General features: G+C 35.3%; 7 protein-coding genes, 2 long non-coding RNA genes and 1 other non-coding gene across 24 annotated transcripts; 4 read left to right on the top strand and 6 right to left on the bottom strand.

Annotated features, from left to right (window-relative positions):
• Window positions 1–12,268: 12,268 nt before the first annotated feature.
• Window positions 12,269–15,634, top strand: LOC135152340 (uncharacterized). Its single transcript, XR_010291398.1, has 2 exons — window positions 12,269–12,439; window positions 14,220–15,634. It is a non-coding gene; the product is annotated as an uncharacterized LOC135152340 (long non-coding RNA).
• Window positions 15,635–28,430: 12,796 nt separating this feature from the next.
• On the bottom strand, window positions 28,431–29,372 carry LOC108218622 (uncharacterized). Its single transcript, XM_017391647.1, has one exon. It carries the CDS (start codon window positions 29,370–29,372, stop codon window positions 28,431–28,433), a length of 942 nt encoding a protein of 313 aa, XP_017247136.1.
• Window positions 29,373–32,675: 3,303 nt separating this feature from the next.
• LOC108209525 (uncharacterized) lies at window positions 32,676–35,100 on the bottom strand. The gene is made up of 3 exons (XR_010291394.1): window positions 34,539–35,100; window positions 34,370–34,452; window positions 32,676–33,431 (listed from the first exon to the last, which is right to left on the bottom strand). It is a non-coding gene; the product is annotated as an uncharacterized LOC108209525 (transcript).
• Window positions 35,101–37,928: 2,828 nt separating this feature from the next.
• Window positions 37,929–48,353, bottom strand: LOC108201303 (endoribonuclease Dicer homolog 2). Of its 3 annotated transcripts, none has more exons than XM_017369598.2 (23): window positions 48,232–48,353; window positions 47,896–47,987; window positions 47,584–47,761; window positions 47,383–47,496; window positions 46,898–47,032; window positions 46,458–46,542; window positions 46,253–46,317; window positions 45,811–45,951; window positions 45,482–45,610; window positions 45,279–45,408; window positions 45,074–45,173; window positions 44,347–44,542; window positions 44,102–44,262; window positions 43,753–43,971; window positions 43,450–43,673; window positions 43,086–43,360; window positions 42,568–43,001; window positions 42,377–42,480; window positions 41,330–41,538; window positions 40,631–40,840; window positions 39,605–40,009; window positions 38,930–39,208; window positions 37,929–38,558 (listed from the first exon to the last, which is right to left on the bottom strand). In XM_017369598.2, the coding sequence occupies exons 1-23, from the start codon at window positions 48,253–48,255 to the stop codon at window positions 38,151–38,153; spliced, it is 4,317 nt and encodes a 1,438-aa protein (XP_017225087.1). In that variant the 5' UTR covers window positions 48,256–48,353; the 3' UTR covers window positions 37,929–38,150. The 3 variants fall into 3 exon arrangements, with proteins under 3 accessions (XP_017225087.1, XP_063948455.1, XP_063948459.1); XM_064092385.1 differs by having other exon boundaries at window positions 45,345–45,408; XM_064092389.1 differs by lacking the exons at window positions 46,253–46,317; window positions 46,898–47,032; window positions 47,383–47,496; ... (1 more) ...; window positions 47,896–47,987; window positions 48,232–48,353.
• Window positions 48,354–49,298: 945 nt separating this feature from the next.
• LOC108201317 (endoribonuclease Dicer homolog 2-like) lies at window positions 49,299–63,382 on the bottom strand. Its single transcript, XM_064092369.1, has 23 exons — window positions 63,284–63,382; window positions 63,012–63,097; window positions 62,710–62,887; window positions 62,514–62,627; window positions 61,942–62,076; window positions 58,901–58,985; window positions 58,678–58,742; window positions 58,113–58,253; window positions 57,747–57,875; window positions 57,543–57,672; window positions 57,338–57,437; window positions 56,106–56,301; window positions 55,849–56,009; window positions 55,492–55,710; window positions 55,199–55,419; window positions 54,824–55,095; window positions 54,302–54,738; window positions 54,112–54,215; window positions 53,317–53,525; window positions 52,412–52,621; window positions 51,257–51,661; window positions 50,388–50,666; window positions 49,299–50,011 (listed from the first exon to the last, which is right to left on the bottom strand). Exons 1-23 carry the CDS (start codon window positions 63,305–63,307, stop codon window positions 49,604–49,606), a joined length of 4,308 nt encoding a protein of 1,435 aa, XP_063948439.1. The 5' UTR covers window positions 63,308–63,382; the 3' UTR covers window positions 49,299–49,603.
• A 10,419-nt stretch (window positions 63,383–73,801) lies between these two features.
• LOC108209595 (spliceosome-associated protein 49) lies at window positions 73,802–78,385 on the top strand. Of its 2 annotated transcripts, none has more exons than XM_017380594.2 (4): window positions 73,802–73,959; window positions 74,200–74,411; window positions 75,206–75,341; window positions 78,138–78,385. In XM_017380594.2, the coding sequence occupies exons 1-4, from the start codon at window positions 73,926–73,928 to the stop codon at window positions 78,143–78,145; spliced, it is 390 nt and encodes a 129-aa protein (XP_017236083.2). In that variant the 5' UTR covers window positions 73,802–73,925; the 3' UTR covers window positions 78,146–78,385. The 2 variants fall into 2 exon arrangements, with proteins under 2 accessions (XP_017236083.2, XP_017236075.2); XM_017380586.2 differs by lacking the exon at window positions 78,138–78,385 and adding an exon at window positions 75,508–75,956.
• Window positions 78,386–81,512: 3,127 nt separating this feature from the next.
• Window positions 81,513–83,431, top strand: LOC108200566 (mannan endo-1,4-beta-mannosidase 5-like). Its single transcript, XM_017368768.2, has 5 exons — window positions 81,513–81,906; window positions 82,085–82,279; window positions 82,361–82,483; window positions 82,612–82,814; window positions 82,917–83,431. Exons 1-5 carry the CDS (start codon window positions 81,559–81,561, stop codon window positions 83,278–83,280), a joined length of 1,233 nt encoding a protein of 410 aa, XP_017224257.2. The 5' UTR covers window positions 81,513–81,558; the 3' UTR covers window positions 83,281–83,431.
• Window positions 83,432–84,323: 892 nt separating this feature from the next.
• Window positions 84,324–86,085, top strand: LOC108198276 (uncharacterized). Its single transcript, XR_010289164.1, has 2 exons — window positions 84,324–84,843; window positions 85,399–86,085. It is a non-coding gene; the product is annotated as an uncharacterized LOC108198276 (long non-coding RNA).
• A 26,667-nt stretch (window positions 86,086–112,752) lies between these two features.
• On the bottom strand, window positions 112,753–131,772 carry LOC108199475 (uncharacterized). 5 transcript variants are annotated; one of them, XM_064092358.1, is made up of 9 exons: window positions 129,755–131,772; window positions 129,630–129,666; window positions 128,209–128,266; window positions 125,521–126,333; window positions 125,383–125,444; window positions 116,133–116,287; window positions 115,082–115,760; window positions 114,361–114,861; window positions 112,753–113,551 (listed from the first exon to the last, which is right to left on the bottom strand). In XM_064092358.1, the coding sequence occupies exons 1-4, from the start codon at window positions 129,813–129,815 to the stop codon at window positions 125,785–125,787; spliced, it is 705 nt and encodes a 234-aa protein (XP_063948428.1). In that variant the 5' UTR covers window positions 129,816–131,772; the 3' UTR covers window positions 112,753–113,551; window positions 114,361–114,861; window positions 115,082–115,760; window positions 116,133–116,287; window positions 125,383–125,444; window positions 125,521–125,784. The 5 variants fall into 5 exon arrangements, 3 of the variants coding, with proteins under 3 accessions (XP_063948428.1, XP_063948425.1, XP_063948430.1); XR_010291383.1 differs by having other exon boundaries at window positions 114,361–115,760; window positions 128,229–128,266; window positions 129,755–131,768; XM_064092355.1 differs by having other exon boundaries at window positions 114,361–115,760.
• LOC108198408 (MADS-box transcription factor 23-like) lies at window positions 120,715–123,539 on the bottom strand. Of its 8 annotated transcripts, none has more exons than XM_064092335.1 (5): window positions 123,349–123,539; window positions 122,349–122,427; window positions 122,208–122,260; window positions 120,927–121,149; window positions 120,715–120,831 (listed from the first exon to the last, which is right to left on the bottom strand). In XM_064092335.1, the coding sequence occupies exons 1-3, from the start codon at window positions 123,522–123,524 to the stop codon at window positions 122,234–122,236; spliced, it is 282 nt and encodes a 93-aa protein (XP_063948405.1). In that variant the 5' UTR covers window positions 123,525–123,539; the 3' UTR covers window positions 120,715–120,831; window positions 120,927–121,149; window positions 122,208–122,233. The 8 variants fall into 8 exon arrangements, with proteins under 8 accessions (XP_063948405.1, XP_063948411.1, XP_063948413.1 ...); XM_064092341.1 differs by having other exon boundaries at window positions 120,927–121,068; XM_064092343.1 differs by having other exon boundaries at window positions 122,233–122,260.
• Window positions 131,773–140,605: the final 8,833 nt, after the last annotated feature.

Genomic DNA, 140,605 nt, shown 5'->3' with positions numbered 1-140,605 from the left:
TATTCACAACAGAAATAGAAGACAAGAAATCTCGTAGAAGAGATTTGTTAAGATATACTGACTCTGTCATAGCAAATCTAGCATACGAGAACTCAGACATATAACGTACCCAGCGTCGATAATTCGCTTGCGTAATTAAATTATTATTCTCAACAATTGTGAAATTTGTTTTCGGAATCTCAAAATTTGCAGCCATTTTTAATTTAGAATTAAAAATGATTATAAATTTCGTTTCACGAATAAACACGAACAAATATTCACTTTATGTCACGAAAATAATTAATTAATAACGCTCCGAAAAACCCTAAATTCAAGAATTTCAGATTTTGATGAAATTACAGTATGTTATACTCCTTGAAATTCTAAGAATAATGGTATCGGTTTCGAAAATTATCGATGCCAAAAATACGTAGAAATCTGTCCTAGAATGTCAAAAGTTTCAAGAAACCCTCGTCTAAAAATACCAATGGATCTTTATAAAACTGGTATGGGTAGAAAGCTTTTGACTCAAGGATCCTGAATCTGGTCTTTGAATATAAAACGGACAAGATTTGAATGGAGTTTTGTTCGATCAAACAATGGCAGTCTCGAGTTTTTTGAAATAGCAACGAAGAGGTTTTGCGTGTGTGTATAGTCTATGTATTTGTGAATAAAGAGAAAAAGAACAAGTGCGTGTATATATATATTCACAGATAACAGGAGGCGCAAGTTGGTTAAAGACCAACTTGCCCCTCATTGTGTACACAGGGCACGACATAGGCGCAATAAAGGAATTGACTGAAGTGCCCTCTATACATAACAGTATAGAGGCGCAACTTCAGTGCCTTAGAGAAAACAACCAAGTCGAGAGAATATGTGCATACAGTGGCTGATGTAAGGGGCGCAACATTTGACTGGAAAGTCAAATGTTGCGCTTCTAGAGTATACAGTACATATATGTATATGTTGGTCAGTGGCGCAACGTTTGACTTAGTCAAATGTTGCGCCTAACACCACATACGTATCAGTAAAGTTTACTTAGCCAAACTTCGAGTGAAATTCCATTCAAAAACATATCAATTTGTTAAATGAATTGATCAAATTCAGAAGGATTTAACAAATCGATATCACAACTAAATTAAATAAGTTTTAACTAAATTAAATTTAGTCAACAAATATTTAATGAATTGTGCTGCAATTATTTTAATTACAATTTAATTAATGGTGAACTTAAAATAATTTGAATTGCTTCAAATCCATTAATCAAATATAATTAAAATATGAATTAAATAAACACTAATATTCATTAATTGAATATAAGCACTTAAATAATTCAAGAAAATTAAGTCTAAATATCTACCACTTAGCAATTAATCACATAATCACACAAATCATGCAAATCATATAAATCATGGCAAATAATTAAAACTAATTATCCGATTAATATGTAAATTACTGGATGCACTTTGTAAATTCACAAGTCCTGAAAATATGTACATTTTAAAACTTGTGAACTTACGAACATATTGCAGTTATTTCTTGTCTAATTAATTAGACATATTTAACATCCCAAGTTCACCAACCAGTCTAGAGAAAGTGGATTCATCTAGTGGTTTAGTGAAGATGTCTGCAATTTGTTGATCAGTAGGTACAAAGTGTAACTCTACTGTTCCATTCATGACATGCTCGCGAAGGAAATGATACCTGATATCAATATGCTTTGTCCTGGAGTGTTGAACAGGATTGTTGGCAATGGCAATGGCACTCGTGTTATCACACAGAATCGGAATTTTATCCAACATGAGTCCATAATCTTGTAGTTGATTCCTCATCCACAAGATTTGAGCACAGCAACTTCCAGCAGCTATGTATTCAGCTTCCGCTGTAGACGTAGACACGGAGTGTTGCTTCTTGCTATACCATGACACCAACCTTCGTCCAAGAAACTGACAGCTTCCTGAAGTACTTTTCCTATCAATCTTACATCCTGCAAAGTCAGAATCTGTATAGCCAACCAGATTAAAACCTGTATCTTTAGGGTACCAAATCCCTAGATTGGGGGTTCCCTTAAGATACCTAAAAATACGCTTAACAGCTATAAGATGTGACTCTTTAGGATCAGCCTGGAATCTAGCACATAAACAAGTTGCGAACATGATATCTGGTCTACTAGCAGTTAAATATAAGAGAGAACCAATCATACCTCGATACTTCGTGATGTCAACTGACTTACCAGATTTGTCTTGATCAAGTTTGACAGCAGTTGGCATAGGGGTTTTGGCAGTAGATGCTTCTTCCATTCCATATTTCTTCAGAAGATCCTTGATGTATTTAGATTGGCAGATAAAGATACCGTCAGGCTTCTGAATGACTTGAAGTCCTAGGAAGAAGGACAATTCTCCCATCATGCTCATCTCATACTTGCTCTGCATTAACTTAGCAAATCTCTCGCACAAAAGATCATTAGTAGAACCAAATATAATGTCATCGACATATACTTGTACAAGAATTATATCATCCTTATGCTTTTTATGGAAAAGAGTTTTATCGATGATACCTCTGGTGAAACCATTTTCAAGTAAGAACTTGGAAAGAGTGTCATACCAGGTTCGAGGGGCTTGCTTCAGGCCATAGAGTGCTTTGAAGAGAAAGTATACGAAGTCTTCAAATTCTTTGTCTTCAAACCCAGGGGGTTGTTCAACATAGACTTCCTCTTCCAGATCACCATTCAGGAATGCACTTTTCACATCCATCTGATATACTTTGAAGTTGGAGTGTGCTGCAAATGCTAAGAACATCCTGATTGCTTCAAGCCTAGCAACTGGAGCGTAGGTTTCATCATAATCAATTCCTTCTTGTTGTGAATAACCCTTTGCAACCAGTCTTGCCTTATTCCTCGTAACAATACCATCTTCATCCAGTTTGTTTCTAAAAACCCATCTAGTGTCAACTATAGATTTTCCTTTAGGTCTTGGCACTAGCTTCCAAACTTTCTGCCTTTCGAATTGATTGAGTTCTTCCTGCATTGCAGATACCCAATCTGGATCATTTAGAGCCTCTTCAACTTTCTTTGGTTCTGTCTGAGACAAGAATCCAGCAAAGTTGCATTCATTCTGAGTTGCTCTTCTAGTCTGCACTCCTGTGTCTGGATCACCAATGATTTGTTCAACAGGATGATCTCTACTCCATACCCTTTGTCTTGGCAGATTCAATCTTGATGATTCACCAAAATCATAGTTGTGTTGAGTGTGATGACTAGTAGATCCACTTTGACTTACTCCCCCTGAGCTGATGTATATCCTATTTGATGATCCTCCACTTTGACCACTGTGACCATGATGATCATTTGTATTGTTGCCAATACTTCCTCCAGATGGTTCAGGATCAGCATTCTCTTCATTTGCATTAGGATCTCTTATATCAGCTTCAGGTTCATCTTCTCCTAAGTAGATGTCTTCTAAATTCTCAAATTCCAGAGAATCAGATTCATTTTCCTTTTGAAGACTTGGGAGTCTGGTATCATCAAATCTTACATTGATGCTTTCAATCAGCTTGTCGTCATTGATCAGATAAACCCTGTAGGCCTTAGACTCCAAAGAATAACCCAGAAATATGCCTTCTTCAGCTTTGGCATCAAACTTTCCCAAATGCTCTTCTTTTAACACAAAGCATTTTGCACCAAACACATGAAAGTAACTCAGTGATGGTTTTCTGTTGGCCATTACTTCATAAGGAGTCTTATCCAAATCTTTGTTAATCAGGGTACGATTTTGAGTGTAGCAAGCAGTACTCACAGCTTCAGCCCAGAAATAGATTGGAAGTCTTGATTGACTAATCATTGTCCTTGCTGCTTCAATCAAGGTTCTGTTCTTCCTTTCTACGACACCATTTTGTTGTGGAGTCCTTGGAGCTGAATACTGACGAGAGATGCCCTTGTCAGTACAGAAGTCATTAAGAACAGCATTACGAAATTCTGTTCCATTATCTGATCTGATTGCCCTTACTGGCAGATCTGCTTCCTTTTCAATCTTCTTGATATGATCAATGATGACGAGTGCTGCTTCATCCTTTGAATGTAAGAATAATACCCATGTGTATTTTGAGTAGTCATCGACGATCACAAGAGCATATCTTTTCCTTGATATAGAAGGAATGTTGACTGGTCCAAACAGATCCATATGAATCAGTTGAAGGGGTGAACCAATGTCAGTCATGCCTTTGCTCCTGTGTGATGCTTTCTTTGACTTCCCTTTTTCACATGCATCACAGAGTCCTTCTTGACAGAATTCTTTCTGTGGCAATCCTCTCACAAGTTCCCTTTTGACTAAAGAGTTCATAGTCTTAAAGTTCAAGTGTGAGAGCTTCCGATGCCATAACCAACTATCATCAGCAGAGGCCTTGGTGTAGAAACACTTGACCTCCCCCTTACTTGCTGAATCTATGTCGGCTATAAACAAACTTGATTTTCTTACACCACGGAGTGTAAGATCCTTGTTCTTCCGGTTCTGGATTAAGCAAACTTCCTTCTGAAAGATTACGTCGTATCCTTTGTCACAGAACTGACTGATACTCAGTAAATTGTGCTTGAGTCCTTCCACCAGAGAGATATCTTCAATTATGACATTTCCAACTTTCAGCTTACCATATCCCGTTGTAAAACCTTTGCTGTCATCTCCAAAGATTACAATTGGGCCGGTTCTCATTACCACATCTGTGAGCAGGGACTTTTCTCCAGTCATGTGTCTTGAACAACCACTATCAAGAACCCACACAACTTTTCTTTTCCTTCCTGTGCCCTGCATTCACAAATGGATTAAACTTTCTTTGGTACCCAGACGTTCTTGGGTCCAGGTGATTTAGTAGAAACAGGATTATCAACAGAAACTGGTTTAACATGTGCTTGTTCAGGGGTGACTGGACTCTTCTCCTTTTTAGTCTTAGCAGAAGTGCTTTTAGACTTGGAGTTGGGAGTTTCCTTCTTCTTAGAAGGACTAGCAGTCTTTGCCACAGGGGCAACAGAAGGTGCAGGCATATTCATATTCATGGCAGATGGTGCAGAAAAAGATGCATTCAACATGGTAAAGCATGCAGACATCATATTCATAGCACATTGCATGCAACCTACTCTACCACATGGCAAATGAACAGCATTCATGTTAACAGTATTAGGCATGCTAGAAACAGAATTATCTACTTTAATCACTTTACATGCATGAGTAAGATGATTAGTAGAATTGCAATTATTACAAACCTTTCTAGCATTAGAATTCCTAGAGTTGGTGTTCTTAGGATCTATTTTGCCATTCCTGTTGTTCTTCTTTTTGTTGGAACTAGTACTTCCTAATCCAGTTTTATCTGAGTCATCTCTGACATGGGGATTAGAAGGTACATCTTGTGATTCCTGTTTTACTTGAGGCTTAACAACTTCCTCATTTTTCAACTCTTCCTTGATGACAAGGTCTTCTTCTATCAGAGGTTCTGTTTGAGCCATTCTAAAGATAGGGGTCTTGGTGTTCTTCAGAATTTTAGGTATATTTGTTCCTTCAGGAGCATTCTCAGTTCCTGCTGAAACAAATATGCCTTCATTCTCTTTTCTCTTCTTTCTTTTAGCTCTTTCCAAAGAACTATAGTCAAGGCCAATAGCAACCTTCTTATCAACCCTTTGACTATCCAAGATCTCTTTCTGTAGAAAGGCAGAATTCTGATAGGCCCTAAGCTTAGTTTCTAGGTCAGCAACCTGAGACCTAAGGGACTCCTCAATTTCTGTACTACACTTCTCCTTATTCTCTAGATAAGCAATTCTATCTTTAAGGTTAGTGTACATGAGTTTCTCTAAAGCCAATTCATCTACTTTTTCTTCAAGTTTAGCTATTTTTAGAGAGAGACTACTGTTATCTGATTCTGAAGCTAACAAACTAGTGTGCAAGTTATACATCTCTTGACCTAGTTCATTTATAGTCTTTTTATAATCAGCAGTAGTCATGTCATCAACAGAAATTTCAGGAGATACCTGAGATGGAGATTCCTCGACAGTGTCAGCCATTAATGCAAATGCATAATTGCTCTGGACAGGTTCATCATCAGAATCTGTGTCATCCCAGCTTTTTCCCTCAGCAATGTAAGCCTTTCCTTTGTGCTTGGCCACCATTGCTTCCAACTTAGCTTTCAGCTTCTCATTCTCTTTCTTCAGATCCTCATAAGAATTCTTCTTATCATATGAGTTGCTTCTGACAGGAGCAGCTTTGGGTTTCCTGCACTCTGTTGCAAAGTGCCCTAAGTCATTGCAGTTGTAGCATCTGACCTTGCTCTTGTCATACATGTTTGGTTTGAAACTGCCAGTAGTCTTTGACCCTGAGCCTGAGTATCCTCCTTTACCCTGAAACTTGTTCCCTGAAGTTTTCTTGTACCGGGGGTTCTTCCTGAACTTGATATGCTTGAACCTTGCAGCCATATAAGCCATTGACTTATCTTCCAGCTGCTCCAGCTCTTCTTGAGTGTAGAACTCATCCTCCGGTTCTTCAGAAACTTCATCAACTTCAGCTTCTACAATCTCAGTAATGGTAGAAGGATAGTCAGCTTTGATGGATGAACAATCACTCTGAGCAACAGTGTGATCATTGATACCATATTCAACTAATTGTTGATAACCAAAGTATGGTTGATCAGCAATCAGTGCAGTGGTCTTCTGTAAGGCCATACTCTTGGATTCTGTTGATCCACCACCATATATGATCTTTCTCTGTTCAAGTTCCATCTCAAACGTCTTCAGTTTTCCAAACAGCTTTTCCAAAGTCATAGTCCTGAAGTCGCTTCTTTCCCGGATGGTCTCTGTCTTTACAACTAGATGGGGTGGCATCACAAATGAGAACTTTCTGTTTATCTCTTTCTGTGGATAAGTCTTTCCATGCAGGGTGAGTTCATTCAACAACAACATGAACCTCTCGTAGATTTGAGAAATGTTCTCTCCAGGTATTGCCTGAAATGCTTCATATCTGGCAATTAGCATATCGTATCTGTTTTCCCTGACTTCTTCAGATCCCTCCATCAATGCCTCAATAGTGTCCCACATCTGCTTTGAAGTTTTCAGACTTAGTATCAGATGTGTCATTGTCTTGGTCATTGATTCAACAATTATGAGTTGCAGATTATGATCTTGTGCAACATATTCCTTATCAGTGTCAGTGTATTCACTTTTCTCTTTAGGAACAGACTTCTGTGGAATACGAACACCATTTTCAACAGATTCAGGAATAATCTTCATAGGCACAAATGGACCATTTTCCAGAATCCCAATGAACATGGGATTAGCAACTCTGATGTACAGCAACATCTTCATCTTCCAGTTGTTGTAGTCATCCTTGTCAAATGGAGGTACTTTGATTCCTAACTTGTGTGTCGACATTGTTATCAGATAAAATTACGATTGTACGGACAGCTAGCTTTTCAGATTGGTTACGGATCTCAGATCTGTATATCGATCAGCTAAGCTCTGATACCAATTGTTAGGTCCAATCAGACGTAGAAGGGGGGGGTTGAATACGTCGTACCAATTTCTTCGATTTAATTTAATTGCGGATAATCTGTTTCAGTCCATGTTAAATCAATCGTAAATAAATAACTCCAGCAAGTCGGGGAATATTCTTTGTATTAGAAATAATCCTCGGGTGCTACAAATTCCAACACAAGTGTCGGCTGCAGAGACTACAATCACTCTATTACAAACTCTCGATAAATACGATCTTCTAATTTAACTCTCGAGAATGTGTATAGTGTGTGCACTTACAAAGTGTGTAGTTGTTTTCAAATGAAAACACTAAGCTCTATTTATAGGCTTTCCAACAACTAACCATGGTTAACGAGTTCGTCCTGGACGACTTGAGTTCGTCCTGGACGGATTCGTTTAATCAGAAATAAACTAACTCCCCTGAATAATGAAAGTGGCGCCACTTACATATATAAATATATGTATATCAAAGTTGCGCCTCATTCATCTCTCACTGAATTGCCTTAGTCAAATTCCTGGAGATGTGCTTGATCACAGTTGGGGTCGCAACCTTTGACTTGGTCAAAGGTTGCGCTCTACAAGCCATCCACTGTCTTCACTGTGTAGAAACTTAGAAGAAATAAGCCAAGGGAAAGTTGCGCCACTTGACTCAATTTGGAGTCGCAACCTTTGACCAAGTCAAAGGTTGCGCTCCACTCTTCAACTGTGTTTACTGTAGGCTGTAGAAAAGAGTTAGACAAAATCCATGAGCTTTTCTCTTTGAGGGGAGGTCAAAGGCGCCAACTTTGACTTAGTCAAAGATTGCGCTTTGACCTCCACTGTCCTTAGTGAATGAGTTGGTACTTAGAAATAAATCTAAGTACAAATTCTCCATTAACATAAATATATATGCATATAATTAATTGTGTAAATAATTACTTGAATTAATTTATATTCAAGTAAATCACAATTAATGATATACATATATATTAGTATTAATTGAATTCACCACTGTTGATTTTTTTGTGTTAAAATCAATTTAATTGACTTGATCAATTAATCCGTTGATCGAATCCACTGAATATTTTCGTACGTCCTGACGTCCTGTGCACTGGTCTGGTTCACGAACGACTTGAACTGAAATCATTCTTTGAATCCTTTGCTTGATAATATACTTGATCAGTCATTCCGGGTTAGATGTTGCTTCGATAAATTTGATTACAAATAATCAAATTAAATATACTGGAATCTTCTGGTCTTTGATACTTGATCCTCAGGCAATCTTGATAGCAGAAACATATTGAACTTTATTCTTCACTGAGGCTTGAACATGTTAATGAACTTCTTCCAGTGGACGGATGCTCGTCTCAGATATCTTGATTGTCTTTGTCTGTTCGTATCGAATCTCCAACCTGTAGATTCCTGTATAATACTTACGTATTGTTTCCTGTCTTTCGTTGTGTTGAGTTATCGTAATTACAGTTACGTTACATTATGCTTTACAAATTCTGATTTCAATTGCTGATAAGAATTGTGAAGTTTTCAATTACATATCCTGAACTTGCGAACCCTGATAAGATATTTCAGGACTATTGTTGCTTATATACACTTGCTGAGCATTGTTGCTCACCCTTGCTATTCCTTTTTAACCATTTCAGAAAAGCTTAGAGATGAATTGCTTGATTGAGGTTGCGAGTATGGCTAAGGCTAAGCGAGGAGTCAGAGTTATAGAATATCCAGAGGACAAGTGGAATGTCCATGGAGATTGTCAAGGTTGGTTCTAGATAGAATTGTATTGATGAGATTCAGTGGTAAGTCATAATTGAGGTAGACTGGCAGTGATTCTTCTTATCGAAGATGATCTGAGTTTGTAAGATAATGTTTATTAATAGTGGTTGATTCTAATTTCAATACTGTAACCTGGATGCGATCCTGTTTTTAGGGGGTTAAAGTGTTTTCTTTTAAATCCTTTACTAAAGTTTTCAGGTTTTAAATCCTTTGATTTTATTACCTTTTTCAAAAATATAGGTTTTCAAAAGTGTTTTAGAACGATTTTGTGTGGTGACGTCAGAATCCAGACCCCCGGATTCTCGGGCTGTCACAGTTGGTATCAGAGCAACAGGTTATAAGTTATTGAAATTAGAATATAGATTGTGGTTATAAGTTTTATTGAGGAGAAGTGTTCAGTGACCTCATATAGAGGTATTGTGAGACTGTCTGGGGATAGTCTAGAGAGGTGATTGAAATAGAATCTAGATAGTTAATTAAGTTGAGGGTATATGTTTAGATAGATCATGGTTCATAAGTCTAGATATTTGGTTTCTAGTATGGGGACTGATTGAGATAGTGAATTGTGATAAGGGTCAGAGTTAGACCTAGTCAAAAGAGTATTAATAGTGAATGATTGAGTTAAGAATGATAAAGATGCATGGTTCGGAGTATTCTGACCATGTTACATGGGTGAAAGTGGTTTATCGTTTGGATTAAGATGTAAAAGAATGGGTGTGAATATGGGATATATTGGATTAGAAAGAGAGTTTTGTAGATGAATGAGATGTGAATGATAGAGAGTATGTGGAATTGAGTCTAGTTATCAGAAGTGATATTGTGAGTAGGATAGAACGTTAGTCTTCAACGACGACGCTTCAAGCTAACCGGGTTTCATCTGCTATCAAGATGAACCAGCTTCATTGCGAATGATAATGTCTACAAGGAAATCTTACGAGGCTATCACGAGTTAATGATGATCGATTATCGAGAACGTCGAGAAGAAGACATACACTGAACAACGATTTATGGAAGCAGAGCAGGAATTTTAGAAGACCTTGGCAATATCTTTCTTCAACAAAAGCTTATTTTAATTCTTTTCATCATCATTGAGCCCTTATACCTTTTCTACAGAGGTTTTGATAAATGAGAATTTCTATTTCTCGAATGACGAGAGAACATTGGTATTGATTATTGATATTAGTATTGATTCTTGGTATGTGATAAAGGCTGTTGTGAAAAGACAATGATATATCTTGATAATCCTTGATATTTCTTGAGATTCTTTGATATATCTTGATATCTCTTGATATTCTTTGGTATTCTTTGAGATTCCTTGTTATTCCTTCCATCTGATTGGGATGAACAACCCTGTTTATAGGGGACACAAGGTATACCTGTCTGTGTGATAGGAGTTTGATGGGACGCCATCACTTGTGTGTGTTGTGATTACAAGAAGGTTAACAACCTTTAGTAGTGTCTAATATGGGCACGCAACACTAAGTTCGTTTGATCATATTGATCTCTCAGTCACTCTCTTATTTAAACATGACCTATTTTGCAAACATCTTGTTCACATTCTAAATCTCGAAGATTGATTCTTGGGAAATAAATTCTGCAACTGTGAAAGATTGATTCTCTTATTTCTTTAAAATTAAAGGTATGCCAAGGTCATTTAAAGGTGGGGAATGATACTACGAAGTTTTAGTTCTCTTCGCGGATTCTGAGGACAGAATCCTTATAAGGGGGGTAGAATGTAACATCCCAGATTTTCTGAATTTGTTTATTAATATAGAAATAAGTTTTTGAATATTATTATTGGGTTTAATTGGTTTCTTTCTGATAAGATGAATGGTCTGTGTAATATGAGTATAATTGTGATGTGAAAATATAAGGTTTAAACAGATTATGTATTCTTCTGTTGTGACTTTGTTAATTTTAGCGACCCGATTTTTCAAAATTCGTCTATTGTTATAAAAGTAATTTTCTTAGGAAGAAAGGAATAAAGTTTAATATGTTATTCTAGTTTAATGTGTTTTCAAAATTGTATATTTAAATTCCGGGTTATTGTTTTACCAATACAGGGTTGTCTTTTTAAAATTATATTTTATATAATTGATTTTAAAGATTTAAAGTATTGCTATTGTTACATGGCTAAGTGTGGCATGTGTTATTTAGATATTTTCAAATGATTTATATATGGATATATGAATATCCTTTCAAAATTTATTTCAAATATTATTTCTGAAAGTACAGAGATTGGTTATGCAAAAGTTAGATGGTTGATATGGGAATATATGTATTACATGATTAAGTGTTACGTATGTAATGGTCGCGTAATTACTTATGGTTATTTCTGAATATTATATGAATATTTGGTAAATTATATGATGACTAGTTTTCTATTTTGATTGCTTATATATGTTGCAATAGCGAGCTTTCAAATTTCATATTCTCAGAATAAAATATGGCACATTTGGGTATTTTCCTGATAATTTATGAATAGTATGTGATATTTATATAAATTGTTGTGAGATTTGTGTTATTTGGTTTATTGAATTGACTGCTCATATGTGTTCGGATTTGAGATATTTCAAATTCTGTATGATCAGGATAAAATATAGTTTATTTAGATATGTTCATATCGATTTTTGGATTGCTACGTGATTTTATAATCGATTTATGGATTTAATTTCGTTTAATTATTAATTATATTTAAATAGTTATTTAATATTTTAAACCCCGCGGGCGTTCGGGAAAATTTCGCCATTAAGCTATTTGGGACATTCTGAGCATTTTTCGTGTTTTAACTTTTTCAATCCGGAGTACGGTTTGCCCCGTAAATGGTCCGGTACGATTTTATTAATATTTTTAAAGTTAATAATTATCTGGTTGTCTCGTAATGCGTGAAGCATATTCCAGGAATATTCCAAAGCATATTCAAGGAATATTCCAAAGTATATTCAAGGAATATTCTCTTACCTTCTTCTATAAATATCCTTTACCAGTTTATTTCGCACGTACAATCATTTCGCCAGTTTCTCTGCACGAATACCGAGAGAAAACGAACGGGTGTTCTTCGTGTTCTTCATAATCAAACGAGGATTTGAAGGCGTTATTGGAATCCGATGGAGGCGTATGAATAGTCAAAACGAAGCTATCGACGCGTAGAATCAAGTTTAATTATCCTTTCGTGTGCAGATTCAACAGGTGAATTATTGCGATTTTTACAAAATTCGAATTATTTAATTTTAAATGATGAATTTTCGTAAATGATCTTGTTTGATTGTTTTGATGACTCCATGTTGTAGAGCATCTCGTGCCATTCGTTTTCATATATTATATGTTGAATTTCGAGTTCGGAATCAAATAGAAAAGTCAGTTTGATTATTGGACTGTGTTCTTGAACGTTCTTGAAGCTTTTTAATTAAAATTGGGCGTTTCTTTTCTGGGTAATCTGGGCTAAAACGAAGCTTACTAGCATGTGTATTGTGTTGAGAGGAATCGATTGAGATATTAGGAAGTAGTGGAGGAAGTTTGTAGGGGGCTTGCCGGGGAAATTTATCCACGGTGGCGACGAAGCTTTGCTTCGTTTTTCCGGCTTGTACACATAGTTTCTGATGATTTTAACCACACGTACATGTTTCTGGTGGTTCGTATTTGAGATCTGCAGTTTCTGGTGGGGAAAGGATCCCTGAAACGCCGGTTCCGGCGTAACAGCGGCGGGAAGGGGGGTGGCCGCTGCAAAAGTGCAGTTTGGTACCCCTACTTTTAAAGATGGTGAAGTGTGCGTATCCTGGTTTCAAAACTGACACAACACCCCCTGTAACTTTGAAAAGTTACAGTTTAAACCCTGGACGAAAACTTTCAAAAGTTTACAAAATAAACCTTTTGATTTAATTTTCTAAAATTGTTTTATTTAATTATTTTAAATTCCAAAAATAGTTTTTAATTATTTCTTTATTCAAAAATAAATCTAAATTAGTTTCTTAATTAATTTTAATTAATAATTAATTATTTTAATTGGTCAATTAATTTAAATATTAATTGATTAATTAATTTAGTTAATTATTAATTGATTTTAATTGATTGATTAATTAGATTTAATTGCTCCTTTTGATTGAAAAATTCCGAAAAATAGTTTCGAGCTTTGAATTATTTTTCTAAAATATGTTTGAGGCTCGTTAATTGATTTCAAATGATTTTGGGATCCGATCTTAAGCAATCGGACTTGACTATTTATTCAAAAATGGATTCTTTTACCTGTTTTAATTCTGAAAAATGTCTAGAAATTCCAGAAAATTCCTGAAAAATCATTTTTAACCCAAGACTTGATTTGACATCAATTGGGATGGGAGACCTTATATGAAATATGTTGTCTGCTATCTGTTTGATATGTTATGTGCCGATAGGAGAGTTAGAAAACGGTTTTGATCATATCTTTTGATCCATAATTCAGAATCAGGTGAAACGAAAGGGAGACGAAAGCTTATGGAGTCTATTTTAATATGGCAAGATAATATGATCGAGTCTAGAATGTGATTATATGTCATGTAATATGCAATATGTGTCAATATGTGACTTGTCTGCTATAAATTGATGATTACGTGATATACGTGGCTATTCCTAATACTATACATATGTGATAAATGACTTATATGACATAGTGTCGTGAACTGATTGATATTGGATAAGAATATATGGATAGTGATTGAATTGTGTTGGTTGATGGTTGATTGAGATAGGATAACAGGTGGATAGTCTTATACATAGACGAGACGATGTCGGATTTTCGATAAGGATTTATATGATAATTGATTTGTGATATGTTATATGGAATATGATTGACTATATGTTAGAATCAAAGCATGATTATGTGATAAGTGATATCTAATAGGTTTAAAGGGTTATATAAGGGGGTATCGATATACGTGATGTGTATGTACAATAGATTGTTTAGTGATTATAGTATTGTCTTATTCTCGTTAAGGATTTGGGACGAGACGTATACGATCGAAGACATTCAGAAGGTCAAACGATGATGCAAAGCGAATGAGAAATGAATCGAAGAGACGAAGTCGTATTACGAATAGAGTATATACAGAGATGGTCGGGAGGTTATGATATGCATAGATTGTGAGATGGAAAGATAAGATTAAGCTGTGTGTGGAAGCGGATTTAAGGCAAGTTTTCCTAAATCCTTCCTCATATATATATTGCATGTGCTGATTTTTCTGTCAAGATTGTGATATTGTTTATACTGAAACCCCTCTCAAATGAACTCTTACTTCTGAGCATGAAACCATGATTGTTTTCTTCTTCCAAGTTTTGAAAAGCCAAACACCTAATTACTCTCAATTTCTACTACAAGTATTCTGATCCATTCTTTCCAAACCTCAAGATTTTAAAATACCAGTTCTACAAATTAATTCGAAGTTCAGACCGTCATTGAAGCATGTGTTGCTCAGTGATAGTTAGAGCCTAGAATGAAATGGGATCTTCTTGATTATTCAACCCGCCATTGTCATGCTGGTTTAGCAGGCTAAATTCAGTTGCTTAGCCGATAATGGAGGATACTGAATAGTTAGGAATTTCCTGAACTATGATTTATCAAAAGACAGACTGTGGTTTATGAAATGTTGATCCTCAAAAGTTGATTTGAAATATTTCTGTTGTTGATAATGATTATGATTCTGTTCTGTTGATTGATTTGTCTATTAATTTAAATTGTTAGAATTGGATTAGTTTTATAAAATATGTGGACCAGATTCGTGGTCAGACCAGATTCGTGGTCAATTATAGGCCAATGTGTGCCTTGGATCCAGTATAGAGAACAGGGCTGTGTGCCATGTTCGGGGTTAGTGCGTGACTGATCAGCAGCCTAACCTTTGGTTTTTAAGTAAAATGTGATGAATCCAATTCGACAATTCTTCTGTAAGTTTGAATTCTGATTTCAATTGCTGATAAGAATTGTGAAGTTTTCAATTACATATCCTGAACTTGCGAACCCTGATAAGATATTTCAGGACTATTGTTGCTTATATACACTTGCTGAGCATTGTTGCTCACCCTTGCTATTCCTTTTTAACCATTTCAGAAAAGCTTAGAGATGAATTGCTTGATTGAGGTTGCGAGTATGGCTAAGGCTAAGCGAGGAGTCAGAGTTATAGAATATCCAGAGGACAAGTGGAATGTCCATGGAGATTGTCAAGGTTGGTTCTAGATAGAATTGTATTGATGAGATTCAGTGGTAAGTCATAATTGAGGTAGACTGGCAGTGATTCTTCTTATCGAAGATGATCTGAGTTTGTAAGATAATGTTTATTAATAGTGGTTGATTCTAATTTCAATACTGTAACCTGGATGCGATCCTGTTTTTAGGGGGTTAAAGTGTTTTCTTTTAAATCCTTTACTAAAGTTTTCAGGTTTTAAATCCTTTGATTTTATTACCTTTTTCAAAAATATAGGTTTTCAAAAGTGTTTTAGAACGATTTTGTGTGGTGACGTCAGAATCCAGACCCCCGGATTCTCGGGCTGTCACAGTTGGTATCAGAGCAACAGGTTATAAGTTATTGAAATTAGAATATAGATTGTGGTTATAAGTTTTATTGAGGAGAAGTGTTCAGTGACCTCATATAGAGGTATTGTGAGACTGTCTGGGGATAGTCTAGAGAGGTGATTGAAATAGAATCTAGATAGTTAATTAAGTTGAGGGTATATGTTTAGATAGATCATGGTTCATAAGTCTAGATATTTGGTTTCTAGTATGGGGACTGATTGAGATAGTGAATTGTGATAAGGGTCAGAGTTAGACCTAGTCAAAAGAGTATTAATAGTGAATGATTGAGTTAAGAATGATAAAGATGCATGGTTCGGAGTATTCTGACCATGTTACATGGGTGAAAGTGGTTTATCGTTTGGATTAAGATGTAAAAGAATGGGTGTGAATATGGGATATATTGGATTAGAAAGAGAGTTTTGTAGATGAATGAGATGTGAATGATAGAGAGTATGTGGAATTGAGTCTAGTTATCAGAAGTGATATTGTGAGTAGGATAGAACGTTAGTCTTCAACGACGACGCTTCAAGCTAACCGGGTTTCATCTGCTATCAAGATGAACCAGCTTCATTGCGAATGATAATGTCTACAAGGAAATCTTACGAGGCTATCACGAGTTAATGATGATCGATTATCGAGAACGTCGAGAAGAAGACATACACTGAACAACGATTTATGGAAGCAGAGCAGGAATTTTAGAAGACCTTGGCAATATCTTTCTTCAACAAAAGCTTATTTTAATTCTTTTCATCATCATTGAGCCCTTATACCTTTTCTACAGAGGTTTTGATAAATGAGAATTTCTATTTCTCGAATGACGAGAGAACATTGGTATTGATTATTGATATTAGTATTGATTCTTGGTATGTGATAAAGGCTGTTGTGAAAAGACAATGATATATCTTGATAATCCTTGATATTTCTTGAGATTCTTTGATATATCTTGATATCTCTTGATATTCTTTGGTATTCTTTGAGATTCCTTGTTATTCCTTCCATCTGATTGGGATGAACAACCCTGTTTATAGGGGACACAAGGTATACCTGTCTGTGTGATAGGAGTTTGATGGGACGCCATCACTTGTGTGTGTTGTGATTACAAGAAGGTTAACAACCTTTAGTAGTGTCTAATATGGGCACGCAACACTAAGTTCGTTTGATCATATTGATCTCTCAGTCACTCTCTTATTTAAACATGACCTATTTTGCAAACATCTTGTTCACATTCTAAATCTCGAAGATTGATTCTTGGGAAATAAATTCTGCAACTGTGAAAGATTGATTCTCTTATTTCTTTAAAATTAAAGGTATGCCAAGGTCATTTAAAGGTGGGGAATGATACTACGAAGTTTTAGTTCTCTTCGCGGATTCTGAGGACAGAATCCTTATAAGGGGGGTAGAATGTAACATCCCAGATTTTCTGAATTTGTTTATTAATATAGAAATAAGTTTTTGAATATTATTATTGGGTTTAATTGGTTTCTTTCTGATAAGATGAATGGTCTGTGTAATATGAGTATAATTGTGATGTGAAAATATAAGGTTTAAACAGATTATGTATTCTTCTGTTGTGACTTTGTTAATTTTAGCGACCCGATTTTTCAAAATTCGTCTATTGTTATAAAAGTAATTTTCTTAGGAAGAAAGGAATAAAGTTTAATATGTTATTCTAGTTTAATGTGTTTTCAAAATTGTATATTTAAATTCCGGGTTATTGTTTTACCAATACAGGGTTGTCTTTTTAAAATTATATTTTATATAATTGATTTTAAAGATTTAAAGTATTGCTATTGTTACATGGCTAAGTGTGGCATGTGTTATTTAGATATTTTCAAATGATTTATATATGGATATATGAATATCCTTTCAAAATTTATTTCAAATATTATTTCTGAAAGTACAGAGATTGGTTATGCAAAAGTTAGATGGTTGATATGAGAATATATGTATTACATGATTGAGTGTTACGTATGTAATGGTCGCGTAATTACTTATGGTTATTTCTGAATATTATATGAATATTTGGTAAATTATATGATGACTAGTTTTCTATTTTGATTGCTTATATATGTTGCAATAGCGAGCTTTCAAATTTCATATTCTCAGAATAAAATATGGAACATTTGGGTATTTTCCTGATAATTTATGAATAGTATGTGATATTTATATAAATTGTTGTGAGATTTGTGTTATTTGGTTTATTGAATTGACTGCTCATATGTGTTCGGATTTGAGATATTTCAAATTCTGTATGATCAGGATAAAATATAGTTTATTTAGATATGTTCATATCGATTTTTGGATTGCTACGTGATTTTATAATCGATTTATGGATTTAATTTCGTTTAATTATTAATTATATTTAAATAGTTATTTAATATTTTAAACCCCGCGGGCGTTCGGGAAAATTTCGCCATTAAGCTATTTGGGACATTCTGAGCATTTTTCGTGTTTTAACTTTTTCAATCCGGAGTACGGTTTGCCCCGTAAATGGTCCGGTACGATTTTATTAATATTTTTAAAGTTAATAATTATCTGGTTGTCTCGTAATGCGTGAAGCATATTCCAGGAATATTCCAAAGCATATTCAAGGAATATTCCAAAGTATATTCAAGGAATATTCTCTTATCTTCTTCTATAAATATCCTTTACCAGTTTATTTCGCACGTACAATCATTTCGCCAGTTTCTCTGCACGAATACCGAGAGAAAACGAACGGGTGTTCTTCGTGTTCTTCATAATCAAACGAGGATTTGAAGGCGTTATTGGAATCCGATGGAGGCGTATGAATAGTCAAAACGAAGCTATCGACGCGTAGAATCAAGTTTAATTATCCTTTCGTGTGCAGATTCAACAGGTGAATTATTGCGATTTTTACAAAATTCGAATTATTTAATTTTAAATGATGAATTTTCGTAAATGATCTTGTTTGATTGTTTTGATGATTCCATGTTGTAGAGCATCTCGTGCCATTCGTTTTCATATATTATATGTTGAATTTCGAGTTCGGAATCAAATAGAAAAGTCAGTTTGATAAGAATTGTGAAGTTTTCAATTACATATCCTGAACTTGCGAACCCTGATAAGATATTTCAGGACTATTGTTGCTTATATACACTTGCTGAGCATTGTTGCTCACCCTTGCTATTCCTTTTTAACCATTTCAGAAAAGCTTAGAGATGAATTGCTTGATTGAGGTTGCGAGTATGGCTAAGGCTAAGCGAGGAGTCAGAGTTATAGAATATCCAGAGGACAAGTGGAATGTCCATGGAGATTGTCAAGGTTGGTTCTAGATAGAATTGTATTGATGAGATTCAGTGGTAAGTCATAATTGAGGTAGACTGGCAGTGATTCTTCTTATCGAAGATGATCTGAGTTTGTAAGATAATGTTTATTAATAGTGGTTGATTCTAATTTCAATACTGTAACCTGGATGCGATCCTGTTTTTAGGGGGTTAAAGTGTTTTCTTTTAAATCCTTTACTAAAGTTTTCAGGTTTTAAATCCTTTGATTTTATTACCTTTTTCAAAAATACAGGTTTTCAAAAGTGTTTTAGAACGATTTTGTGTGGTGACGTCAGAATCCAGACCCCCGGATTCTCGGGCTGTCACATTTTGTCCTCGGGAGTGGTGTCTACTCTTCAAGATGTTAAAGCCACGACCGGGAGGCAGGTGATTATGTCTCCGGAGGGTGTCTGGGGTGATTCCAAATCCTACTTCATTACCAATGCTCCTCTTGTTGAGGAGAAGAGCTTTTACGCCAATATGGCCGGGTTCTACAGATTCAAGCACCCCAATGGCCCGTTGGCTCCCTATGACAAGGAGGAATTTGATCATAGGTTTAGTAAGTTATCGGTTGCCCGGGCTCCTTTCCGCCTTAGGAATCATATAAGGGAGATGCCCCAGGAGGTCGCAGATAAAATGATCCGGGCAGCGTTCCAGCTTCCGCCCGATGTTGAGTGGAGATGGCCTGAGCCCGGGGAGAGGATATACCATCGCCCGGCCGACGGCTTCGTTCCTGTGTGGATGGAGCATCTTAGATCCGGGTGGAACCCGAGATGGCACATCTTCTTCAAGCACTTGTGTAAGTATGAGTTTAAGTGCTCTCCGATGCAGATCACCCCTAACGCCATCAAGTGGATGACCTGGTTCCTGATGGCTTGCAATAAGAAAAACTATTATCCGACTTTAAAGCTTTTCCATATGCTGTTTCAATTCAAGAAGTCCGGGGTGAAGCCCCTTTATGAGCTGCGCTTTCGCTCCAAGGAATGCGGTTTGGGAGCCGGGTTCATAAGCCCGGTCATCCATCAAAGCTCTCTGAAGGGTTGGAATGGGGAGATCCCTATGCTGAGAGGTTTAGACCTGGCATTCATGCCGTATATCGTTTCGGACGATAAACAAGTGAGGACAGATTTCGGGGCTCCGGGTGCTGCAGGTGAATTCCGGGAGCAGCTACGTGACTTTTGTGGTTGTCTCGGGTTCCAACTGACCCAGGACTCGTTTATGCAATATGATAAGTTTTGCCTTAGGATTTTCTGTTGTTCATATGGCTATAAGTCGTTGTATTTTTTATCCGGGTTGTCTTTTGTTGTTTTGCCTTAGGATTTTCTGTTGTTCATACCTGGGTTGACTACTTGTTGTTGTTGTTTGCCTTAGTCATTTTTTCCTGATATATGTTGTAATATGTTGTCTCTGACCCGGGTACATTTCCATCATGACAGGTTTGCCATATTTTGACGAAGACTTGTGGGGAGAGATGGCTAGCGACTCCTTTGCTGCGCACTTGAAAAGTTTGGGGGCGGCCCATGTCCTCCCGAAACCCACCCCTAAACCTAAATCTGCCAAGAAGGGAGAGTCCGGGTCTTCTCGCCAGGAGACGGAGGCGACGGGGACGTCTAGTGCTCACCCGGATCCAACATTGCAGGTGGAGGGTCCGGAGCTCAGTGCCGATGCATTGGGGGTGGAGAGTCCGGATCTTCAGCCTAGGAAGAGGAGGAGAAAGCCCAGTTCTTACGTGAGGCAGGCGACCGAAGCCGGGGATGTGGATCCGGGGAAGTCAGCTATGGAAGTGCTTGATGTGGAGGTGGAAGGTGAGGGAGGGACCCGGGTGGCTTCTGCGGCTAATAAGCCGGAATTCGGAAAGTATTCTGTGAAGAAGGTCATAGGGCTGATGTCCGAGCTTCCTTCGGATCAAGACTGGGAAGTGATGGGGGAAGAAGGTTTGGTCGAGAACTTCAAGGAGATCGGGAATCTCTGGGGCCAGGTAGTTTTCATCCCTTCTTTGCTCCTTCGTACTTTGTGTTTTTCTTTCTTTAACACATGTTTTACAATTTTTTTTTGGGAACCGGGTTGTCAGCTTGGTGGTCGTCTAGCTAGGTTCAACACGAATGCTTTGGCCGAGCTGAAGAAAGAAAGGGAGTTTTCGGCGAAGAGCCTCACCCGGGTCGCTAAGCTCGAGAAGAGTCTGGACCTGGAACGGTCGGCCAAAGAAGTGTTGGAGTGTTAGGTCCCGAAACGATTGTAGAAGGGGGGGGGGGGGGGGTTGAATACAATCGTCACTAAAAAATCATGGCGGAATAATCTGATTTGAATTAAACTTGTTAATCAGATTTTAATTAATTAATATAACAATGTTTTAAGTCGTTATATAATTAATAAGGTTCGTTTTAATGTCCACTAAAGTTCGTAGAATAAATTCGACAGGATGTATTCTAGTTTAGTGAATAAAACAACCGAGTGATTAAAGCACAGAAAACTGTGGATATAACAATTGCAAGTTACAAACAACTTGAAAGCTTTTACAATGCTTGAACAACTTGGAAATGAAGAAGTGAAGCCATATATATAGGCAAAGCACTTGGAACTAGGTATGACATTGAAAGGAATGACTTACTAGCTTAGGAATGACATTACAAAGCAAAGCCATGCCAAAAGGAAGGAAGGAATGACATTTAAAAGGAATGTCATACTGCCATACACGGTATGACATTAATTCCTTGGCCTTCAAGGGTCATTTGGCATGACATAACTAGCCAAAGTCATAAGGAAACATTCGGTATGACATATTAAGTCATAAGGGCTCAAACGGTATGACTTATTAAAGTCATACAAGCACAAGACATACATACTCCAGAAATGTCGTTCTGGAAGACACGGTATGACTTTCTTAAGTCATACCAACGAATGCCATTTAACAGCAAACGGTATGACATAATGTCATGCCACTTTGCCATGTCAAACGAAGTCATAGAGACAGACTCGGTATGAGATTTTCTGCTATGTCTGGGAAAGTCAGTTTCATTGACACGGTATGACATTGTTGAATAATGTCATACCGACTGCTATATGCATACAAACACTTGCTTTTAATTAAATAAATATTCAATAATCACTTAATTAATTATATTAATCATATAAATTCATAAATTAAATTAATTCGAAGGTGAATCAATTTAATAAATAAATTATACAACCAATTTAATTATTTTGATAAGTGAAGTGATTAAAGAAATATTTATATAATTCTTTTCTTCAAGCAGTAGGGACTCCAGACATGTTTAAACGTTGTAGATCCTCGTCTTGATTGAACGGCCACTTATAGTTGATGCAGAACACTTAATCTGAGTAGCTGACACACAAATGTACTGTCTGGTTCATCTGTATCTAGCTGAATTAAATATTCTTTATCAAATAAACATTTAAGACGTGGCTTGATCGTTGATTCTTTGTCTTCGTAGTTCTTCTTCATTAGTAACAATAGTATGGAATCTTCTGAATAAATAAAGTATTAAAACTTTATACATTCTGGACTTCTGGACGTGCTACAAAAGATTATTTGTACACTGAGGCTTGAACATATTAATGAACTTCTTCCAGTGGTGTGCAGCAGCATCCTGAAATTCTTCAGACATATAATTTCAATAAATCACTTGACGTTCTTCGTACAGATTCCTTCAACAGTACTTACTATTTACCTTGCTTTCTTATCAGAGTTGAGTTGGTACCTCTTTAATTACAAATAGGCTAAACATATGCCTTTCATGGAGTCTGGGATGGCCATGCACGAAGATTAAGGAGGCGGAGGCCCGGAAGGAGGCCGAGCTGGGCCAGAAAGTCAAAGATGCTGAGGCTCGGGCAGTTGAGGCTGAGGGGAAAGTATCCGGGCTGGAGAAACAGATTGCTGATTTGGAAAAGCAGTTGGAGACCCGGAAGGCCCCTGAGGAGGTAATTGTTGATTTCCAGAAATCTCCGGCATATGGGGATGCTTTGGCCAAGGCAGCGGCAACCGAAGTGATGCGCTGTTGGAATGTGGTTGAGAGGCACATCAAGTCCGATCCGGTAGCTAATGCGCAGAGTTTCATCGACCTCTATATTGAGGCCAAGAATAAGATTGCTGCAGGTGAGGGGGAACCCGAGCCTTATGACGGTCCATCCCCAAGCTTTCTCCCACCAGCCAATCCGGATCAAGAAGCTGATTCGGATTCTTCTGCTGAGTCCGATCCTCCGACCGACGATCCTCCTGCCGACTAACTCTTCCTTTGTTTCCAAGTTGTTGATTTGAGAACAATGTTTTGTAATCAGAATTTGTTTTGTGGGTTACGTACTTGGTTACGGGTCTGTTTGGACCCAGGTTTGTAATTTGAATGTTGCTATGCTTTTCTATTTATGAATTTTTTTTGTTTGCTATATGCATTTCTCATCTGGATTGATTGCTTATAATGGCTTTGTACTTAAATTTTTTTTTAAGTAATGATAATACAGGTGGATCCGGGTAGCTTATATCTGGATTGATTGCTTAGAATAGCTTTGCACTTAAAGAATTTTCCAAGTAAAAGGAACATATGGACCCGGGTAATATCTACCCAGGTTGATTGCTTTGAAATGGGCCCGGGTAATATCTACCCGGGTTGATTGCCTTTAAATAACTTTGCACTTAGAAAATTTTCCAAGTAAAATGAACATATGGACCCGGGTAATATCTACCCGGGTTGATTGCTTTAAAGATGTTTGCGTTTAGAAATTTTTTCTAAATTGACAATTGTGTGGATGGATCCGGGTAGGACATGCCCGAATTGAATGCTGATGTAATTATGTACTTAGGATTTTGTCCAAGTCGATAGTTGCATAGATGAATCCGGGTAGGTCGTTCCCGGATTGATTGTTTACTTAGCTTTTTATACTTAGAAATTTTTCCAAGTTGAAGATTGTATGGATGGATCCAGGTAGACCATTCCCGGATTGAATGCTGACATGTCTTGGTTGCCTTAGAAATTATCTAAGTAAATAATATATATTCATTAATAGCAAAAGATTTCATTGATATTAAAACGATTACACAGCTCGGGGAATGATCAAAAATACATGGTTGCTTTTTAGGTGTATGTAGCTGTCTTCTAGGATAATTCACTTTCCTTTCATATGTTTTACTGATAGAATTTCCTCAGCCTAAGACCATGCCAGGTATTGGGTACTTCTGATCCGTCCATATATTCCAACTTGTAGGTGCCCGGCCTTAAGACTTCTTTGACCCGGTATGGGCCTTCCCATTTTGGTATTAGCTTGCCAGTGTTGGTTGGATCTGAGGCTTCGGTGTCTCGTAGGACCAGGTCTCCTGCTTGAAAATTCCTGACCCGGGATTTTTTGCTGAAGTGATCCCGGGTTTTTTCTTTGTATTTCTCCATCTTTTCGATTGCCTGGTCCCGGACTTCATCTACTAAATCCAAGTTGACTCGGAGTCCCTCCTCATTTGCAATTTCATCAAAGTTGATCGCTCTATGGGAAGGTGACCCGACTTCGATTGGAAGCATTGCTTCTGTTCCATATGCTAGCTTGAATGGAGTTTCTCCGGTGCTTGTCCAGGGACTAGTTCGGTAGGATCAGAGAACATGTGGTAGTTCTTCCGGCCATTTGTTCTTGCTTTCCTCTAGCCTTTTTTCAATTCCTCGCAGCAGGATCCGGTTGGTGACCTCTACCTGGCCATTTCCTTGGGGATAGGCGACAGAAGACTTTTTATGTTTGATACCTCTTTCGGCCAGGTAGCTCTCGAAGTCTGACCCTATGAACTGGGGCCCATTGTCTGAGACCAGGACTCTTGGCAGTCCGAATCTCATCAGAATGTTGTCCATAAACCGGATGACGTCTTGCTGGTTGATAGTCTGCATTGCTTTTGCCTCCACCCACTTAGTCATATAATCAATTGAAACTAGCAGGTATCTGAGGTCTCCTTTGGCCCGGGGAAAGGGTCCCATGATGTCTATCCCCCATACAGCGAAGGGGATCGGGAATAAAACTGAGGAAGGTAGGACAGGGCTTACCCGGGGTACATTGCTGAATAGTTGACAATTTTTGCATTTTTTCACGAATTCCATAGCACCCTGGTGGATGGCCGGCCAATAGTATCCTTGTCTGATAATCTTGTAGGCTAAACTCTTGGCCGACATATGATCTCCGCAAATTCCTTCGTGGACTTCCCTTAGGCAGTATTCAGATTCTTCAGGACCGATAAATTTCAGGATCGGGGCCGAGTAAGTTCGGCGGAACAGGATCCCGCCCTCTACGAAAAACTTGGCTGCCTTAGCTTTCAACCTTTGTGCTTTTCCTTTGTCTTCGGGTAATTCGCCCTTCTCTATGTAGTTGATCAGGGGAGTCATCCAATTAGGATTGTTGTTGATTTCGAAAATTTCCTCCTGATCAATTGTTGGCTTGTGCAACTCTTCGAAGTAAACCGAGCTATCCAGGTCTGCTGAATTCTGGACTAGCCTGGAAAGGTTGTCTGCCTCCGAATTTTCCTCTCTATTGACTTGCAAGATTCTGCATCCGGGGATCAGGGTGAGGTAACTTTTTACCAGGGCTTGGTACTTTGTCAGGATCGGGTCTTTGGCGAGGTATTCTCCATTGGTCTGTCTGACTACGATCTGGGAATCATTGTAGATGGTGAGGTTCCGGATAGACAGGGTCCGGACTAACTTCAACCCCGCTAGAAGGGCTTCGTATTCTGCTTGGTTGTTAGTTGCTGCGAAACTGAAGGAGATCGCTGTTTTGATTGTGAATCCGTCCGGGCTCTTCAGGATTAGCCCGGCACTTGACCTCTCGGTTGTTGAGAATCCGTCTACGTGAAGTACCCAGGAGTCGGGGTTGGATTCTGGTATCTCAGGCTCTGTTTCCATTGGAGTTGTCTGATTTTTTGGAAAATTGCATTCTACCACAAAATCGGCTAGGACCTGGGCTTTGACTGTTGTCCGGGGTAGGAATGTTAGGCTGAACTGGCTAAGTTCGATTGCCCAATTCACTAGTCTCCCGGAGATGTCTGGCTTGTGAATGATTTTCCTCAAAGGCTGATCTGTGACAATCCTGATCTCCCTTGAAAATAGTGTCTGAGCTTCCGGGATGCGGTGATCAGTGCAAATGCAAATTTTTCTAAGTTGGGGTATCTGGTCTCCGCATCCTTCAAGACTTGGCTAACATAGTAGACAGGCTTTTGTTGCCCGGACTCTTCCCTGATCAAAGCTGCCCCGACAGCAAGGGGACCGGCTGACAGGTATAGGTATAGGGGTTCTCCGGGTAAGGCTTTTGTCAGGATCGGGGGTTTGGATAAGTATGTGTTGATCTCGTCGAGGGCTCTTTGGCAATCCGGGCTCCATTCTGCTGACTTCTGATTTTTTGCCCCTTTTAACAACTCAAAGAATGGTAGGCACCGTTCAGCAAGTTTGGAGACAAACCTTCGTAGTGCTGCTAAGGACCCTGCTAGCTTTTGAACTTCCTTCTGAGTCCGGGGTGGTTGCATCTCTTGTACTGCTTTAATCTTCTCCGGGTTGGCCTCGATACCCCAGTTGCTCACCATAAACCCCCAAAACTTTCCAGCTTCTACTCCAAAGGTACACTTGTCCGGGTTGAGCTTTAGCTTAGTTCTTCTCATATTCTCGAAACATTCTTTGAGATCCGAGATGTGTCCTGGTACTGAGGTGGACTTGGAGATTATATCGTCGACATAGCATTCCAAGTTCCTTCCAAGTTGGTCTTTGAAAATTTCATTCATTGCCTTCTGGTATGTGGACCCGGCGTTCCTTAGGCCGAAAGGCATCAATTTGTAGGCATAGACTGCCCGATGGGTTATGAAGGCTGTTTTGGCTATGTCTGCCGGGTTCATCTTAACCTGATTGTATCCGGAGAAAGCATCCATAAAGCTTAACATAAAGTGTCCGGACGTGGCGTCTATCAACTGGTCTATGCTGGGTAGAGGATAAGGGTCTTTGGGGCATGCAGCATTCAGGTCCGTGCAATCAACACACATCCTCCACTTGCCGTTTGCCTTCTTTACCATGACTACGTTGGCTAACCATTCCGGATACTTTATCTCACATATGATATCCGCCTTTATCAGCTTGCCAACTTCTTTAACTATTGCCTTTTGTCTGGAGCGAAGTTTCTTCGTTTTTGCTTGACTGATTTCCTTTTGGGGTCTACATCCAGACTATGCATTGCTAGGGATTCGTCCAACCCGGGCATGTCGTCCGGGCTCCATGCAAAGACATCCGCATAGTCTCGGAGTAGTTGGATGAGTTCTTCTTTGAAAACGGTGTCCAGGCCTTTCCCAATCTTGATCTTTCTTGAAGGGTTGTTTTCTTCGATCAGGATAGACTCGGTTTCGACCGCAGCTTCGACCTTAGTCAATTCTTGTGCCGAGATCATTTGTTGGATCCGGGCGTCAGTGTTCTTTTCAACGAAATCTTGAGCTGAGCTCATGGTTGCTTTCGGGTTGCTTTGTCCAGGACCAGGGTTGGTTGCTCCCGGGTTATGACTGCCTGGGTCTAGGTCGATGACCTGGACTTCACCTTTAGAGTTTGTTCTCGGGTAAGGTCTGTGTTTTTTGTTGCTTCTTTGTCTTTGAAAGACGGTTGCTTTTCTTTTGTTGTCCATATGCGTTTCCGCCATGATTAGGGCTTGACTGTAACATACCTCCCGGCTGTTTCCGAATCTCCTTTGACTTCCCCTACCCCAAACGGGGTTGAGAACTTGAATTTCAGGTGCGAAATGGAAGTGATAGCTTCGATTTTGTTCAGACCCGGACGGCCAATGATCACATTATAAGAGGAAGGTGTGTCTGTGACATAGAACTTGATCACATGGGTGACCTGGGTTGGGGCTGTGCCAAAACGGACCGGGAGGTAAAGGGTTCCCAGGACCGGGACAATGTTGTTCCCGAACCCGTATAAGGGATCCTCCCTGTAGTCATTCATCCGGACGTTCCCTAGCTGCATCCGATCCATGGTATGTTTGAACAAAATGTTGGTCGAGGAGCCGTTGTCCACCAGGATCCTTCTTTTCAGCTATATCCAAAGTTACTACCAGGGCTTGATTGTGGCCCCGGGTGACTCCCTCGAAATCCTTGCTGCTGAAAGAGATGACTTGTTCGGGGAAGGTCTGTATGGACATTATTTCTTGACATGAGTTCGGGCTGGGAGGAGGAGAGCAGGATCCTCCTAGGACTACATTGACTATGTTCTTTTGCTTCCCCGAACCTTCTCCTTTGTTTGCTGTGTTCCGGGCTACGTATTGTCCCATGTTGCCTTTGTTGATTTTCTCTTCAATGAAGTACTTAGGGGATATGCAGTTTTCCGTCTTGTGACCGTGGGTGCCATGATAGTCACAATGGCGGTTGGTGGGTCTGCTTTTCGGGGGGTGTCTGCATGGGCTTTGGGGCATAATAGAAGGGTTTGTCCTGGACCTCTTTGAGTATGTCTTCCCTGGATCGGTTGAGGGGAGTCCATTCGGGCTTTGGTTTTGGCTCTCTGGCTGGTCTGTTCGGACCAGGGTCACTTCTAGACCCGGATCCTGGTTGGCTGGTTCTCCTGGAACCTGAATGTTGGACGAAGTAGGTTTGTCTGTCTGGTTTGAATTTCTTGTCCTGGTGGTATTCTTTTCTCGGCCTGTCCTCAACTTGTTTTCCTTTCGAGCTACCCTGCCAGGTCATTCTCATGGCTTGGAGTACGTCGGTCTCCTTAATGAATTTGGCCACCATGGCATAGGCAGCAGCTAGGCTCTGGGGTTCTTTGTTGATCAGCTCGACGACATATCTCTCATTTTGTTCCGGGTCCAGATTCCTTCGGAAGATGCTCAGAGCTTCACGCTCGTCTAGGTTAGAAATTTTGTTGATTGCTTCCTGGAAACGTTTCATGTAGTCTGAAAGTGCCTCATTGTCGTACTGACGAACCGTTTCCAGGTGACACATATGAAGTTCATGTGTCTTATTTGCTCGGAACCTTCTGAGGAAGGCTTCTCTGAAATCTTTCCAGGACCCGATGCTCCGGGAGGGAATCCGGTTGAACCATCTCTGGGCTCCCCCCTTGAAAGTGGATGCGAAGAAGCGGCACTTAGTCAGGTCATTGTAGTAGTAGATCTGGGCTATCTGTTCAAAGTAGTGCAGGTGTTCCTCCGGATCGCCTAGTCCATTGAAGAACTCAAAGTTGTAGTGTTTCATTCCCTTTTGCCTGGGAATAGATTCCAGGGAGTGGCTGAAGGGAGTCAGGGTTCCCCCTATGTCGAGCCTGGATTCATTCCCAATTTTTCTGTTGAGTTCATTGATCATGTCTCTGAGATTAGTTTGCCCTGGTCCCTCATCCTCATCATCAGAAATGAGTTCGGGTGTTGTTTCCTTCCGGTATCGCTTGGACCGGGATCCTTTCGTCAATTTTTCCTCTTCTTGCTGGATCCGAAGGGCAATTTTTCGTTCCAGCTTCTCTTCCTCTTCCTTTCAGATCTGTTCTTTCTTTTCAGCCAGGATTCTCAGCCTGGTTTCCTCGCTTTCCTTTTGTTTCTTTTTCTTTGCTTTGTCTCCGAGCCGGTCAAAGACGGAACCCCGGGATTGACGACTATTCCCGGAGTCCTCAGACTCGTCGATGTGCTCAAGTCTGCGGTTGCTCTCTCGGCAATCATGGTACTGTCGGATAGCTTCAGCCAACTCTACACTGGTGAGTTGGGACAAATGGAGGGTAGTGACCGGGACATCCGTATACTTGTATTGGTTCATTTCAATCGTGACCCGGGCATCATCGGGATTGATTGTTTGGTTTTCGTCCGGGTTCACCCGGGTCATGAGGGGTTCTGAAATGAGATCCTGATGTGGGTTATCCTGGTCGGCCGGAGGGACCAGGTTGGACCTGGTCGACTGGGTTTGGTTCTTTTTCGCCATGGTTTTAGTAATCACAAACAAGATTTCACACAGGGTATATGATTGCTGTTTTGGTGATAGTGCACGTGGGCAGTATAGATAGTGACAGGATGATAGAAATAGTGCGCACAAGTAGTCAATTTACTATTTTCAGAGGTACTATAAGTAGTTAAGTGACAAAATATGAGCAGGTATGAAACAAAAAGATCTTATGTGCTACAGACAAGATTAGGGCTTTGCTCAGATAGGGTTTGCTATCATGCTCTACTACAGACAAGTTTAGGGTTTTGCTCAGGTAAGATTTTCTATCATGCACATAACAAGAAAAGCCATGGCTGGAAGGGATTTGAGAAGCTGAGTGTTTTTGAGAGCTTACAGGTATGATTTGGACTCCTTTTTCGGGAGTTTGTTGGAGTAGATGAGTCCAGTGGCACCGTGACCACAAGACAGAGGACACCTTCCCCTCCTTCTAGCGCCAAATGATAACGCCAAACTCCGGTCCTGGTCCTTCCTCCGCCTTGGATGGTGGTTCTGCGGTGAAGCTGCTGGACGGGTGTCTGCAAAACAACGCCGGAGGGGGGTTTTGGCCCCGCGGCGCCTCCGGCGTGAGAATAAGAGCGGGTTTTGGAAGGATTAAGACTAGAAAATGTGTTATCTATGTGTGTGGAAGGGTGGTGTACGGTGGTTGCTGGTGGCTGGTGGCTTGAGTGTTTGAGTGTTTGCTGAGTGCTTCAGTGTGTGCAAAAATATGAGTGTCAAGAGAATGTAACCCTTAAGCCCTTGATCCTTGGTCTATTTATAGGCCAAGGATTAGGGTTTAAGGGTGCGTACCTGGATCCTGGTCCTACACGTGTAGGGGTTTGATCCCCTACACGTGTCCAGGTGTCAGCGCAGGAATAGTCTTTTGGAATGTTCTCTAGCTTGTCTCCACTTGGTAGTAGTTGACCGTTGTGTGCTGTCCTTATCATGTCAGTCTGTGCCTTGTGCAGCAAGTGTCGGCTGGTACATGCGCACTCGGGTGGGTAGTAACTTTCACTGTACCCGGGTAAGAGATCCTGTCCGGGTTGTGTATCCTGACAGGCCTGGGGGTTGCCTTGCGGGGTTGGTGGCCAACCGGGGTAGAAGTTCCTTTTCAGGACCCGGATCCGGTATGACCGGATCACATCCTATCAATGTGCACTATAGAGGCACAGACTCATAGCTAGAAATCACATTAGTAAATTATGACATAATATATATGCAAAAGCATAAGATAATGAGAACTGGATATGGTAAAATCTATCGGCATTCTTTCCTTTTAAACAATTCAACGATCAACACAACTACACAAGTCAGAAGTGCGTGATGAAAAAACACGAAGACAGCTTTAATCTCTAATGACCCAAAATCAACTAATCTGATTCCAATTGAACAATATATAAACACAAGAACGCTTAAGATAGTCCAACAAAAGATGAGATATTAGGTCTAGCAGGGGAAGGGAACTGAAGCGCTGTGGCACGGAAGGGTCGCTTGAATTCCGAAAATTCTCTAATGTATGCGTTTACAAAGATCGTACAAGTTAAAAGTTGAAGTGCAGGCAGGAGGGTATTTTGGAATTCTACTTTATTTGAGGGTATATATGTAATTTCATTTGCAATTTCCTTACTCTTTTTGCCCCTGGTTCTCCTTTAATATATAGAAGTAGATGTCCTGTTGAAGTTGATTATTTTCTTTTACATAATTTATATTTTTTTATATAACTATAATGTATATATCTTTCATTTGTAATATATTATTTTTTACGCTTTTAGCTAGAGATGATCTCCAGGTATGCGCCATACTTCACTGAGTCACTAGGCATCAATGAAGTTACGATATTATCCAAAACTTCAGTTTGTGGTGACTTGTCCTTGTTGCATGATGTTTCATCAGGTCGATGTTGATTCTGTAATTAAAAGTCCCAACTCCTAACATCTTTTTTAGTTACACAAATGTTATGGCTTCTCGTTGACTTCATTCTAGTGTTCTATCCCTGTATATATGGTCTTTGCATGTCGGTTTGGTCCACATTTTATTGTTGGTAAGCCTCTAAAGTCTCTCACATGTATTGAGTAATAGCTAGCACAAGTTGGCTATCACAATACTTCAAGGTGTGCTCGTATCGATACCGCAAAAAATAAAAAATCCGATTTAATTGGTAAAAACACGGAACAATGATTATTCAGAGATTAATTGGATTGATCAAAAATTACTCGCATGATTAATCGAATAATCAGAAAGTTAATCAGTTTGGTAAATTATGAAATATAAATCAACAGTAATTAATCACCAACCAACTTTTAGAACAATGGTACGTAACTACAATTCCACCTAGTCAATTATGTTTTCCTTTAACCTTGATTACAAGGCACAAGGGGTAACAGGGTTTGTTTCTGTTTTTCCTATTATAATATTACATTAGCTTAAGGGCCTTTTTGCTTCTTAATTGAATGGTACTTGTGAAATGCATAAATCAGTATTTGAATTTCTGCTGCAGGTTCCTATAGTTGTTTGCTTTCTCCATAAAAAGGAGTAATACTGATGACCAAACTGCCAAACTATCCTCCAAGCTTCCAGGTTTAACACTTCATATATAAGAAACAATAAGCTAAAACAAACTGGCCTATGGTCAACATGTGTAAGATTGAGAATCAACAGTCCTGGACTTTAAACTTTATAACAAAGCACAATAGGCAAAAATTACTAGGAAGGCATCAAATTTCATGAAATTTATTTAATATTATCAATGTTGTACTTTTCAAACAAAACTTAATGGTTTATAGTTCTACACTCACACTTTTTACAAGCCATGCACAACTGTCAGCATGAAGAGAGCCGCTTCACAAAGCTAATTTCATGCTCTTTCCGGACCTGAATTTGCTCCATCAGACTGAAAGATCAATTAGACTTTGCTCTGCCTTCGCATTTTAGGCCTAGCAATAAGTAGGCCGTTCCAGATTAGAACCATTGACAAGAAGCTACTTCTTGCATTCAACTGCTAGTTCCAGATCTGATTCCTCCTGGCGAACTATGTTTGATATTTGTTCGTGGGTTGAGGATCTTCAGAAGGCTGTGAACTGCACTGAGGAGACACTTCATCATGATTTTCTACATCAGCAGATTCAGGACTTTGGAAGTTTTCATTAGTTTGCTGAACTATATTAAATATCTGTTCATTGACTTGTGGTTCTCCCGAAAGCTGAGAACTGCTCGGAGGAGAGTTTTCATCGTGATTTTCCACATCAGGAGATTCAGGACTTTGATCCGTTTCATTTGATTGGTTATCTGTTGGTTTTTCTGATGCCCTGGAAGCTAATAAAGACAGGCGGCAAAGAGGGCAGGTGGTGTGGGTGGCAAGCCAGAGATCAATGCATTCCATGTGAAATGTATGGCCACATACAGGTATCTGCTGAAGTTTATCCTCAGCTTGGTAATCACCAAGGCAAAACTGAGCATCTACACCCAAAAATGAGATATTAAAGTGTTAAGAGTATTTACATCAGCTAATTAAAACAAAATCAAATCAATAAGAAATTGCACGTGGCTAAAATTCATGTATTCTCTTCAATGAACAATATTTTTGCGTGCGCGTGTAAAAGTGCTAGGTGTGTAAATTAACATGTCAGCAAATTAGTAAGAAAATCATGTACGTGGATGTCTGGACGGAGCAAGTCAAGAACTAACATTTAGAGTGTTCCTTCTAATTAATCTTGTTACCACAAGAACATAATCTAATTTTAGTTACTGCTGTTTAAGTAACAGAAACCATTCGTGTGTATCCTTAAGAGCAAATACACTATCAGTTATTCCATAAACATAATAGTTGGGCACAACATGCAAAAATTCATCTCAAGTCACTATCTAGTACAACATATATACAAATTGTTGCTGATTTACGCAGACAATCACCTTTTAGAAGAATCAATTTTAACTCCTTTCCAATCCTACCTAATTAGTCAAAACTTCTCCAAACTAAATTTGAATAGTTCAAGTGATGTAATGAGATTCCAAGTAAAAGCAAGTCCTCCCTCAGATATTATTACAGCTTTCAAGCGATTATTGTACTGCTTTAAACGATTCTAGCTACATTAAGCACACAACTTTTAGCTGAAACCGGTCTAAAAGAAACGAAGATTACCGTTTTATCTTTAAAAGGTTATCAAGATTAAAAGAGGGGCTCTTACCACATTAGTCTGTAACTCACATATTAGGATTAAGGAGTAGTAATTATATCGATTATCGACGACGACTAGGCTAAGATGCCAGACTTAAGACAGATTATTGTCTAAAATTTGTGATACGTAACATAACATTACTCAAAAAACAATGTCTAAAATCTATAAACAAATAATGGAGCAAGAAATAAATACATAAATCCAAGAAAAGTAACTCACTGTGTATCTTTGACAGAAAAACTTTCTTTAAATACAATAATGGGCAGCATCTCCCTCACTTCCTTCTTCAATCCCATTTCACACTGTCAATCAAAAACAACAAATTATCCCAATTTTCCATAAATAGATCCAATTAACAAGTCATAATCAAACAAGAAACACTTATTACAGTAGATATATTATTTTGAATGGTGGCCAGCCTAGCAGTCCTCATCCTGAGCGAAGACCAGTCAGCTCTGCGGCGGCGGAGATAAAACAAGTAGAAGAAGAAGAGAAGGATGAAAGTGAAGAAGATTGGCACAGAAAAGATGAAAGCTTGGTAAAGCTTCAGCTGGGCTGAGAGTGATGAGCAGCAACCAACACTTGTAGTGGGAGGTGATTTGGGGGAATAGAAGCTAGTTTGAGACATTGTAAATACTAGTTTGTTTTGAAGAAAGGGATCCCATATAATGAGGACTGGGACAGAATTATTAACGGGGTTTGCGTACTCTGCAAATCCCAGATTTGGAAACTGGTATTTTCAAGATTTGTGTTTCTTGTGGGAGAGAGGGAGAGAGAGAGAGAGAGAGATGTGTGAGGTGGGGTTTCTATAATTGTCAAGGGAAGTAGATATAGATATACAGAGAGAGAAGAGGAGTATGATTAGTAGGTGAATATGTAGGTGGATAAGGAAGCAGAAAAGTGTGTAAAAATGAAGTTTTTAACTGCAGATGGATATGAATGGCAACTTGTACAGCAGTGTCATGAGTTGATCATACTCTCCTTTACACAGCTTCTTAGATTCTCTGTCCACTTATAAATTGTGCGTACAAATTATAGTACACAAGATATAAAAATCTCCGATTCCATCGATCGATTTTTTGATAAATTTTTTATATTAATATCTGATTATTTATTTCCCTTCTTGTCGTTACACCAACATAGACTTATTATGGGACCGTTTGGGTGAGTTTAAAATAAGTGCTTATTGCTTAAAGTAAAAAGGTGAAATAGAAGTTAGAAACAAGTTAAGACTTATAAGTGATAAAAGTGTTTGGGAAATAAGAAGAAGCCGAGAGACAAAAGTTAGTAATCATAGCTTTTTTTAAATACTTCTTGACTTCCTACACAAACGGTACAAATAAGTGTTTCTAACTTATAATTCAAAAACTCATATGTGTAATATTTTGCATTTGGAGAGTTACTGCTACATATGTTAAATGTGTTTGGTTTAACAGCTACATTGTGTGAGTGATGCACACAAGTTTACAGGAGCATGTAATACTAATTTATGTTCCAGCACGCATCAGGCCCGGTGCACCTCGGGCTGTCCATGTGAAACTGTCCGGCATCTCGACTATTATATTTATTATTATCACCATCAGTATATACTATTTTATGTGAATTAAAAGTTTATAATTTATATTAATCGAATCTAAGATTTGAGATTATCTTGTTTCTACTCTGCCACTTTGTTCTTAATAATATCATTACCAGCTTTTTCTTTAGATATAAATTGTGTCTCATCTGTGAATTTATCGAGGGCTCAACTATTGCTTATATTAAACTCACTAGTCGATTATTTCTTTGTGACGAAAGGAATCGTATTTTCTCTACATCCGAATTTTATATTTTGCATATATCACCAGAAAAAAATATAATTAAGATTGGAGATCACACATGATATGAATGGAATGTATTCTTCTTCTTTTTTTTCTTTTTGAAGCTAATGGAATGTATTCTTAAAAAATGTTATATAATTATTCAAAAAAAATGTTATATAAAAAATTGAAATACATAATATAATAATATTGAAAGTAAGCAGGATTAAATGTAGTATAAAAAAACACGAGATAAGATTGATTCCCGAATGTACCTATTTGGTACTCCGGTCTAGCTAACGAGGCATTACTTGCTTCATCTACCACCAAATAAAATATTTGTAAAGATTAAGACAGCACCAGAAAATACCAAAAATGAAAGATTTAATTATAAATTCCGGGTCTAATATCTCCGATTAAAATAATAGGGTAAATCAAATCTAGCGGCTTCTGTTTTCACAATGTTTGTACATATGAAAATGACATTGCAACCGATATGGATGGAGCCTCTCGGTCTCGGATCCAAAAACCTTTGGTAATACTGCAAAACTGATATTCCATGAAAAATTTATCACCTTGCAAGTATTATCATGCAATGATAAATTAAAGATAACATGGTGATAATATATGATGTAAAACTTTTTGATTATCTATATTTTAAATAGGAAAATGTGAAAAAAAAATCAAAAATCACAATTTTAAATAAATGATCTCAACGTCATTTCTTGAAAAATTGACCTCAATTGTTATTTTAAAACATGGTATGAAGTTGCATTTTTATAAACACAATAAGAAATTACGTTTTAAAATGACAGTTGGACCATTTTTTCACAAAATGACGATACAGATATTTTATTGTCAAATAATGATATTTGAGAATAACACCGGAAAAAGTATGTTCAAATCTAATTAATAATATAATTAGACTGGTCACCTAGAAGTATTTATCATATTTAATCTATTTCTTAAATTTTTTGATATTATTTTGAAGATGTTTTATACTTCAACATTTATATTTTAATACTTATATTATTAATTATATTCTTAGTATTTATTAGCTTGTTATATATCTAGCCAAATGATCTCCCTTTGTTTAGATATATTTTTTCTATTTTTTTTATATTTATTTTGTTTTTTTGATAAATTAATTTGGATTTATCTTATTTTGAGAATCTATACTAATTTTAATAGTTAAATTTATTATTATTATTTTCTTTTTATTAATGAATTGTATTTGTTTTAGCGCGGTCTTGCAAGTTGGGATTTTTTTTTCGAACATTAAATTTTATAATTTAAACTTCCGGAGACATTTTCATATTTTTCGGTTAGATAATAAATTTTTGAATGAATAAAACTACTTGGATTATCGGTGTATCTGCAAGTGCAATTCTCTAAAAAAAACAGTCACGAGAAAGGTGAAATAATGACGTACGTGGTACGGAGACTATGGAGAGAGATGACTACTGAATACTGATTATCCAAAAACAAAAATAGAGGAACAGTGATCTCTAGAATATCATTGGTTCAACACCGTCTTAAATAACACTCCCCTGTATGAGCTTGGAAGCTCATTGAAAAATCGTTCGACTTGCTCTTGAGTCTTAACAAGAACTGTAGAAGATTCGACGTACATGTGGTAGGGAACATTAACAAATGAAAAAGGCAAAAACTACTGCTTCCAGTAAGTAGTAACTCATATGTTTTGGTAGAATATTTACGTATATTATTGCAAACACCATCTTAGCCTATCCTCAACAACTATACCCCAGAGAATCACAAATCTATTTCATTAATTGCATTAGTAAACCATACTTTCACTTGCAATGTTATGTGCAGAACACAAAAGTCACATGTCTATTCTCCTGCCATGCATCATTTCTGTAATTTACAGTCACATTTAAGCCATTCCAGTTTAATTCTTTAATTAACGGCATTGCAATGATCTAGTTGGATATATTGACTACTACTACAACAATAACTCTTATAATTCTTTATGAATTTTCTAAAATCATATATACAGTTTACGTCCCCTAATAAGACTGTCATCGATCCACAATTTCCATCCTAAAAACTTGCTACAATTGTTGAACATAATATAAACACTACATCAGTATTGTCATCCTTTTAATAAGATAGCTGTACTCAAGTTCAGCATATAAGCAATTGGCAGTACTGAAGTTTACTGAATTACCATGGCTTTGTCAGTTTTCGTCCTTTCTCTTTTTACTCTTGGGAAGCGACAGAGGAGGAGTAGGGTGAGGTTCAGCCGACATGCTCTCTTTTAACGACTTCAAAACAGCTTTGGAAGCAAGTTTCTTGGCTTCTGCTTTATTAGCAGCAGTGCATGACTCTCTGTGTATGATGCCATTGGCTTCAACTTCGACTGTAACAGCGGCCACACCCTTTTCACATGACACAACAGACTTTTTCAGCACGTAGTTCTCCTTTTGGCACAACTGATGCAATTCTCTCACTGGTTGAAGCTTAAGGGTGTCGGGAGATACCAAGGGTTCCAAAAGCGGTCGTATGCTGTCGAATACAATATCTTTTCGGTAACCTGAATCAACTAAGATTGCTCCTGCTAGAGATTCTATTATGTCTCCAAGAACCTGTACCCCATGCACAACATAATTGAATGAAAGCCAAAATCAATATCTCAATGGGTTTCATTGACAAGATGTGTAAAAATTGAAAATTTATCGTAAACGTAAAGTTAAAGAATATATAATTTTCAAGCAATGGAAGAAAAGTCATTGATATTTAACTTGTACACCGGTGATCCCATAGGGGGGTTGTAATATATGAGTACCAAAATATCAGACCCAAGTACTTGTATAGGAATAGGAAAGTGATAAATGGGAACAACAACTTGAAGCATAGTTAAAAGAACACCAGATAAATATGTTCTCGCAACCCAAAAAATACTGTGAAGGGAAGTCAAAAGAATATACAATAATCACATCAAGCTTGAAACACTAACCTTAGGCAGAGGGTTCTCAGACTCCCATCCAAACGTTGATCCCATTGATAATGGATCTAAATTATGAACAGAGGACTCTATTTGCCGGTGAAGTTTTTGCGAGGCATGGAGTATATATTTCTGCAATCCAACCTTAACCGCAGATAAAGAATAACAATCATTGTTAACAGAAGCTGATCTCAGATCAGTTAGCAATCCAGGTGACATTCCCGGATATTTGTTGTACAGATGGATTGTTATGATGTAATCCAGTACGGAATCTCCAAGAAACTCAAGACGCTGTGGATGCAAAATATAAATATATAATTATAAAATTTAGATTTAAATATGAGTTCACTTGCTAAAATAGTAAGCAACACTTTCAATTGCAATATAATATATTTATGTGGGAGATAAATTTAATTTCCAAAAAAAAAAATATTATTCTCTAATTGTAAGGTCCGCTTCATTCTAAAAGTATATATAAAGATACTTGATAAGTTCATCTACTTAATTGCTTTGATCATCATAACTTTAACAAAACATCTGCTTCTAGTAACCAGTGAACATGGAGTTATAGGAATTTATGCTTACATGGACTCATTCAAAAACATATATGTGCCTTGATCCCTATTTAATATAAGTGAAACATGTTTAAACCGGAAACATGAACAAGATGATGAAAACAATTCGTACCTGGTAACACTGGGGAACTTGGGGTAGCATGAAAGAACCATGTGTTAATGCTTCAACAAGTAGTGAAGCATCAGTAAATGAGTAATTAAGTATAGACTCGAGATAACTAATGTTAATTAGCTCTTCTGGATGTGCTGAAAAGCTCCTCTTATATGGTATGTTAAAAAAATCAACCTCAATACCAAGCCAAGTCATGATTGACAAAGCTGCAGGTTCACCGTCACAGCTGAGGAACACGCCAATTAATGCCTCAACTGCATCAGCTACAACTTTACTTTTTATTTTTCGTATTCCTTTAGTGAATACTTTTGTAGTAGTAGATAGTTGAACTTCATGAAAAGCCTCCATCTGATCACCAGGAATGATCCACATCTTGGGATCAAAGGGTTCATTACGTATTAAACCCTGATACATTAGCATTGAGTTACATGGTACAGATAAAACAATAGTATAATTTTAATGTGAGAAAATAAGATAATATATGGAAGCAAAGCAATAGTATTCAGTAACAGAACACGAATCACTTATTCGTAATAATGCAAACCAGTTGCCGTGTACCATCCTGACTGAGAAAAGTAAGTGGCACCATTGAAATATTTGTCCCATTGGGTTATATTACCCCATGTGTACCAAGAGGGAGATATAAAACATGGGAGCTTTGGAGGGTCTTAGGCTGATGTTAATTTTAAAATTCATTCAACAGACTAGCGAAAGAAAAAACAAGAAGCACTTCATCTTTCAGTGTACCATGGACTTCAGTGGGGATTAAATAAAGTACGAGTGCAGGCAACAAAGACCTGGGCCATTGTACGTACATGCAGTTTCAATTAGTTCAGATGTTGGACACATACCAATAAGAAGTTCTTGCACTCAGCCAGTTAAATTCCATACAAGGCTCTCAGATGAAAATATACTGATGATGAGCAAATTCAGTAGTTCCCCAATCAAACATATATAAATGTATTTTTTAATAGAGGGAAAAAACATTATGTACTATCTTTAGCTTTTAGGGTTTAAGAAGCGTACCTGAAGTTTACGCCTGCAGCCTAGCTTGCATAGGTTAGCATTAGATATAATTTTATTCTTTTTTATACTAAGAATGCCTTCATGTTTATCTTGGTGCATTTTAAACACCTGCTGACAAGCAGCGTATTTCAGAAATGAGTCCCCAAGAGTCTCCAGTGACTCTAGATTAAATTTCTCCTGGCATTTCTTAGTAGTAATAGCTTCCAGCACCTGACATTCAAGAGTAAAAACAATAAATTTGGATAATTTATAAATAATAGTTCAAAATTTGCTTCTGCGTGATAGTTTATGATCATATGAAATACATAAAATGGAAATGCTGCCCATTCAGTTTAAAAATTATTTGCAATCCTATTTTACAATGTAAAATCCAATAAGTCTCCAGTTTTCTGTTTATTCCGCAAACCATATCCTTTTACAGTTATTTTGCACCACAAAGATCACTTGGGCACTATATAAAACTGGAATTCAAAGGCTCATGCATTTTATATTCATCAAAATCTACCTAGATTCACATTCAATGGTTTTTCTGCACATTAATAAAACTTTAACAATTAATAAAGCATCCAAAAAATTAAGGATAGAACATTGTCGTTTAACCAACTCATTAAAACCCACCAAGCAATAGATACACTTGTATAATCTTATCGAAATAAAAGTTACATGGTTCTTTAGACAATGAGACAGCATTATAATTACCTTCATAGTTGGAATCTTAGGTGTTGCAATAGCATTTTGAATACAATAATCTGCGTGCATCTTTTTTAAGCTGCTAGCAATGAGCAAAGACTCTATTCGATGCATAATTGCTGAGGCAAATGAATAGGAATAACAGGTGCCAACAGATATAGGTGACATGATTATTGAACAAAGTTCAGGAGGCAATTCCACATACGCAGTGCTTTGTTCTACAGTTGGAAAGAAAAACAATCAGCACGAAAAAAGTATCATGTTTAATATAATAACTATAATTATTGGAGCTATTAATTTGGATTTGTAAAGGCACCACTAAGAAAATTACACGGTCATATAGATCCTACAAATGTAGTACTCCCTCTGTCCCATTTAATTTTATACGTTTCTTTTTAACTGCTCGACACGCATTTCAATGCTCTTATAAAATATAGTTTTGTAACTTATTTTGAGATTTTCTTTTTCTGTATAAAAATATAACATCCAAACTTTAATTCAGAAAAGAAAAATTTTAAAAATAGATTGCACAACTACATTTTACAGGAGCATTAAAATCCGTGCCTCGTCCCCGTCCCCCAATGTATACTACTCAGGGGGACGGAGGGAGTACTTTTAGTGACATTTATTACTTGCATATTACTGCTGGCAGTAAGACGATCTCAAAGATATATGTTTGATGTTACTGTATATTTTTCTGGTGCATTTATTATTGCATTGGTTCTTCTTTTTAATTTTAGATAACAAAAAAAGGACGGGTGAGAATAAAGGGTAATTTAATAGTGATCACCACTAAAAATGGCAGTTGTATAGAGGCCCAAATCAGCCAAGTATAACCACAATGGGTGCAAGCAAGATGATACTTATACATTGCATGCTTCATTTATATGATATCGATTGCTATTAGGTCTCTGTAACAGATTGAAAATTGATATATGAACAGGCCAACATTAAGTCTAAATGTCGGTTTCATTGGATACTGTTCAGGATTTTCACACAAACTTATCAGTTAACATTGTGGACAAGAAAAAATAGTAATAACTTTTAAACTCTTACCTGGTTCCTTTTGCTTTGTATACTTGTGAAGGTGATTCTGTACCGTAAAAATATGTCTTCCCTTAAGAAAATGTTCCCGCTCAAATTGCAAGTTGATACCATGCCTGTTTTTGTCATGACAAAAGAAATGAATTACTCTATACTGGTATAAAGCCTCAAATTAAATGCTGATACGCAAAGACTTGACCGACCTTTGTTCATAGTAGTCTTTGTAAGTTGAAGATTCTCCGTCTCTTAAGTTAAACACTGAACTTCCATTCACACCATATAATGTGCCCAGAATGCAGTATATATAACCATTGTGAGGTGTGCAGACTAAAGAATTCTCTACAACACACCGACAGACCAGACCGCTTCTTGTGTACACAATATTATATTGGTCTTTAGGCAAAGGGCACCTTGCATGATCATGGATGATATTTTCACTTCTAAACAGAACAGAATCAACAGATCTCCAGTCAATATACAGTGACTGCTGCGAGCCAGTAGTTGGGAGTAAGAGATAGTCATAAACATCAAGGTCTTCCGGTGGGTGAATAACATCAAGTCTCTCCTTCAATTTATTATAATTTTTATTATGGAGAACACTTAATATATTTACTTGGAACTTCTTGCACTTGAGAACCTAGCAACAAAACAGTTGACGGTCAACAAACAGATGACTTGTCATCATTATGAGTAGTTGAACCAATAATATAAGATACATTACCTCTTCAGAAGTGAGACTTATAGGAGTAGCATATTTGATGCGAACTATTACAATGCCCCTTTCAACTTCCAGTTCAAAGGCTAAGTTGTTGCCTTCATCAAATTTAAGCTCATTACGAGCAGCAAGCATCAGATTATCAATTTCAATATCATAGGTAAAATTTCTTTCCAACTCTAGCAGATAACAGTAGTATCTCTTTGCACCACTGTTAAGACCTTGACCAACAAGTTCTGCTGGAACATAGATATCATGTTCATCAACGTAATTCAGATGACCTACACAGTTCAATATTAGACCAATAATAAGATAACATATGGAACCAAAATGGTAAATACAATCTCAATGAAAAGGAAATTTTGTTTACCCAGTTCTTCAGCATCTTCTTCTTCCACCATATCTGGTACAAGATTGTCCGTTAATGCTCCCAACATATGCAACTTTTTGCATGCTTCTAGGCACGCAAGTTGTTTCAGTGTTTTGAAATTTCCATGAACAGTGATACTAGGCAGTGGACAACTTTTGGAAAAATATAAGGTGCATTTCTGCAGCTCCTTGTCAATATTACATCTCGGAAGGGGCTTAAAGTACCTACATCGTACAAAAAGATATCAAATGGGAAAACAAATAATACTACTAGGTGAATATGAATTAACTATTCAAGACAAACCCGTCGGAGGGTAGGCGAGAGCAATAGAAGTAAATAAGAGACACGCTAGAGCTCAGTGTCACAACAGCTCCTGTTGAGTCAACCCGGTAGAACACTTCATTATAGATTTCAGTATCAAGTGGCTGGCAAGGCAGTGCAGCATGCCTCAATGATTCCTGCCTCATAACCTGGCCACTAGAAAGGTAGTTGTCTACTCTGGTGATAGAAGAATTGTCGCCACTACATTCAAAGAAAATAACAATGAGAGCAACCCCCAATTTATATATAGAAAAGTTCACTAACTTGTCACCTCTAACACATATTATGATATTATAGATTATAGATAAAATGAAAACAAAAGGAGCCTCACCTTTTTACCAGTATCAAAAATTCTGAGTTGTGCATCCTAGCCCGACCTCGAGACTGAATAAAACTGCGTACTGTAGATGGCGGGTCAAATCGTACCACCAGATTGCAGCTCTGTACATCCAACCCTTCTTCAAGAATTGATGTTGCAACAATTATGTTCACCTGCACATATCATTGGTGAACATAAAAACAATTAACTAAAAATATATATTTTACAAAAGAGTGTACATTGCACATAATAGATACCTTGCCCTTGCGAAATTCTTCAACAATTATGTTTTGGGCCTTCCTACTCTGTAACTGAAGTCGAGTATTGCTGCCTGCCAAATATTCTGTTCTCCATCCACTTAGGCTAGGAAGCACAACATTCAATAGGCGGCAAAGTGCAATGGCCGTTATAACCCTTTCTACAAAGACTATGCATCTAAGATCTATTAAGCCCCTGTGTGGATAAAGATGCAGGAAATCTATCAAGTAAAACTGTGATACAGTGATAAATATAAAAACTGAATGCACACATAAAAACTCATACCACTTTCCACTGGAAAATAGGACCGTCCAATACGACTTACATTTGAAAAACAGAGGCATATAAGTTATAAAATAAACCCAACCAATTTTTTTAAAAGAAACCGATCATGTTGAAGAACCACCTTTTATGAATTCCTGTAGTGTTAGCAAGTTATTCTTCTAAGACTAATAACACTCCACCAAGATATAATACTGATTCTAGCGTTAAAAATACTAAGATGTGTAAGAAAGCATGATTTAAAATTGTGTTGGCTTATAAGCACAGCATCATGTAACACCATGATTTTTATACTCAAGGAACACTGATTAAGATTTTGTTTAATCTAGATTGTTAAAAAGGTATTATTTTAGCACAACATAAATTATATTTTTAAAAAAATTGAATTCCAAAGAAGAAACTTTTATAAATCAAACAAGGAACAGCTAAGCATTTCAACCAAACCTGCGTTGAAGAAGAGAATCAAAGAGGCAGATAACTTTCGTTGACAGATAACCATTCCCAACATTAGCTTCCATGTCATCACTTATAGACCAGTTAGGATCTAATAAATAAAAGATAAAGGGAAACAATCAGGAGCAACCACAGACAGGGCTTAAATATAGTCTAGATTCCAATAGCTTAGTTCTTGTGCTAGGAGCAAGCATACCAGAAGGAATATAGCCAGATAGAACTTTAAATACATCCAAGCTAAAATCTGTTATAATCCTCTCACCAGACTTATCCAGTTGTTGCCATATAAGCATCTCACTTCCTTGAGATGATAAAGAATCTGCCGCCTAGTACAACGACGAAGTTGCTGCTTAATACATCAACACTACAACTTTAAAGTCAGAAAGTGCAGCCAAATACCTTTAGTGCTAGCCAAAGTCCAAGTTCAGTCAAACAGAAGGAAAATGTTGAACATAGTTTAGATAATCTTTGCCTTGTATTTTCCTTTTGAGAATCCTCCATGTTTGCATTTTCAATAACACATATAAACTGGTAGAAATATAACGCAAGTTAAATCTCATGAAGTGAATATTATAATAGTAATTATTATTTTAGTATTAAACTAGATATGATTGTAATAATAATTACAATTATAATAAATAGTTATCATTATTAGCATTATTACAATAATAAAATTATTATTATAACAAAGTATCTAATTATACAGTACTTAGGATATTTAGCAGTACCTTTTCGTGCAACCTCTTTAACTGAATAGATATTTTGCTGAATAACGAGCATGGAAAAGCCACATGTCTATATGTCTTAAGCTTCGGAGTTGACATTTCAATGTACTCTGCTATCGCAGACTCACTACTGCAAGTGAATACCTATATTGAAAGGAAAACATACTTATATCTCTTGGTCGATGCATGTGAATGAAGAAACTTAATTCCATAAGGCAACAAATTAAAAATTAGACACACTTAATACCATAAGGCTACAAATTTAAACGAATACAAAAACTCAAAACATCTGGCTTCGAAAGGGTAACAAAAGGTTCAAGTACATGATGCATTATGCATCACTATTATATCCAATCGCTACCCATCATTCATTAAGGTCCTAACACACAAAGAAAGACTGATCAAACACAAAACAGAAGGCAGAAAAATAATAAATATATTTGACCTTTGAGTTCATTAGGTTTTCAAGTTCCCGGATATCATTCCAGCACCTTATTCTGTCACTTGAACCTAATTTTAAAAAAGGAGGTAAAAATCTAAAAAATTGAGATAAAGTATTTTGTCCGTGGATCTGTCCAGGCTTAATAAAAGTCAATTAATTTATCTTCAAGAATATCAATATATACATATATAAGACAATGCTTGCTTACCTTTATTGTTGATAAGGGAAGCGGTCAACCCTAATATCCTAGGAAGTTGCAAGTCATTAGCTTTCACGTGATGGTGATAAAATTCCTGTGATGCATCATTGAGATATCAAGGGTACATACAATTCAGATATACATATCAAACAAGATACAGGCAATTTCTACTACACAATGCAACCATATAGTTGGATCATTATATACTTCCAGTAAATAGATGTAGGCAAGTCTAGGCTATCACATTGACCAAATGATAAATTTCAGTTGATTCAAGTTGTAGCGGTCTCAAAATTAGCATAGTTTTTAGGTATAGACCGCATAAGTGAGAGACAAGTCTGCATAGGTAACCATTGATAGAAATCTACTGTTTATATAAACAACTCAGTCAACTGGTCTAGAATGTGTTACAATAAAATTAATCGACAGTACTGCATAGATTAACTTACAGTCATTATGCAAGCATAAGGGTGTCTCCTTCTAGCATGATGGCATTCATCAAATATTAGGATCCTTATCGTCTCAAGCTTTAAAAAACTGTGCCTCAAGGCATTAAGCAATATTTGTGGTGTCATCACAAGCACCTGAAAGACAAACAAGAGGCTTATTCGGACCATAAAGTTGAGTGCAAAAAAAATTACAGTATACCAAATAGAAGAGCTGATTTATGTGTTTTAGCATACACACGACACACTACAGTTCTGCCAAGAGTAAATGGTAATAGGGATTCCTTGATTCCTAATTGAATTTATTTTACCAACCTTTCTGTCATATCTAATTTATAATTTGGTATTCTCTTTGAGTATGTTCACCGTTGATTAGTAATATGTAAATAGACCAAACTTATTATTAGACAATAATGACTCATACTGTACCACTTTTTAAACCAAGCAAGAATCCCAAAAAAATTTCCTCTACTACAAATTAAGCTCACCTCAAATTCATCCTGCTGCTTCTTCCAGTCAGCAGCATTCCAAAAATCCACTCCCATTTCTCCCCAATACCTTCCAACTTTCAAGTCGGTGTGCATTTGCACAACCTCAGCTTGCTATTCAAAATTTAATAAAAACATTAATTAAATTAATTCCCTGCAAATCAAATTCAAACAAATCACAAGTCCACTATTTTGACTCACTTGGGAAACCAGCACCACAGTGGGGACGAGAAAAACAGCAAGAAAAGTCGAGGGCTTGCGCAAAAGGTGAGCATAGCTGCGCAGAAGCATGATAGCAATCAGGGTTTTGCCGGATCCAGTTTCCAAGTAAACAATGGTATTCTGTCCCTTCGCCATTTCCAAGGCATCCAGTTGATAACTAACAGAACAGAAAACAATCAAAACAAAAAACCCCATCAATAAAAACAATTGCTTTAAGAACTAAATCATCCAACTTATCCTACAAAAAAAAAACAAAAAACCCCATGACCAACAATATATATAAACATATACCTCCTAGCAAAAGGAAGATAATCAGCAGGCAATTGCTCAGCAGTCTGAACCAGAGGCATATCAACAGCCTGATTCTCCTGAGAATGATCAGCCTTGAAAATGCAAAACACAGATAATTTGAATCAATATAAACATAAGTATTTGTTTGTTTGCTTGTGTGAAAAATTAATAAAGTTTCACTTAACCACAGAACCTTTAAAAAGCACATAACATCAAATCTTTACATAAGTGTTCTTGATCAAACATAACACACATATCTGAAATGTTGCACTAAAAACACAGAAACATAATCATGAATCATGCAAACTCAAGAGGCAATGAGATAGAAAAACATACAGTTGTTTCAATGAGAATGGTCATGATAGAGAGATTATGTACCAACAACTCAACAACACTTGTCAATGTTTTTTGTGCGGAGTCACAATCTTGCAATATTTGTTTGGCAGGAGATTTTTTGTTTTTTGCTATTAAAAATCTTTATCTTTTTGTCAGATTTTCCTTAATCATACATTCGCCAGATATTAAGTAGTATAATTATGCTGAGATTTTATATTTTTGTTCTAAATATTAAGTGCTCAGCGATTCCTTGAGCGTAGGCAGTCCAGGTCGTTCAATATTACGACTCCTCGTTACCTGCATATGGGCCCATTTTGTGTGGGCATTTAATTTTGACCGGAAATGAAACTCATGTACAAAAAACTTTCTTCCTGTGTTTCTTCAACTCGTGGACTTGATTACTACTATTATTTTGGGCTTTTGGCTGCGATCATCATCTCGATACTCCATTCGTCCCATTTCTTTTGTCTCTTTTTAGGATTAAATTAATTAAATTTTAACTAACATTTATATGTATTAAAGAATTAAAAAATTATAAAAAATATATTACTAAAATCTACATTTATTATACTTTAAGATGTATATTTCAATTTTTTTTAAATCATGTAGGACTAATCACACATTATCAGTCAAATTTTGATCAGTTTGATCACAAAAAGTCAAATAAAACAAAAGAAGGAGGATGAGTAATTATTAAGAGGATATCACATTAAAACTTTCAAGATTCTAGGATGTATTGATTCGGGTCTACAGAAACAAAATTATTCGAAAAATTTATGAGTATTGAATCTGGATATGAAGGAGTATACTCAATTAAGATTTTAAAGACTTTTTCATTCAAGAAATCCGAAGATATTTAATTCGGACTTTAAACAGTGTATCAGAATTTAAATTGTTTATTTATATATTTAGGGAATGGCATTTTCAGCTTCACAATGTTATTTTAAATTTGCATCATAAAGACAGGTAACATAAAATGGAATAGGTTCGTCCCCCAAGCCCCAAGCACTTGCATTTACATAATAACGTCATAATTCTGAGATGAAAGCACATAAAAAGAGAGAGAATAGAAGAAAACCTTAATATTAACTTTAACTAGTAGGCTATTCCAATCCAGATTTACATACATACACGCATATATTCTAACAGATATACAAAAATTTTATCCGTCATCAAATTCTGGACGATAACATCCCCTATAATTGTCATTTTTCAACACTTTTCATCTTAAACACTTCTAAGTTCTAACAAGTGTTTTACAAAAAAAATAATACTATATCAGCAGTTTTAGTAAAGAATTCAGTACCAAAGTTCAGCATGCAAGGAACTCACAGTAGTGAAACATACAAAGTATTATTCCTTGTCTTTTTTCTCACTTGTCTTCCTTTCTCTTTTTACTCTCCGGAGATGAAAGGAAAGGAGAAGGGTGAGGTTTGGTGTACATGCCCTCTTTCAACAACTTCAATACAGCTTTTGAAGCAAGTTTCTTGGCTTCGGCCTTATTAGGAGCATTGCATGACTCTTTATATACAACGCCGCTGGCCTCAACCTCAACTGTAACGGCTGCCAAACCATTTTCACATGACACAACAGGCTTTTTTAACACATAGTTCTCCTTCTGGCACAACTGATGCAATTCTCTCACTGGCTGAAGCTTGAGTGTCTCAGGAGAAACCAAGGGTTCCAAAAGCGGACGTATGCTCTCGAACACAACATCCTTTCTGTAACCAGAGTCAACAAAAATTGCTCCTGCTAGAGATTCTATTACATCTCCTAGAACCTGTACCACATGCACAACAAGATCAAAAGAATGCCAAAATCACTCTCCACTGTTTGGATTCTCAAGTGCAAAAATAGGGTATTTATTTGTAAAAATTATTTACATGACAAAAAAGAAGTCCAATGTAATCAACAAATACTTATATAAAGAATATCTTATTTTCAGTTTTTATGCCATCACATCATAAATGGACACCTCTTATTGTGTCATCAATCTACCAGAGCGACAGTTAGGCTCTTAAACTTCACTGCTGAGGGAACACCAATTAAAATCATAGATAAAGGAACACCAGATAACACATCTAACAACACAAATCATGTTGCAGAGGGAAGTAAAAAACGAGATACAATAATCGTGTCAAGCTTGGGACACTAACCTTGGGAAGTGAGTTTTCTGACTCCCATCCAAACGTTGATCCCATTAATGATGGATCCAAATTCTGAACAGAGGACTCTATTTGTCGGTGAAGCTTTTGTGAGGCATGGAGAATGTGTTTCTGCAATCCAACCTTAACCGCAGATAAAGAATAACAATCATTGTTTACAGAAGCTGACCTCAGATCAGTTAGCAATCCAGGAGACATTCCGGGATATCTATTGTACAGATGCAAGGTTATGAGATGATCCAGTACAGAATCTCCAAGAAACTCAAGACGCTGTGGATGCAAGATACATATAATCATCAAATTCAGATTTATGTAAGAGTGCACTTGCTAAAATGTAAGTAACGGTTTTAGTTGCAGTATAAATTTTCTTTTATTTTTGCTAAATACACTATAACAATTTTTATCTGAAAGATACATTCCATCTCACATAGAAGGTTCACTTCATTCAACAACACACACACACAGACACACATACTTGAAACTGGAAGTAGCTGTAAAAAAAATGATTTTCCCTTTTCCGCCAAACAAATAACACAAAGGACTGACATCATACAAGTCCGACATAGTGGATCCAAAGATGAACAAATCAACACCAAAGAAGGCATACTGAATATATTCATCCATCTTAATAGCTTTGATCCTCGTTTTTAACAAAAGTTTTGATTCTTCATCATTGTATCATGTACTTAGAGATCGGCTATACAGACCAGAACCAGTGGGCATGGAGTTATAGGAATTTATGAATACATGAACCAAGTCAAAAACATATACATGTACCTCGATCCCTATTCAATCTACAGTGAAACATGTTTAAACTGAAAACATGATTACATGAACAAAATGATAAAAACAATTGGTACCTGATAACACTGGGGAACTTGGGGTAGCATGAAAGAACCATGTGTTAATGCTTCAACAAGTAGTGAAGCATCACTAAATGAGTAATTAAGTATAGACTCGAGATAGCTAATGTTAAGAAGGTCCTCTGGATGTGCTGAAAAGCTCCTCTTGTATGGTATATTGAAAAAATTGACCTCAATACCAAGCCAATTCATGAATGACAACGCCGCAATTTCACCGCCACTGCTGAGGAATACACCAATCAATGCCTCAACCACGTCAGCTACAACTTTACTTTTTATTTTCCGTACTCCTTTAGTAAATACTTTGGTTGCATTAGATAGTTGAACTTCATAAAAAGCCTCCATTTGTTCGCCAGGAATGATCCACATTTTGGGATCAAATGGTTCATTACGTATTAAACCCTGATACATTAAAAAATAAGTTACTTGGTACAGATTAAACGATTGTAAAATATTATTGTTTGAGAAAGTAGGATTACATATAGAAGTAATGCAGTACTATTATTTATCAATAAAACAGAGACAACTCCCGTGGCAAAAAGAAACAGGACAGCTCATCATAATCACAGATACCGGTCAACTTGTACCATCCAGACTAAGGAAAGTAAGGGGCACAACTACAGGGATTCTACCAAGAGGGAGCTGCAAACTATGGAAGCATAGGAGGGCCTCTGATGGATGTCAAATTTTAAATTCTATCAAAAAACTAACAAAAGGAAAACAAACAAGGAGCACTTAATTTTGTGGTGAACCATAACTTCTGTTGTGCTTCAGATTTATTCAAGAACAATTATTAAGCATCAGATAAACCACAAGAGCAGGCATGCAAGCCTGTGCAATTGTACGCTTATGTGGTTCTATTCAGTTCATATGATGGACAGACAGTGACAAGATGTTCAAGAAACAGTTTTGCTTATAAAGTTCAAATATAGATGATAGACAGACACTGAAAAGATGTTCACGCCACAGTTTTCCAGATCACAAAATTTAAAACATGCAGTATATCTTTTTACTGGTTAGAGACTAACAGTACCCTGCACTCTGCCGGTTAATATTTTCTGTAAAGATGTCTCAGATAATAATATGCTATATCTTCCAAAACAGAAACAGCATTTTGTTCTATGTTTAGCTTTCAGGGTTTAAGAAGTATACCGGGAGTTTACGGCTGCACCCGAGCTTGCATAGGTTAGCATTGGATATAATTCTATCTTTTTTTATACTGAGAACACCTTCATGTTTATCTTGGTGCATTTTAAACACCTGCTGACATGCAGCGTATTTAAGAAATGAATCTCCAAGAGCCTCCAATGACTCCAAATCAAAATTCTCTTGGCATTTTTTAGTAGTAATAGCTTCCAATACCTGACACCAAGAGTAAAAAAGTTATGATTTAGATATATTTAAGCTAGTAATGAAAAGTTTCTTCTTCATAGTAGGTCATGCTCATATAAAAAGAGACAAACTGGACATTTTGCCATTCTACTTTGAAAATTCATTGTAATCCTATCTTACAATGCGGAGCTGCTGACAGTTTACACCACATATTATTGGTACTCATATGATGACAATCTCACCTTTCACTATAAAGTTCAGCACATCACTAGGCTTCAACAACAAAACCCATGAAAACAGGAATGACATTCACACATCTATACATTTAATGGAGTAGTCAAGTCTGCTAAACTTAATTTTGGGAACCAATGATAACATACTAGCCTCCACTTTGTTGCTTATTTGGCTATAGGTATCTAACAAGTCCGCATACAATATCTTTGAAACTAATCTGCAACATACATATCACTTGGGCACATATCAACTTGAGAATTACAGGCTCGTGAATTTTCTGTTTATCATAATCCACATAGATCCGGATACAAATGACTTTGCTGCACATTAATTAACATATATATTCATAAAGCAGGCCCCCAAAACAAACAAAGATATGAAGACTTTATCTTTAATTAATTTAACAAGAAGCGCAAAACACTAAATGAACTTATATACTTTTACCAAAATTAACTGCTAAATTTCGAGTAATGAGATGACATTAGAGTTACCTTGATGGTTGGAACCTTAGTTGTAGCAATAGCATTTTGGTTACAGTAATCGGCATGCATCTTTTTTAAGCTGCTAGCAATGAGCAAAGATTCTATTCGATGCATGATTGCTGAGGCAAATGAAAACGTATAGAAGGTGCTGACAGAAATAGGTGACATTATAATGGAACAAAGTTCAGGAGGCAATTCCACGTATGCATTGCTTTGTTCTACAGTTGTAAGAAAAAATCAGTCAGCAGGAGAAAGTATCATGGAGGATGTCGACTCGAATATCATATGTTTCAGTAATTCAATATAATATACATTCATGCAATTTCAAATCATTAGAACTACTAGTGTTTGATTTGTCAGAAGCATCACTAAGATATGTGTTTTAACTTTTATGACAATGTCAGAGTGTTTTATGTTTCTGTAAATTTTTCTGATTTACTTATTACTGCTTTTTTCCCATGGATTTACTAACATGCATATAAAGAAAAGGATGGGGGAGAACAGAAAAATAAATAAAGGTATTAATCATTATAAATTTGTAACTGGAAATCCCGAAAAAGGCCTAGAGTTGCTGAGTATAAATATAATGGAATAGAGAGATAAGACATTGCATGCTTCATGATTATGCTATCAGTCGCAACTAAAGCTGTGTAAAAGATTAGAAATTGATATATGAACATGCCAAGATTAAGCCTCAAATCCGGCTTCATTTAACACTGTCTGAGGATCTTCACATACAATTATCAGTTACCATTGCGCCCAAAAAAATTTAGTAATATAAATTTGCACAAGAAAGAAGTGAACCTTGCTCCTTTTGCTTTTTATACTTATGAAGGTGATTCTGTACCGAAAAAATATGTCTTCCCTTGAGAAAATGTTCTCGCTCAAATTGCAATTCAATGCCATGCCTGTTATTTACATGACAAAAGGAATGATTACCATATACTGGTGTCAAGCCTCAAATAATATGTTGATACACAAAGACTTGACCTACCTTTTTTCATAGTAGTTTTTGTAAGTTATTGATTCTCCGTCTTTATAATTCAACACTGAACTTCCATTCAAACCATCTAATGTGCCCAAAATGCAGTATATATAACCGTTGTGAGGTGTGTAAACCAAAGAATTTTCTAGAATACACCTGCAGACCAGACCATTCCTTGTGTGCACAATATTATATTGGTCTTTAGGTAAGGGGCAACTTGAGTGAGCATGGCAGATATTTTCACTTTTATACAGATGATAAGAATAGACACATTTCCAGTCAATACGCAGTGACTGCAGTGAGCCAGTAGTTGGGAGGAGAAGATAGTCATATACAGTAAGATCGTTCCACGGGTGAAAAACATCAAGGATCTCATGCAACTTGCTATAATTGTTATTGCAGAGAACCCTGAAAATTGTTACTTGAAACTGCTGACACTTGAGAACCTAGCAACAGAATGTTGAGGATCAACAAAAAAATGCCATGTTTTTTTATTATGAGTAGTCAAACAGATATAATAAGAATTATTACCTCTTTAGAAGTGAGACTTATAGTTCCAACATATTTGATGTGAACTGTTAAACTGCCCCTATCAACCTCCAAATCAAATGTAATGTTGTCTTCATCAAAATTAAGCTCATTACTAGCAGCAAGTATTATATGATCCATTGTAACATCATAGCTAAAACTTCTCTCCAACTGTAGCACATAGCAATAATATGTTTTTGCACCATTGGGTAAACCTTGACCCACAAGTTCCGATGGAACATAAGTATCTTGTTCATCGACATATTCCAGATGACCTGCACAATTTGATATTGGACCATTAATAACAGAATAAGATTTCACAGAGATACACAAATGTAGACACAATTCCGATTAAACTACAAATTTGATTTTGATTACCCATTTCTTCATCTTTTTCTTCCACCAAATCTGGTACAAGATTGTCCGATAGTGCTCCCATTATATGCAACGTTTTGCATGCTTCTAGGCATGCAAGTTGTTTCAGTGTTTTGACATGTCCAATAACAGTAACACTGGGTAATGGGCAACTTTTAGGGAAATATAAGGTGCATTTCCCCAACTCCTTGTCAATATTACATCTTGGAAAGGGTTTAAAGTATCTGCATAGAAAAGAAAATGTGGGAAAAGAAATACAGGTACAAGTAAATACAAATTAGCTAATCAAGACAAACCCGTCAGAAGGTAGCCGAGAGCAATAGAAGTAAATCAGGGACACACTGGAACTAAGTGTTACAATAGCTCCTGTGGAGTCAACCCGGTAGAACACTTCATTGTAAATTTCAGTATCAAGTGGTTGACAAGGCACTGCAGCATGGCGCAAGGATTCCTGCCTCATTACTTGTCCACTAGCAAGGTAGCTGTCTACTCGAGCAAAAGAAGAATTGTCTCCACTACATTTGTCACAAAAAGAGAATAATATTCAGAGCAACCACAAACTTTGTACGGCAAAGTTCAGAAACTCGTCACCTTGCATGTAACGATATTATAGATGATAATGATTAATGATATGGAAACAAATTACGACTCACCTTTCCACCAATAGTAAAAACTCTGAGTTCTGCATTCTAGCCCGACCTCGTGACTGAATAAAACTGCAGACTGTAGCTGATGGGTCAAACCGTACAACCAGATTGCAGCTCTGAACATCCAGCCCTTCTTCAAGAATTGATGTTGCAACAATGATGTTAACCTGCACATATTGTTATAGAACAGTATGCAATTTGTTAAAAAATATATTGCTCTTCCAAAAGTGGGATATCTACAGATACATAGCACATATTAATACCGTGCCCTTGCGAAATTCTTCAACAATTTTATTTTGGGCCTTCCTACTCTGTAACTGAAGACGAGTATTGCTGCCTGCCATATATTCTGTTTTCCATCCACTAAGGCTAGGAAGCAAAACATTCAAAAGGCGACAAAGTACATTCGCCGTTATAACCCTCTGTACAAAGACTATACATCTCAAGTCTTCTAAGCCCCTGTGTGAATAAACATGCAGAAACGATACTAAGTAAAACTGTCGTGCATGATAAAATATACTCCCTCCATCCCTCCCATTTGTTTACAAATGGGTTGGGCACGAAGATTAAGAAATGTATATGAAGTAGTGAGAAAGAGAAAGAAAAGTGGGTAGAGTGACGGGACAGTTTATTAAGGTAGTATAGTTGAGGAAAGTAGTGGATGTAGTTGATTTTAATATTATAAAATTTTAGTATTTTTAGTAAGTTTTGAAATGTAATGAATCAGAAGGGACATCCCCAAAAGGAAAGTGTGAAGAAATGGTTGGGACAGAGGGAGTAACAGATTGAATGTACTTGTACAAAAACTCGATCCAGATTCCACTAGAAACTCAGCCCTTTGACACAACTTTCTTTTGATCAACATAAGACGTTTTAGAAACCAAACAAGTTTGTTTTAAAAAAAGAATTAAAAAAATCATTTCGGCAGTAGTAAGTTTTGCAATTTGTGTCTTTTCCTCGATGTAGCAACCACTCTATGGGATTATATAAATAAATCTACCATTCGTATTTCTAATTATCTTGAATATAAGAAATATAATGATTTCCACCAATTCTCTCTCTATATATAACTGATTCTGTCTTGCGGTTTTTACTTCTCAAATAATTATTAATACCAAAAGTTTACAAAAGCACATTCTCACGAACTTGAGTTCCTGACATGTGTTCAGGAAACTACCAAAAGAAACTACCATTTAATAAGCATCTTCTTCCTCCAAGACTAATGATATTCCACCGCGATATTATACTTATCCTGACATTAATATACTATCATGTGCACAAAAAGATGATGGTAACTTGTGTCAGCTTACAGCATAGTATCATAATACACCACAATGTTTATACTCAGGGAACACCATTTTTGAATTTAACGTTTTTCGATTACTGTTAATAAAGAGGTATTATTTTAGTTACAACCGTAACTGAATAAGAAATTGAATTCTAATGAAAAAAATTATATGTATTAAACAAGGATTAGTAAGTGTTTCAGATTAACCTGCGTTCAAGAAGAGATTCAAAGAGACAGATAACTTTCGTTGATAGATAACCATTCAACACGTTGGCTTCCATATCATCCCTTATGGACCAGTCAGGATCTAAGGAATATAAAATGTAGGGAAAATTAGTAGCAACCAGGACCGGGCATAAATATAGTCTAGAAACTTCCAGTAGCTTATCTCTTGCACTAGACGGAAGCATACCTGAAGGCATATAACCAGAGAGAAGTTTGAAAACATCCAAGCTGAATTCTGTAATAATCCTCTCCCCGGACTTATCCAGTTTATCCCATATAAACATCTCGCTTTCTTGCGATGATAAAGAATCTGCCGCCTAGTATAATGACAAACTTGCTGCTTAGTACATCTTACACAACAATTTAAAAATCCAAATGTGCAGCAAAATACCTTTATGGCCAACCAAAGTCCAAGTTCAGTCAAGCAAAAGAAAAAGGTTGAACATAGTTTAGACAATCTCTGCCTCGTATTTTCCTTTTGGGACTCCTCGACGTTCGCTTTTTCGATATCACATTCAAACTGGTAGAAAATATATTGCAAGTCAAATCTCATAAAGCGAAGATAATAATAGTAAACAGTATTATAACAACTTAACAAGTACAATATCTACTATTAATAATATTCCGTACTCGTGGAATATCATAATGAGTACAGACTATTAATAGTATTATAACAAGTACAGAATATTGTTAACAGTATTGTAACGAGTACAGAGTGATTATTATCAATTGTTAATAGTGTTACAACAATAAGTACCTTTTTTTTTAAAGTCTTTAACTCCCTAGCTATATCTTCGAATAGCGAGTATGGAATATCCACATGTCTATAACTCTTGAGCTTCGGAGTTGACATTGCAACATAATCTGTTATCACAGACTCGCTACTGCAGGTGAATACCTATACCAGAAGCCAGAAGGGAAACAAATTTAAGTCACCGGCTCGATGCGTAATTGCATTCAGAAAACTAGTAAGTTATAAATTAAGAACATGAGTTACTTTTTTCACGTAGCAGGTATGTGATATAATTACCAACTTGTTCCCAAGAAAAACAAAATATGTGTTCATCTGTGTAAAATGATAAAATCTTAGACAAGCTATGCTATAGAAAACAAAGACTTGAAACATTTGTCTTCAAATGACTATAACAAAAAAGTCAAGTAAATGATGCTTTCTGCATTAGTATTTATATGCAATAGCTACTCATGATTCATTAAGGTCCCAAAAAACACACACACGCACACTCAAAAAACAGATGGATAGACTTAACAACCACAAAACAACAAGAATAGAAAAAAGAAAAGGGAACAATAAATATCTCTACCTTTGAATTCATTATATTCTCAAGTTCACAGATTTGCTTCCAGTAACCTTCTTCGTCACTTGAAGCTATAATTTAGAAGAAGAAAAAAAAAGAAGTTAAATTAAAAATAAACATAAAGATCAAGTATTTCATCCTCTGGAGATGTCCAGGCTCAAGGACATGTAATGAAGCTGTCATTAAGAGTAACAAAATATATATATGATAGAAGGCAATGCTTGGGTACCTTTAGTGTTGATAAGGGAAGCGGTCATCCCTAATATCCTAGGAAGCTGCAAGTTATTAGATTCCAGTTGACGGTGATAAAATTCCTGTGGTAATATTAAAAAATTAAAGGTAGATACAATGACATGCAATTCAGATATACATATCAAACAACATAAAGAGGATTTCTAGACAATGGCAGGATCAACAATGATCTTCTAGGCTGTAGCCACTGTGTACCTCTTATCCATTTGCTTACTCTTTTGAGGGCATACTGTTGTGCATGAATTACAAGTTCCAGAATAGTACTAATTTATGGGCCCATTCATTACATTTTCAAGACAAATTCAGTTAGTCATCTCTAGAAAGATACTGCAACTCAATTATATCCTCTTTACGTGTTTAGGAAAAAGAAAACAATGGCACTTGGTTTAAATATTAAACAATAATCAACGTATTATTGCCCTGAAAATTTGGAGAAGGGGACACCAATACGGACACTACAATAAAATGTATGAACCTGGCAGAGTAAGAAATTAACTGTCTTACATTTCTAATAATGTAGACAGGTTCATAATATGTTAAGATTCATAACCTCCATGAACAATCCAGAAAGTGCTTTACAAATTCAGATTTGGTTATAAGGTTTCGGCTTAAAGTTTTATCAAATAAAAGGTTGTAATTGATATGTTAAACTAGGACAAGGCTAGTCACAATGGTTATCTTCCATCTTCAAATTAAAATTTCTAAGGTGATATCCTATTAAATAATAAGAGTGTTTTACGTAAAAAAAAATATTCACTTAAACAAGTTTAGGTCAACTCTAGCACCATTAAAGTTAAATACACGCAATTCCAGCAAATATAAGTAGGTAAGTCTAGGTTATGTGGACCAGATGATAATGTTCAAGTGGATTCTCAAGTAATTGAGGAGTCGATATTGGCATAACTTATAGGTATATACAGCGGGCGTGGGAGCCAGGTTGCATAGGTGACCATTAATTTGAAAATCTACTTCTGATATAAAGAAGTCAGTCAAATGGTCCATAACAAGCATGGTTGTCATGTCGCTCGACTAGTCGCGACTAGTCGATGAAGTGGTAAAGAGATGTCAACTCAATATGTCGACTAGCTTAATGTTGAAATTTCGATCGACTGGTCGACTAATCAGTCGACTAGTCGTGTTGCTAAGTCGTCCGGGTCACTGACTGGTTATAACCCGGTCCAAACCCTGGTCAAAACCCGATCAATGTTTAATTAAAAATAAAATAAATAATCCTAAACACCACTGCCTCCACTCTCGATTCCACGACAATCTACTGCTTTTTTAACGTACAATCAATGACAAACTACTGCTTCTCCTTTAACGAGTAAGAGATATTTTCCTTTCATTCTTCTTCTCTTCTTTAACATCTACATTCTCCATATCTATATTCTCTATATCTGTATGTACTTACTGTGTATATACAATTATACCTACATGCATATATGATTAAATATGTATGCATATATACAATTTTATATACATGTATGCATGTATATTCAATTGTACACGTGAATCCCGAAGAAGTGACTGAAGAGAGGCACAACAAAGTTCCATCTCAAAGTAGCCTTGACCTTGAAAGTTGCACAAAGAGCGAAAGAAGAGCGGAAGAAGAGCAGAAGAAGAAGGGTGAAAAGGCACATAGCACACTTCTTTTATGAGAATGGGATACCATTTAATGCTGCACATTCCAGGAGTTATGAAATAATGGTGGAGTCTATTGGACAGTTTGGACCGGGTTTAAATGAGCTAAGAGTACCGTTGCAAGAAAAAGCAAAAAAAGAGACAGATAAATTGAAAGAAAGCAGGAGAACAATACAGTTGCACACTTATGTCAAATGGATGGGCTGATAAGCGGGGCAGGCACGTAATAAACTTCCTTGTTAACTGTCCGGAAGGGACTTTTTTGCTGAGTTCAGTCGATGTTTCAAGTAAATTTCAAGATGCGAGAATGCTAGCTGATCTTTTTGAGGAGCAGATACATTTAATTGGAAGGGAAAATGTTATTCAGGTAGCCTTTTTTTACAATTTGTTAAAAATACAATGTGGGTTGTTAATATTAATCTACTTGTAGGCTTGTACTATTAATATTAATATGCTCGTATTATTTTTAAGATGTGACAGACAATGGTGCCAATTTTAAGGCTGCTGGAGGTTTATTGTCTTGTAGAATCCCTACGCTTTACTGGAATCCTTGCACAGCAATTGTATGGACCTTGAAGGTCGTCGTAGTCAAAGGAGGGCTACTGAGTACTGCCTCTTCTTCACAAGTTGATGCCTCGTCCGAAATTGAAATGACGGAAGAAAGTGTACCAATTATATTAAATGATGATAAAAACATTGATGATGATTGTGGATATATATCACCAAACAGTATTAGTCGGAGAAATGACGAAGCACTCGCGCAAGATAAAATCTTGGGTCTCTATGATGATTTCTGAAGTCTAGTGTTTTAACCAAGTTATTTGCAATCTGCCCTGTTCTCATTATTTCCATTCCAGGATTTTGTTTGAATCTACTGGATCTGCTAAGTCTTAAATGTTATGTTATGTCTATGTACTGCACTGCAATCCCTATTTTAACCTTGTTTCTTGCACAGCACTACCATTACCACAATTGTCATTACAAATTAGGTCAAATTAGTACATCACAGTGATAATTATGTTAATTGCTAGAACTTAGAACTTAAAACCTAAATTACATAATGTATAATTATACACACACACACACACACACACACACACACATATATATATATAGATATAGATATAGATATAGATATATATTAGATTTATTTACTTTTTATCAACTAGTCTACGACTTATCGAATAGCCGACTAACCGGAGGTCCATCGACTCGCTTCGACTTATCGACGTGACATCCATGATACCAAGTCATTTTAAATATTAAATTCGATAGAACTTAATAGAACTCAGTCAAGTCTATAACATGTTACTGCAAATTCAATCTATAACATGTTACTGCAAATTTAGTAAGATAGAACTGCATGGATTAACTTACCATCATAATGCAAGCGTAGGGGTGTCTGCCTCTAGCATGATGGCATTCATCAAATATTAGGATGCGTATTGTCTCAAGCTTTATATAACTGTGCCTCAAGGCATTAAGCAATATTTGTGGGGTCATCACAAGCACCTGAATGACAAAAAAGGAGTTGGTAAATCTTATGCAGGCCACAAAATTGAACACCTAACCAAATTTCAGTATATTGGAAAGAAGAGCTGCTTTATGAGTTTTAGCATAGACACGTGACAGACCTGCTAAGATTAAGAGATAGGTAGACAGGATATGTAGGAGTAGAAGAACAGAAGATTACTCAATTCCAAATTGAATTTATTTTACTCATCTTTCTTAACTAGTAAATTTTACTTTCCCTTGTTATCTGATCTATTTTCTGCTGCTTACATCATTAGCAAACAGAAAAGACAAAAAGAAATTGTTGTTAATTGTAATGATTCAAACAAAATATGATGTAACAGCTACTAAATAAAAAAAATGATCAAAACAAAGACAAACACATTGATCCTTCTTTTTTTCAAAATGAAGAGTAACTAATCGAAAATTATACTGACCTCAAAGTCATCCTGCTGCTTCTTCCAATCGGCAGCATTCCAAAAATCCACTCCCATTTCTCCCCAATACTTTCCCACTTTTAAGTCTGTGTGCATTTGCACAACCTCAGCTTGCTATTCAATATATAACAAAAACACGAATGAAATCCAACATAATCAAATTGTAACAAATCACAAATCCACAATCCTGACATACTTGGGAAACCAGAACCACAGTGGGGACCAAAAAAACCGCAAGGGAAGTCGAGGGTTTCCGCAAAAGGTGAGCATAGCTGCGCAGAAGCATGATAGCAATGAGGGTTTTCCCAGAACCAGTTTCCAGAAAAACTATGGTGTTTTGCTTCATTGCCATTTCCAGTGCATCTAGTTGGTAACTAGCAAAACAGAAAGCATTTAAACCAAACACACATCAATAAAAACCATATAAACATTACTATCAATTTATGTTACTAAAAAAAGCAAAAAAAATTAGCAAAACACACACACATATACACACACCTCCTAGCGAAAGGATCAGCAGACATTTCTTGAGCAGTCTCAACCAGAGCCATATCACCACTCTCCTTGTTCCGAGAATGATCAAGCTTCAAAATACACAATTCACACAACAGTAAAATTATATATTCAAAACAATAAAATATTTAATTAAAAAAGATTCAAATAACCACAAAATAACACAATCAAGAAAGCCCAAACATAATCTTGAACATATATACAAGAATCTTGATTATATCTATGTAAAATAATGAGGGGAAGAAGAGAAAACATACAGTGTTGTCGACCAAGATAGCCATGAGTTAGTGAAGTGAATAATTGTAAGCAGCAAAACGGCTTGTGTTCTGTCGTAACTCGTGTTATATAAGGCAAGTGTATTTTATACGATGATGTTTTTTGGACGGATGGGCGGGCCATAGCACGTGAATACCGTATGTACACACACACGCTGCACTGTGTTACGACTTACGAGCGTATCCGTGCACACAAAGAGAGTACCTTGTTTAGGTAATGAATACAAAGATTCAAAAATTAGAAAATTCTTGATTTAGCTTTTCAAATTGGAATGAAATTTTAAACCAAGATAGTGCAAGAGTGTGAACTAAAAGTTTGGTCGGAGATATTTGAGATATATATATATATTATTTATTAATTTATTAAATTTGATGTTTGTTAAAATTATAAACCAATTGAGATTTTCAAGTATCTCACTGAGTATGGTGATATTTAGTGAAGATTTCATATGATTTTTAAAATTTTGATAATGAAAAAATTGTTTTACAAAATAATTAATTTTACCGGATTCTATATTTTCTTTTATACAATTTTAATTAGGGGTTTCCTCATAAATAACCAAGTCCAAAATTGTTTTTGCAAAAATACTACATCATTTTTAAAGATTTTGCAAAAATATAAAAGTTTTAAAATATTTGCAAAAATATTATATGCAACCTGTTGCAACCACATGCAAATGCAACCATATTTGCAACCCCTGCGAGGCTAATCAATCAATCATCAATATACTTATATACAGGAGAAGCGAGGGGCGTGTAGGTGGCGCCTCTCACATCGCTCCGTTCTATTTTTCTAATTTTCTGAAATTTCTGCATGAAAAATATCAAAAATTAGAACTACCTTTTTTACTTTCCGATATATTAGAAGCAAGTTTCAGAATCTGATTTTGTTTCAGAAGCGAGGGGCGTGTAGGTGGCGCCTCTCACATCGCTCCATCCTATTTTTCTAATTTTCTGGAATTTTTGAATGAAAAATATCAAAAATTAGAACTACATTTTTTACTTTTCGATATATTAGAAGCGAGTTTCAGAATCTGATTTTGTTTCAGATTATTTATACAATATAGCAGCTTGAAAGTTTTAATCTGATTTTGTTTCAGATTATTTAATTATGAGAAAAAGTAACACACAAGTCTCTCTGCACCTATAAATACCCTTATAGGTTGTAGGGTTTAGGATCATCTAAATACAAACTCTCTCTCAATACCACAACCATTACGGCTGAGCAAAAAACCCAAATAAAACCAAAACCGAACCGAAACCGGTGAAAACCACACCGAAAAAAACCGATCCGAAACTGAAAAATAAAAAACCGAACCGATGTTATGGGTTCGGTTCCGGTTGTTGATTAAAACCGAACCGAAGTGATTATTTCAATAAATAAATATAATATATATCTATATGTATTAGTTGAGACAATTCTAAAGATAAACATGAGATTCTTGATTGTAATTGAGGTTTGGCCATTGTATCCTCCTCATGCTACTATATGTCCATGCTGTTTTCTCATTATTCCAGTGTGTAGAGTTCTTTATTAGCAGGAGTACGTATGCTTCTACTTGTTGTGATTGTGCATTACAGAAGTATTTATGTGTATGCTCTTCAGGTCAGAGTATTTGATTGTGTAAACTTGTGGAACTATAACTTTATCCCACCATCACCATTTCATAATACATATTAGGGGTGAGCATTCGGTCGGTTCGGTCCAAAACCGGACCGAACCGAATAGACCGAGAACCGAAGTTTAGATTTTTTTCGGACCGAACCGGACCGAAGTTTTATAATGGACCGAACCGAAATAATTCGGTTCGGTCCGGTCCGGACCGAAGAAACCGAAATTATTTTAAAAATAAAAAAATATAATAATTTTTAACTAAAATTCATGATTTATTTTAAAATTTTCATATTAATTAATCACCCCCAATTCATTAAAGATACATATAATTAAATTTACAAACTAGATATTATAATTATAACATATAAGATACATATATAATATAAATATAAATTAAAATTATATATATTTTGGACAATTCGGTCTATTCGGTCCGGACCGAAATAATTTTTTACGGACCGGACCGGACCGAACTTTATTTCGGTCTATTCGGTCCGGACCGAATGGACCGAACTTTCAGAAAATTAGGACGGAACCGAACCGAATTTACACGGTTCGGTCCGGTTTTTCGGTTCCGGTTCGGTTTTGCTCACCCCTAATACATATAGTATATATATGACTTATCACTTATGTTGAAACTCGAATTTCACCGCTGGATTGATTATTATCTTTGGGTTTTTTTGCATCAATTTGCATATTGTTTTTCAATTTTATAGTTGTCGGTTTTGTAACCACAACTGAGCCGATTACAACCGAACCGAGGTTTTTAAATCGAAACCGAATCCGAACAGGTGGTTGCGGTTTTCGATTTTAAAAACCGAAGATATATGGTTGCGGTTCCGGTTTTATCCCGAAACCGAGCCGAACCGGCCCATGCTCTCCCCTAACAACCATACGTCTCTCAAGTGATAGTTCTCTTGCTCGATTCTTAACTCGGTGGTGCCTTTCTTCTGCAATGATAAGTAAAGGTTGTTTATACGGTATTAAAAAAAATAAAGGTTATTGCAAGCAAAGGTAGTTACAGACCACTATGTGGGAGTCGACAAATCCAAACATTTGGGAGAAGAATATAGTCTTGACATTATATTGAAGTTGCATATGGTTGCAAACTGTATTTTTGCAAATATATTCTAAAAAGTTAGTATTTTTGCAATTTTTGTCAGAAGATAGTAAAATCGCAAAAAAATTTAAAAAAATATGGTATTTTTGATAAATTTCCTTTTATTTATCCGTCATCAATTAAATTTTCAAATCTATTTATATCATAATTCCTGAACAATGCCACGTCAAGAAGTCCACGTAATTCGTAAATGCCACGTCAAAAAGCCACATATTTTAATTATGCCACATCAGCAGCGCCATCTAATCAACTGATTCATATATGTCAAGTTTTAGACAGTCCCACAAATTATGCCTGCATTCCTACTTTTGATTTTAATTGTCTTAACTATCAAGTCAGCATTCATTAGATCAAAATTTCAAAATAGCATTAATCACGCATCCTTGAATCGTGCCACTGATCACGACGTCGGTTCATATTTAAGCTTTGCTACCTATTTGCATATAATATACTTATCTAATCAAAGCAGATAATTTGAATTTTACATTCCAAACCATTCTTTCTTCCACGCCTCTAATCGTGACGGGTATGTTTTCTTGCTTGACTTTCAAACTAATTTGTGTCCTCGTTCGGATTTTGCTGCAATACTGATCTTGGCTTTCTTTACACATTAATTTCTCTATCTACGGACTTTGCTTTGCGCTTATTTACTGTATTGTATTATAAAATTCTACTTATCTTGCACAAATCGCGTTGATCCGTGTATGCATTAGGTAGTATCCGTTAATGTGTACGATGCTTCGACAAGGGATGATGTCTCGAAGTCATAAAGAGAATAACAACACCATTGGCCGTGAAATAGGTCTGCGCTATTTCCAGCTTAACTTACAATATTTGTTCCATTGTCTATATTTGTTCATTCAATTATTGTTGAACGGGTATCGAAATTTGTTGTTTGAACGCTGCAAGTAGAGATGTTCAAAAAATCTGAAATCTGAAATCTGATCCGATCCGATCTGGAAAAAAATCTGAAAAACCCGATCCGAAAAAAACCCGGTCTGGCCCGGCCCGGTCCGAGGGCCTTAAACAGGCCTGGTATTTTCAAAAAAATCCGGATAAAATCCGGATTTTTTAAAAATCCGGGCTTTTTATAACTAAACCAGGCCTAGTATTTTTGGAAAAGCCCGGTCCGGCCCGGCCCGATTTTAAAAAAAGCCCGGCCCGATCTGGTTTTAAAAAAATCCGGATTTTTTTGGCCCGATCTGGATCCGGCCCGAACAGATCGTTTGTGCATCTCTAGCTGCAAGTATCATAATCAGTACATGATTTTGTATTTAACGTGTTTGATAATTTGCTACAGAGAAAAGCTGAGAGATCCGTCCTCACGATTTCTATTGATTTCATGTTCCAGGAATTTGAGAAAAGGTTCGAACACTTTTGCGCAAATGAAAGATTCGTGTTGTGATATAGAACTTAGGATTATTTTTTGAACATCATTTTTAACTCTTCGTGTTGGGATTGTGTTGTGCTAAAAGTAATTTTAGTGTTCTGCATATGGGATTGTGGCTTAGCATTGGTCTGTGTTCTCTTTTTTGTATTCATGTTCAAGTTTTTGAGTTTTTTTATATTGTATAGATGACAAGATAATTTGTAATTATTTTTTTACATTATTTTTGCATAATTTCCTTTCGTAATGATAGTGATTATGATGCATATATGTCCTCTAATGCATTTATTGAGCCTCTTTTTGCTATTGAGTTTTCCTTGAAACTGCTGAATAGAGATGATTCGTCCAGGCCACTATCGGATGCTCATCGTGTGAAGATTTATATTCACTTTTCCTCAACGTTTCCTTATTGATCTAGACTTTTTGTTTACATCTTATCGTATATCATTGTTTTTTTACAAGAGCCACCGAGAATGAATATGACGCAATTTCCGTCCAGATACATGAATCTAGCCTGCTATAACTCCTATGTAAATAGGAAAAAGTATTCAAAATATTGATTTTCAATTATTTTGGCATTAATCCTTTTTTACATAACATGTAGTGGTTTCCATATTAACCATATTCAATTTTCAAATCTAGACTTTTTGTTATAGCTCATATGCAAATAGGGAAGTCAAACTTTATTTGATTTCCACGGATTTTGACATTAATTACTAACATATTTTTTTATTTAATTTTCGCGGTTTCCGTGTTCATTATATTCAATTTTTAAATCAAGACTTTTTGTTATAATTTCAAATTAATAGAGAATTTTTTCAATCCATTATTTTAGCTCTTGAAAAGGAAGTTTTATATATTTGACTTTTTAAATTTTTGGATACATAGGTCTAGCCTGCTATAACCCATATGTAAATAAGGAAAAATATTTAAAGTTTATTTGATTTAACTGATTTTGGCCGTTATTATTACAATCATTTTTTGTATAATATATACTGGTTTCCATATTCAATACATTTAATTTCTAAATCAAGACTTTTTGTTATAATTTCTAATATTTGGAACACTTTTTAACACGACAATTTTAGCTCTTGACAATGAAATTTTTATATATTAATTTTTTTATATTTTCTGATACATGGATATAGACTGCTATAATTCATAGCAGAAAAGAAAACATAGTCAAACATAATTTGATTTCCATTTATTTTAGCATTTATTACTACAAAACTTTTTCGTATAATTTGTGCGGTTTCCATTTTTATTATATTCAATTTTCAGATCGACTTTTTGTTATAATTTCCGGTTAATGGAGTATTTTTTTCACTCCACAATTTTAACTCTTAATAAAATTGAAATATATAAAATTGAAATATATAAAATTGAATGAGATACACCAAAAAGGAAAGTGTATAGAATTCAAAGGACGGAGGGAGTAATCAATACATCTACGGAAAATTTACAAAATAGTCGTACTTGACTTCTGTGGGGTTCTTCTACTGCTCAGAGCCTTGTCGCATTAAAACAATAATGCAAGTATACTTGATGCTCGCTTGTGATGTGACATATACCTGAGCTTCACTTTTTTGGTGGAGTTTCAGGTCTTTTTGGATGTTGTGGAGGAGAGGTCCATAACTTTACTTAGCATGTAAGCAAGTTTGCTGAAAAAACGTGCTACTGTATAATTTTATAACTTGTCACTGGTCATGGATCTACGAGTAGTTTTTATAATCGAAGCCGCGTAGCACCCAATATCGAGACGCGCGTATCAACTTCTTGTGGTCGCTTTTGTTGCATTACTCCCATCAACTTCTTGTCGTCGCTTTTGTTGCATTACTCCCTCCGTCCTCCCCTCAGTTATATACACGTGATAGCGGGCAGCGACACACATTTTAATACTTCTCTAAAATATAAATTTTATAAATTATTTTTAATTTTTTTTAAATAAGTTAAATTATTAAATTTTAATGCTGAAAAAAATCTTAAAAATAAATTATAAAATCATATTTTATAAAAGTATTAAAGTACGTGCCAAACAGTGAACGTATAAAATCCACAATTACGGAGGGAGTATATTTTTAGTTGTCTTTCGGTTATTAACTCCATAAAGTGTTTTAAATACATGAGCAACATTTATATATCACACGACCAATACAAAATACTAGAGTATTAAAGTTTAGAATTAGACATAATATGTATTTGCGTTATAAAATAGTAAACGAAACAAATCAAATGACAAAAAATAATAACGAGTATGACAAAATCTGAATCCAGCGCGTGACTGTCTCCTTGAATCAGTGTTCTAAAAATCGCCGAGTACTCGTTTTTAACCCCTCGTCCGATCCGAGTTCCGAGTAATCGGGTTCAAAACTGATTTATTAAAAAATCGGTCAGAACTCAGTTTGACTCCGAGTACTCGAAGTCATATCCGAGTTTGACTTCTCAATTTTTTTTATTGTTTTATTTGAAAATATTTCAAAAGATATTAAACGTGAATTTATATATGTTTTGGTCTTCTTTTGCACAGTATCGACATTAGTTAGAAACTTGTGAATGATTATTATGTCAAAAATTATCAAACAAGTAACTTTTATTTGAACTTCATTATTTCAAGTGTGTTCTTAAAATATTATATTATTAGATAGTTTTATTATTAATCGGTATATAACTATATATGAGAAAAATAATTAATTAAAAAAAAATACCTGATTAGTTATCCGATAACTCATTCCGAGTACTCTCCCGAGTTTCGAGTACTCATTTTTCCGGAACCAAACCGAATTGAACCGATTTCTGATTTTTACAACCTTGCCTTAAATCATATTAACCCTCACCTCATGTACGAGTGAATCGTCTTTCAGGATAAAACGGATTACACTGGAGTGAAGCGTCACTTCTAGGAAGTATAAAACAAGTAAGAGAGACTATTATCGAAAAAGATAGAGTGGCTAGATTTTGAATGAATAAAATCATACAAAATATGATAAATATATACATATAACAGAGCAACATTGATTTAAGACCGTAAATTAAATAATACTAGCATAAAAGCCCGTGCGAAGCACGGGCCGGTAGTTTAAATAAATATTTATTTTAAAATTATGTATTTTGATTTTAATTTAATTTTGTATAATATGTTTGATTTATAATTTTATAAATATAAATTTATTTTAAAAATAAACTAATAATGTCAATAAAATATTTATTCAACTTGAACTAACACAACATAATTTGTATACGAGACATTTATAGTGATATTAATTTGTCCAGTAGAATGTTTAATCAAAATTCGATATTATTTGAAATAATCATATATGATAGATGATCATTAATTGAATTTTATCTAGAGTACATGCATAGCCGGCACTAATTTTAAACTTCTTAATATATACTTGTAGTTTGTCACTCGTCGACTGGATGATACATTCATCATCTTTAGTTGATCATCTATTATTCTATTATTAATGAAAATGTATCTTTATTAGTTAAATAAAAAATATTTTAGAATGATGTATTTTCGCTTATCTAGATTTTTTAAATAACTGATTGTAGAGCTTAATGACATAATTCTAATTCAAAAAGAATTTTTTTGCGCAAATTAATTAATCAAGAGTATTTAACCATATGTCGAAATTAATTAAATAATGACGCTATTATAAATAAATTATTAATGAATGTAATAAATACAATTAACATAAATATAACTAACAATTGAATATAATTATTCAATAGTATTTAATAGTTTAAATGTAATAAATGCATTGATTCATGGCTTTTCTGTAATTATGAGATAAGTAGGGGCATATTTGACTTTTCACGACCACTTTTTTGACAATTTTTGCCCTTGATTGTCTTATTATATATATAAGTAGATATTTGAAAATTTTATGAGAAAAAAAATGCATTCATTCAATTTATAACTCACTCAACTCAACTTATCTTGACTTAGAGAATAAGAGAGAGTGGCTAGATTTTGAAGGAATAAAATCATACAAATTATGATTAATATATACAGATAGTAGAATAAAATTGATTTAAAACGGTAAATTAAATTATATATTTGAAAATTTTATGAGAAAAAATACACTCATTCAAAATTTGATGAGAAAAAAAATACACACATTCAATTTATAACTCACTCAACTTAACTGATCTTGATTTAAGACTGTAAATTAACTTATATATTTAAAAAATTTATGAGAAAAAAAATACACTAATTCAAAATTTCAGGAGAGAAAAATACCCTCATTCAATTTATAACTCACTCAGCTAAACTTATCATGACTTAGTTACACATTTTTTTTACAAAATTTTCGAGTACACGTTTGTTTTACAATCTAAAATATGAAAAATTAAATATAAAGATTATCACATATAAAAGTTAAAAATGTGATGATATCAATGGAAGAAGTTAATTATACAGTGATATCATAGAAAACATCCTTAAATATAATTTGTAGGATGCGGTTGAGTTTGCAGGAATAATTAATAATATTGAATAAAATATATTTTATATTATGTAATAGACACGTGAAAAACATAAGTAGTTGATTAATAAAGTAAAGTATGATAATAAGAAGATATCACACATAATAAGAAATTATCAGAAAGATATATTTTGTTTGTAATTAAAACATTACTTTCAAAAAAAGAGACAAATATTAAAATATTAAAAAAAATAAAAGCAATAAATTTAAACAGTTTTGTAAGTCAAATCTTATATATACTGGAATCGGAACTAATCGTTTGAACTACCGTTTAAAATTTATTAAGATTTTATCGGAGTTAATAAATTAGTTTTTTATAATTAAATTAAAATGTAATCAATAATTTAGTTACATAATCTTTAATTGATCACGAATTTATCATAGATATTTAAATAGAATATCTTCAAACAGTGTATACTATGTGTGTCGCATATAATCTTAGGAAATACCGGCTCCGTCTCATTTTATATGATCTTTATTCTTTTGTGGGATGTACAAAAAAAAATGAACATCTCTCTATTTTATACACTTTTTTTTATTAAAGAGTTTATTGCAATTTGTAACCCCACACTTTGGCTGATTAGCAAATCAAACCCCGCACTTTGAAACGTGACAGCTTGTAACCCTAAGTTTCATTTAACTTTCGGTTTGTAATCCTGGCCCACACATCCGTTAAAAACAGCCGTTTGAGAGTTAACAGCTAACAGCTACTTTACCCCATGTGACCTCTCAAAATTTATGTATTATATTTTAAAATTATTTTTGAACACACACAACAATATATATTAAATTACAAATAATTTTTAAAATATGTATTTATTTTAAAATTTTAAAATAAGTTACTTCGTTTATGCAAAAATAAATAAATTTTCAGATTCTAAATCTAAATACGTATTTTAAAAATTGAGTTAAATAGCTAATTCATCACTAACTTGGCTGAATATTTGCAACTGAATCATGTTGTTGAAAAACCTTTCAAACGCATCATCAAGTAATTAAAAACTTTCAAAAACATCACTCTCCGTCAGTTCCGTTAAGTAATTAACAGAAAGTTCAAAAAAGAAATAAAGAAAATACAAAAAAAAAACAAAAAGAATATCAAAAATTTGAAAAAAAATGTTAAAAAATATTTAAAAAATTTGGAAAAATTCAAAAAAATCTGACATATTTTTAATTTTTTTTGAAAATTGTGAATAAAATCAAAAATTCAAAAAAAATGGGAAACAAAAACTGGCAAGCTTTTTTTTTTTTTTAATTCTTTTCAAATTTTCTAAAATCTGAAGAAAAAAACTTGCCACCTGGTTTTTTTTCCGGATTTTTTCAAATTCTTTTAAGATTTTGAATTTTTTCTGAATTTTGTTGAACTTTTGAATTTTTTTCAGAATTTTTTTGTTTTTTTCAGATTTTTCTGAATTTTTTAAGATTTTCTTGAATTATTTTTCACATTTTTTAAAAATATTTTTGAATATTCCGTTAAGTAATTAACGGAACTGACGGAGAGTGGCGCATTTGAAAGTTTTTAATTACTCGATGATGTGTTTGAAAGGTTTTTCAACAATATGACTCAATTGCAAGTTTTCAGCCAAGTTAATGATGAATTAGCTATTTAACCCTTTAAAAATTATTTTAAATTGTTTTACATCGTTGTGTGTGTTCAGAAATAATTTCCAAATATGATACATAAAATTTGAGGGGTGAAGTGGAGTAAAGTAGCCGTTAGAAACTAATATACACAATGTTACCTCTCAAACAGTTAAAGTTAACGGGCTGTTTTTAACAGATGCGTGGGTCAGGGTTACAAACCGAAAGCTAAGTGAAACCTAAAATTACAAACTGTCACGTTTCAAAGTGTAGAGTCTAATTTGCTAATGAGCCAAAGTGTGGGGTTACAAAGTGCAGTAAACTCTTTATTAAATAAACGATATTACATGACGGAGGGAGTATTGTTATATCGACAATTACAGGCAGGTGGTTTATAAACCCAACCCTAGCCCCTTGAAGCAATTGAATTGATCATGTCTGGCGACCGTGATTGCACCGTTTTCATAGGTCCTTTCTCTATCCATCTCTTGTTTTTCTTTCGTATTGTGTATCTTATCGTTTTCTGATGATTTATTTGTTGTAATTTCAATTTTTGTTTCCAATTACACAAGTAGATGTTGCAATCTTATGTAATTACAATGTGCCTCTGTTAAAATTCAACAATTAAGTCATTGTTTTTGTTGTATTAGTCAGATGTGATACTGTTTAGGCTAATTCAGGTTTGGTTTTTGTGTTTGTACTTGGCAGGCAATCTGGATGAACGAGTGAGTGACAGGGTTTTGTATGATATATTAATTCAGGCAGGCCGTGTTGTGGACTTGTATATTCCCCGAGACAGGGAAACTGATCGACCCAAGGGCTTCGCATTTGCTGAATATGAAACGCAGGAGATTGCAGACTATGCTGTCAGGCTATTTTCTGGGCTTGTCACTCTCTACAACCGAACTCTTAGATTTGCGGTATCCCCTTTTACTTTGCCTTTTTAGCTACCTTATATATTACAAACTTACGAATCTGAAGCTTCACAGTTTGCACAATGATGCTTGTTAGCTCTTATAGACATTGTAAGTCGCCAACTGATTCTTGTACTGGTTGGGGCACATAGCTAAGAGCTACATTAGTAAAATGCATTTCTGAATATAAGATGTCGCTGAATTTTAGTTACCACTATTTTCTGGACTATGATGCACAAGCTTAATTTCCGTTAACTGCTGCAGCCAGGACTGTAATAGAGTCTTATTCAGTCCAATCTTTTTTAAAGCAAGTTGTTTTGATTCTAAATGAGCTGAGGAGAGTTTGACCTTCTCTAATAACAGTTTAACTGTTCTTGGCTTTTAGTCCTTGTAAGCTGAGTCCAGCTTTAAGTTGTTTTGATCCCTAGTGTTATGTGTATAATACTTGATAGTTAAGACAAAATGAGAAATTAAGAAATATGATTTGATTGCTAAACTCAATCTCTATTTATCATATACAAATACAAAATATTGTCCAAAATTAGTTTCGGGAAATGGGCTCAGGCAGAACTGTGGTTTGATAAAGATACAAGTAGCCTCGTTATTTCTCAGCCTTATTTAAAGACTTTGGTGAGCATCCAGTGCTTCCCTAATTACTAGTAGCTATTTTCGAGTCACTAGTTCTTCTCTTTGAGTCTAAAGATAAATTTATTAGAAATATGCTAAGAGTTACTAGTTTTGCTCCTGGAGTCTAGAATAACTTATTCTTGTTTATTAATGATGGAACCCATGAAAAACAGATTTCTGGACAAGATAAGCCTGCATTTGGCTCTGCCCCCAAAGTAAGACAGTATAATGATTCTGAAGATATTACTCCACACTCCGCACCACATTCATCATATATGTTCTCATCGCAACGATCAGGCTATGCTCAAGGTGATATGATTTTCATTTCTAATTGTTTTTTGTTCATATTTTTGTTCTCTTCGTGTACATACTTTTTATGACGTCTAAGGGCGTAGTTCATCCTGTCTTGATGTGCTTGCTCTCATCCTGTCTTGATGTGCTCTCTGATATCCCTAATACCTTCTTTTCCATTCAGTGCCAACACCCCCTGGTGTTTCTCATGAATATAATCGTCCTAGATCATATTCTGACCGGAATGGGTATACTTATAATGGTGGAAGACTTTTTGGGTCAGCGTTTGATAGTACTACAAGATCTAGGTAGAGCCACACATAATACAAGTAGCCAAATGATTTGGTCCTTGATCTATGACTATTAATCATTAAGAGACCAATCTTAATCGTTTGGTATTAGAAAGTCACTTAGCTATGGTGTTGATATGAAAATTTTATGTGCTAATCTGTTGTGTCAATATAATTGTGTCGATCAATTATATGTTATCATGGACTTGATCAATTGTATTTTGATGCACTGTAAGTTTACGAGCCTATCAAGGATACTCAGAAATGTAATATTCATAGGCACTTTGTTTTCATAATATGTGAACCCTTGGAAGCATTAGTTCAATTTCTTGAAGTTTCCTCATATCTGCTAAAATGATAGTACATCTAGTCAGCTTACCAAAACTCTAGCCGATTAATAAGTCAAGATTTTACCAGCCCATGTTATAATTCCTTGCTCCATATTTGTTTCTTGTCTACTGAAAAGTAAATCTGAATTTTTATCATTTACGAGTCAGGCAAAATGGGAAGTTTTGTTTAATCCTCTTGTAAACCGTAGAGATCATTGGGATATCCTCTTGGGATATCATTGGGATATGTTCTATATGAGATTGTTGCAGCCACTTCAGATCGCATTCAGGGAAGAAAACCTGAAATGGCCACCAGTAAAATGTTGTTTGGGCTAATTAGGGATTTGTTTGTTTATATGAGTTCTCCATTTATGGTCAGTTGGAATTTATATAGCCACAGTTCTTAAATGAACAAGACCAGACTGCAGCAGGTTTTTACTATATTTTAGTGAATTTTATATTCTTAATCCTGGTAAATAAAAGTGGTAGTGACTAAAAAATAGAGTATGCTGGTGTGAAGTTTTCTAGAAGTTTATTGAACATTCTTTAATAACATAATAATTTTACAAATTGGCAAACCTGAAAGCTAAAATATAAGATCTATATTATCAAAGACAAAATATCATAGATTTTGGTGGGTATGGTTGGTCGGTATTTGGACCCATGGGCTTTCGTAACCTGTGACATGTTTTAATAGTGGTTTTGTATTAGTTCTCTTTTATTATAATTAAATACATTTAAATTTTCTCATAAATATGTGTTTTTGGGTAATTCTCACTTAGCCTTTTAACGTGTCTAACTAATAAGAGTTTATTTACCGTGTTAAATAAGAATATTTATTTAACATAGACAATAAAAATATTAAAACAGATTATTAATTATTGAAAATATTTCTGTTTTAATTAAAAGATGTACCATACATTATTGCAACATCTATCTTCAAAATATGATGAAATAATGCACATACTATGAGATAGTATGAATTACAGTTAAAATTTTCAACCCAACCCAAATTGATATGTATGGACGGTGTTACAGAAACCGGGAATCGGACCTAATCGGTTGAGCTACCGATTCAAGGATTAATCGGAAATCGGGGATTAATCGGAAGGATTAATCGGAGTTAAAATCGGGTTTATTTTAATATTAAAATATTATTTAATATTTAGTTATTATTATATTAGCTATTTAGTAACTAATATATTTACTATATTCATAAACTCTATAATTATTCATATTTAAAGTAATATAGTATTTTAATTTTAATAATTTATCACATATACTTCGATTATGAAATATATATAAGGATTAATCGGATTTCAAAAATCGGATCGGTGGCCGACTTTGCAGGGGATTAATCCGAGATTTATCGGTTAAATCGGGGATTTTTAGAACACTGTGTATGGATGTGAAGCGGTAGATAGAATACTAAAAGCTCAGATTCTTATCAACGATGAAAGCAATTGACCTAGTTAAAAAAGAAGAGAATGCCCTGAGAAAAGAAAGGAAGTCAGGAATAAAATTACATTTTTTATAATTTAAAGATAATTAAATATAAATCATGTTATTTAGTTTTTTTCTATTTTAAAAATTATAAAAAATATAATAATATGATATTTAAGAACTATCCAAAAAGTAAATAATTTAAAATTAACTCCTACTTGTCAAAAGCCTCGGACTCGAGGAGCAACAAACGTAGTGATAATTGATAAAAAAAAAAAAAACTAATATTCAAACACGTTGTACCAAGTGAGAGAATAAGTGTATTTTGTTGAACACAAAATGATTAGAAATTTCTTAGTTATTTTGGCATGTTTAAAAGAATTTAAAAGCTTAAAACATTTTTGTGCTCAACTATAAACATTTATTGAATTAAAACATTAAAAAATTCAGAAAAATTCATAATTATAGAGCTGAGTTGCACACTTTAACTAGTTATTGGCGAGAAAAGTGCTTGTAGCATGGTTTGTTTAGTGTATTATTATAATTATTATAACAAAAAATATAGTCATCTATGGTAAGCTTTAGCTGTTTAGCATAGAACTGGAGTTCATTCGTTTTTTTTTTGATAGAGGGATTTACATTCTTTTATTCATCCATCGCTAGTGAATTACAGTAATACACAATATCTAAGTAGCTTCAGTTTAATGTTCCCTTTTTCTGAAGAGCGTAATTTAATTGATTTATTCTTGAAGGGCAATGATGGACAGCTTGCTGGGCTTCCTACAGTAACACAAGAGAGAGGATACCTCCATTTGATACAGGAAGTGTGGAAGTCGAAGTATTCTAGTTTGGGACAATTCATATCATTATCTTATCTTTTTTTTTTTTTTGACAGAAATTCATATCATTATCTTTGTTTAGCATGTTTTTTCGGTTGTGGTACAATGCATTGCTTAATATATGTAAAATTTAAGGATATAAATAAAATATTCCCCTATAACACATGGTTATTAAAACACCATTTTCGATGAAAGCGAAAAAAAATAATTTGCTTTTTAGTTTTAGGTGATATTATATTCTCATTTAGCATGCTAAATACAAGTATTAACCCAAAATTTGGAGGGTCAGACACTAAAACAAGGGCTTCTATAAAGCTAAACGCATATATAACGACTTATGATAAAGTTTCGATTAATTAACAATCAATTAATTAGTGATTTATGATAAATTAAAAATGATAAATTTTTATTCACAATATAATAATGCATGTAAAATCCGGTCAGTTCTGTCCCGATTTAAAAAGAGCCTGTCCATAATATTTCCGGGCTTTTCAAAGACCGATCCCGGACCGGAAGCCGGTTCTTTTATCCAGGTCTAGAGCTAGGGGCTTGTTAGTTGTTAGAGAGGTTATAGCGCGGTTTGTTAAGAGAGAAGCCTGAGTTGTTTCTAATTTTACTTTTATTAATCTGTTTGTGTAAATAAATAAAAGTATTTTTAAAAAATTGAGTGGGTGTTTGGATGGGGTTTTAAGCCTCTCTTTTGGAGTTTTAAGTTAGAAGCACTTGTTTGTACTGTTTGTGTAAAAGTCGTGAATCACTTATAAAAAGTTAGGACTTCTAGCTTAAATTTCATGACTTCTATTTATTTTTCAAACACTTTGATTACTTATAAGTTTTAACTTAATTCTAACTTCTACTACTTGACTTTTTTTACTTTAAGCAATAAACACTTATTTTAAGTTCACCCAAACGACCCTAAGAGATTGCTAATTTTTATCTCTATACTTTTTTTTTTCTAATGTTTATTAATTTATTTAAAACTCACTTTTAGTCCATCTTTTATTTTAAATAAAAAATTATTATTTTTTAAATTTGTCCAAACGCAAGCAATATTCTAAGAGATCACAAATGAAACTAACCACATGCATGCATTTGCACATTGCACGTGTCTGACTTGAACCACACTTGTTATCGATCATCTCATCAACAAATCCCACATGTTTTTCATCAACTTACATGTTTGTTTTATTTTTCGACCATCTTCTTTCTCCTTTAACTAATTATCTCCATATACTCCTATAAAGTTTCATATCCGATCATGCTTCGGGTAGATTAATTTGGAGATAACTTATTTAATTATTTCCGCAATTAATCCGAATAGCCATTAATTTTGACCCCAACTTTACGGTTATCATATCTAGCTAGTGAAGAAACGAAGCAGTACGTAGCTGCAGAGAGGAACATCTGCATTGCAAGCATTCTATATATTTTCAAGTGGCAACTGATCCCTAGCCACCTGTAACCGTATTCAAGATAAGCCTAGTGCATGCATGTGACCTGATACACGTAAATATTCCACATACATATGTAATATGATCTAAAATAACTGCATCAAACTGCTTTTTCTCCAACGTAGACAAATCTAAAATAACCACCTACTGTACAAATACCTTTAGGTCGAGTTTACTTGATCTGGCATCAAGATATATAATAAGTATAGGTTATGCATGGGGACTCTGAGCTACATCATCAATCACTCAAAACCTATCTTTGTTTAGTCGATTTCGGTGTTTTATTATATTTATTTATTATTGGGAACAGATATTGGGCTAATTTACTTCACCAACAATTTATCATCAAATCTTATGACATATATTCAAAAAAAAATGTTAGATACCCTAACAAGAAATATGGTAAGATAAGAATTAAAGTGTGATATTTCTGTTGTGAATCCTAACATGCATGGATAAAGAGGAACAGAAAGGGTGAGCAAATCAAGGAGCAAGTGAGAGAGGTCAAGTGTACAAAGTTGAATCAACTAATTAACCAACTACTATATCTGCACATCCCCTTTGCAAATTACTGTCTCTTGCAAGCCAGTCATTTATTTTTAAAATTGATATATAAATAAATATCTATTTTGAAAATATGTATATTATTTTTATAAATAAGGAGTAATAAACAAATACTCCACATCAAAAAGTAATATACGGGAGAGTAATGCTAGTATCCCAAAATCTGTTCCTAAAACTTTTTTCCAAATGACAAACATATGATTATTTTAATTGGGGTGATTGATGTGCATACAAGGGTCTCATTCTTATTAGTGTGAGAGCAACCAATCATACATTGTCAATTGGATTTGAGAAAAAATTTGAGAACATTTTTTCAGGTACCTAGCATTTTTCTATACGAAATATGAATATGAAGTTCTTTCCACTGAAATAAGTTCTCGTTTTCGCTAAATAAGATGGGCCAACATTGTTCATAAAAGGGCGTATTCAATTGGGATTTTAATGGATTGTTTTTAGTCTATGGATTGTTTTTAGTCTATGAATTTTAATGGATTGTATGAATTTTGATTTAGTGCGGACTCTTGATAAAATGTCGCAGAGTTGATAGGATATAAGTACAATGCTTCAAAATCCCATGGATTTTGGTGGGATTTCAAAAAACTTAAAATACACTGAGAAATGTCACAAAATCCATCATTTTATGAAATTCGAAAAAATCCATCAGCATTTGAATACCATCAGATTTTAATGGATTTTAAACAATCCCAATTGAACACCATCGGATTTTAAAGCATAATTTAAAATCCTAATTGAATACTATCAGATTTTGTGGTATAATTTAAAATCCCAATTGAATACCTCAAGATTTTATTGGATTTCAAATAATCCCAATCGAATACCCTCGGATTTCATGAATGAAAAGAAAATGCTGTAAAATCTCAATCCAATACACCCTTATGTTGTGTTTGGTTGGGAAGAATGGAATGAAATGAGTAAAAATACTTGAAACTAATATAGATAGGAAGGAAGTTTTGGAAAATTTGAGGGAGTGCAAAATTGCTATGATAAGATTTGTAAAAAAATTGAGAATAGGAGAGAATGGAGCATTCCATCTCAAATTGAAGATGTGATATATAGCACATGATGAGGTAAGGAATGAAATGGAAGAAGGAATGAAATTTCTTAACAATTGTCCATAATATAGTTCATTTTCCATTCCATTCCTTCCGGGATCATTCACCCCAACCAAACACAACATTAATATTAATTCTTTCTGCATTCAGTAAACCGTTTGTTCCCCAACTCCTCCTTATAAATACCCTCTTTCATTCACTCCATTAGATCACAACTTAGCAACACCAAACATAAACCACTTTCCAATGGGTTTCACTAGCAACTGCATTCATGTTGCCATACTTGTTCTTTCCCTAGCACTTGTATCCAGAGCTAGAGTGCTGGATCCTGTTGATCATTCCAGCACTCCTGAATTTGTCAGGATACAGGGATCTCAGTTTGTTCTCAGACGCTCTACTTTTCTGTTTAACGGTTTCAATGCCTACTGGATGATGACGGTCGCCTCAGACCCTAGTAAAAGACACCAAGTCACCGAAGTGTTTCGCGATGCCTCTGCTGCCGGCATGTCTGTTTGCAGGACGTGGGCTTTCGCTGATGGCAGTAGTAATGCACTCCAGTTATCACCAGGAACTTACGATGAGCGTGTTTTTCAGGTTAATTAATTAGAAATTATTTCTTCTTTTTTTTGTTGTTGTAATACTTATGGGGATGAGTTAGAGTCAGAGTCGAACCCGGGTGCCCTTGGACTATTCAATTGTGCTAATTAGAAATTATTCATGAAGCAATTAATTACTAGTTCAAGAACTTTACTTAACTGTGGCATGCATGCAGGGCTTGGATTTTGTTGTTTCGGAAGCGAGAAGATTCAACATATTTTTGATATTGAGTTTTGTGAACAACTACAAGGACTATGGAGGCAGACCACAGTACGTGCAATGGGCTCGAAATGCAGGAGTGCAAGTAAACAACGATGACGATTTCTATACACATCCGGTAGTCAAAGGGTATTACAGAAACCACGTTCAGGTAGGTATTAACTTTGTACACGCACAACCATATATAGATCACTCTCTATATCTACATTCCTACTGACATGCATGTTTGCAGAGAGTAATTACAAGGATTAACACCATAACTAGAGTTGCCTACAAGGATGAGCCAACAATCATGGCATGGGAGCTCATGAACGAACCTCGTTGCGAAGCGGATTACTCCGGGAGAACAGTAAACGTAAGTACAAATATGTGTAAATTAAGTGACCCGTTCTTCTAAAATCTCAAATTGTTGGGAGGAGAGCTTATCAGAATCATATTATATTGTCGTATGTTGTGAAATTGATTGGTCGCTATGATTTCCAGGGTTGGGTTCAAGAGATGGCAAGCTTCGTGAAATCAATCGATAACAAACACTTGTTGGAAATAGGCATGGAGGGATTCTATGGCGACACAATGCCGGAAAAGAAGCAATTCAATCCAGGTTACCAAGTCGGGACTGATTTTATCAGCAACCATCTCATCAAGGAGATCGACTTCGCTACCATACATGCCTACCCTGATATATGGTATGAATTATGATCGAGTAACGCAAGTATAAGCTACAAGAAAAGCGGCTATTTTTTTCGAGACGATAAATTACTGACATAAAAATATTTTCATGTGACTAGGTTGGCTAAACAGAATGAAGAAGCACAAAATGCCTTCATGGGAAGATGGATGGAAAGCCATTCCACCGATGCACAAACAATCCTGAAGAAGCCACTCGTAATAGCTGAATTCGGAAAATCCAGTAAAGACCCGGGTTTCACTTCGAGTGCACGAGATTTATACATGGGCGCCGTGTATTCGAGCATCTACAAGTCTGCTCGAAATGGCGGAACCCTAGGAGGGGGATTGGTGTGGCAGGTACTGGCTCAAGGTATGCAGCCGTATGGTGATGGTTATGAGATCGTTTTAGCAGATAATCCAACAACTGCCGCCGTCATTTCTAGGCAATCCCACGCGATGGCCGCTTTATCTCATCAGGTTTAGGGTAATTAATCGTTTCTTCATTTTAATAAATTGTCGATCGATTTAAGCTAGCGAAATCTAGCTAAGTTGTATTGTCATCTGCTCTGATATGAACGGCGGATGAATTTTGTTTTATTTATTATATTGATGAAAAGATCAGTTTGTTGTAGCATTTCAAATGAAATTTCCGGTATATTAAGACTAAAATATTTTGAGATTATTTGGAAAATAAAAATTCCATCTGATCTGGGCTATATGTTAGTACGACTTTGGACGTACAAAGTATTTGAGTGTTTTTTTAATTAAAATAGAAAAATACTTATATATAACAGGCTTCTTATTTTATAAAATTCAGGTTGATCTTGAAAGAAAATTTCCCTGAAAAGATCTTACTAAGATCAAATACAGAATTTATATAATCATAGTAGATCAGCTGTTTTAATATAATTAATATAAGAAATTTAATGAGAATATATTACTGTACCCATTCAATTTTGGCTGATTTTAACTTTTTCACATTAATATTAAGGTGTAAAAACAAAATTATATTTGATATAATATTATAATTTTATGTCAAAATGAAATTTGGATTCTAAGATTTTATTTGAAATTTTTGTAAACTAATTATATTAATTTTATATATCTTATATCCGAAATTCAACATGGACTTTACTCGATTGAAAAATTTATGGAGAAGGGTCGGATCCCGTGAGCCACCTGCACATGTCATCCGTAAATTCTTTATTTCTTGCGGTGTTAATTAATTAGTGAAGATGAAAATGACATCTCTGCTTTTTGTTGAATCTTTGGACTTCACTAATCATCTAATTTAATTTAAAAATGTTAGAAAACAAAATTTAAATAGTACTCCCTCCGTCCCCCTCAATTGTTTACATTGGAGGAGACACGGAGACCAAGACAATGTATGGAAAATAAGTAAAGTTAGATGAAAAGTGGGTAAAGTGGTAGGACCCATCAATATTTAATAATAGATTTGAGATAGTGGAGGAAAGTAGTGGGTGTAATAGTAGTTTTTACTGTTAAATATGAGATAGTGGGGAAGATAGCGGGTGTAATGATGGAAAAAACTTACTATTTATGATAACGTAAAGAAATGAGAGGGATATCCCAAAATAGTAACTATAAAGAAATGAGAGGGATATCCCAAAATAGTAACTATAAAGAAATGAGAGGGAGCGAGGGAGTATATTTTACGAGGATTTTAGTTAATCTTCACCCAATTAACTGCACATAGTTGAAAAAATTGAATACATGACATGCAGTCACGATAAGTAACTGCAATTGTGCCAATGTCCTGATACGGCATTGTTTAGACTTTAGCAGCAGCAGAGCAGCAGCTTGCAGCTTTCTCCTTATTCATTCCTCCTCTTACCTAGAAACAAACAACTTGTATTTATACGCAAATATTACCTTCATTTATCAACTACATATTCTTCTACATATTAACTACATCTTCTGTTTTCTTTGGTTTCTTTTCTTGACCAAGTTGAGCACTGCAAACACTCCTCTATGGAGTGGTCTCCCCCGGATGCTATGACAGCTTTCTTCAGAACATCAGACTTGGCGAGTATTTTTCTCTTTTCCTCGTTATATTTTTCACGGGCTTATAGTTTTGTTATATGATTTGAATCCTTTGTAGTATTTACTGATATTCTTGACTTTTTATTCAGATTCCGTGAGTCTTAAATTAAAATGATTTTCTTGCTAATTTTTAACGACAAGTTAAGAATCAGAAAAAAGTATAATATTTACCATCATTAAAATTAGGAGTAGTAATTTCGGATAACGACCATATTTGTGTCGAGTTGATTTGCAATAATTTAAAATAGAATAAAACTGAAAATTAAAGTTTGAATGAAATTCTAATTTCGGGTCATTTGGGGTCAACCTGGTGATTTTCGGATTTTGTATTACTAAATCGGGTTGCAGATTAGGTCGGGTCGGATTTCCGGTATTTTCTGACATTACCATTTCAAATTAAAATTCTAGTTACATGAGATACAACATATAAGTTAATCGAATTAGCTGTCTTAATTGAGGTATAATACAACATACAAGTTAATGTGTATGTTAATCGAGTTAGCTGTTTTAATTAGCTGATATTATTCGCATATGCAGTGTAAAATCCACAGACAAGCTGGTAGGCAAGGGAGCACAAGGCAAGTTTTCGAACCGGAGTGCATGGAGTTCGTATCAGCCTTAGCAGCAGGAAGGCAAGCAAAACTCATAGTAGAAATCACCACACAAGGCATCACACCACTCACACTCGCACTCGCGGTGGCCGCAACACAAACTGGAGGCCATCTCATCTGCATAGTCCCTCACAAGACGACCAAAAATATAATCTCTAATCAGCTTAAACAACATTTCGAACTGGACAAGGTGGCGAGGATCGTGATCGGAGATCCATGCCAAGTGATCAAGCACTACAAGAGCATCGACTTTGCTGTTATAGATGGTAAATATGAAGATCATTTGAGATTGTTCAAGATTATAATAGACATGAAGCAGAAAGGGTCAGTTGTGGTAGTTAATAGTAAAGTGTGTAGAAAATCATTTGGAGAAGTTGTTAAGGGAAAGAGAGGATCCGTTGAATCGGTGGTGAGTTTCCCGTTTGGTCAAGGCATGGAGCTGACAAGGATGGGATCGTCTAATTCTTGTAGATCTGGAAAATCAAGAAGGTTTTATACAGTAGAGGAATTAATTAGGCAGCAAAAAATTTACTTGCTGTGTCAATTTGTGCCGATAATGTAAATGCGAATAAAAATATATTGAGGGGATTAAGAATCAGTTTTGTGTTTATGATTTATGACTTAAAAAAATAACTTACAAAATGTTACTTGTGCTAGTATTTTTTTGTTGGATTAAAGTCAGGTTTGCAGGTATTTCTAAGGGTGGTGGTATCTTTATTTTTGCGTTTCTGCCCAAGTCATGCGATTTTTTCTTTGAGCGGCAGCTGCTTTAGATTCACTGTACTTGTGGTTTTTAGAGTCAGATTGATTGTCTGTATGTGATGTGCTTATTTTGCACTGTTATGAAAGAAGAAAATATACGTTCTATTTTTAGCGTTAACACCCGTCATTGAATCCTGCTCAGATAAGTAAATTTATAGTGATCCGGAACCAAACATTTTGATATAGATACATTCTTTTTTATACTCTGAGTTTATGGTCGTATTAATTAATCATCATCTCAAGATGATAGCTTTCCCACATAAGCGTGTTGGTAAATTCATCTGGAAATGTCTGACTTGTAAAGAATATGCATTGCTGCAAACATTTAATGATTATTTCTAGGTTAATGTAGTTTCGTTATTAAATTATTCTAGATATATTTAATAATTTACTACTCCCTCCGTCCCAATCAATTCTGTACAGTTTCCTTTTTGAGATGTTCCATCATTTCTATACATTCCCAAAATAGCAACTTTTTATAATATAAAACACTACTACATCTTCATTGTATAAATAATAAAAACACTATTACACCTATTACTTTACTCCACTATCTCAAATATATTACTATTAAAAAAAATGTGGGTCTTTACCCACTTTCCTTCTAACTTTACTCATTTTTTACTTTACTCCACTATCTCAAATATATTACTATTAAAAAAAATGTGGATCTTTACCCACTTTCCTTCTAACTTTACTCATTTTTTACACGTTTTCTTCATCTCCATGTCCGATCCCAATATATATAATTCATTGGGACGGAGGGAGTAGTAGGAAATCGATGAAAATATCAAATTAGATTATTTAAACAGAATTCGTTGTTCTCTGTTTGCAAGAGAATAAATGTTTGTTTCTTGCATTTGTAATCCATTCCAAAATTATATCAAGTCCCACGCTCTTTTGCTATGACTTATAATACTGACTTCTGAACTTTTTTCTCTACCATGTATTCCTGTGTTGATTTATTTTACAGGCCAATACTTTACAAAGTTAGAACCGTAGGTTGATATACCATATTACCATATGCAAGATTTGATTCAATATTAAACTTGGTTTCTTAAAAATGATATAAAAAAACATATAGCTGAATAAAAATATAAAGTAACAGAAACAATCAACTATATTGATTGATTTAAATATTAATATTGATTAATCTATACGTGTCAATCAACAGTAACATAAACAACAGTCAATTATATTAACATTACAGAAACAATAAACCTCTATTTGTATCGTGATAGTTTGATTAGGATATTGATACATGTATATTCTCGGGAAAGTTGAACTGAAAATCCTAATTATTTATTACTAGCATCAAGCAATGTGATGTAGGAAATCAATACATAACTTCTATTTTGATATTTATATAATATATTTATATTAGTATTTAAATAGGCTATAGTGTTTATTTGTTACTCTCCTAATTCTTACTAATATAATACCTCAAATAATTGCAGACATTTTCTAGCTCAGGCACACAAAATACTTGGAGCAAAAAAAAACCACTCGCAATATCTAATTCCCTTCAAATATCGAGACTCCAATTTGGAGGAAAATGCAAGAATGACAATTAACAAGTTTGACCCAAATTATAGCAAGGAATGAATAGGCAAAAATGAAGTATAGTTACTGAAAGTTCATAATAAAATAAAGAGTGATTGACACTTTGCACCCCTTATATTTAGGCGCTTTTTCGATTTGGTCTCAAACAATTTTTTTTTGGCAGTATGCACCCTAAAGTTTGAAAAGCGCTTCGCTTTGCACCCCTTTGACCACTCTCCGTTAATTGACCGTTAAAGTTAACAGATTTCAGGTTTTCACTTTGCACCCCACAATTTTAATTTTTTTTCATGAGTATTTTGAAATATTTTTTTTCAAAAAAAAATATTTATAGCTGGTTTGAGTTTAAAAAAAAAATATTTATAGCTGGTTTGGGATCCTAGTTTTGATATGGATTTGAATCAGACGATCTTTCATTCGGGGAAATGACGTTGAAGGAACTAAGGAAGACATGCAAATCAAAGAAAAAGAAGATGTCATATTCTGTTTGTTCAAGTCCTGAATTTCAGGAAGATTGGAGATGATTGATCTCAAGATACCACTCAGCAGTTGGAATACAAGACTTTCAAAAATTGCAAAGTCCACAAAGAAGCATGCCAGGAGAAGTGCCTCTGCAATTTTAGCTCATGATTGTTCAATTACAAATGACCAGGTTCCGGGTCCTTCATATCCTCAACAATCAAGCAATGCTAATTTTGTGCCTATTACCATAAAAGTTGAGGCTTCTATATTTTGCCTCTTTGAACTCCAGACTCTGAATTTTGCTGATGAAACAACTGATGGTTCCTCCAGTTCTGGTGAACAAGTTAACGTATATGACATGGACTCCTCTCAGATCCTCCAGACTTCTGATACTGTCCTAGAGAACAAGGAAACCATATCATTAGCAGGACAACAGGAAACATGTGTTAACACATTTGGTGTCCTAGAAAATAAGGAAATCATATCCATTCTTACATGGAAAATAAGGAAATCATATGCTTTACCTGATGTCTGAAGATAGTCTATGACATTTCTTGTTGTCGTCACTGGAAATACACCACAAGTATCTTTGCTGTAAATGAAAGTATTAATTATAAATATGAAAAGCACGGTAACAATATGCAGCTTCGGAAGCTGAAATGCTAACCAGAAACAAGAACACGAAAAATTGAAGTGAGGAAATTTCCATGTTAAGAACTCAAAACCAGCTATAAATGTTCAAACAGATCGATGAATTAGCTTATTATCCTTAAGAAGTACTTTTCGAATTATGCAATATATTTTTTTTGGAAAAAAATATTTCATAATACTTATGAAAAAAAATTAAAATTGTGGGGTGCAAAGTGAAAACCTGAAATCTGTTAACTTTAACGGTCAATTAACGGAGAGTCGTCAAAGGGGTGCAAAGCGAAGCGCTTTTCAAACTTTAGGGTGCATACTGCCAAAAAAAATTGTTTGAGACCAAATCGAAAAAGCGCCTAAACATAAGGGGTGCAAAGTGTCAATCACTCTAAAATAAAGATAGAGTTCGATACACACTTATATCTGCAAGAGCAAGGCAATTGTATCAAATATAGATGCATCTCTAATCACTGTATAAAAGGAAAATATTACAAATTTTTATTAATAGAAAAATGCTAGTGTGAGAGAATAGAAAATGTTGAGAGAACGTTCATGAGATCAATAGAATATGACATGTGAAATATATAATGTTTATAATTTTTATGTATTTTATATTACAGCAGGTGGAAGATTGGTTGTATGAAGATGGGGAGGATGAGATTTGTATATGTTGAAGCTTGGTTAAGGGAGAAAAAACAGCACCAGGACTCATTACCACAAGATGCTACCCCCAGCTCTTTTATTAGCTGATGTGAGAAAGAAAGCTGAAGCTAAAATCAGCTTTCTATATAGAATGTACACAGTCGTTTCTTATGGCTTTTTTGTTTTTTGTTCAACCATTACAAGGCAAATGAAGCATTATCTGAGTTTTTCAAGATATTGGTCTTAATTTACTGCTATGTTCCTGTATGTATTTAGCATTAACGATATTTATGTATGTCATTTCCCTCCACAGGTTTTGCAGAACAAAAATTACGAAATCAAAACCAAAGCCAGCTAAGCCAGCCACACCTGAAATTACGAAATTAGACAGTGAATTTGGATCCTCATCCGAATTGATAAGTTTACCAATTGGCTAATGTCGAACTATACTAGACCCCAAAAAAATATTCCCAAAATTTTTTCATCCTAATTTCTAAATACCCAAAAAATGTTGACCAGTTCCATGATTCAATCCACTATTAAAAATAATGGACCCTGGTATGGTGTACAAGTACACAAATTAAGAAAAAACTGGATATACATCATGCAATTCTTTTGGAAATGACAATATTTTATAACAAGAATATATAAGCGGGACTTCGGTCACAAAAAGGAGATCGACACCAACTGCAAAATACAAAAATTAAAAAAAATAAAATAATTCTGGCTAGAAAAAACAACATGAGAAAATATTAATTAGAAGAGAAGAACATTAAATCATAGAGCGCATCACATAGGTTGGTGCCAAGTTCATCAAATTGATTAGGAGCATCTACCCCAAAACCCTAACAACTACAAGAATCGACCTATCAGTTAGTAGCCATGACAACTTTGAGAACATAGTAAGAGTTTGCAGCAGATTAATATTTAAGGAACACTCAGTTTGCCAGGGTATTACAAGCCACATAAGAAATTATAAGAACTACAAATCATCCCTCTAAAACCATACTCCCCTCATATTTTCGCTAAATAGAATCAACCTCTCAGGTCATATATTACATATATATTTGTGATGCATGCAACATTATTGATGTTTAGACATTGAAAACAACAATGAAAAGAATGTTACCTCTTTATCAGAGTAACCATCAGTTAGTATGGGCGGGCCACCTGAAGAAATAAATAAGTTGATATATGTTAGAAGTAGCACATTTAGTGCTGAGCTTGCCACTGTCATATTAAGAAAAAGAAAAAAAAAGAAATACCAACATGTTAAGTTGATCAAATCTTGCTTCGCCGAAAACCACATTAACCTTAATCGGGATAATGTTATCAGCTCTGACAAGGATCAATTCTACAGGAAGTGCAACCTTATCCCATATTATTTGAAAAAGCTATTGCAACAAGGGAAAAAAGAATTAATTAATGACCCAATACATAGGTCCAAGAGTAATAAACCAGTACTCAAATCTCTTATAATAAACATGAAATATAGACGATGTAAAATGCATGGACAACAGTATTACTGTTAATATTCCTACTGTTTCTGATACTATAACTAACATAATTGTTACTCCCCCTATTAATAACTCTTCGGGCCGAACAATTGTACTATGTTTCGACATATTTGTTTATTGACATGTTTTATTATTACTTGTTACAGTACAAGAAAGTGCATTTCTGGGTCTGTTTGAAATAGATGTATAGACCTTTGATTACAAGCTAAGACACATGACCAAAGTAGCATACAACCTAACATAAAATCCTTTTACCTACTACTAGGAGGGCAGACAGTATGTGGTCCATTTTCACATTATTTTATCTAACTACCTTCAAATAACAATTAGAGACTTCAAAGCAAAACTAAAGTAAGCTTGCATCGTACACACACATACATCATACATATGACACTTCTCAAAATATTCTCATTATTATCTTGACGAAACAACTATGAAACTATACTGAATATACACTAAAATTCACTCAATAAAAGTATAATACCTCTAAGAAACTATGAGTTGGTTTCCCTCCACACTTGACTATAACATCATTGACATGGATTCCAGCCAAATCAGCAGGTGATTCTGGTATTACCTGCACAAGGATGCACACATACAAGGAAAGGTGCAATTAAGAAACAAATTTTGGTCAGAAACTTTTTTTTTTCTTTTTGTCCAGTTGGGTATTATTGTACTGCAAAATGTTGAAATTAGTATCACCTCAAATTATCCTGAATATACAGATCTTTTTTCATAAAACTTGTTTATCTAATCGTAAGTCCTAACACTACCTTCTCAACAATTACGCCTTTACGAGCATCAGGAAACTTTGTGATCACCCTTGCTATGATACCTAGATCAGCTGCATTCAAATTTGTTGCTTCCAGCCCCAAAACAGGTCGGCAGCATTTCCAATTACAAGTTACTAGTTATTATAACATGGATAGTATAATTCTTACTAAAAAATGTCACAAGAGAAAAATGCAACAGATTTAGCAACTTAAGTTTATGTAGATTATGAATATGTCACAAGAGAAATGTAGTGAGGAGGTGCTAAACAACACGGCAGTACCCCGTAACAATATCTAAAGTGTGATTCATGAGATTATTTTGGTAAACTTAAGTATAAGAAAATGAATACAAATTAAAATAGAGCTATACATATTTATATGTCATACAAATTTAAAATGTGTAACTGAACTAGGGAAACAATACCGTAAACATGGATAGTTTATTTCTAATAAAAAAATGCTACAAGAAAAATGCAACAAATTTATCACCAACTTCTACTAATGACATACTCATAGAGTATGTTACAAGAGAAAAGTAGTCGAGAGGTGCTAAACAAAACGGCTATACCGCAAAAGAAAATCTAAAGTGTAATTTTATAAGATTATTTCAGTGAATTAAGTAGGAGAAAAAGAATACAGATTATAACATTGCTCCATTAATATGTCATGCAAATTGAAAATGTGTAACTGAACTAAGGAAACAATACCGTCAGTGGCGGAGGCAGAACACAATGCTCAAGGGGGCATTTTTTAATTTTTAACATTCTAGGGGCAATTGTTAACATTCCAGGGGCACAAGGAGTAATATTTTGTAGATTAATATTATCAAATATGTGGATCTCATATAAAAACATATACACTTTTCTGAAACCTATGGGGGCATGGGCACTCAGAGGCCCCCATGTCCCTCCGCTTCTGAATACCGTAAAACATGCCACAAGAGAAAAATAATATTCAAGTAAATCCATTACACTAACATTCATCTTACAATTCAGATCCAGGCCAAATATTATTTGTAAACATTAAAACATAAAATTATACTCGTTAAGTACCTATATTTCTTGTGGTGTTCCCACCACATAGAAGATCTGAATGGGCAAACATGGAGTCGAATAGGGATCATAAAATGCAACACCAATTACTTTCCCAGAATAATTTATCAACGGCCCTCCATCACCGCACTAGAACCAGATGAGTAGTTGGTAAAATTGTAATGGATAAATTATATAAGACATACAAGCCATAAATTAATATGATGTACAAAGACGATCTATCATTTAAACTACACAGGCCCACAACATTATTTAACAACAAAAGAACTTAAAGGTACTAACTTTTTTGCCTAGACTCGCAACCCCAATTTTACTTCATATATTGCTTACCCCAAGGTACCCCCACTTTATTGGACAATTTAAAATCACAAAGATGTCCATATAACCAAACCAAGACCCCTGTTATTGCTGAACTCACTCTCCAAAAGATATGAACAATTGTATATTCTTTTTGCTAAGTACAATTGTATTTTTTTTTGTATTGTTGATAAATAATTTCCCCACGCAACACAAAAGAACAAGCGAAAAAAAGAGAGTAAAGAGGAACCATCAATGCACTCAACTATGGAGTATATTTTGTCACAATTGCACGCGCATAACTACTCGTAAATTAAAATATTATGAACAGAACATAGTGGTGTTATTAAAATTTTGTTGCTTTTGGTTAATTTCATTTAAATTTTAATATATATTTTTCCTGATAGACGAGAACCCATTCTAAAATATCATATTTCTCTAACTTAAAAAAAAATTTAAAATTCTAGTATACATAACTAAAAATGGTAAAGACAAAGTTACCCTTGTGATTCCGCAATTTGTCATGAAAACCTCTTTGCAATCATAATTAGTTCGTTCAAGCCTGGAAAGAAAAAAAAAAGAAATCAGTAATAAGTAATCAAACTCATTCTTACTCTTAATTTCCACTGTATTTTACTCATCAAATTTGGACAAAATGACAAATATAATATTGACACCATAATACAAGATAACAATGTCTCGATCAAGAAAAGATGGATACATACATGATGTACACAATGAAAGGCATATGTTCAGCCTATTTGTATTTAAAGAGGTACAACTCAACTCAGATAAGAAAGCTCAGTAAATAGCAAGTCATCGGAATCAGTACGAAGAACGTCAAATGATTTATGGAAATCATATGTCAGATAAGTTCCAGGATGCTGCTGCACGCCACTGAAAGAAGTTCATTAATATGTTCAAGCCTCAGTGCACAAATAATCTTTTGTGGCACGTCCAGGAATTCAGAAGACATAAAGTTTCTATACTTTATTTCATCAGAAGATTCCATTTAATGAAGATGTACGTACAAGACGAAGACTCGACGAACTAACCAAATTCTTATTGTTTATTTGACGAAGAATATTTGATTTAACTAGATACAGATGAACCAGACAGTACATCTATGTATCAGTTATCCAAATTAAATATTTGAAGTCAAGCAGAAGTGGTAGTTCGCTCGTTCGACAAATCAAGAAGAAATTATTCAAGTTTAAAGAAGACCGGAAGTTGTTCTACTGAAGATTGTGTGATTAAATATTTTAATAGACTATTATTTCACTTCTCAAATAATTATATTAATTATGTAATTTATTTATTAAATTAATTCACTCTCGAATTAATTTAATTTATGAATTTATATGATTAAATTAATTAAGTGAATAATTTTCTATTTTAATATACCATTTTATTTCTTTATTTAATCACAAAAATCACCTCAGCAAGACAATTCTGGATTGTCTTGCCGAGTGGATTCATCATGCTTCCAAGACAATTCTTCATTGTCTGCATTAGCCTTGATTGAATCAGCAAGACAATCTCTAATTGTCTTGCCGATTCATTTCAATGGTGTGCAAGACAATCCTTGAAGATTGTCTTGCCGAAGGCATGTGTAAGTCTGCAAGACAATCTGTTTGTCTTGTCTTGCCGAGAGACACACTTCCAGCAAGACAATCTGTTTGTCTTGTCTTGCCGAATGCTTAAGGTGTGCAAGACAATCCTCCATTGTCTTGCCGTTTGTAGTGTTTGTCTTTCTGACAAAGGAATTGTCTTCCCTTCCCTTTTGATTGTCTTACTGACTTGGTTGAAGCTTGGTAGACAATCTGAGATTGTCTTCCCTTGCCCCTTATTGTCTTGCCCAAGCCTAGATTGTCTTACCCTTCTTGTAATTGTCTTTGCTAGCTTGTAATTGTCTTGTCTAGTGATTGTCTTGCATGTACAAAGCCTTGCCTATAAATATGGCTTGGTTTCTTCATTTGAAAGTGTTCATTCACTTTGTATTCAAAGCATTTGTAAAGCTTTCAAGTTGTTAGTAACTTGCTTGTTCGTTATATCCACAGTTTTCTGTGCTTTGATAACCCGGTTGTTTTAATCACTAAATCTAGAATATACCCTGTCGAATTTATTCTACGAACTTTAGTGGACATTAAAACTGAACCATATTAATTATATAACGACTTCAAACATTGTTATATTAATTAATTATAATCTGATTAACAAATCATATTCAATCAGATTCACTTCCGCGACGATTTGGTACTGATTGTATTCAACCCCCCCCTTCTACAATCATATCTGGACCTAACAATTGGCATCAGAGCGGTTGATACCATTTTTCCGTATCAGATCCTATACACACTCTGTAACGTCCAAATATTTTTTATTCGAATTAATTTTATTCCAAAAATTAATTTTGATTAAAAATATTTTTCTTTCAAAAATCTAAATCTCTCCAAACACTATTCACTTTAAATTCCTAAAAAAATGAGTACGCAAAAGATCAGTAGCATTAAAATCCCACCGTTCAGCCAGGAACACTTTGGCCTATGGAAAAGGCATATGTTCTTATTCCTCCGAACTGCGAACAGAAAATACATCGGGATTTTAGACAAAGGTGTTACTACTCCGATGAAGGTCATATTAGCACACGAAGAGGATGGTGTGTTGATACCTCATCAGGTCATTCCGAAAGAACTTTCTGAGTACACAGACGAAGAGAGTGATCAGATGAACTTAGATGATGCTCTTCAACTAATCTTGGTTGAATCTCTAAACCCAGTAATGTACAATGCTGTTGTAAATTGTACGAACGCCAAGCAAATCTGGGATACATTAGAGATTATCAATGAAGGCTCAGAGGAAGTTAGGGAAAACAAGAAAGAGATACTGATGGCCCAGTATGAACAGTTTGGTTCTCATCCCGGTGAAGGGATTTCAGAAGTATTTATCAGACTTAATAATTTGATAAATAATTTAAATCTGAATGGGAAATTCTACGACAAGAAAGAGGTCAACATGAAGTTTCTCTTAACCCTTCCTGAACATCTGGAACACAGAATCACTGCCATCAGGGAAAGCAGAGACCTGAATGAGATTTCTCTGGAAAGACTCTACGGAGTTTTGAAAACTTATGAACTGGAGCAAGTTCAGAGTAAACAGAGATATGGCTGGGGTAAAACACAGAACCATTCGAGAGCTCTAGTTGTTGAGTCACCTGTACTGGAAGAAAAGAAGAAGGATGTTGTTGTTCCTTCTGAGACTACTCAGGAATTTGTTGTACCTGAGATGGGTCAGACTGCTTCTACCAGTGGTGATGAAGAGTTCTATACAATGGAAGAGCTGGAACAGTTAGAAGATCAATCTCTATCACTGTTTGCCAAGAAGTTTGGAAACATGAGATTCCGGAAGAACCCTTCCTATAAATACAAACCTACTGTTAGTAAGTTTCAGAAGGGAGGCTATTCATCTTCTACAAGTAAAGGAGGATATAAAACTGGGATGGTGGACAGAAGCAAGTTCAAATGCTTCAATTGTGGTGAACCTGGACACTTTGCAACTGAATGCAAACAGCCCAAGGTTCAAGGAAAAAGAAAAGATTCGTATGATGAGCTGAAGCAGAAGTATGATGCACTGGTTAGAAAGCATCATGGTACTTCTGGAAGTCAAGGTTTCAAAAGCAAGTCTTATCTGGCAGAAGGCAAAAGCTGGGATGATACAGATAGTGATGAAGAGGAGCAGCTAGGGAATGTTGCTTTCATGGCTACTACTGGATCATCTTCACCTCCTCCTGCTGGAAGCTTTCAGGTAGATCCTACATGCCCTAAACTGTTTATGCAATTAGGACTTGAAAGAGATGATGCTATTAAAAGGATGAAAGCTGCTAATCTTAAAATTGATACTTTAGTCTTAGAAATTCATGCTTATAAAATGAATGAGATGAAAGTATTAAAACCTAAAATAGAACAATTGACTATGGACTTAGGATTACAATGTGCTAAAGTCAAAGTTCTAGAGAAAGGTGAGATTGCTTTAAGACTTCAGCTAGACGAAGAGAAAGTGAAATGTAAAGCCTTTAAGGATGCCTCCTTGATAGTCAAAGAACTCAATGATAAACAAGAGATCAAGAGAACTGTTGGAATAGGCTTTGACTATAACAAATCTGTAGGTAAGGCTAGTAACATTACTCCTTTTAAGAAGAGTGCTGAAGAGAGAGGGATTCCTTTTGTTTTGAAAGATTCCCTTAAACCTTTGTTTAAAACCTCAGAAGCTGAACCTCTTTTAGAGACTCCTGTTGTCATTAGATATGAACTAAAACAGGAAGACCTTAAAATGAAAGAGAGTAATGAGATGAGAGATGAGATTCTGACAAACCTGAAACCAATTAAAGTGAAAGGCAATGTTAGGTTGCCTAAAGCTGGTTTAGGTGTCAACTCTGAGAGAACTAAATTCAACAAGCCCAATAATTTTGTTAATAGTAAGAACAAGAACAATAGATGTCATTCTACTGAGAACTTTAAATCTGATAATAAGGTTAGAGTAGAATCTATTGATGTTCCTACTACTGTGACTGATACTTCTGTTGCTCCTGCTTTTGATGCATGTCATAAATCTTGTAGTGTTGATAATTGTATGACTTGTGCTTTCAATTTGATGTCTGCTTATTTTAAAAATTTGCATGCTAAAAATGAAAACACATCACCTAGACAACACACAAACAACAAGCATGCTAGATCAAAGACTGCTAGTCCTTCTCACAAGAGAAAGGAGACTTATGTTCCAAAGCCTAAAACCAAGGTTTATAAGGCTGTTGTTAAGGAAGTAAGTTCAGTCAAATCTGAACCAAGTATCAGTCCAAGAGGCTCTGTTGTATTACCTGATAGAAATCAGTTCTTTAAGACTGCCGGACCCAATCAAGTGTGGGTCCCAAAGACTGTCTAATCAAGTTGTCTTTTGCAGGGTGCCAGTGGAGTTGTTCGTGTTACCTGGGTGCTTGACAGTGGAGCGTCAATGCACATGACTGGCAACAAATCCCTGCTGGAGGACATAAGAGAAGGAGCTGGCCCTACAGTCAGTTTTGCTGATAATAGCAAAGGTCGTACTGTGGGATATGGCAAGTACAAAATTGGGAGGATCATCATAGAAGATATTGCAATAGTTGAAGGACTTCGACATAATCTCCTGAGTGTCAGTCAATTCTGTGACAAAGGTTATTATGTTCATTTTGAAAAGGAGATATGTATCATCAAACATATCAAGGATAAGCGTCCTTCACTATGTGGCATAAGGAAAGGCAATATATTCGTAGCTGATTTGTCTTCAGGACCAGGAAACGAAGTTCACTGTTTCTACGCCAAAGCGTCTGCTGAAGATAGTTGGTTATGGCATAAGAAGCTCTCACACCTCAACTTCAAAACCATGAACTCTCTAGTCAAGAGAGATCTAGTGAGAGGGTTGCCTTCCCTGGAATTCTCAACTGATGATCTTTGTGAAGCTTGTCAGAAAGGAAAAGCGAAGAGAGCATCTCACAAAGGCAAAACCATCAATACCATTACAGATCCACTTCATTTGTTGCATATGGATTTGTTTGGCCCCGTGAATGTTGCATCTATTGATGGAGGAAGATATGCCTTAGTCATTGTGGATGACTTCTCGAAATTTACTTGGGTTTACTTCCTCTCTTCCAAGGATGAAACTCCCCTGACAGTAATTGATCATATCAAGTTGGTTGAGTTGGAAAAAGGTGTTCCTGTAAAAGCTGTAAGATCAGACAATGGAACTGAGTTTAAGAATCAAACTCTAATCAACTTTTACTCTGAAAAGGGAATTAGAAGGCAGTATTCAGCACCAAGGACTCCTCAGCAGAATGGAGTCGTCGAAAGAAAGAATCGTACACTGATTGAAGCTGCAAGGACTATGATTGCTGAATCAAAGCTTCCACTGTACTTTTGGGCTGAAGCTGTGGCCACTGCTTGTTATACCCAGAATAGGACTTTGATCAACAAGGATCATATGAAAACTCCATTTCATTTGTATAAAGACAAGAAACCATATGTTAAACATCTTCATGTCTTTGGAGCCAAGTGTTTTGTTCTCAAGGATGGTGAAGAGAACTTGAACAAGTTTGAACCAAAGGCTTCTGAAGCAATTTTTGTTGGTTATACAAATAATGCTTATAGAGTTTTTATAATTGATACTCTGTCAGTGAAAGTTAGTGTCAATGTTACATTTGATGACACTAAACTTCCAAGTATACAATCTGCTGATTCATCTGAATCTCTGAAGTTTGACAACTATCCAGATTCTGATTCAGATGATGATGTTCCACCTGAGGTTGCAACAGGAGATGACAACAATGATGATGATCCAGGCAATGGTGGAGGAAATAGCAATAATGCTGGAGATTCCACTGATGCCAGTGGTGGATCATCAAGTCAACCTGGCAACAACTCAGGGGGAGCTGATGGATCAACTAGTCACACATTTCAGCTTAATGATAATACTGCTGAATCATCAAGGACACAACTTCCAAGGGAAAGGATTTGGAGCAGAGATCATCCCTTTGATTTGATTATTGGTGATCCTGATGTTGGTGTAAGGACTAGAAGTGCTACGACAAATGAATGTCTATTCTCTGGGTTTCTATCTCAACTAGAACCAAAGAAAATAGAAGAAGCACTTGCTGATCCTGATTGGGTTCTTGCCATGCAAGAAGAACTCAATCAATTTGAGAGACAAGAAGTCTGGGCCCTGGTTCCAAGACCAAAAGGAAAATCTACCATTGGAGCTAGATGGGTCTTCCGTAACAAGTTAGATGGTGATGGCATTGTTGTAAGAAACAAAGCCAGACTGGTTGCAAAAGGTTATTCTCAGGAAGAAGGAATTGATTACGATGAAACCTATGCTCCAGTTGCTCGTCTTGAAGCCATCAGAATATTTCTTGCATTTGCTGCACACTCCAACTTCAAGGTATATCAAATGGATGTGAAAAGTGCATTTCTGAATGGAAAGCTAGAAGAAGAAGTATATCTGGAACAGCCCCCTGGCTTTGAAAATCCAGAGTTTGCTGATTTTGTATACTTCCTATTCAAAGCTGTCTATGGACTCAAGCAGTCACCAAGGACATGGTATGACACTCTCTCTGAGTTTTTAATAGAAAACAACTTTACTAGAGGTGTCATAGACAAAACTCTCTTTTACAAATTGCATGATAAAGATATGATATTTGTACAAATATATGTTGATGATATTATATTTGGTTCTACTAACGATAACTTGTGCAAGAGATTTGCTAAGTTGATGCAGAGTAACTATGAGATGAGTATGATGGGTGAGCTGTCCTACTTTCTTGGTCTTCAAGTAAGCCAAAAGGAAGATGGAATATTCATTTGCCAATCCAAGTATGTCAGAGATCTTCTTCGGAAGTTCAATCTAGAAGACTCTTCACCGGCAAAGACACCCATGGCCACTGCCACAAAGCTTGACCAGGATAAATCTGGTAAGAAAGTTGATATCACAAGCTATCGTGGTATGATTGGCTCTCTACTTTATCTTACTGCAAGTAGACCAGATATCATGTTTGCAACATGTTTGTGTGCTAGGTTCCAAGCTGATCCTAAAGAATCACATCTTATAGCCGTCAAAAGAATCTTTAGATATCTTAAGGGTACACCTGGTTTAGGTATTTGGTACCCTAAGAATACTGGTTTTGACTTAACCGGCTATACAGATTCTGATTATGCAGGATGCAGGATTGATAGGAAGAGTACGTCTGGAAGCTGTCAATTTCTAGGACGTCGGTTGGTTTCCTGGTATAGCAAGAAGCAGCACTCTGTGTCTACCTCTACTGCTGAAGCTGAGTATATAGCTGCTGGTAGCTGCTGTGCTCAGATCTTGTGGATCAAGAACCAACTGAATGATTATGGTGTTGTAGTAAACAAAATTCCTATATTTTGTGATAATACAAGTGCCATAGCCATTTCCAACAATCCGGTTCAACATTCAAGAACCAAGCACATTGATATCAGGTATCATTTCATTCGAGAACATGTCATAAATGGTACAGTGGTGTTACATTTTGTACCCACGACTGAGCAAATTGCTGACATCTTCACGAAACCACTGGATGAATCCACTTTCTCTAAGCTGGTTTGTGAGTTAGGGATGTTAAATATGACATAGTTCTCTTGTATATATTTTTCATATGCATTATATGTTTTTGTATATTTTTGTGAATTTTCTGTATAATTATATCTATTTTATTAGATTTTATATGATTTTCTGTATATTATCTGATATTATTCTAATTAATTATGCATGCCTGTAAATTAGTAAATGATTTTCTAAATGCTCATACACTCCCCTGTAATATTCTCTAGGCATTTAGATAATTATTTGTAATTATTTTGTATTTTTCAAAATTAATTAAGTATAAATATTTGATTTTAAGTTAATTCATTTTATTGAATTAAAGTTAAAGTCGTAAATAGTTATATTTAACTAAAGTTGAAATTTACAAAATATTCGTGTATTATATACTATTGTTTTTATTATAGTTTTTTTTAGTTTAATTGCAAAATGTTTTATCTTTTAATATAATCAAAAATCCTATTATTTTTATTTGATTTTCGGCAAGACAATGGTTTTGTCTACAATTAGGCTCGGCAAGACAATTAGATTGTCTTGCTGAACCGGTTTTTCACCGATTTTCAAACAACTCGGCAAGACAATCCCATTGTCTTACCGAGTCTGTCTTAAGTCAGTTGTCGTATCAGTAAGACAATCAGATTGTCTTACTGACACAGCCTTTTGTCTGTTATACTTGGTCTCGGCAAGACAATTTTGAATTGTCTTATCGAGACTACTCTCCCGTTGTCTTACTGCGTACGTGTATATATATATCTACAAGACAATCGTGCAAGACAATTCGATTGTCTTGCTGATCCTACTTCATCTTCTCCATCTGCCCTCTCCTATACACGATTTCCGTTCATTGTTTTTCAAGTTTTATCATCAAAAACTTGCTGGGTTTGGTTTTTACAAGCTTTCACGCTTGCTGGTTACTCGATTTCGTCCTTGTTTAAACGAAACTCTGCCGGATTTTAGTCAGATTTTCGCCGAAGTTTAGTCGATTTTTAAAGCTCTTCGACTGAGTTTGTACTGTGGATTGACTAGAGTTCGATTAATCTGTGTTATTCGTGTGACCTTCGAACTGATTTGAAAGGATTTGGAGTTAGGGTTCTTGGTTAATTTGGGGATTTTCTCAATTAGGGACTGTTTGGCTGATTTTGTGAGTTTGTGGTGTTTGAACTTAAGGGAGTGTTTGGCTGAGTTGGATTATTTGACTAAGCTCCATTTTAATTAATTAACTTTTAATTCGAGATTATTCTAATATTTCGAATTAATAATTAATTAATCAAGTTTAATTATTAATTGAACTTTGCGAGATAATTGAAAATTAATCTTTTATTTGAAAATTTCTCGCTTAATTCAATTTTTAATTACTAAAAATGGCCGGAGAATTTGAGATTGCTGAGACCAATTATTGTGCTAACCTAAACTACGAGGATTGTTCTGATCGTTTCAAGAAATGGATTCGCTTTCTGACTCAACAAAGTCTTGTCAGTACTGCACTAACCGCTGATGTTCCTATTCAAGTGCAACCACTCTTCGACTTCTACTCTAATGCCGTCAACTCTACAACTCTCGAGAATTATAAGTTGATTGGTGATCTACCAAATAGACGAAGGATTGTTATAACTGTTGATGATGTGAACAGAATTCTAGGGTTTCCAAGGAATAACTTTCAAGTGGAACCAACCAGTGCTGAGTTAACTCAATTCTTCCAAGACATCCACTACCAGGGACAGATTTTTCTCCCTAGAATGTCTAAAAGCAAATTGAAGGCTGAATGGGATGTCTTCTTCGATACTTTGGCAAAGGTATTTGCTCCAACTACGAGGCAGAATTTTCACAATATATCTTCCATGCTACAAATCTTTGGATTCTCCGTGGCTTACAATCGTCGAATTAACTTCGGGAAGATATTACTAAAGGAGATTATCAGAAAAATGGGTTCTGTCTCTCAGAGATCCATTCATGAAAATGACAAAGTGGAGTGTCACTTTCCAAGGTTCTTAATGCTATTCTTAAGTGACAAGATGAATGATGCTGATAGAGCAATGTACGTTGATTCTGCAGTGGTGCCCATTCTAAGAACTTGCACCAAGATTCAATCAAGACTTGCTAATCAAAAGAAGCATGAGAATGTGCCTCTTGTTGTGACTCCTTACATGTTGGAACAGTTTAATGTTCCCCTTCAACCTGTCCAAGTTCCTCAGCCACTACAACAACAACAATATCAACCGGATCAACCTGAACTTCAAGATAACCAACCTCAGGAACAATCTCCTCCTCACAACTTCCAACCACTTCAACTTCTACAAGATTATCAATCATCCAGCCAATCCTCACATTACTCTCCCTACAACCCTCCTTATAATTCTCCACAACAATCACCTCACCAATCATCATACAATTCTCAACACCAATCTCCTCCACAATACAACTTCTTCCCAGACCAACAAGCCTCCATTCTTCCCTCTCAATCTGAACCAATACCTTCACCTACACATCCACATACCATTCCTCCACCACAATCCACCTCTCAGCCTCTGCCTGCTGATTCTGCTATCAATCCAGAGCTACAGGACTTCAGGACAGATTTACAGGTAGCTCAGGTACTTTCTAATCTCACTGATACCTTTAATATTGATATTGCAGATTTTGATTGTGATATTGGATTTGATTTCCAGACTCCCAGCATTGAACCTGTCAACACCCAGGTTCATAACCAAGCTGACGTTTTCGTTTCAACAACTGATTCTTCGTCAAACACATCAACCGACACTACTCAAACACCAGTTGTTCGAAAGGTAGCCCGGAAACGGAGTGGTAGTGCAATTCTGAGAGAACCCGCAGCTCTGTCTCATAAGAAGCAAAGGGTGGCAGAACCGGAGACAACTGCAGCCGCATCCATTTCCTCCCAAAAGGATTTGGACACTGACATGGTAAATATACAGTCTCTAGATTCATTCTCTCCACAGAATGCATTTATTGAAATTGGCCGTCCGACCGCGGTATCCTGTAAAGAGTCAAGCACGCAACTAGCACTCACGCTAGTTGAACCTTTGTCTTTTGATTCTTCACTTAGAGAGAGCACAGATATTCAAAAAATGTCATATGAAAAACTTTCTGATCAATCTTTCTTTTTGGATCAGGCTATACTTGGCAACCTGCAAGTACATCCGCCTTCACAGGCATCTGAAGGACAATTTGTTCCTTCACAACCTACAGTTCCATCTTATGGTACTATGGTTGTCTATACAGGTACTGGTGACGGTGTGACAAACACGAGTGAAATCAGGCAAACACCGAGCGAAACACATGCACGAGAGGATAGTGATAAATCTTTGAGTGTTCGTGAGGTGAGTGCACACACCAACACTGATCTGTTACAGGAACAATTGGCTGCTATGAAAGCTGAGATTTCAAGGTTGAATGCTGAGAATGCCAGATTCAGAAGTGAAGAGTTGGTGACTCTACAGGAAAAAGTTGTTGATCCTTCATATTCTTCTCTCAAACAGGAATTAGATGCTCATGTCAAGGGTATTCATTCTAGGATGGACAAGTTTGATCAATCTCAGGAGCTCTGTCTGACAAAGCTTGGAAACTTGGAGCAAACTCTGGCTCAAGTTATTCATCACTTAAAGCTTAATCCGTCAACAGCTCAGTCCACTCCAGAGGATCCCTCAACTAAGGGGGAGAAGGATAAGGAAGATAAGGACAAAGATGATCACAGCAATGCTGGTGATAGGAGTAATAAGGATGATGCTGACAGGAGTGATAAGGGTGGAGAAAGAGCAAGTGGCAAAGAAACTTCTGAAGCTGATAAAAGCTATAAAAGGTCTAAAGGCAAAGAACCACTACATCAATCTGAAAATGTCTTCAACACTGACAATTATGATGATTATCCCAAAGACATGGATGATGATGACGTATTCGATGCTACCTATCGTCAGGCTGAAGAAGAAGGTAAATTTGATGAAAGCTATTTGTTTCAGGAAGAACCTGTTGATCCTGAACACGAGGAGAATGTCAGGAAGTTCAAAGCAGAAAATGAAGCCAGGAAGCGTAAGCTTCGTGATTATCAGAAACTTCTGGAAGACAAGTTGATCACAGAGGAACAAATCAAGATTGAAAAGCAAAAAATCTATGATGCTGCGATCAAGCAGAAGAATCTTGAAATTAAAAGAAAAGAAGGAAAAGGCTGGGACATTGCTAGGAGAATATTCAATGGACCTCAAAGGGAAACTTTCGATGATAAGAAGTTCTTATCTCTGATATATGACCTTCGAGAGGTGAACCCTGATGAGGATGTGTTTATGCATGCCTTTGCCTTAGAACTGGAATATGTAACTACTGCTGTTAGGGGACTGCTAGAAGAATGGGAGCTGATTGTCTACACACGGAGAAATGGTTCATTCAGACTATCTGTCGAATTTCTCAAATCATTCTCCGTATCTGAGCTCTGGGTACTTCGCAACAAAGTCAAGCGTTGCTCAAACTTGAATGAACTTCTTCGTGACAAACTGTTGGATTGTGCTGTTTTCAACAGTCCTCAGGTTGTTAAGAACCCTTACTGTGTCAAGTTTGTTCACTTGGAAATCCTCTGCACTGTCTATTTAAATGAAGAGGCTTTGCCAAAGTACCCTGCCAAACGTCTGGCTCTAGCATCCACCTTACTAAGGACCAAGGGCTTCGCATCTAAAGCCAAGTCTGATGCTGATGATGTAATCTCATCCTACTGCACTCGAAGAAACATTTCTCAATACTTTCGGAGGATGAAGGGTGTAACAAAATCTCAGCCATCTGACTTCCGTGAAGACCCTGTGGATCTGGAAGTTCTTCACCAGCTAGCTCTGGCTCGTGAAAGAAAGAAGCGTGGAGAATCCACTGCAGCTGAAGAGCCTACTCAGAATGAGCCTTCTACTCCAATTATTCACTATTCTGATGCTGAAGAAGGAGAAGTCACTCATTCTGAGTGAATAGATTGATTAGGATATTTGTTAGATATGTTCAAGGAACATCCTTTTGTAATCTATTTGTGATCATGGTTTAATGTTTAATGCAAGCCATAAACTTTTGCTATTTACATTCTATTGTTTAAATCTTTGTCTTATCTGTTAGTTGAGTTATCCTCTAGGAAATTTGCATGTTATGTTAACAAACAAATAGGGGGAGATTGAAAGGCATATGTTCAGCCTATTTGTATTTAAAGAGGTACAACTCAACTCAGATAAGAAAGCTCAGTAAATAGCAAGTCATCGGAATCAGTACGAAGAACGTCAAATGATTTATGGAAATCATATGTCAGATAAGTTCCAGGATGCTGCTGCACGCCACTGAAAGAAGTTCATTAATATGTTCAAGCCTCAGTGCACAAATAATCTTTTGTGGCACGTCCAGGAATTCAGAAGACATAAAGTTTCTATACTTTATTTCATCAGAAGATTCCATTTAATGAAGATGTACGTACAAGACGAAGACTCGACGAACTAACCAAATTCTTATTGTTTATTTGACGAAGAATATTTGATTTAACTAGATACAGATGAACCAGACAGTACATCTATGTATCAGTTATCCAAATTAAATATTTGAAGTCAAGCAGAAGTGGTAGTTCGCTCGTTCGACAAATCAAGAAGAAATTATTCAAGTTTAAAGAAGACCGGAAGTTGTTCTACTGAAGATTGTGTGATTAAATATTTTAATAGACTATTATTTCACTTCTCAAATAATTATATTAATTATGTAATTTATTTATTAAATTAATTCACTCTCGAATTAATTTAATTTATGAATTTATATGATTAAATTAATTAAGTGAATAATTTTCTATTTTAATATACCATTTTATTTCTTTATTTAATCACAAAAATCACCTCAGCAAGACAATTCTGGATTGTCTTGCCGAGTGGATTCATCATGCTTCCAAGACAATTCTTCATTGTCTGCATTAGCCTTGATTGAATCAGCAAGACAATCTCTAATTGTCTTGCCGATTCATTTCAATGGTGTGCAAGACAATCCTTGAAGATTGTCTTGCCGAAGGCATGTGTAAGTCTGCAAGACAATCTGTTTGTCTTGTCTTGCCGAGAGACACACTTCCAGCAAGACAATCTGTTTGTCTTGTCTTGCCGAATGCTTAAGGTGTGCAAGACAATCCTCCATTGTCTTGCCGTTTGTAGTGTTTGTCTTTCTGACAAAGGAATTGTCTTCCCTTCCCTTTTGATTGTCTTACTGACTTGGTTGAAGCTTGGTAGACAATCTGAGATTGTCTTCCCTTGCCCCTTATTGTCTTGCCCAAGCCTAGATTGTCTTACCCTTCTTGTAATTGTCTTTGCTAGCTTGTAATTGTCTTGTCTAGTGATTGTCTTGCATGTACAAAGCCTTGCCTATAAATATGGCTTGGTTTCTTCATTTGAAAGTGTTCATTCACTTTGTATTCAAAGCATTTGTAAAGCTTTCAAGTTGTTAGTAACTTGCTTGTTCGTTATATCCACAGTTTTCTGTGCTTTGATAACCCGGTTGTTTTAATCACTAAATCTAGAATATACCCTGTCGAATTTATTCTACGAACTTTAGTGGACATTAAAACTGAACCATATTAATTATATAACGACTTCAAACATTGTTATATTAATTAATTATAATCTGATTAACAAATCATATTCAATCAGATTCACTTCCGCGACGATTTGGTACTGATTGTATTCAACCCCCCCCTTCTACAATCATATCTGGACCTAACACACAATTTTAGACATTATATTGATATATGAGAATCATGTACATATTCTTACCAATATTCCCCTGGAGCGACCATTGGTTGAAATGGTTTGGCGAAATACCTCCCCAGAACAATAACTCCATCCCCGGGGCTAAGCAGTTGCTCAGATGACCCCGAATGTGGACGAAGGAGAAAAGATCGCTGAGAATCATCCATCCTTGCCGTCTTTGCAGGATGACTCTTGTTCCACTTAAATAGTATCTACTAAATCATCATCCTCATGTGCCAACTTCACAAACTTGGCAGGTTGAAGATGAGGCAGAGAAGGAGTCTTTGATATGAACTTCAAGACAACCAAATTGTAATGGAAGTCATGAGCACACACTTCTCCTACCGTATATGAGTGACCATCAAAGGAGTGTGCATAAACCTACAAAAGAAAAAAGAAAAAAAGAATCACATTTTGTTTCCACAACTCATATTTGAATAATACCAAATATGAGACCAAAGAAGATATTCTACAACAAAAGAACATTCTATGGCAAGCAATGAAAACAAATTAACTGAATCTAAAAACAAACTTTGAACATAGGTGATTATTTGGTAACATCATTGTTTTGGTTTTCAAAGTTTACCTTGAGATCATCAGCCAACACATTTTCCCCGAGCTTTCCGAAAGTATGGCGCCTAAGTAGATTGGCAGAGGTAAGTACGATAATGGTATTATCGTAGCTCTCAATGATCGTGCCAGAGGCCGGAATCAATTCACCACCTGCTACAAGAAAACATAAGTAAACATAATTAATTAGTGCAACAAAATTGACAATATGCATTTATAAAGAAAAACAAAAAACAACCATACGGTACCATGATAAGCAATAAGGGCCACGACGGAAGGCAAAACACCTAAAGCAGCTAACTTAGTGTCCTCATCAACAAACCTATTGCATTTAAATCGAATGAACTTTGGATATCATTTATATAGCGCCATTGGGATTCAACTGTATACATAACAAAAACAAAATTGAGAGAATGATGAGGTAATGGATGCCTTTAAAAACCTGTGCATGACATTCCCAAGCTTTTTCACGTTTAAAAATTAAACATATTAAATTTTTTATTAAAAAAATCACATGAATAAAATTAAAGACAAGACTTGCATACGTTTTTAAAAGTATAGCTACAAAAAGACTCACATAAATCAGCAGATGGAGGTGGAGCTGCTTTTCGTTTCCATGCATTCTTCCACTTTGTTCCTTGTCGATACATGTTTTCCTACCTCGAATTCCGAAACAACACAAGTTAGTGAATATTCGCTTGTGCTACAATGAAACTAAATCCGATAATCAGTACTTAAGTTCGATTGTAAGAAAGTAATATCACTAGTTGAGTTGAGTTGTGATAGACAGGATACCTTGGGACATGCTCTTTTTGAAGTTCATGGAATGCATAAATTTCATGATGAATGGCCAAGAGGGTATTTATTTTATTAAATTTCGAGAAAAAAGATGAAACTACTAATATTATGATAATGTTGTGCAACGGTAACAAATTATATAATCTGAATATTAAATTCTTTTGTGTTGTCATTTTGGTATTGAACATTCTAATGAAGGTGTACACGAGTTATATGTTGTGTAACAGTAAAAAATTACATAATATGATTATTAAAGTATTGTTTTATGTGTTATCATATTTTAGTACTGAACAGCTGTTGCTTCGGTACGTTTCTTCTTTACTCGTTTTTTTTAACTTTATTTATTCTTTCTCTCCTTTTGTTTTACTTAGCGTATATCTTCCTGCTTTCACCATTTTGTAGGTCAACACCTACCTCCAGGCGGTCCTCCATAACCTGAGGGAGATGAGGACTGAGAAAACGATCGCCGAGCGCGAACTAGTACTCCCTCCGTCCCAGCCATTTGTTTACATATAGTTTGGGCACGGAGGTTAAAAATATGTATAAAGTAGTGGAAAAGAGAAAGAAAAGTGGGTGAAGTGGTGACCCGTTGATTTCTAATGTATAAAAGGGAGATAGTGGAGTAAAAGTAATGTGAAATATGTTCAATTTCATCTTATTTTATAGGGTTGGGAACTTCTGATCTCCTTAAACTCCAGGTACTAATGAATAGTCTGTCCTCATTCTGTTTTTTTCATATAAACTAGTGGAAACTAAAGATGTTATTTGCACACAAATTAAACCCTAAACTTTTTTTTGTTGTCATAATTTCTAGAGTTTTGCTTTAATAATAAACTTTTTAACTTTTGAAAATTAAAATCGAATATTTTTGAAAAATTGATTCTATTTTTAATATAAATATTTTATTCAATTAGTTACTTTCTTAAGAGTTTAGTTTGATTCAAATTACTAAAAAAATTATAAACAAAATCTCATGAAATAATCTTATATACGTTAAAGTTTTTCAAAATTAGGGGCCCTAAAAAATATTGAGCCTTGTGCTATTGGGCTGTTTGCACACTTCAACAGCCGAAGCTGCACAAGTATAAACATATTTTACACTAGACATATTTCTCAGACTATACATATGAATCCTTGTGCAAAATTAGTGGCACTATTCATAAGGCCAATGCTCAAATGTTGATGGATTTTGTGAGTGTTTTTTACGTTTTTTGAAATCATACCAAAATCCATGAGATTTTCAAGCATTGTGCTTAAATCTTATCAATTCTGCGACATTTTATCAAGAATCTACGCATAATCAAAAAGGGTTTAAGCACAATGTAACAATTATTAATTTACCAAAATATTCTTGTTATGTGTTTCACTACTCACGTGTAATTGTAAATTAACTTCAGAAGAAATCGAATTTTCTGGAAGCAAAAAATCTATAAATAGCATGGAGAGAGACGACAAGCCTACAACTCTGGTTAAAGCCCAAAGATAGTGGGCTACTAACATATAATAATGGGCTGGGTTATAAATAAACTTGGGTCATATAGAAAAAAATATAATATAATTTATAAAACTAAATTAAGATATTTATTATATATACTCCCTCCGTCCCACCAGATTCTTTCAGTTTCTTTTTTGGGTGTCCCGTTCATTTTCTTACATTTCAAAACTTATCAAAAATAGTCAATGAATCCCACCACTTTTTCTTTTCTTTTCACACTACCTTTTATTCCACTATCCCTTTTATACATTAAAAATCAATGGTTCTCACCACTTCAACCACTTTTCTTTCTCTTTTTCACTACTTTATACATATTTATTAAGCTCCATGCCCAAACCATATGTAAAGAAATGGCTGGGACGGTGGGAGTAATTATATTATATATATAATTAATTTTATTCGGTTCGGTTCGGTTTATATTCGGTTTAAAAAAATTTAAAAATCAAACTGCAACCATATTATTGGTTCGGTATTTATTCGGTTTGGTTATTAAATGGTTCAGTTTTTAATGATGCGGTTTTGCTCGGTTTTTTATGGTTTCAGTTTTTGATTCGGTTTTGCTCATTCCTATTAGAAAGTGTGATACGGCAAGTTACTCTTATATTTACCAACTAGTTGAGAAGACGCGCGTTGCGGCGGCCTATAAAAATTATATTAATGATTTAAAATTAATATTTGCAGAATAAAATAAATGTTATATTATAAACATCTCGATGCAATACCAATATTGATATTTGAAATTGTAAAATTGGACTATAATTCATGAGTAGAAAAATGAAAATATATTTTTACATATAAATAACGATTTAAAGCACGACGACTATTAATTTTAGTTATATATATTTTTTAAAGTTTTCATGTTCTTCACTAACATTACAATTTTGCATATCAGTAACTATTACAACTCTGTCGAGAGTCGGAATACCTCCACATGATGGCATGTTGAGTATAAACTTTAAGGGGCCGTTTGGTTAGGGGTAACTGACAAAAAGAAGGGAAACAACCCGTTTCATTCCCTTTATTGTTGTTTGTTTTATGAAATCTGTCATTCCCTTTGCCTGGTTTTGGTTTTAGGTTTACCCCAGATCCCTCTTAATCCATTCCCCACCCCTCACCAGGTATTTCTTTCCCCTTTTCTGATTCTTATTTTATTTTCACTTATAATTTATTTCAAAAATCATTAACATTAAAAAATAATATGTAAAATATTTTTGAAGATCAAAAATAAATTTTAATTTATTTTTTACATATTAAAAATAGTTTTAATATAATTTATAAGTCAAGATATTTTTAAAATTAATGAAATTATTAAATTATAAAATATATCAATTATTCCTGACTAAAAAAAATAAAAAAATATCAATTATTAACGTGAATATATTTGGCTCTTTTGATATTATTTAATATTTAAAAATTAAATATAGGAATAATCATATAAATTTTCATTCCGTTTCCGGATCAAAATCAAACATGTAATACGATTCAGCATCATTCCTTTTCTCTCTCTTCGTTTCCCTTTCTAAATTCCATTCTGTTTCCTTAACTTGAACCAAACGGCCCCTAAGTTTTGTCTACAACTATAAGAATTTGCTAAACTTTATTAACATAGTCTTTACTTTATTTAGCCTTCTAATTTTAAAATACATAAATATGATAAAATCATGCATCAATAAACATATATTCACAAAATTGAAAATTGGTACTAATTTTGTTTAAATGGCGGGCATCCAAGTGTATGCAAAGTATACTAAAATGCAGGTGAGTCCAGAGTCTAGAAGAGAACTCCCACCAAACCTCAAAAGCAGCACTAAAATTAAATCTGAAATCAAAGAATGGCATAACATAACCTGTGAATACTTTCTTGCCATATTTACAGTAAGCTCAGAAGCAAGTGCACAACTCTTATATGATCACAACTAACTTTTCCTTTCGAAGCATAAGGTCCACCTATTGAATAGGATCTCGTGCCACCCTATATATGAATTCTAACCTGCTAAAATTGTAAAAACTTTTCCTATAATATCACCTATTCTATACAGTTATACAACTACACCATAAAATCATCGTAAATGCTCTGCTAACAAGTCAAAATATAACTAACACATGTGCCGATTCCCAGATTCTTCTGGCACATAATCCCTATTCCATAAGTTTGAGAACTCCCTGCGATTCCATGAAAAATTAAAAGAAATCTTTCATGGGACGTGAATTTCTGAATCATCTTCCATGGGAATGCTTATCTCCCTTATCCAAGACAAATATAGGAAGAATCGAGTTGCAAACCCTAAAATTACAAAGTTTGCCAGAATAATGGACTCTTAACTCAACTGTCAAAGGAGACTCTCAACCACATTGCGGTTACATCCACCAACCAAAGCCCAACTACTTATCCTCTTTACATGCCAGCTCTCTACCACCCCCCTTTGTCCCCAACCTCAAGCCAAATATCACTGCAAAAAACCTGTAAATATATTGGCGTCAATAATAAGTGACTATTATCCGTTCACAAATTTCGTAGTCCCCAAAAAGTGAAAATTTGTTGCTGATGTACTGTTGGAGTACTGTTTCAGTTAATTTGTTGAGGCCATATGTCACAGCCTGGCCTGCCAAACCTGCATAGCAAACACATATCATTAGAACCATCATCAAGTATACATCCAATAATTCGCCTTTGTATCATAATATTTCAACTGGTAACCGTTTATATAAGTTACATATATTTCATGACTGGTCAATCTAAACAGGTAGAATTCTTTGAAACTTGGAAAGCAAAAATTTCATCTAAGAAAGAGAACATACTTGAATCGACACTGCCATGTGGAATAGTCACTAGTTTAACCATACCGGATGCAAATACAAATGTTGACAATAGCTCCGTATGTAGGCAGAGCCACTCAATAGCTGATAGGTTGTAGAAAAATGGACGGGCAAAACACTCTCTCCAACATGTCTATTTCCTACCGTAACTTTTAAAGGTCTAGAGATGAATATAGTATTTTAATGATTTTAAAAGTCATTTCTAATTTTTTAAAAATGTTCATTTACCTAAATTTGTATGGTTTTTTTCCACCGTTCCGTGTCCAATTCTGATATTACATACTAGTAGTCAACACAATAAATCAATGCCATGAAGAACAATGCATTCATCAATCATCAAAAGCATAGGTTATGGTATTACTTAATGTTGTTCATAACTTAAAAGCCACTCTACTAACTTAGAAGCAATAGCATATATAAAGAATATAGCAGAAACAAAATTATGTCTCAGTAGCTGCTGGCAGAAATTCAACTTGATGGGTTATGTAAACTACAATCTTGGTTGCTAATGCTGTCATGATGTATCCATGCAAGTCCAATTCAAACATTTAGCTAAACCTATTTTGCTGAACTGAAAAACTAACTGCACATAAGGAACTCTAACCTTAAATAATTCTGAACCTGTGTGTGCGTCAACAGCACTAAAGGGATCATCAAGTAAATAGATGTCTGCATCTTGATATAATGCCCTGGCAAGCTACACACGTTGCTTCTAGCCACTACTCAAATTTATGCCTCTGTTACTAATAGTTGTCTGATCTCCATGTGAAAGAAGCTCCAAATCTTTTTTCAGCGAACAAGCAGATATAACACTCTTATATTTTGTCTTGTCCATTGGCCCATCGAAAAGAATATTTTCTTCTATATTTCTAGATTGATCTTCTCCGAATTTGGGAATCTTTGAAAAATAATTTTATTGCTTTCTCTACATCAGCTTCACTTACACCCTTTTAGCGTAATGCCTATTTAAAGAACAAATCTATCATTCAGTGCATTTAAAAATTCATTCCATAGCACGAAATTCAACTTTCTGCCATTCTGATAGTTGGCAAATTTCGAGTGCTTGCTCCAGAATTTCCCTTGCTTTTCCTGCCTTCCCGCAAACCTAAAACAACAGATGTATAAATCGATACATACACTACTATATGACCAACAATAATATAAGAATTTCAGATATCAAGGACAAGGCACCCACCATGATTTAAATACTGGAATTTAGATAATTGCCTAAATCTCTGATTTTTTCCAATTATGAAATAGATTTATTGGTAATTGTACAAATTTATAGAGAGTATAGTGTCCTAATAGATAGGGACAAGACATACCAAATAAAAAAATCAAGAGTATTGAGCAAAAAATTATGGCAAGGTCTGAGAATGTTTTTTTTTTCCTTTTTCAATTGCAATGGCCTGTTCATACAAGGAACATGCATCTTCGGCCTTCCCCTGCAAATGTTCCATATTTGCATGGTTAACAATTGCTTCCATGAGACCTGGTGCAATTTCAGCGTGCACAAGTGGATAAGCAGCATGAGCCCCTGCAATCAGTGGCGGATGTACAGCATGGAATGGTGTGTCACGTTACACACCATTATTTAATTTTTTTTTTTTTATATGTGTGTGTCCTTCTGCAGCATTTGTAAAACATGTTAGACTCTATACTCAAGACTTCTTGACTACTTTGTTCTTTCACTTATCTAGAAATTCATGTATTCAACCTTCAAATTCCTCACATACATCTTCTAAATTGTCTTAATAATTTTTGGTTTCTCAAATTTCAAAAAATATACACTTTGGCAAAGAAAATTTTGAGTTTACAAGGTGTTTGTGAAAATGCCGCAGGGAATTATTTAATAAAATTTATTGCTTTTCTTGCTTGTTGAGTAGTGACTGAATGAAGGTCGAATTAGTGACACATTATATATAAAATCTTGTATCTGCCACTGACTGCAATATCTCTAGAGTGCTCTGATCAAGAAGCAAAAAGGTGAATCTCCGATCATCTCTGTAAACATAGGAAACAACTCAAATAATAAGAAATTCATTTGATGGTTACAAACTTTAAATTCAGAACCAATGAGATCTCTGAGATCAACAAATGCTAGTTGCACTCTATCTGTCTACCCTAACAAACTTAGGCATATGAAAGGATTGTAATGTGAAAAGCTTTATAAATGCAATAGTCAATAGCATGAAGATAAAAATGGATTGAATAACCCTATTTTTGATTAAAAGCAGAGACGACAATAACATTGTCTTAACTAAATTAATCCAACCACAATCTGGTACCGAGACGCCATTTGTTTATAACCAAACACGTAATTCGATTTATTAGAACTTTCCTCAAACATATAGCGACACTAAATACTAGGTATACCTGATAATTGGTCTGGGCTATAGACTGACTCATGTGGATGGCGTCAAAAACAGCTTTGTCGTCTCCTTCATGCATTGAACTCTATGCGTTACAAGTCTGTTTGTGCTAGAGATGAGAGATATGTTAGACCTGTGAAAGGGTTTAGGCGAGTAAACCTGAAATAGATAAAAGAGAGCAACAACATTTAGTGGTTTAAAGCACCAAGCGGAGGCTGTAAAGGGTGAAAAGTATTCGTGATAATATAATCATTTTTATAAAAGGGAGATCGGGGAGAAGCTGTGAGTTTCCGGGCATGAAGCTGTAAAGATGTCCGTCTGTATATATATGGAGTTTAATTAGTAGGTCTGGAAAGTAGGTTTGGAATGACCAAGCCAAGAATTAACTTGCTCAGGTATAACAACCTGTTCTCGTATAATAGATACTAGCATCAGTGTCCGTGCAAAGCACGGGCCTCGTATAAAAACTCATATTATATGCTATATTATAATTATATTGTTATTTTCCAAAAGGTTAAATATGACTTTTTATGATATTAATAAACTATAAAGTTTTAGTAGTTCTTTACACAAATAAAAGAAAATTCTAATTCTGATAAATGATCTTTTGTTGTAATAGAAGACATGGAGCGTGAGTCTTCCTTTTCCTCGCACTAATAGCTTTCTTCAAAGTTGATATTGACCTGTAGCCAAATTTACATCTCTATTTATTCAAAACAAATGATACCTCTCGGATAGTTTCATCTCTATTTATTCAGGTGGCCAAAGTTACACTCACAGTCAGGGGTGGATCTAGGAAGAGGCACAGGGGACACGTGCCCTCCTTAATTTTTTTTTTTTTGCACTTTTTCACCATTCTAAATTTTACAAAATTATAGAAGCCTAAGATTTTGGGTCTAGATCCGCCCCTGCTCACAGTAGTCAAAAGTTACACCTAACATCAGTCCTGATATTACTCTTCTAGTCTTCTACATGTTCTTTTTCTCTCCTCAAGCCAAATCTGACACAATTTTACCACATGTTCATGTTTTATCTCCAGGCTCAAAACACATTCTATTCTACAAGCAAAATTCAGAAAATAAGGTGTATGTACAAAGTGCAACATTTCATAGTCATTGTCAGAGAGTTACATATAAATCATAGAGTGATTGACACTTTGCACCCCTTATGTTTAGGCGGTTTTTCGATTTGGTCTTAAACAATTTTTTTTGGCAGTATGCATCCTAAAGTTTGAAAAGAGCTTCACTTTGCACCCCTTTGACCACTCTCCGTTAATTGACCGTTAAAGTTAACAGATTTCAGGTTTTCACTTTGCACCCCACAATTTTAATTTTTTTTCAACTAGTCTTTATTTTTTATTTTTTGACTGTCTTGTAACGGATCGAAATAAATTTTGTTCGACTATAAATGATTGAATACAGATCACTTGTGTGTTATATATACATAGAATCATCTACATTACCTGTCGTTTTACGTGAATATATAATTGAGTTCAACAAGTTTTTATATGTAATATAACATTTCTAAGGAAAATTGAGAATCTGTGTTGTTTAATTATGTTCACCTGCCCAAAATGGTTGACGGCTAAAAAGGTTGAGTACAATAATTGAGTTGGCCATTTATGTACAGGGGTTAATGGGTTATTTAACACCCTGCAACTCAGTAGCTAATTAAAATAACTAACCACCAACAAGGATGACTGGTATTCCTTGAAAAAGTCAAGGACTTGAGCTGATATAAATATCTGAAATGTGTTGTCAAGGTTTCCATAACAGCAACTTATACAAAAATTGCAATCATTCTGAGTTCTCTCGTAAGCTTAATTTCTCGAGCGCCAACTTATACCACGGCTAAGTTCTTTTCTCGAGCGCCAACTCTTGCAGCCCTTTACTCATAATGCATTTCCACGATTGTTTTGTTAGGGTATGCTTGGCGTTGTTATAAATATGTACCTGCATCCTAAAATACATATTAATAGTTTTCTGTGATGCAGCGTTGCGATGGTTCAATCCTACTAAACTCTACAAAAGACAACTTGTCAGAGAAAGATGCATCTCCTAACCTCAGCCTGCGAGGATATCAGGTTATTGATGCTGTCAAAACTGCAGTGGAATCTAAATGCCCCGATGTGGTTTCTTGTGCGGATATACTAGCTTTAGTGGCTCGAGATGGCGTATCAATGGTAGTATATCAGATGAAATAATATCCTAGCAGATGAAAAATGATAAACAAGTTTCTGATTCATGAAAACATATATTTCAAAATACTTATGAAAAAATTTAAAATTATGGGGTGCAAAGTGAAAACCGGAAATTTGTTAAGTTTAACGGTCAATTAAACGGAGAGTGGTCAAAGGGGTGCAAAGTGAAGCGCTTTTCAAACTTTAGGGTGCATACTGCCAAAAAAAAATGTTTGAGACCAAATCAAAAAAGCGCCTAAACATAAGGGGTGCAAAGTGTCAATCACTCTAAATCATATTATACACTACACGTGAAACAGGAACACTACATCCGAAAAGTGAAAAGTTTAATCAAAAGACTCTGCAGAGCGATCACAACCTCACACATTTGTCTGGACAAAGAGGTTGCGATCTTTGGATCAACTACTTGGATTACCCATTAATTTGGTTGATTTAACTTCTCTACATCCTCACTCCTCTGATTCTATATGTTCATCAGCTTCCGGCCTGTCACCAGTTCTAACAATATGAAATACTCAACAGGAAAATATGAGTTCTCATTTGAAAGGACAATATTTTCGTTATTACATAATGCAGATCATATTAATCATACACCTCTAAACACTAAATTTGTCCATAACCTTTAATTGAATTCGCTAGATCCTAACTAACAAGAACACATATGACAAACACATACCGAACACAATATCTTAGAACTTATAAATGAAAAAGAAAATAAAGAATCATAACAATTAAAGAACACAACAAGAATATATAGGACACACAAAGATTTATGAGCACAAATAATTTTATAGCACAATTAAAAAAAATTAAAGAACTTATAGAAAATTTATATGAAAAATACATAATATGAAAGATTTCTTATTTCACTTTCTGAATTTCATTCTATTTTCCGGAGTTGAACCAAACGGTCCCTCAACTTAGTTATGAAGTAACACGTAATTCACGGTTAAACATTTCATTCGAATTTCTTTCTTTTATTAAGTTCCTGCATACTTATAACATTGTCTCTCCTTAATGTCAATTTAACTTTATCGTCACATTAAAATTTTTCATTCCTTCTATATATTTTTTTACTCTATATCTATATACCACTAACATATAATAAATAATTATTATAAAAATTCATGTTGATATAAACTTTTAAATTTAAAAATAAAATACAAGCAACTCTTAATATAGTTAAAAAAAATTCAAAATTCATAAATGATTTGAAGAAATTCACTTGATTACTAATTATGATTTATAATGATAGAAATTTGATGTTTATATAGAAAATTGTCAAAATCAAAAATTAAAATTCTGAATTAGTTTTAACTCCGGACCTATTTTATCCTATAAGTTATATTACAAAAAGTTTATTTAATAAAATATTATAATACTCTATATTAGAAATTAGCAATAATATTTTATATGCTTGAAAAAAAATGCTCAGGAAATAGTAATTACTTTTCGAAGACTGATACGACAAAACATAAAATAAGAAGAATATACATAGTTTTTTGTTTTACATTTAAAAAGTTTATAAACCATTTTATGTGTCTAGATTGATTATAATACCTAGATATTATATTGTACCAATGTATATGATATAAAAAAGATAACTATTTATATTTAAATTGTAAATTAAGATAATATATACAATGAAAATATTAAATATATTGTTATACATAATATAATTTATGTTTAAATAAATATATTAGCACTTAAAATTAATTATTTTACTTAATTCTCTCTCTATTTTTCTTGTCCCACTGTCAAAATCCACTTTTTTATTCGATTATAATCACTAAAATTTATCATTATTGTGTATTAATTTCTAAATAAGCTAACATATATAATAAATAATTTATTATATTATTTGGATATGCACAGGTTTTTGGGATAAAAAGATTAAGAAAGGGGGCTATATAAATAGGACGGAGGGAGTATAATATCACATATGAGCTAATCTAGTTAACACTATTACACCAACCTAAATCCATGCATAGCACTGAACTAATCTATTGTCACTGTTACAGCAACCTAAATCACATTTTAACACAGAACTTAGAGCACAAGAAGAGAACAATTTCTAGTCACAATAGAACTACAGAACTCGCCGCATGATATATAGTGTTTCCTGTTCATCATAAGCAGAGACTCGGACAATAAACTTTTTGTAAACACGCCTCATTGTTGTGTTGAGATGATTCGGAGAGTACGCTGTGAAGATATCATCTCTGCTCTGCAACTGTCCAGCAACTAATGCAAATAGATAGCAGGCTTCTCGAAAGGGCCCTCCCAAAGTGCATAATGTTTGCCTCCTTGTATTATGAGAGAATTTTAAAAGTTAGCAATTACATAACACACCAAAAATCTTCTGATGACAGCAAAGCAAGGTTCACCTCTAAGTCTCCTTGTTCAACGAGATTCAGATTAGACACTAAAACATGATATATGAGCATATCAGTCACAACTCTACAAGTTGTGCTCTATCACGAGTTCATGCATTTCTTTTTCACTGCACAAATAAATTTTCGGCTAAGAGTTACCAAGTTTTAATGGAAACTTACAATGTATGTAATAAATCATTTCAGATGAGCAGAATGATCATACCTGGCATTAAGGTAGCCCTAAGTGGCTAAAAACACAATTTTTCTTTGATGCCATGCAGTCTGCTGGCTGGTGATACTTGTAAGAGAGCTCGGATGCAGCCCCCATTCTTCATGTAATATTGACACTCCGGTTGGCCTGATCTCTGCGAAAACAGTTGTTCCATCTGGCTATTAGTTGAAGGACCAACATATGAAGGTAGAGGGTCAAATTAAACACCAAGTTCCTGATAACAAGGTGTAGCGAAGTGTTATATGTCAATATATTGCATTATTGGAGGGGTTCATGTTATAGCTAATGACCCACTTCAAAAATATATATACTTGCAGAAAGTTTTATAGTACTAAGAAAGTCACCAAGCAGGAAAGTTCTGGAAGCCACATATATGTAAATATATAAGTATCTTGATTTGGAAGAATCAAGATCCTGCTGACACTGCTGGTTATGCACATGATCCTGTACCACAATTGTGATGGCTCTATAATCAGGAAGAACTGCACCTTGATTCTAAAACTTTTGCAAAAGGTTTATCATATTCGAGAGAAGAAACTATGGACAGCTACCTTAAGATACACATAACCACTCTAAAAATTTGAAGTAATTTATAATATAACAGTTTTAAACACAAACAGAACACGGCAGCATAACACATTTGCCTCGATAAAATCATAAATGTAATTACTAAAAGGATTACACGATTCGTAGATATGAACTCTGAGTAAATTAAACCGCATATGATACCTATTCAATGATCTCTAAAAAAACCCGGGAAATAATGTCCACCACTTCTAGATGAACTCATATCTTTGGGAACTTAATTTTAAGCAATGAATGCGAGAAAAAGATAACTGTTGATCTAGCACCTTCAGATAGGTTGTATCCGGAGAATCTTGTGGATTGAATAATACAAACATCCGTGAACATAAGCATGCACACTAAAAGCTACAATCATCAAATTTTGGAAGTTTTGAAGATCAAGATTGTTAAAGAGCATGTTATTTACTGAGCAAAAAGAAAAAGCTTCTATTAAGCATTATATATGGTCTAACATGTAAGTGATGTGATATTAAATGGTAGTAGTAATGTACTAATGGTACCCATAACATGGGCCCATATCGGTCAGGTGTAAGCAACTGGATCTGTCATACAAAACCTTCTCAAATTGGTCCAAGCCAGAAATTGCTTTCAAACAAGGAACAAAAGTTTGTTTACGTTTGATTAGCCAACTTCCTTAAAAGACTACTAATAAACTATAAGAGGGAAAAAGAAAAATAAAACGTAAACCTCGAAATGTCCGCATCAAGTGTACCTCATAAAGCAAAAAAACTTTTCTCAACCTACAAAAACACCAGCCTTAAAATAATCAAATACAGCAAGAGAGCTTCAGAATTGCACAAAGGAAATATTAAAAAAAGTAGAAAGTACCTGTGCCTCCGGCTGTAGTTTAGAAGCTTCCGAGTATTCTACTAGACATTTGTTGTATCGTGCAAGCACTTGGTTCACACTGCAACAAAAAAAAATATAGATAAGCAGGTGATCGGTGATCCACTAATAACATAGACAAGTAATATGGTGGCATGTTCAAATATATAAATGCTTGCATGTATGGGTTGGCTAATGAAATACAACACCTATATCTACAAAATTTTCCTTATGAACAGAATCAAACACGTAACTGTCAGTAAATATAGAATGAAGCGTGGTCATGAATTTAAACATCACTGAATATATTATTCTTCCCTCGTAGGATTGCTTGCCTATAACGACATTTAGTCGGATATAAACATGGGCAACTAAATATGCCGAGCGATAAGTCTTTGAACTAATTAGTAGCAAGTAAAGAGAATCGCTAAGTAATCCAGGAAAATAATATGGTCACCCTTCAACAATCCAAGAATACAATATGGATAGCATCAACATTCAAGATTCGAAGAACATAACAAATGCAAGAACACAGACATTGCCCTCAGCTCCCACCATAGTAATGGTGGCTCCGACTCCTTACATAAAGAAGATGGATCTTGTGATACTTAGTAACCTATCCTAGTTAAGCTTACCCGTCAAACACAATGTCAGTATATCATTCAAGACTCTATGTCAATCAAAATCTTCCCAACTTTCCTGCTTTCGGTGTGCAATTCAGTACAATAGCTATAAATTTCTACAAATATATTTTAACATTATGCCCCCTAGAATATCTACGCAACATAATCATCAAAACAAACATGAACCCTTCTTATCCACCCCCAAAACAATATCTAGAAATCACAAACAAATACAAAATATGCAACTAATATGCTACTATCAAACTTCACAAAGAAAAGTACCCAGTTAATATACAAAAGCATCTAACAATCAGCAAAACAAAAACACCAAGAAGCACAATAATCAAAACCAAGATTACATAGAATAAATACACAGATACCTAGAGCTAGCAAACTCATACAGGTGTCTAGTCCTAGAAAAGATTACAACAACAACTTCAGCATCACAAAGAACTGAAAGTTCATGGGCTTTCTTGAGCAAGTTAGCACGAGCGCTAGAGAATTTGACTTGTCTAGCATCATCAATCTTCTTTTTCTTGATCTTTCCTCGACCCATCTCTTGTTTTTTGATTTTAGGGACATGAACTGAAGGAGGGAGAGGGTTTTAGCCTTTTAGGGGAGATGGTCAGGTTCGGATGGAGGTTTTAGCCTTTTAGGGGAGATGGTCAGGTTCGGATGGAGAGGGTTTTAGCCTTTTAGGGGAGATGGTCAGGTTCGGATGGAGACACCGAGACATGAACTGAAGGAGGGAGAGGGTTTTAGCCTTTTAGGGGAGATGGTCAGGTTCGGATGGAGGTTTGGAGGGGTGAATACGTCTTTCTACGATAAATAAATTTGTTCGGACAGAAGTTGTGCAGGTTAGGAGGGATGAACATGTCTTTTTATGCTGAATAAATTTGCTCAGGTAAAAGACGTGTTCTTGTATAATAGATATAGTAGATTGTAGAAGTAGATTAATATTCAAATTTCTATATACATTTTCTTTGTTCAATAATTTACTTTTAAAGTTTAATAATTTCTCTTTAAATTTATATATAGTTTTCTTCAGGTTTAAACAGTTTCTCTTTCGATTTCGAAATATTGAATTTCATTAAAATAAATAAAATATATATCGATTTAGACTTTAGACTTAGGTTCTACACTCTAGACCAAAGTTGCACGGATCGTGGTTCGATCCGGCGCGTGGTACGAGTACGGGTACGTGGAACGTCAGTTTGTGTGAATCGGGTACGATGAGTGGTGAATCGGGTTCGCGGGTCGAAATAAGGATCCCATTTTTAAATATACTTAGTTAATTTTAAGTTAAATTTTAAAATGCAGCTTTGTTTGATGTTTAATTCAAATTTTATTAGTATATATTTTAATTAAATTTATTGATTTTGTTGTACAACTTAAAAGATTATTCCTATATTTAAAAAAAGGCAAGTGAGAAAAAAAATCTTCTAATTGTGATATTAGCTCAAATCAAGGAATCTTCAAATTTATGAGATTATTTTTAAATCTTTCTTTTTTAACTAAAAAGTGTACAGTTTTAGTTTTAATTTATAATAATATAATATAAGTTAGGTCATTATCTATATAATATAAACAAAATAGGCACAGAGCCCCGTACACTACAGACAGAGCAAAAGGCGTCTTCTTCGCTTCATCTTCTTCTTTCTTCACTTCACTTTTTCTTCTCTCCTTCTCTTCTTCGTATAAAGATGCACAATCTGCTGTCAGCATGTCTTCTCGTCCATATTTCCTCCTTTCTTTCGATTTTAACATTGTTCGTCAGGGTTGCAGTGGTTCACCGGATTTACCGAACTGGAACGCGAACCGCAAGGAACTGGGTCGATGTCGACCCGCGTTGGGAACGTCCGATCTGGTACGCGGATCCATAGGGTGACCCGCGAACCGTGCAACTATGCTCTAGACTTACATATAATATATTTCAAATTTTATAATATTGTTACTTTAAAAGCCATTATAACTCCCCCGGATCCTAAAATAGGATCCTCACAAAATCTATCACTAATATGAGTTTCCACTAAAGAAGCGCATAAAATCCAATACAATCCAATATGAACAACCCATTCGACCTCTAAACAGAATATAATATATATACTACCCCTTTAACCTCTAAACAGAATCGCAATTTGACTCAAAATATATTACCCAAAATTAATATTCAGATTAAGGTGAAAAACTGAGGGGCTTGCGGACCATTAACTGATCTGGACAAGGCAATATTGCTCGTCTTCTCTTAAAATTAACTAAGCTAGAATTCAGATAGAAACAAACTTCTAGGCTCACATTATTGACATGTGAAATAGAACAACATAAGCTTCATACAACAAAACATGAGCTCAGATTAAAATCCAAACCCAAACATGAGCATAAAAAAAACACACGAATTATAATTAAATTCTTACAATAGATAGTCTCAATCTGTCCGTGCTTTTTTTAGAGCACTCCCTTCCGTTGTCGAATCGCCCTGTACAAATAATATGGTAGTAAGTTATATGAATCATTTACTTAGTGATAATATAAATGACTTGAGTAAAATAAACCTCTTTGTCAGCCGATTTAGGTCCAATTTTCTTAAATGCATCATCTTTGAATATTTTCAGTGCAGCCACATGGATGCCTATTTCAAAATTACTAACAGTTCAAACTAACATTCCTGCTATTTCTCCCTTTAGATTGAAAATTGGTGCTCCCCAACAACCATATAGCTTTTTCAAGTCACGACAACCACGATATTGCAAAAGGCCATTGCAATGTATGAGAGGGACATAAGGTTGTAGTTGTTCTTCAAATTCGAAATTTCTTCTTTAAGTGACCTCCAATTGTTTAAAAACTTCGTTGTTCCATTTTTCACCAAATGTTCGATATGCCGGTATGTGGTCCCACGAATCAAAACCATAAGTTCCACATCTCAACTCATTATCCTCCTCCTTTGGTACCCTCACAAATTTCTCAGTATTAAAGGCCACCTGTCCAAGCCTGAACGATCCCACGGAATGTAGAAGACGCCCAATGCATAGTAGTGGCTGGCCACAATAAAATGCATTGTCAGCTACAAATACTCCGGATTCACAAGCACAACCTTCAACTTTTAACATCACCATATCCCATTCTTTCTTCACATGGAATATCTGAGCTTTTACATTTTTGTCCGTATCGAGCCTACGAGCCCGAATCTCAAATTTTTGTTTCAATCCCTCAAAACTCCGTGCAGATGTCATTATAAAACCTTCACTGCTAACACAGAAACGAGAAGCAAGTCCCAATGGTGTTTTATCATGACCTTCTCTAACTAAGCTGATGGCCCATGTAATTGGCTTTACCTTCTCATGCAACTGAACAAATCCAGCTGGATCCTGCGATTAAAAACAATTGATAAATGGAATCATCAAACACATGACTTATTGGGTCCAGATATATCAATTGAATTACTCATTGAAAATTTGACTCAATCTGGTGACAAATTTGAAAATCGTTTTCAATCTGGTGACAAATTTGACTCAATCTTTGTTTTCGGAGATTCCCTGGTGGACAATGGCAACAATGATTACCTAGCCACCACTGCCCGAGCTGACTCACCCTCTTATGGCATTGATTATCCTACTCGCCGTCCTACTGGACGTTTTTCTAATGGGCTTAACATCCCGATCTCGTTAGTATGTTCCATCATTTTCCTTTGTCCATACCACTATTTACTCAATACACTATTTTCCTAGTTTTGCAGGGCAACTGTACAGGGACTACTAACGTTAACATCACCACTATGCAAGAAACATCACTGATATAGAATACACTAATTACAACTACAGAATAGAATGTAAAATACATGTAATATACACGAATTACAACTACAGAATAGAATGTAAAAAACATGTAATATACACGAATTCAAAAGCTTCAATTAAACAATATATACAATAAACACATAAATAAAAATAGAATGTACCTCAAAGTTCATGACTGCAGAGTGAAAATGCTAATTGAAAACCTCAAAACTTATAAATTGGGAGCCATTAAAAGTGAAGCCATTGTTTGGAAGTCTACTGAAGCTGAATGCCCGGAGAACTTGTACTTATTATCTTTAATCTTTCTTCCCGCTTAGTGGGTAATGCGCTATGTTTACAACCCAAGTAACTGTTAATCGAACATGCCGTTTCGTGCGTTGTGGACAAGCAGTGTCATGGCATTTCCATCATCTCTTCCATCAACACCAAGATTGTGAAGATGATTTGATTAACAAAGAATGTGGCTCAAAACACCAGTTACATCCACTAGTTTACATAACAATTTTTTTTTGATTCCTCGGACTCAAAGCCAAGGCTATGCTCTGTATTGATATTTGACAGATTACTTACAAACCTGGCTCATTTGGACTTTAGAGTTGTAAACATTTGTCCTCACAATTGGTTTTTATTTATATAGATATACTTGTGTATATACATATCTCGAGACTGTCCACCAACACAGCTAATTCTAGAGATAATGCTTGTGCACATTGTATTGGCTTTTGGTCACCAGTGAACCATCCAAACTTAAGAAACTCTCCTAAAACTTCTCATATATGTATTTTATTAGTGAACATAAATCCTGCTGTACAAACTTTGAGTTTCTTGACCTCGTGATGCACATTCAGGAATTCAATCTATTTACAAATAAATTACAGCAAATTAGAATAAAACATCCAAAAACTAGGCAACCTTTAACTTTTAAAAATATAGAAGACCGTACACTATCCATGTTATCTCTAAGATTTTTACTCCATTTAAATTATTAAATTCGAGATTAAATTGTATGGAGATTACATATACGCATTGAAATATTCAACTGGTAAAAATGACCAAGTTATTATTAATATTCACAGACAATAAAAACGTTGACAAATAAACATCTAAAACTCTATTTCACACATTCAAAACTTAACAAAAATTTCCACAAACAGCACCCAAGAATGTGTGCAAACACCGCCCATTAAACCAAAAATATAAATTAGAGCTGTGAATTTTAAACATCTACTATAAATTATCCATCCATTAGCAACATAAGGTTTCCGACTTTATAGTAAAAAGATAAATATATGAGCTCATCTATAATGATTAGATTACAGCAATGGCTAACGTTAATTCTAATAAATACACTAATAAATATAACTCCTGATTTGGAACCATTCTAGGAAAACATCATGCAACAAAGACAGCTCGGTCATCTTAAATATGATCATAGTTTATACTTACAGCAGGGAAGATAATTTCACCTTCTTTCACAAAAGAGAGATTGATATCACTCGTGTAACTGGAGAGTACAAAATATAAAAAATGCAATCACTCGGCAATAATGTAACTGAAGGTAGTGAAAACAGAGTAGAAGTAAATCACAAATAGCACTAGGAGTGTCAAACGGATAATTCGGATACGGATCTGCCCGTATCCGTATCCGGATCCGAATCCAAAAATCCATATCCGTATCCGGATTCGAATCCGAAATTTTTTAAAGGATGATATCCAAATCCGAATCTGATTTTTAATCAGAATATTTATTTTTCTAGTTAAAATTTCTAAAAAATCATTAAAAATAGTAAAAATTAAAAATTAATTTTTAAAAACTGAGTAAAAAATTAAAATCATTAAAGAAGGTTTATATTAATTCAAAAATTAATTCTTATTTATCTTTCAATTTGAATTTGTTATCTTTAAAATATTAAACTCAAATAAAATTATGATATATGTCTATAATATTTTAAAATTATACAAAATTTATATAAATATATTATTTTATGTATACATATATACATACACACATTATATAGTTATTGAATAATAATAATAATATATAATATTTAATATCATATGTATTTAATTTCGGACTCGGATATTATCGGATACGAATATGCTTATATCCGTATTCGTATCCGGAATTGTCGGATTCGGATGCGGATAATATCCGCTTTGTCTCGGATACGGATAATATCCGCTTTATCTCGGATACGAATGCGGATTTTTCGGATGAATATCGGATTTTTCGGACTTTTTTGACAACCCTAAATAGCACTAATATTTGCCAATAGTAAAGGTAAACCACAAAAGTTAATGCCGGGTTCATAGAATTTGATTAAAAAAAATATTTCAGCTCAAAAACCTCAATTAATATCTCATATAACAAAATAAACTAAAGATCTTATCAGTCAGTAGTCATGACGACTATTGAGAACATAGTACGAATACCCAGATTTTTCTTTGAGGAAAACTCGGTTCTTTTAGGGTTTACATGACCACATTGTCCATTTTAGCGCCAAAATTTAGCTAGCTGGCACCTAATTTAATCTAGTTAGTATTATCTTCTACCAGGCATTTCCTAAGAAGGCCCCATTCTTCGATTAAGACTGTATACATACAAATTATAAGAGGCCAGAGGCCTGAAGAAGCCGCCACATAGATAATTAACAAAAATTACAAATCACTGCCCTAATGATGCTGACATGTCTGCATGTCAAGTTAGGGCACATTACTGTTATTTAGTTAACCTGTCAGGTCATATATATCTAACACAAATCGGCATCATTTTTGCCATGCATGCAATCTGATTGATGTTCAAAACATTGTAAAGAAATTAAATCACTTGAAAAATACACCTAAAAACAATGATGATTTTTTTTTACCTGTCAATCAGAATCATCGCTATTATTAGCAGGCCAACTGAAGCAGCAAATGTTCACAAGTACCGATATTAGTGTTAAGCTTGCAACCATCATATTAAGGGAAATACAGAAAGAAAAGAACCGACCTGTAAAGTTGATCCAATATTGCCTCAACAAAAACCATATTAAGTTGTATCGGCGCAACATTATCTGCTCGTACGACGGTCAATTCTATAGGGACGCCAACCTTCTCCCATATGATTTCGAAAAGCTAAAACCGACAAAGGAATACAAAATAAAGTCACATTTTTCTTCACACACACGACATAGAGACCATGTGAAATGCATTGCCGATATCTTCAAAATAACCAAAAGATACCACACAAGGACAAAATAATTAACGATAAATGCATTTATTCTAAAAAAACAATAAAGAGCACTACATCACAACGGAAACATCACATTGGCATACGGATTACCCTTTCAAGTGCCACAGGACACAGAATATCACAAGCACTTTCCATACCAGGCATATAATATTTAATAGGGTTCAAGGATATTTTGTAAAATCAATACAAGCATAACTCTGAAGTATCCCATTTATCGGAGTTAAGAAGGAGCCGGTTACCATAACATCTGATTACGATACCATATATGTACAGGATTAAAAACATTGAATGGTAAATACAAGGCTCAGTTTGTACAAACTAAAAACAATTGTGCAGAAACTGTATCTTCTGTGATTCAATGATGTATGGTTTGAACATTATACAGCTACAGGAATAGTTACAGGCAATTTTATGGGAGATTTATACAAGTGTAAGATACTGGTGTCATTACAGAATCAGAAACTGATCCTAAACTATAGCTATATTCTAATTCAGACAAGATCAGATTTGTGAATTGTGATGACTTGATTATATCTGTGATTTAAACGATGTGCTGATTTTCTGGAATTGCATTAACAAATTGCTCTCTATATTTTAACGATGTTACAAGAGAATGTACAATGGGGTTCTGCAAACACTTAATCAGAAAGGCGGCAAAGACGTTCGGGTTTTATTAGATCCAAACCACACTTGTGTTGCTTTAAAATAAGTTCCATATAACTCACAGTTTATTACATTAACTTTAAGCAAACAGTAAAAGTATTGTTCATCTGTATGGAACATTCAACTTAAAAGTAAAGTAAGAGTTACTTAATTTTGAACATAAAATATAAAATTACTTGAAATAAAAAACTTGATATTTATTTGAAATAAAAATAAACAAACTTAAGTGAAAAAAATTCCTAAACTTAGCAGAGTGAAAAAGCGAAATGAAAAAAGGTACCGCAAATGTACTCCTAAGTTCTAACTTGTGGCCCACGCCCAACATTCACTTAAATGCTATGTTACCCAGACCCTTCAATTTTTCTCAAGTACCCGTGTTGGACACTCGACATTCGAACATGGGTATGGACACTCGGACACCTCTCTTAGGCCAAAAATATGTAAATTTTTCAAAATATTGCCGAGTCCGACACTTGGACATGTATCCATTTTGGACACTTCTAGACGAGTCTGGGTAACATAGCTTAAATGAGTTATAGCTTAATGAGTTCACCAAACGAATGAATTTGAACTTGAAGTATGTTTGCTTCAACTTTTAGCTCATCCAACAGGTTCTGGGTGGCCACAATAGAAAATACAAAATAGTGAAGATGTGTATCAACTATGAGAGATGAAGTGGGAAAATAAGCAAGGCAAGCGCAAGGCTCATGTGGTTTGAACATGTTCAAAGAGTGGAGCAACTTCACAGAAAGCACCACATTGCTGAAGAGGTGTGAATTGGTGATTACAGAATACATAGCCTATGGCCTATCAAGAACACACCAGCCAAAATTGAACCTAGAATTCCTCTAAAGAGAAATTATTTATGGTATTAGACCAGACCCACTCTCACAATGGAGGTCATTATAATCTACTTGGTACAGTGAAAGTGTGAGTTCCTACCCCAACCTAAATTCTTTTTTTGCTCTCTAGCATCGCGTGGCTTGATACAAGCGCACCTTGTATATATGCTACTTGATACTTCCTTTGTGTTGTTCCACCTTGTTTGCCTCTTCCTTCTAATCGCATACATGATTATTATTTACTTGTTTTCAAACATGTTTCAAGTTTTTGTTATACGCAAAAATCACCATGAAGACCCGGCCCATAAAAGAAGACTATGATAGGCTCAAGATTGGACCAAGCCCAAACTAGCTATGTCAATCAGAAGAACCCACTTCAAGAAGATTGGACGCGCCTTATCTTCAGGACGCGCCAAGTTGTATCTTACAGAGAAATATCGTTATTTGAAGGGCAGGAGGAGACATATTTTACCTAGGGGGACGCCCTTAGGTGTATATGGGCTCTACTGTTAACTTGTCGAAGACTCTACCTTGTAGTCTGAGGAGTTGTCCTCCTTGGGAGATAGAGAATGAAGATTAGAGGAGGCCTTGCTCTGTAGTCTGGCGAGTTGTCCTTGTCGGGGAGCTTGTGGAACCTTCTCGAAGATATGCCCTGGAAGGCTCTATCTCTGTAGTCTGGCGGGTTGTCCCTGTCGGGGAATAGAGAAGCGTCCTTGCATTTGGGGTAAGTTTTGGGTGCTCGAGAGTCTACAAGGCCCAAGACTAGGCCTCATCGTATTGGGCCCCTTTCAGGAGGAAGACAGCAGAAGGGGAAACCTAATCCTATTAGGTTTCTTAGGAGAAAAGAACTACGTACTGGCTTGATCCCCTATAAATACAGGGGTACGTAGGCAAATTAGGGGGACACGAGTTGGGAGCATCTGGAGGCAACTCGAAACCCTAATCTCAACCACACCTAAAATTTCATCACCACCGTTCAACCACCGTCATAGATCTTGATTCCGGCCACGAACCTCCAATTTTGTTAACTACCAAATTCCTCCGTTAACAAATTGGCGCTAGAAGGAGGGGTCTCTTGATCTTTTGTTTGTGGAGGACAAATGATTATCCCAGGACATAAACAACAGTTGTGCTGTTTTTATAAAACTTAAATATCAGCGTGAGTGGCGGCTCCGGTTCGGTGCTTCTTCTAAACTCGTATCCACGCGCATATGATCACCAAAAGATCAGAAGGTTCTCACATGATCGTAGTAGACTGGTGATGATCGTCGGATCCCGGGGGGTCATTGAAGACAATGATACTGCATACAGTGGCTACCCAGATGGCGTCGTGAACAGTTTGTATAAGCCTTTATATACCTGCTTCAAAATCATGAGGATAATCGGAAAACAGGACTCGCCGGAATCATCATCCACGTGATATGTGGTTCTTGTAGTTCAGTTAGTTTGTTGGACTGGACAATCTATTGGCCATGGTGTATGTGAGAAACAAGAACGAGCGTATCAGATATCTTGTACTGTATCGGTTATAAACCTTATCCAGGATTCTACCATACAACAAGTATATAGCTGGCCGGTTTATTATATCATGTGCTCCAGAGTTTCGTCAATCAAGCCGTAACATGAAGATGGTTCAAGATTTTGTAAAAGATAACATAGCCCGAAGCCTGTGAATAGTTTCAATATGGAAGCAAAGCAAAAACACGCCGTAAATAGGTCCGGAACCAGAGCATCAAGCAAGAGGATCCGGTTCATTAAACAGAGGAGCACGAGAACCCTGTTAAGCACACACTGATGAAATCATGTGCGAATAGAATATGGCGCACGGCTTTCGGAAACGTAACTACGTCAAAAGAATGACCGAGGCCATCGTCACCCGAAGAACTCTGGATGGACTGACAAGAAGGATAAGTTTAATAATATTATTTTTGCTTAAATTGCATATATGTGTAACTGTTCTAGCTTTACAGGAAAAGCAAATGGTCATGTATTGCATCAAAAGCCACACAAGTTGAACGTTGGTGGTGAATATACCGGCCTCTCTGCCACTGTTTCGACCCGTTAAAGAGATAAGTTCTTCTTTGGATCTTTATTAATCTGCTAGTTAATTAAATTTCTGTGATTGTTTGTATGTATTATATATCAAGTATTGTTAGATTATCATATTAATTGATGTTAAAGATTATGTCTTAAATCTTCATGCATGATGAATATATTATTTTTTAAGATATTTGTGATATGATCTTATTGTTTATAATGAAGATGAGAGGAAAAACAGGGGCTTAAAAAGGTTAGTAACGGAGCAAGCGTGGAGGCTACAGGAGGATATCAGCTGGCAAGTTTGAAGCAGAGCAAGGCTCCAGGTTGTGGCCATGCTAAAGACCAGAGATAAGTCCATTTATTATTATTACTTTTTCTTTTTATTAAATAATTGCATTCCCATATTTATACTATGATTTGTTTGATATGGTATCAATTCTTATGTTTTTGACGTGACATCTATTATATATTTTTTGCATCTCAACCTCCTGGTTTTATTACATTTCTTGCATGTGTTAATTAATTGTTAAGGTGCCAACATGTGATTTATCCTTATTATAATATGTGATGATTTGAATATCAACTTAATTGATGTAGTGACTAGATGCATTCTGTATACATCTGATTTAAATTTTTATGTGACCCTGTACATACATTAGGTAGAATTTGTACTGATTTATGTATATTAACCGATTCCTACATAAATCGACTCATGTTAGTATCATTATTTTTATTATATCTGTAGTAGTTGTGGTAGTGCCTTGACTTGAATTCAGTGTTATATTTTAATATTACAAGTGTAGAATGTGTAGATAAGTTGTTAGCAATCGGTGGTTAGGGTGTATTTTGCCTTTAAATTTATATAGTCGTTAATTGATAAGATAGTTAGTAAATTGTTTGTCTCGCATGATAATAAGTCAAGGTTGGGGTGATTATATTATGCATTATTTCATGCATATTAATTTATCATATATTCTTATAAATTGTGTGTTAGAATTTGAGTACATTATATTTTCATAGAAATTTTGTATAAGTTGCCTCGTACAGCAAGGTTTGGAAAAAGATGCAGTAATAAGGAGACGCGGAATGCTTTTTCTTATAAACTAGTCCCAGGAACAAAGGACAACAAACTATAAAAGAGAATAGAATTAACAATATGGAAAAGGAGAACACGAGCTTGGTCATGGTGCATGCAAATATACGCAGGAAGAGACTACAACACGATTGAGATAAGTAATTATTTTCACGTGCTTCTCGATTTGTTTATGCGATTTTTTTATAAAAAATATTGCATACATTTTTTTTGCTTGTTAATTTAATATGCATAAAATTGTCATTGGTAGCTTTTTATATTAAAATAATAATGTCGTATTAAACTCTTATCTCATTTCATAGTAAATTATTTTGTTTAGAGATTAGTGGATATTTTAGATATGTGGAGCGTAGGATATATATGTTTGCAAGGTGCCTATCAAAATTGATGCAATGTCTCTATATATAAAGTATTATTTTAGAGTTTGAACTAATACAAGTGCAGGTACATGATGATTTGCACGTTCAATAAAAAGATAAGTATTTTTCATTTTTGTAATTTTCATTTGGTAATATATTCTTGTCATGCATATTCTTGGATATGTATGTTTTAAATTTGAATATTATATGGATAATTGAATCATATATCTCTCTTATCGAGTATGGATTATTATTACTATTATTATACTACAAATATATTGATATATTTATGTGTGGTGTTTATGTAATAAATGTTGCATACCTCTAACCTAATATTTTATTTTAGTGAGCTATTTTTTGACAGGAAAAAACTTCAAGAATTTCGTAAGGCGAGCTCAGGATGAAAGTAATGTGAATCGAGGATATTTACAAGATGTGTCTCCCTCGAACAGCGTTCCCTTGAAATTATCGAGAGGCGCACCTTCCCCTAACAAGGCGCGCCATGAGATAAATACTAACCTTATTATTTTGCTAAATATAATTGTGTATATATGTTGTATACAGAGACGCGTCCAACACTCCAGTCTTCAAGATTCAGAGTAAATATACGTCACAACACAACTTCGCAACACTGTCTTCTCCAACCTGCATCTTCAAGTCAAGCTCATACTCCGAAACTGGGGGGTGATCATACAGACGTGGTAGAGGGCGCGTTCTTCTGCTTCATCCTCGGCTTCCGCGGCCTCATCTCCAGCATCGGCTTCCGCGGCCTCATCTCTCTTCTAGCCTCGGCTTCCGCGGCCTCATCTTCATCAACTCAGTCTTGGCTTCCGCGGCCTCTCCTTCAGCCTCGGCTTCCGCGGCCTCAGCTTAATCTCTCCTCCATCCTTGGCTTCCGCGGCCTCATCTTCAGCCTTGGCTTCCGCAGCCTCATCTCTCCTTCAGCCTCGGCTTCCGCGGCCTCATCTTCATCGACTCAGCCTCGGCTTCCGCGACCTCATCCTCAGCAACCTCGTCATCGTCTCCATCAGGCAAGCACTACCTTCACATCCATCAAGCAAATGCTACCTTTACCTCCGTCAAGCGAACATCATCTTCGCCTCCATCAAGCAAAATCATCTTCATCTTCAAGAAACTTCTTCACCATCGGCTTCAGAGGAATCTCCTTCATTCGACTCACTTGCACTACTCGGACTCAGCTATTATACGGCAAAATATGGCGCGCCTAGTTAAAGAACGTCAACATCTTCTGCATCAACCGTGAGCAACCAACATGGGACATCTTAGGGGATAAAGGACATCAAGATCTCGTCGACATCTTCGATGCCACCAAGATCTGGGGGGTAGTTGTTATACGCAAAAATCACCATGAAGACCCGGCCCATAAAAGAAGACTATGATAGGCTCAAGATTGGACCAAGCCCAAACTAGCTATGTCAATCAGAAGAACCCACTTCAAGAAGATTGGACGCGCCTTATCTTCAGGACGCGCCAAGTTGTATCTTACAGAGAAATATCGCTATTTGAAGGGCAGGAGGAGACATATTTTACCTAGGGGGACGCCCTTAGGTGTATATGGGCTCTACTGTTAACTTGTCGAAGACTCTACCTTGTAGTCTGAGGAGTTGTCCTCCTTGGGAGATAGAGAATGAAGATTAGAGGAGGCCTTGCTCTGTAGTCTGGCGAGTTGTCCTTGTCGGGGAGCTTGTGGAACTTTCTCGAAGATATGCCCTGGAAGGCTCTATCTCTGTAGTCTGGCGGTTTGTCCCTGTCGGGGAGTAGAGAAGCGTCCTTGCATTTGGGGTAAGTTTTGGGTGCTCGAGAGTCTACAAGGCCCAAGACTAGGCCTCATCGTATTGGGCCCCTTTCAGGAGGAAGACAGCAGAAGGGGAAACCTAATCCTATTAGGTTTCTTAGGAGAAAAGAACTACGTACTGGCTTGATCCCCTATAAATACAGGGGTACGTAGGCAAATTAGGGGGACACGAGTTGGGAGCATCTGGAGGCAACTCGAAACCCTAATCTCAGCCACACCTAAAATTTCATCACCACCGTTCAACCACCGTCATAGATCTTGATTCCGGCCACGAACCTCCAATTTTGTTAACTACCAAATTCCTCCGTTAACAAATTGGCGCTAGAAGGAGGGGTCTCTTGATCTTTTGTTTGTTGAGGACAAACGATTATCCCAGGACATAAACAACAGTTGTGCTGTTTTTATAAAACTTAAATATCAGCGTGAGTGGCGGCTCCGGTTCGGTGCTTCTTCTAAACTCGTATCCACGCGCATATGATCACCAAAAGATCAGAAGGTTCTCACATGATCGTAGTAGACTGGTGATGATCGTCGGATCCCGGGGGGTCATTGAAGACAATGATACTGCATACAGTGGCTACCCAGATGGCGTCGTGAACAGTTTGTATAAGCCTTTATATACCTGCTTCAAAATCATGAGGATAATCGGAAAACAGGACTCGCCGGAATCATCATCCACGTGATATGTGGTTCTTGTAGTTCAGTTAGTTTGTTGGACTGGACAATCTATTGGCCATGGTGTATGTGAGAAACAAGAACGAGCGTATCAGATATCTTGTACTGTATCGGTTATAAACCTTATCCAGGATTCTACCATACAACAAGTATATAGCTGGCCGGTTTATTATATCATGTGCTCCAGAGTTTCGTCAATCAAGCCGTAACATGAAGATGGTTCAAGATTTTGTAAAAGATAACATAGCCCGAAGCCTGTGAATAGTTTCAATATGGAAGCAAAGCAAAAACACGCCGTAAATAGGTCCGGAACCAGAGCATCAAGCAAGAGGATCCGGTTCATTAAACAGAGGAGCACGAGAACCCTGTTAAGCACACACTGATGAAATCATGTGCGAATAGAATATGGCGCACGGCTTTCGGAAACGTAACTACGTCAAAAGAATGACCGAGGCCATCGTCACCCGAAGAACTCTGGATGGACTGACAAGAAGGATAAGTTTAATAATATTATTTTTGCTTAAATTGCATATATGTGTAACTGTTCTAGCTTTACAGGAAAAGCAAATGGTCATGTATTGCATCAAAAGCCACACAAGTTGAACGTTGGTGGTGAATATACCGGCCTCTCTGCCACTGTTTCGACCCGTTAAAGAGATAAGTTCTTCTTTGGATCTTTATTAATCTGCTAGTTAATTAAATTTCTGTGATTGTTTGTATGTATTATATATCAAGTATTGTTAGATTATCATATTAATTGATGTTAAAGATTATGTCTTAAATCTTCATGCATGATGAATATATTATTTTTTAAGATATTTGTGATATGATCTTATTGTTTATAATGAAGATGAGAGGAAAAACAGGGGCTTAAAAAGGTTAGTAACGGAGCAAGCGTGGAGGCTACAGGAGGATATCAGCTGGCAAGTTTGAAGCAGAGCAAGGCTCCAGGTTGTGGCCATGCTAAAGACCAGAGATAAGTCCATTTATTATTATTACTTTTTCTTTTTATTAAATAATTGCATTCCCATATTTATACTCCCTCGTGATGGAGATAATGTCGTATCCGTGATGTACCTGGACAGGGAGTCTCTGATGGCGTTAGACGTCTAAGAGATAAGTCACCACCTCAGGGTTGGTTTTATCCCCAAGAGGCCTAGTCCTGATTAAACTAGGAGTCTTGGTTCAATAGAACTACGAATAAATTGATCCCCTATAAATATAGGGATACGTAGGCACATTGGGGTATCATGAGTTGCGAGCACGTGGAACCGACTCAAAACCCTAATCTCAGTCGCCCCCAAACACACAATCACCGCATTTCGGTAGCCAAAACCACCGTCACAGATCTTGATTCCGGACATGAACCCATCTTTGTTGATTACCAAATTCCTCTCTCAACAACTATTAAATTATATTTATTGACATTGAAATCAAATTATTTTTGTGGAAACCATGTCCCATCTCTGGCCGTCCAGAAACCATGTCAAAGGATTGAATATAGTAGTGGTCTATGGTCGCACCGCAACAAAGTGGGTCCATCTGAAGTAATAGACACGTGGACGGTTCTTATGAATCCACATATATATTGGACTTCAGCTTGAACACGAAAATGCGACACAAAGGTTACTTAATGGTAATTAAACAAAACAAAGTAGTAGGAGTCACAATAATTGCGTATTGTTTAAGAAGATGAGTACTACCAGATTAAAATATTAACCAACTTTAACTTTAAACGCTGACGCGATTTTATTTAATAATAATACTTGTGTTAGTGCGTTAACCGACATTTATTTGTGATAGTAGGTACTCCCCCTTTGTTTGATTTTTTTGACACACACTTTTAAGTGCTTTAACCGGGTAGTTAAAATTATTATTTTTGAAATTTTTTTTTATGAATAAAAATATATAATCAAAATTTTAATTCACAAAAAAATCAATTCAAAATATTAAATTTTACTATCCGGTCAACCCACCTAAAGGTACGTGCCTAAGTCAAAAGTGACATATAAAAAAAACAGAGGGAATACCTTTGAATCAAATAAACCCACGCGGTGTACCCAAAGTTTGTTTCCAAATTTTTTTTTAATAACGTGACAGACATATGATTATTTTTAATTGGATGGTTGATGTGCATAAAGAGTACTATTATTATTAATATGAAAAGATCCAATCATATTTTTTTGATAAACGAGGAACCAAACATATAATACTACTTAGATTTCCCAAAAATATTTGGGACATTTTTTGAGATATCTAACATTTTTCAAATTGGAATAGTATAATCTCCGGACCATTTAGAAGAATTGAAGTATCCTTGTTCCTGTCCTAAACGATTCACTCTCTTTATTTCAAAATAGATATTGTTTTAATTTTTATGAATGAAATTAATTATATTTTTATTAAATTTTATATGTATTATATAATTTTTTTTAAAAGAATCATATTATGAGAAGTACAGTTAGCCCATCTTAAAATGCAATTTTCTATTTTTAAAATAATAAATAGATATTTTTTATTATTTAATCAATTATTAATCAATTTGATTTTAGAAAGGTGCAACGGATATGTAGTTTGGGACATAGCACCACATGGTTCTGTACCTTTTGAGGGTATAAGGACGAAATGGAAAAATGGGCTCTATTTTTTTTAAAATATTAGGAATATATTAAAAATATATGTTATATTAGTGTAGGTATATATATAATGAACGTGTGTTTTATGCGTATGTGATTTAGTGAGTTAGTGTGTGTATTGGATGTAAAACACAAAAGATTAGACACACTTAGATAAAAATTTCTTTTGAGTTCATGTGCATCAGTAAAAGATGAATTGATAGTATTATTTATTTAATCAAAGACGTAGTCATGTAAGTTAGGATAAGTACAATGCATACACGGAGGTTAAAATAATTAAAAATTTAAGTAACCAATATATAAAAATTTAAGTAACCAATATATACTACTCCCTCTGTCCCAGTGGATGTATACGTTCACTGTTTGCCCGTATTTCGATGCTCCAATAAAGTATAGTTTTTTTAAGATTTTTTTTTTGAATAAAAATTTAAACATCAAATTTTTATTCAAAGGAAAAAAATAAAAGAAAAATTATGGAACTATA

The sequence above is a fragment of the Daucus carota genome, chromosome 1, assembly GCF_001625215.2.
Source record: "Daucus carota subsp. sativus chromosome 1, DH1 v3.0, whole genome shotgun sequence".
Classification (NCBI taxonomy): domain Eukaryota; kingdom Viridiplantae; phylum Streptophyta; class Magnoliopsida; order Apiales; family Apiaceae; genus Daucus; species Daucus carota.
The sequence above is the reverse complement of the archived record's forward strand: the minus strand, read 5'-3'. Positions and strand labels throughout refer to the sequence as shown.

Excerpts from the sequence above, each read along its gene's own strand:
- LOC108218622 (XM_017391647.1), bottom strand. The coding sequence starts at position 29,372 with ATGATCAATGAACTCAACAGAAAAATTGGGAATGAATCCAGGCTCGAC.
- LOC108201303 (XM_017369598.2), bottom strand. The coding sequence starts at position 48,255 with ATGACCATTCTCATTGAAACAACT. Across the intron at positions 45,611-45,810 it reads TAAAGAGGTTGCACGAAAAG|TTTATATGTGTTATTGAAAA; the intron begins GTACTGCTAAAT and ends TATTTCTACCAG. Across the intron at positions 43,674-43,752 it reads TCTCGCCTACCCTCCGACGG|GTACTTTAAGCCCCTTCCGA; the intron begins GTTTGTCTTGAA and ends TGTACGATGTAG.
- LOC108201317 (XM_064092369.1), bottom strand. The coding sequence starts at position 63,307 with ATGGCTATCTTGGTCGACAACACT. Across the intron at positions 56,010-56,105 it reads AAGAATTTCGCAAGGGCACG|GTTAACATCATTGTTGCAAC; the intron begins GTATTAATATGT and ends CAATATGTGCAG. Across the intron at positions 50,012-50,387 it reads CAGAAAACTCACTTCCCAAG|GTTCTAGGAGATGTAATAGA; the intron begins GTTAGTGTCCCA and ends CATGTGGTACAG.
- LOC108209595 (XM_017380586.2), top strand. The coding sequence starts at position 73,926 with ATGTCTGGCGACCGTGATTGCACCGTTTTCATAG. Across the intron at positions 74,412-75,205 it reads ACCGAACTCTTAGATTTGCG|ATTTCTGGACAAGATAAGCC; the intron begins GTATCCCCTTTT and ends CATGAAAAACAG. Across the intron at positions 75,342-75,507 it reads ACGATCAGGCTATGCTCAAG|TGCCAACACCCCCTGGTGTT; the intron begins GTGATATGATTT and ends TTTTCCATTCAG.
- LOC108200566 (XM_017368768.2), top strand. The coding sequence starts at position 81,559 with ATGGGTTTCACTAGCAACTGCATTCATGTTGCCATACTTGTTCTTTCC. Across the intron at positions 82,484-82,611 it reads ACTCCGGGAGAACAGTAAAC|GGTTGGGTTCAAGAGATGGC; the intron begins GTAAGTACAAAT and ends TATGATTTCCAG. Across the intron at positions 82,815-82,916 it reads CATGCCTACCCTGATATATG|GTTGGCTAAACAGAATGAAG; the intron begins GTATGAATTATG and ends TCATGTGACTAG.
- LOC108198408 (XM_064092330.1), bottom strand. The coding sequence starts at position 123,524 with ATGGGTCGAGGAAAGATCAAGAAAAAGAAGATTGATGATGCTAGACAA. Across the intron at positions 122,428-123,348 it reads TATGAGTTTGCTAGCTCTAG|TGTGAACCAAGTGCTTGCAC; the intron begins GTATCTGTGTAT and ends TTTTTGTTGCAG. Across the intron at positions 121,069-122,348 it reads AACTACAGCCGGAGGCACAG|AGATCAGGCCAACCGGAGTG; the intron begins GTACTTTCTACT and ends CTGTTTTCGCAG.
- LOC108199475 (XM_064092355.1), bottom strand. The coding sequence starts at position 129,815 with ATGTTGCGCCGATACAACTTAATATGGTTTTTGTTGAGGCAATATTGG. Across the intron at positions 129,667-129,754 it reads ATATTGGATCAACTTTACAG|TTGGCCTGCTAATAATAGCG; the intron begins GTCGGTTCTTTT and ends TTGCTGCTTCAG. Across the intron at positions 128,267-129,629 it reads GCGATGATTCTGATTGACAG|TTACACGAGTGATATCAATC; the intron begins GTAAAAAAAAAT and ends TGTACTCTCCAG.